Source organism: Zosterops lateralis (genome assembly GCF_965231275.1).
Source record: "Zosterops lateralis genome assembly, chromosome: 5".
In the NCBI taxonomy this organism is placed as follows: Eukaryota; Metazoa; Chordata; class Aves; order Passeriformes; family Zosteropidae; genus Zosterops; species Zosterops lateralis.
Genome location: NC_139766.1, coordinates 48547578 through 48683096, shown reverse-complemented (window position 1 = coordinate 48683096; position 135519 = coordinate 48547578). Strand labels below are relative to the sequence as shown.

The 135519-nt window shown below is 36.7% G+C and overlaps 2 protein-coding genes across 5 annotated transcripts; one reads left to right on the top strand and one right to left on the bottom strand.

Annotated features, from left to right (window-relative positions):
* Positions 1-16511: 16511 nt before the first annotated feature.
* On the bottom strand, positions 16512-104524 carry TBCK (TBC1 domain containing kinase). Its single transcript, XM_083862521.1, has 26 exons — positions 104429-104524; positions 100492-100726; positions 97972-98044; positions 82473-82587; positions 80946-81019; positions 79809-79950; positions 79250-79310; positions 77883-77944; positions 77039-77100; positions 76429-76577; positions 75396-75534; positions 73874-73973; positions 71967-72016; positions 71495-71624; positions 70582-70680; positions 69310-69372; positions 68344-68470; positions 67730-67780; positions 66977-67060; positions 64674-64759; positions 58491-58527; positions 56927-57088; positions 42977-43152; positions 31169-31344; positions 28110-28269; positions 16512-17164 (listed from the first exon to the last, which is right to left on the bottom strand). Exons 2-26 carry the CDS (start codon positions 100682-100684, stop codon positions 17054-17056), a joined length of 2682 nt encoding a protein of 893 aa, XP_083718647.1. The 5' UTR covers positions 100685-100726; positions 104429-104524; the 3' UTR covers positions 16512-17053.
* Positions 104525-104704: 180 nt separating this feature from the next.
* Positions 104705-134737, top strand: AIMP1 (aminoacyl tRNA synthetase complex interacting multifunctional protein 1). 4 transcript variants are annotated; one of them, XM_083862064.1, is made up of 7 exons: positions 104705-104799; positions 120295-120428; positions 121219-121332; positions 123580-123738; positions 125946-126157; positions 129428-129596; positions 134496-134737. In XM_083862064.1, coding segments are annotated over exons 1-7 (957 nt in total). In that variant the 5' UTR covers positions 104705-104797; the 3' UTR covers positions 134663-134737. The 4 variants fall into 4 exon arrangements, with proteins under 4 accessions (XP_083718190.1, XP_083718188.1, XP_083718187.1 ...); XM_083862062.1 differs by lacking the exon at positions 104705-104799 and adding an exon at positions 113593-113718; XM_083862061.1 differs by lacking the exon at positions 104705-104799 and adding an exon at positions 116517-116535.
* The last annotated feature ends 782 nt before the right edge of the window (positions 134738-135519 follow it).

Here is a 135519-nt window from a genome sequence, read left to right as displayed (position 1 = left end):
CATATCAGCCTAAGGACCTCTTGTTAAAATAGCAGGCAGAGGCACACAGCACTTAGCTGTTCTCTCTCCTCTGCATTTGTTCTCTCTTATAAAATGCAGAACATTTTTTCTAAGTCTATATAAATATAAACAAAGATTAAAATTAGGACAAATATCTCTTTTTCCTGATTTCATCATCTGAATCCTCAATTAAACTCCTCAGTATGCATCTATTTTCTATTCATACCCACAATTTATTTCTGCTTGCCCGTGGTCCATGCTGGGGGAGAGCACTTCCAAGCAATCAACCTTTCACCCCGAGCTCCTGATCCCATTTCATTTTTTCCATCCTTTTACATGTTCCAGCCTTCTGGCCATCTCCTAATGCTGAAAATCAGCTTTTGCTGCCTGAGGCAAGAGAAAAGGCAACACAGCATACCCTTATGAAGAAGGCATTGCCTCTTGCCATGTTCTCTACCTGCCAGAGCAAGTCTGCAGCCATGTGTCATCCTTGCCACTGCCCTCAGCAGTGTTTGTGAGGCCACAAGACGTGGCAAGTTCTGGAGCAACCCCTCATGGCTCTGGTTTGTATCTCGTCACACTCTCCCTGCTACTGCCAACACACCCTTAGACAAAAGCCTCTTTCAAGTCAAAACACAACTTACTGACACATAAGGAGTCCCACCACTGGTAATGGCAGATTTTGAAATTCAAAATTTTTCCCCTGCATGTTAGTGCTATTTTTCCTCTATTTCGTGTGTCCACCTCTGTCCCAGGGAGCTGATGAACACAAAATACTGTGAGATACTTGCAGGGCAGAGCTTCACCTATCAGTGCAGCCCACCCATGTCACCTCCCTCCTGGAGCTCACACTGCAGAGACAGCACAACTAAGCTGAGCGTTACTGCACTGCTAGGAAAGTACAGTCACATCAATTCAGCTGGCAGCAAATAGGCAATAAAGGTTTTAGCTCAAACTATGCTGTTCTGTCATCAGCCCATGAATTTTAACATCATTCATTTAGTCAGAAATTATATTCGATTCTCATGTATGTCAGAATCACAAAATTTATTTCTTCCAAAGTTAAAGAATAAAAAGGTGGTGGGTTGCAGAGCTCCCTAAAGCTAAATGCTAATAATTGCTGGATGAGAAAACAACAAACAAAAGGTTATCAACAACTTCTACCTGGAAAACAACAAACAAAAGGTTATCAACAACATCTACCTAGTTTCAGAAGGCAAACAGGAAAAAGACTTCAACAAAAAAGAGCCAAATTCCATTAAAAAAAAGTAATGTTTCCTTCCAGTCAATATTTCTTGCAATAATTCCAGCAATTTATCTACATTTCTAGACTCTTTATTTGTTCTCAAAGACACTGGAAATTAAAAAATAAAACAAAATTTTCTTTCAACCTCCTTTGAAGAAGCTACAATGAAGTGCAACAGATAACAATTTGAACATGCCTCTAGCAGGCAGTTAATTCCAATACTACACATTTATTTATATAGGAGGAACAAGACAAATATTTCATATATATATATATATGAAAAAAATATACTTATTTATGCATCCAGGTAACACATGTAAGAAATGTAAGAAGGGTCACTTGAGAAGTATTGCCAAGGCTGGTCAGTGCTGGAAAGCAGGACCTCCCAAACCCCTACCTAGGGGTTTCTGGGGCAGCAGGCACTATCTAACCTCCCCTAGTGCCAGGTTCTCCCCATTCCACAGGTGCAAATCCTCAGCCATTTGTCAGGCTCTGCTTGTTATAACAAAAGCCTTCACTCTCCTAACATTTAAAAAGGGTTCAAAGAAACATAAGATGAGGTAGTTAAAAATACCATACCGAGTGTGTACACACGCCCACTCTGCTCTAAGCAAAAAATCACAGAAAGCAAAGTTTGTATGGCCTAATAGCATATCCTACCTATCCCCCCTCTCCAGCAGAACTCCTCCAAAACAGCATCTGCCCTGCTGCCTTGCCTGGTGTGCTTTGAAAGCCCCAGTGACCCCCTCTTCTCAGCAGGCACAGCAGCAGTGCCCCTGTGCACACCCAGGCTGTGCCTGGCACCTCCAGGCATACCTGATGTAAACACAGGATGGAGGGATCACACTGCAGCACTTTTCCTGGCCTCCAGCCAGAAGTTTGTTTTACCTAATTCGAAGCTCCTCCTCTTGGAGACTACCCAAAATGTCTTTGTACAGTTCAGGTGGTGTCTTAATCACCTGACCAAACTTGAGTCCTGCAGCTCTTTTGATGTCTTGTGGTTAATCAAACTTCTCTCTCAATTTGCCACTGTTGATGCCTCTCTCAGATGCAGCGACTGCTACATGGAGAAGAAAAAATGATCAAGAAGTAAATGATAAATAACATCCACATATTGCAGGTAAATCACCACCATCACCAGTATTCTGTCTCTTTGCTGGGAAAATTCTACAAGTCCCAGATTTCCACAACACAGTGTCATTTTATAGTAAAAAAAATAATGTAAACTGTATAACCAACCCTACTGTATAAAATAACAGAAGGTTACAGACTGTGCAATGAGTAGCCAGGCAACCAGGCTTCCTGCATGACAGTTCTGGGATATTTTGATACTGTGCCAGAGCCTGACAGCAGCCCTGGATTAGTGCCTCCTAGCAATGCCTCCAGGCTGCTCTTCCTACCATGCAATTCATCACTCTGCTGTTAACATCAGCATGCTGTGAATGCCAAGTGTCGAGCTATGGGTCTAGGTGTATTTCATACCACCTTGCTGCTGATGCAAAAGTTTGCACAGAAATGGCAAGAAAGAAGGCATTGGGCTCTCACACTAGAAAACATCCCAAGAATTGATGGAGAAAATCCTGTGCCACTCTAGGAGAAAGATTGCTTTTGGAAAGTCACTAGTGCCCAAATAGGAGATGCTACAATTATTACTTTTATACTGTGCCATTGTGATCCATGAGAGATTTTACACTAGATGCCGTATGAACAAGGAGGTTTTTTTTCAGGGGAATCCCATCTGTTACGCCATTTGCTTTAACAGATAAAAGCCCCAAAACAGTCTTGTCATCTCCTCTTTAAGGTATTTTTTATGAGAAAAGATTATTTTAAAAAAAAGAAAAAGACTTTTGCAATACCCTCCTGACAGTGCCGTCGTCCAAAGGAAACTTCACTCAGATGAATTCAGCATAGCTTAACAGCACTCAAAGTTCTTTTCATTCAGCATTATAAAATTGTTTGTCTCCTGAATGTAAGATTTTCACTTTAGTCCCTGCCAAGGTCAATATGCAAGATAAATACTCTCCCCCCTCATGGCCTAGTGGGAGGTCTCTTAAGCACCTCAGGTTTGCCATTTAATACGTGGGGAAACATGACATTCAACATTTCACATGCTAAATTATGTCAGATTTCAGAATACAAGCAAGATTGTTCTTCAGCTACTCTGTTCTTACCCTCTCTGATACAGAAAAGAAGGGATCCTTTCTAAATCTGAGATACTTTGACTCGCAGCTGTAGAAATAAAGAAATCATTATTTCTTACAGGAATTGCTGTGAGCAAAGGTTTAGCTGAACAAGAGCTGTCACACCAACTTCCTCCATGAAAAGTTAAGTGCCTGGAACTGAGGAGAAAAGGGACTGGGGAAGGTGAGAGAAACACCATCAGTCACTCACTCTCAAAACAGAAAAAGATCCATTTTAAGAATTCTCTTCCCCAGAATATCTTCCTTAAAAATCACTTTCCCCCTCCCCTTAAAAATCAGTGTATCTTTAATAGAAATACTAGCAAAATTTATTTTTGTTACTGTTTTGCCAGTTAAGGTCTGGGCCACCTTGAATAATCTTTTCTCCAGAGGAACCCATGAGTTTTCACAGTTTTCATAGTGTTTGGGATGAATATGTGGCCTGATAAAGTGCAATGATATTCCCTTAAATGTAACTACTGTACATTTCATTTGGCAAAAAGATGTTTATAATTCAGAGGTCTACATATTCCTTAGAACATCTTGGTTATCAAGTTCATAACAAAAGAGGAGTCATTCATAGGAATAATCTGTTAACCCAAAGCAGGAACTTTACACCTAAGGACACACACCAACACATGCATGAAAAAGATGATGTGAATTTATCTTGGTTGGGCTCTATCTGTACAGTTTATGTCAATTTGCAGCATTTCACTGCCAGTACAGCTACTGCTGTCTGCACTACCAAGCTAGAAAAGACTAATTAAATCTAGTTAACTTTGAGTCCTGACCCCAATGTGTCCAACAAACCTTCAGACAGTTAAGGAAAAAACTTTCCCTTTTTAATTTTCAACAGCAGTATGAGCTATTGAGACTTGTCAGAGATGCTGACATCTAAATATGTTTCACAAACTTCTGAGTTTTGACTGCGCCACATATTTCCTGAATGCATTATGCCTGCAATTTTCCTCCTTTGAATAACACAACTCGTCTGTGTCAAAATAAATTTATCACCAATTCATTTCCATTCTTCTGCTCAGTTACTTCACACCTCCAGCACACAAGGGCAGTACAATGGCAAAGCATCAGGTTGCTAACCTAACATCACAGAGGAGGTTATGGCATTTCCCCCTCTCCAGTATGTGCACTTGGCAGTCTTCTGAATAGATTTCTGGCAAAAGATAAACCAGATACGTTTTTTCAGTTTTAAAAGAGCTCTTCCTGAGTTCATAGAGCTGGTGTCCACTTTCACTCTCAGTTTAAAGAGAGATGCAGTTTTTCTTGTTCTGCTGTAATTGATGAAGGATATTTCCTAAAAAACATTTCATGGGGAAGTAAAAAACACTTAATGGGGAAGTTAAACCCTACACAGAAAACATTTCATAAATGATGAAAAGTTGTCACTTTTGACAATTCTATTTTCAAGAGAAAACAACAACCTAGAAAACAACAAACCTGGAAACAAGTATGTTTTAAAGGAGCAAGAGGCAATTCTTAAATGAAACTGAATCCATGTTTCTGACACAGCAGTGATACAGCTGGACAGAGCTCCACTTCTTGACCATCTGTGTCAGAGACTAAAAAATAAAACAAGTCAAGGTATTTCCTACTGCAGAGTAACTCAATGTCTCATAGCAAAGCTCTCCATTTGATTATCCTGTCTTTCAGTCAAATTGAACTCAGTTTCGCTTTCACATAATTCTACTCTACGCTGCCTCCTTGCTACCAGCAGAGCAGGTGTATTTTTCCATAGGAAAGTACTGGTAGAAGTGCAAAGGAAATGTACTTATCATCATGCTCTCACCCTAATGCCCAACTAAAACAAGAGCTGAGCAAATCAATTGTTTTCTTTTTTGGTAAATCAGATGGCCAGCACCAGCTCTCCCCCACCCACTCATTTGACACTGATGTCACTGGCCAGTGAAGCACAGCTGCTCCCTGAGCACTGCCCTGTCAGCACAGCACTGCAGTCTCTCATTAGGACAATGTTATTTAATTAAGAATATTTTAACACAGACAAAGGGCGATGTAAAACCCTGTCAGTCATTGTATGCAGTTTCCCAATTTCTGTTCTTTGAATATATGAGCTCATCACAAAGCTGCCACTGATACACCATGCAGGCTATTGGTCCTCTTTACTGCACAGTGTAGCACACAGCGAACACCCTCTCGACCTCATACATTTACTCAGCTCAGTGGCAGAGTCTCATTCCCCAAACTACTTTTAAAAGGTGGTTGCCTTTTGAAATTGCCTTACAATGTTCTCAGATCACAAAAAACCCCTGTCCAACAGACTTAGACATGGTTCTTTCTAAAAATACACCTACAGGATTCCTTTTGCAGCATGGAAAGGGAAGAGAGTTAACACCTTGGACACCTGGTGAACACAAGTAAAATCTTCCCTAAATTCAGGGTAACAGCAGTTAGCATTGTTACTTGAAGAGTTGATGCTTTGTCTACAGCTTTCATCTCTGAGCCTTGAGGGAAGGTGCTCCAGGGGGACCCCTCGTCTAGAGGATACCTGTTTGCACATGGACATCTGAGAGCTGAAACAGCCCTCAGGTCAGCCAGGCTAAACACCACACTAAACTCAGCAATCTGCAACAACATTGCTCTTTAATGCCCAGTCTGGTAAAATTACACACCCAGATAGCTCTGCCAAAATTGTGCTATCAAATGCCAGATTATCATATCATCCCACTGATTTGCACTGGGATACACTCCCTGAAATGCATCCAAGGAATGCCATAAAAGCATGCACCTAGAAATGGCAAAAATAATGACCCCAGAAAACAAAAAAGGGAGTTAACAATAGGGGAGTTCATTGCAGGAACAGTAGAATATCAGAGCAATGACAGAAAATCAAGCCCTAACAGCATAGAGAAGACATGCAGAACAAACATGACTTCTATCACTGTATTAAGGATTTGGACAGATAGACAAATCAAACACTGGAGCACATAGTCAAGTTTCTTCCTACAGTTCAGTATGGAAGTTTCTGGCCAAAACAATGTTATTTACTATAAGCTTCAGTATTGCCTTGTTATTCATTCAGGGGCAGATCATACTCAAGGTTTTCTTCCTAAAAGCGACTGTTTCTTACTCACCATGAATCCTAATAAAAGACACAGGGCATGAGACACAGCGAGCAAATACCCAGCCTAGATTAGTTCATTTTACTTTTCTTCTTCTGCGTCCAAATCTACATTGCTGCTCTTAACTGATACTTTCAACAAGAAGAGTGCCCAGCTTGGTCCCCAACCAAAAATGGATTATGATCTTTGCTGAGTAGGACTATCAGATTTACTCCACTGTTAGAGCAGCTGTCTAAGCTACTACTCTAAGCATGATACTCAGCTTGCTGCATTATTGTCAGATTTCCTGTGTGCAATTTTGATTGTGAAGAAATCAGCCATATCACGGACTGAGTGAGAACAACATTTATACCCTTGGAGGTGGTATACAGAGAACAAAGACAATAACTGGCTGGCATGAAACAGAATCTGTGTCATGAGGGAAAAATGGATACTTACATCCTTCAGGATTCTAGTTAACACCAAGCCTTTTCAGCTCCAAGTGAAGACATTGAAGTCTTGCTCCATAGTTGTATACAAATCCTAAAGATATTAAGGGAAACAGTGGGATATAAAAGTTGGCTAAAACCAAAACCCCTGGGCATGAAAAACCAGCACAATCAACATCAGTGCTACTTCTGGTGAATAACAATTGACATAGCTGAGAGTTGAAAAAGGGGAGGCAAAGAAATCCAAAGAGAGAATCTGCTACATTCTATAAAATAAACTGTTCATTTCTCAGGATACCCTTATGTCATGAGTGTGCCACAGGACACTCGTCACGTTAAACTACTGCCCACAAGACATAAATGTCTATCTGATAATCTTTTCTTTGGCATGAAATGTTCTGCCTGTTACGCTTTGAACACCTTCCGAGAATCTGAACTGTTGGCTCACAAATGAGAAGTGTCTCTCATTTATGCATGACTGGGCCTTAGACTTCCCAAAGAGGCCAGACCTACCTGAGGGGCTCTGCAAAGCAAACATCAGCTTCAAGGAAGGCAGTAAACACAAGAATACCTCTTAAACAAATAATTACACAAGCACAATACTGGGAGAACGGATGCATTCCAGACTTGTACTGGTTGAGAGTTTCTGGATAACAAATCAGTTCAGCAACACTTGACATTAATCCCTTTGTTCTCTGTACATATTAAGTTGCTCCCATGTTGTCTGTGGCTAACAGACAGAATACGGGGAGCTGTCTGTTACCTGGAAGTACTCTGAATACTGAAGAAAGAGTAGAGTTTACTCTTTTTTAATGGTAAAGAACCCTTCCATGCTGACAGTACATTCTAAATGCTTACACGAACATTTTGACTTGCAAGTCTCCTAGTTTTCCATAGCCCTTCTTTCCCCTCTGGATGGGTCTGAAGTTCAAACTCTTCCAGTAACACCTGACTTTAAGACCCACCCGCACTGCCAGTATTCTCCAGCCCTACTGATATCTAAAGAGGCCCACGTGGAGACTGAAGACTCTGGATTTTTTGATTAAGCTACAGTAAAATATTCCTTTCAATTAAGCATAATTTGGTATAATTAATCTCCACAGAAAGCTAATTTACCCTGCTATCTCAGATTTCTCCAGAGAAAACCTTCCCAGTTCAAATAATTTCTCCATGTATCATCATAAATCATTGTACCTTAGTAATGCAGACTGCAAGTACAAAGAGCTTCCCACACACTGGTTCTGTCAAAACAGAATATATATGCCACATACAGCACACACGAGAATTCCAGCCTCCAGCAAAACAAATCCTGCCACAAGATGCTCCAAATGTGAGTCAATCTGTCAGCATCAGCAAGGCTCTTTCCCTTCACAGCTCTGGTGTTTCACATATGTCAGCAACCCAGGAATCACCAGTATGAGCCAACTCAGCAACAACCTGGTGACTAGGCAGTCTAGTGTCTCTGTCCTCTTTGGGAAACTGTTCCCTAAATTCTTTTTCTTACATCTTAAAATGAAGGCTGTCTTCCATGTACCTGGAAAATGAGGCAGAGGAAGTAGGCAGGCAACGACAGCCTATGTTCACACACAAATTAAAACCAGGAGAGTGCAGGACAGGCCTAAGAAAGAACCAGGGTTAGAGAATGAACATTTTCTGAATGAGTTTAATTGAGCAATAGACAAATTTGAGTAGAACATCTATTCTACTCAGCATCTCTGTCTTCTGCACACTCCTTTGTTTTCACTGACATGAGCTTTCCAAAATTTAATCACCTTGGTGACAACAATGTAACTTCAATTTCCTTAGTATGTCACTTTTTAAAGCTACAATAAATAATGGCTTTTAGCCCTTCTAAATATTCCAAAAATATGCTTGGATAATTGTTAATTCTTGACTGCAAACAAGAACAACCCTATAGTGGATGAACCTATGTATGAGGAATCCCACAGTTTCCCAAGCTCCATTATGAATATTAAAAAAAACCCCAAAAGAATCCCCCAACCCAGGCACTGAAACACCTGTATAAAAAATTGAAGAGGGAGGGGAAAAAACCACTTCTAAAATGTATTAAGTACAGGTGCATTCATAAACAAAATCTTCTTACAGCATGATTCTTCTGGAATTTAATTTATAGTTTTGGAGAGTTTGATATGACCAAATGTTATGAGCCTTCCTTTCAGCCAGACTTGCCTGCCTCTTCTGTGAAGCTTCCACTGAACTAGACTGGAGGTGGGGGAGGATGATTACTTACTGTTTTGCACTCTGGGCAGGCTTTCAACATCAGCTAAAAAGTAATCAGCAAGCACAAATTGTACTATGTGACAAAGACCATGCTGAGCACTGGTTGAGCATTCTGGCTGCACACCATCTCCTTGCCAGAAGTTAATGAGATAATTTGTCCTTTTGGAAGCGATGCCACTTCTGAATCTGAGTAAAGGAAGCCTTTACACAAGCCATACCTCCCGTAGAGCAGGTCCCTGAAACAAAACATTACCTAATTGTAATAGCTCCATCACTACAGGCAAGAAAGGCTCCTCCAACCTCTGACAGTAGCTGCTCACAAGTGGGATGTGCTACTAAACCAGAAGTTCCAGGATTGGTGTGTGTACTCTCACGGCTGTTTACATCCCCTCAACACACCTTTGGTGGGTGGCCTTTCTCTATTTTGGTTTTGATTGTTTCTACCCCCTCCTCTTTCCCTTGAAGTACCATCATTATTATTATTCAAACAACTATTCCTTCGTGCGATTAAGGCTCTCTGGCTATAGGAGGTATTTTACTTTTGGCTTAATAAAACAAAACAATGTAGCAGAAATCCCTCAGGTCTTTGAGTGAATTCAGGCAAAGCATAAGTTTTGATCGTCCCTGCTAATTATTTCTAGTCAGAACAAAATAAAGCATTTCAGGAACTTAAGCCTACATCTAACTTAAAGCCAGAAATCATGACATTATCTTCAACCTGAAGATGCCTCTGATCATCCTTGTATCTTGCTGAATCACTAAAACAGTGAAGAAAGCAATCTTCATGCCTGTTAATATTTGAACTTCTTAAAGTTTCTTATTGAAAAGCACTCCTCTGAAAATGAAATCTGAAACAGGGTCAGCAGAGACTTCAGGAGGATTTTGTACTCAGTCTAAGATTTCACAAGGAAAATGGACGCAGGAGATTTTTTTCTCTTTCAATCAACTAAATGAGATCAGTAAGGAAAAATGTCATTAATGAATGCCTCACTTAGGCTTGTTCTATTGCACAGGCAGAATGGGTGGTCTGCAAAACAGGTTAACAACACTAAAGGGATGGCTCTGCCAGCACTTCCCACTGAAATAATTTACAATGTATTTAAATCCTGACCCTTTTGAGGACAAATTTTCCAAGCTCAAGTTCAAATTTTCAAATGTTTAGCACTGAGTATGGAGACCTGATTTTCAGGAACTTGGGTCCCATCTAGACATTTAACGGATTTTTGCAAGATCTCTATATAAGTAACTGGAGACTTATGAAAACTGGCAAGGAGTTACAAGCAGCTGTTTCTACTGCATGAAACAACCTTTACTTAGCCTGGTTCACCCCTTGTGGCACAGACGTAAGCCTGATGTTTCTGTACAAAACTGCAAAAGTCCAATGCTGTAGTAATATATCAGGTGCTGTAAATTGTGAGCAAACAAGGATCTGCAACAGCACTGCAGAAGTGAACACGTGGAGATGCCCAATATCCATGTTTAGATTACTGCTACCTTGACCATTTACCACACAACTTTTATGTGCAGCACATACAGTAGAGGTGCTTGAATTTTTCCACTGCCTGTCTTTCCCCGCTACTTAAAAAAGCAGAAAGAAAAAATAAAAAAAAAGAAAAAAGAAGAGAAAAAAGGGAAGGCAGGCACCTTGTCTTTGCCAGAAGAGGAGGTGACAAGTTCATGACAGAGTCTCAAGATGTGCTCACCCAAGAGCAGCCCCAGTCCATGAGGGATTGGTGCTCCTGTAATGAGCAGTGAGGAGGAAGCTGTAGTTTGAAGCATGAGCTCTATGTGTCAATTATTCTACCTTGCCAGGAAAGAGTAATTATAGAATAACTCCCTGCTGCCTTCAACTCTCTCCTGTTACCCTCACTGGTTTGCATCCATCACCATGAAGACTTCTCTCAGTGATTCATCATAGGAGGGATGCCTTTCTAAGGGAGGCACTGAGAGGAATTTTCCACTTCTCCCTCCGATCCACTGTGCAGAGCAGCAATCTCATTTCATTACAAGTCCATTCCAATGTCAGTGTCTTCAGGCATTTGCTAATAAGGGACAAGCAGCTTCCAGGAACAGGAAACACAATGAATGCATTAAAAAAATTTCTTCTGAAAAAGAAAACTCATTGCATGTTTCCAATAGGGAAGGTGAGCTAAAGGTGAAAAGCTATGAAAAGCTGAATGAAATCCTGGAAGGAAAGAGGGAGGGCCTGTGAAGTGCGCAATAAAAGCACTATCAGGCAGGATGACAGTAAAGAAGCCCAGACAAATAATGGTTTATCTTTAGAGCTCTAAGAAGAAATGTAGGGTAGGTTTATATTTGTACATATAGGACCAAGAGGCACAAAACATTTCACAAGAATTAATTAGAACAACTGAGCTCAGGTATATTGCAACAGCACTGGGTTCTAACTGCCTATTTTGCTGGTTTCTCCTTGAAAAGTAATGGCAAATTTTCTCTCTGAAGTGATGAGTAACCTGGTTTAGTAAAGCCCTTGGCTTAATGTGTAAGTGTGTGCACTGCACACCTATACAATTACTGCAAAGGAGAAATTTTAATTACTACAACCTCTTTGAACTAGTCTAACTAGGTTCAGAGTATCCTCCAAAAAGAGCTGGCAGTTTTTAACAGTCTTGTCAATTTAAAGTAAGCTGTTTGCTAACTATATTGTATTCATACACATATTACAGTTAGATATATACCCATTAAATTTTATACTTAAGTAAGTTCTGCATGTTCCTTCTTTCAGGTGTTTATTGTACATGGGGCATCTCTCCAAACCTGGAATATGGGTATTCCAGTTGCTGAAGAGTTGCCATTGAGCTGGTTCCACACTGAAGGCATGTAAAACTTGAAAGCCAACAAGTTCCTCTCTTGAGGACAACATCCTACATGTGATGCCACCTTTTTCTTTGAGGCTGGAGAAACAACATTGTTTGAAATAACAGCTTTACTTAAAGCAAAGATGTAAAATCAGAGATATTAGCTTGTTCAAATTTCAAAGGAACTGAACCAAGTCAAATCAAGTCAACTGACAAAATGGCAAGAATGTCACCTCATAATTACTACACGTACCTGTTCTGTACTCTCAGTTTTACTCTTTTCGGCCAGCTCAGCTGAAAAAAGTTGATACCACCAGACACTATTTCTCTATAAAATGAGGTAATGACTCATTAATAATTCTAGCTAGACAAAGAAGAGACATTTGATACTGCTTCAGTTTGGAAATATTAATTAAACCAGTGATCTGCGACTTTTCCCTGGATTGTTCCTATTGAATCCCATGATTATCACATTGCTTTACTGTATCTGCTATTTTAGACAAATTACTGTGTCTGGAAACCTGGTGTCTCTGCTCCTTAAGCACATATGGACCTATCACCAGGGAAGGAAAATACATGAATTACAGGAGTGCATGCACTGGTGTCTCTACCTTTACATGCAAGACCACTATTAGAGATTAATCTTAACATGGATTTACATTATGGTTAAACAAATTTTGGGAAAAGGATTTACAAAAAATACTTACAAATTGGTTCAGTGGTAATAACACTCTACTGATTCTATGTTTTTTAAGGTTTTTTTTTTAAATTCTGTATAACATTGGTTTATTAAATGCTGATAAAATGAGAGACATACAACAATATTGAATTATCTTCAATCACACATGCTTACGGCAGTACAAGAAGAATTTTTCAACCTAAATGAATGGAATATAGACTCTTTTGTCATAGAACAGAGACTGTTCAACAGGTATTTTGGTGCTATTATTTAAAAGATACTACCAGTGGCAAACTTAAGCTTCAGGGTTACTTGAAAAGCAAATGAAACACTCCTTCCAAACAACCCTGCACTCTCTGGCATTAGCTTTTACTAAGTCTGGAAACACAAAAGATTGACAATACCAGCATTATAGCTTAGGATTCAAAGAGAAAGGAAAATCTGCAATTTTGCTAGTCAAATATACAAAACTGATGTTAGCTAAGTCAGCACAGATCAAATTTCATTACTTCTCCTGGAAAAGAAACATTTTTAGGAAGAATAATAATTCTTTCAGTCAATTTTCACAAGCTGGGCCAAACAAAAAGAATCAAAAATAGCAAGATAAGACTGATGACAGTAAAGTCTCTAATGTAACAATGGGAGAGGCCAGTCTGACTCATCAGCAAAGAAAAGATAACTGGAAATGAGAGATTAAAAGGCCATACTCAGTCCCACACAATTCCCAGACCTCTAAGTAACTCAATCTGAACACTGTGAAAGCTAAATAAAGACATACATTATTTTTTATATTAACTGAAGGAACTTGATAAGTTACTAAAAGTACAAACATAAATTAAATCTTGAAAAGTGATATTCTGTACAACATTCTCACCCTGTAAATAAGAGCAGCAAGTATGTCTCAGGCCACAGAACTAATAGGCTCTCACAGTACCTCCTTCAATAATAACATAAGTGATGCAGCTGCTGAAGAACTAAGCCATGTCATTTGGGTTTTTTTGTTTTGTTAAGCTTTGTGTGATGCAGCTCTGAAGTCCAGCTAAGAGACACTCCAATAAACATCTTCCTTAGCTGGCTAAAATATCAAAGGAAGTCTAGATACTGATATCCAGAAGGTCATAGAAATAAGATTATACCAATGTGTGATGCCTACATAGATTATGAATGCACAAAGGCACAGGCAACACACTGAAGTGCAGTGGTCTTGACAGTAAGCATAAGGATAGATTAAAACTGGGAAAAAGAAGCAAGAAAGACTCACATGAAATTTAACCCTTACCCACTCTGACAAATTATTTAGCCCTTAGCAGTTCTAGTGATGATCCCAGAAATATGAAAAATAAATTACCTATATGAAAGAATACATGCCAACATCTGCCCAGCTGTTTCTAGTTCAGAAATACCAGGAAGAGTCTACCAAAAAACTCTACCAAAAAACACTACCAGTGGGAGAAACGTAATTTGAAAGGGAAGATTTGTGCTAAATTGAAACAACAACAAAACATCTCAAAAATCAACAAAACCTCCCCAAAATCAACAAACCAGAAATACCTTAAACAAACCAGATAAGTGAAAGAGTGAAGTAAACACTGTAACTTTCCTCCTTTCTGCTACATTAGGTGAGTTGCGCCTATCCTGAACTGGGAAGGTACTGTGGTCACAGAGAATCTAGACATGGAGAAACCAGGATGACGAAGGGAAACAAAATGGGTGTAGGAAGGGAGGTCCCTAGGGTAAGAACAAATAGTCTTTAGTCTTTGCTCCAAAAGAGTGGACCAAACAGGACAAATATCCACTTGTAAAAACAAAATAAGTCCCAAGGAACTTAGATGCAAAATGCAGTAAAAAGCCCACAGGACTCTATGTCGTTTGAAGGAGGACACTCCAGTGCCAGCAGCAATTGTTTCATAGGTCAAAGGCTGCAATGATCAATAGGTCTGAGGCTGACAAAAGAAAATTAATTCCTTTGCATTTTTTAGAAGCCCACCTGGGCACCCTCTGGGAATATGGCTTTCCTGGCAGGAAGCTATAGGCCCAGGTGGCTGGGGCAGATCCAGGATGTTTTTAAAGTGGTAGGAAAAAACAGACTAAGAGAGGCTGCATTTTCCAGGCCAAACAGTGGGAAATATTTAGTTAGGATATTTTTATGCTAGCAGCAGAAGACACCAACATGGAACATTGTTTTTTCCCCCTCCTATTAGATCTTTATGGCATCCAGTTGCAGTCTAAAACAGAGAATGGTGCAGCTGGACAAGCGATGCTTCTAGAAATGCATATGTTTGGAAAATTCAGCCTCCAGAAATCTTTCAAGAGCTCTACAAAACCTTCTGCTTGCCCCACAAAGAGAAGGAAGACTTCCTCTTTCACCACCTCTCATAAAGTCTCATCTTCCACAGTTTCAGTTCAGAAAACCCCTCCCAAACCCAGAAGCCCCCAAACCCACAACCACCAACACTAAAAAAACTCCACAGAACAAGTGATCAGGTTGCCTGTGATTTATACACATTGTTCCCAGCCTTTCACTGACCACCTCTCTCTCAGAACTCTCAGTTTTGGAAACCTGTTGTGACAGAAGAAAAACAAAGTTAGCTGCTTCAATATTCTGTTTGCCAAATTAAAACTATTCCCTATTCCTGATATAAAAGCCTCAAATAAGGCATATAATAATCCCATCTCCAGAGCAAATCCTCATTACCCTGCAGTGAGCTTGTATTGTGGAAACTGCCATGTTTCAGATGATGCTCTAATAAAAGAGCAGGGTGCCAAATTCACAATGCAATCTAATATGTCACTGTAACCAGGTGAACAGTTTTTTGGTGTCATTTTCTTAATTTTACAAAATATATTTTAATTCTCACACCTCAATACTTATTAAGCCTCATGTCATATCAGTTTTTTCCAGCTTTAAAAATGTAAAAGACAAATCTAACACTTTCTTGTCTTCTAAAACTCATTCTTCCACATTCCCGTTTAATTTCAGTGTCATACTGACAGTCTCGCATTATCATAACTGGTTTTCCTGCATTAAATGTAATATCTTCAAGGAGCATTCTTGAAGACAGATTCTTTTATCTTCCCAGCCTTCCTCCCATCTCCAGCATTATTTTTAGAATAATGGACCTGACAAGATAGTAAACCAAATATGGGATTTCGAGGGGAAGGAACTAGGGTGTTTAGGGCTTTTTTTTCCCACATCTCATGAAAGGTGGTAGCTGTCCAAATCAAGTTTATTTTTAGCTTCTCAGCAAGAGATATGCCAATTCCTGTTTCTGTCACTGCTTTAAATGCTTTTGGCTTCTTACTGCAAAGTAATTCCCACATCTTTACTGCACAGCCACTTTATGCCCTTTGTGGGAGCCTGCTTTTACTCATCTGCAGCACTTGCATCCAGTCTAGCTCAAAAACAGGTTGCTGTCCCAATCTGTCAGTTTTAAATTTCATGTTCAAGGACTTAAAAAATCCCCACGAAAATTGACACTACTAGCTGAAAGGGTAGAGGGCCAAAGAAAACTCTCAACTTCCAATTTATACAAGAGTGATAATTCTAGAATGTTTTCACATGAAAATTAAAGTTGCAATGTTTCCTTCCAAGGCATGAGCTTCTAAAATGGAAGCACACTATTATGTTAAGAATAATTGATTTATACTCCTAAGACACAGTATTGTTGAAAGCCCACCTTTCTGGTAACTGTAATTGTTCCAGAAATTGATCCTTTTGGTAGGATTATAGAAATAGATTGTTAAATTCACCACAGAGTTGAAGAAACTTTCCATCTTGTGATAGATTTTTGGACTGAATCACCAGCCACTCTTACAGTGACTACCAATTTGGGACACATCTTTATTTCCAAACCAGATGAAAAAACCACCACTTTCTCAAAAAAAAGGAGGTCAGAAGATACAGCAATTACTTTTCAAATATTAGGGAACACACTTTTTCACACGATATACATGGTACAGTTTCATTTTGCTACTTTCAATATTCACAGTAAAATACTTTTTCAAATAATCTAAGTGCACCTTAGAGCCATCAAATGCCAGCTAATTTTGTTCCACAGAAATATAAGATATAGAAAGCCAGATGAATTCCACGGTCTGTGTTCAGACTTGCCCAAGCACTTCAGCACTACATCAATGCTGAAAGAGGTTTCTTGGAAAGCTTAAACCTCCAGTTTTGATCAGTTCCAACCAAAGCTCTGTACTAAAGAACAAACACAAAATTCCTGGGCTCTACAGCTGCAGGATAAGACACACTGATCATCAGGATAGCTTGTGAAGATGCTTTAATGCCCTTTAGGTTCAGGATATCTGTGTTGTAGGAGGATTTTCTTCTTCAGACAGATTGTCCTGAATGTTTACAGTCACTTAGATTTGTGGAGAAGGAACAGTGAGGAGACCAGTTGGCTTGATCTTGTTGATTCCTCCATCAAGGATGCAAACCCTTGGGTACTTGTTTTTCACTAGATGAGCTGCAAACTGAAACAGATATATTATTAGCCTACTGCATATCATAGTCATTAGGTGAAAATAACTTTCTGTAATGTAAGGCAAATTAAACAAAAAATAACAGACCATAGGAAGTTGTTTGTTTGGTTTTTTTTGTACCAACTAGTCCAACACAGGAGCCCAGGCCAGTGTGTTAAAACAGCTGGGATGAATTTTGTGGTCCTGAAAGTGTCACATTAATAACAATGAACATTATTCATCTCTGCTCAGCAGGACTTTACCTCCTGCTAAAAGAACTGTTTAATCTCAGGGCAATCACTGGAGTCTCTCTCAAAGCATGAACTAACAAATATTTTTCTGTGCATTAATCTAAGTCCCAGGTCTTTTCTGTAGGTTCCGAAGTGTAGAAGCATCACAGTTTGAGGGTACAGTCATTTGTTTGCCTGTCAAACTTGTCTGATATGACCTGATCTCAGAGATGTCAGATATGAATTTGGGGTCTACCATCTCTAATCTTCTCTGCTCCCACCAATCCGCCCACAGGCAGGTTAAATAGGACAAGCAGGTATCCCCCACCATTGAAAGCCTCTCTCCTCAATTAGTTCATGCCATAAACCAAACTCAGCAATTGCCACTTTCCACATAGGAACTCTGTGAAACATTATTGCACTGACAAAGATATTTTGTACATCAAAATAACTATGAATAAAAAAAAATTAAAATTATGCTTCAGAATACCAAAATCCAAACAATGTTTTTACAAAATTCATCTCAAACTTGCCTTCTATTTACTGACTTCAATGCAATAGAAAGAAAGCACCAAAATGGACTAATCAGTGAGAAACTAATAGCTTTATCTAATTTCCAAAAGCTGTGAGGGATTACTCTGCCATCAGAGTCTTTGAGACTGTTTCTTTAAGTTTGGTTGTCAAATCAGCACCATTTGTAAAATCACTGAATGCTTCCAAATTGGCTATGTAAAACATCTGCAATTCCCTTTTTGACTCTTTAAAATAATTAGTGATGCTCTTTGAGAACATGTGCAAGCGTGATGTCCAGGTCGCTAACTGCACAAACAACTAAATTACTGACTCAAGAATAGCTGTGGGCACCCCAATCAAACTCAAGACATGGGATTTTTTTTTTTCATTTACTTTCCTCCTAATTACCTGTTACAGCGTAACAGATACTGAGGCAGAACTAGATGTACTACAAGATTACCTGTGAACATTTTGGCTGTTTAATTTGTTTCAGGTACTTCCCTAGGGAAGCCTTGAAGTTCAATCATCTCTTTCCCCATCAGTTTGGGTTATTCAGTACACGAATTAAAAAAAAAAAAAATCCTGGCAATCAAGCAATCAAAGCAGCTGACAGTAAACTTACACCATATGTGGATGTCAGCTTTCATAAGCAAAGTAAATGCTATGCTTTTGGAAAGGTTCTAGGCTGCACAGGTGGTGTAATATGCACAGAGACTTCACTGGGAGAGTCCAAACACCTCTTACTATCATCTCAGACAATAAAGATGTACAGTAAAGTAGAGACAAAGATAGCACTCAGCTGTGCATACCATGAACTACAAAAATAGTTTATATTCCTAGTGAAATACCCCTACCAGATATCTCTACTTCACATGGACATATCTGTCACTTCACAGTGCTCTCCACCTGTGACTAATGGACACCAACACTGCTCAGAGCCAGCAGAAATGAAAAATGGCAACAAGCCTTCATGCTGGCAGGAAGCACCATGTTATTTCCTGAGTACAATGTCCCATGTGTCAACAGAGATGTTCCACTTTCTCACTACTGATAATTTTAAAATGCTGATAATGAACTGTAAACCCTGCTCCAAGTGTTCTGAATGCCCTGACCCTAATATAACTACCATTCAATGTAGTCTTAAAAGAAAATACACAAGCAAATGCCTTGTACTTGGGGTTTGAGCATTAAGGCCCATGTCCCACTGTATTTTAGAACTGCTTTAGTAACCAAGGTATGTCTAAAAATAGATTTTATTCACTGTATCTGGTAAGGATACTTTAAAACCTTATAGTGAGGAATTTGTCACTCCTTGCAGGGCCTCTGGGAAGCAAGCACTGCAAAATCTGGGGCTGATAGCAATGATAGCAGAAAGCACAAGATGATATACCATAAGACAAATTTATTTTTCATTTTTTTTTAAATTTGTTGCAGAACTGTTTGCTGTTCTCTGCCTCATTTCAGTGAGAAGTGCTGCAAATACAAATCAAAATATTGCAGCTGAACATCCAGCCAGGGAAAAAACACTGAGCAGGAAATGTACTACTATGAGTATCTCACTATTGTGGGAATTAGCTGTGAGTCAGGGGCCTAGAGGCACACTGACATAAGCTGAAAGTTGCCATCCAATTCCCAAGATCAGCCTCCGAGAGCTTTGCACATACATCTGCCCAGGCACCACACAGAAGACTCCAGGTTTAACTCTCATGGCAATAGGACTTGAGCTGATTAAAGACATTCCTAGTTTTACCTTCACTGAAAGTAGAAATAGTAACTTTTGGTAAAGCACAGACTTAGAAATATTTTCTTACTGGCACAGCAGTCTTTCTTATTAAAGGTTTGACTGCTTATAGTTTTGTTCCTCTGTTCATGTCTGTGCTGCCCTCTCCCAGACAGAGGAGCCTGCCTGTTACAGACAAGAACAGGAACTTGTTCACCATGTTTCTGAAATGTTCCAACACCACCTGGTACCTTGCCTTGCCAAAATACACTACATGAAGCCACTATTTTCAAAATACAGGGGAGTGTGATTTCTGGTGTATGCACTGATGGAGGGGCATGAGAGGAAGGACTATTTGAAATAGCTACATTGATTTTCTCCCCAGTTTGACCCTCAGTTATGCCAAATATCAGTATCCTGAATCTAAGAGATAAACATTTTAAAAAATAAATGTTTCCTAAAACGTTGGGGGAAAAAAAAAAAAAAATCAGTGATCCAAAAAGAGCAAAACCTCATCAAAAAAAGCCCAAGGTACTCTTCTGAATGAATGCCCCAGACTTTCTACAGCAGAAACTGCCATCCTGGAATACATACAGGGCTCTATTCCCTTTATAAATGCAATCATAAAGTGTCAACTAGAAGTTTACTAACAAGCACCTGAATACGTAATTTGTAGTTTACTAAATAATTCAATTTACAAAGGTGCTGTTAAGACTGAAAATAGCATGGTAAAGAGATAAGACCACGGGCTACATCATCCTTAGCAACTTGTAAAGCGCCTACATTTTAAAGAGAGATGTATTGAAACATACAAAGGTAGTGTACAACTAAATTCCATTTTGCAGAAATATATTTCTGTAAATAGAAATAAGATGTCCTTTATTGTAAATGACTATATATTATTAAACTTTCTCAAATTTATCCAATGTTTGTGTTGACATAACTTCTGAAATATATCTTTCCCTATACCACCAATGGATCACAATCCTCTGTAATGCTTCTCTTTTTGTTTAGACAAGAAGACTAGTTGGGGAAAATGAGAGTTGTGCCTATCTGAGAAAAGGCTTCAAGGGATACTACAAAACTTTGAGCTTTTTACTTTCTGCTTCACGTGGCCTTTCCTCAAAATAAGATTCCCAAATTCAGTTACTGTGTTTTCCCTGGTTGCATTTAAAGCTTAAACTGAACTTCCAAATTGAAAATCTTCTTGCTGCTTTCAGAGCAAATATTACATACAAAAGGATGAATAAGTAAGAAACTTGTTTAATGACTACTGTATGATGACTTTGCTGAAGGCTTTGGAAACACAGCTCCTCTATTAACTAATGCATCCATCAATTCCACATAAAACACCCTTCTTGGTGAGCATAACTGAGCCAGAAAGTTGCAATTTGCATTTGAAAGTAGTCAGTTAAGACTCTTCATGCAGATACAAAAAGTCAGGCTTTCAAAGACAGACAAGATCACAGCAAATTCATACCAAAATTTGGGCAAATATTAAATATTTTACCCTGCCTTGGTGATGCTCTCAATATAAACAGCATAACAGGACTGCTCCTTTTAGCACCATCAAGAAACCTTAATGACCTGCACATCGGAGAATTTATCAAAATGTTTCTACTACCCTGTTCCAAGCAGCAAAATACCAGCTTTGAAGTGCTGCATGTCTTATGCCAGGCATGTCACGTTTTCAGACTGTCTACAGCACAGAGTACAGGAACACAACAGCTTGAGCAGCCTCACTCCCAGCACCCTTCGGGCCAGCCACGAGGGCTGCTATGTAGACATTATTCACTTTCTCAGACATTCTTCTGACAGGCTGTAATTAAAGGGCACACTGGGAGGGAAGGAGGAGTAACATACTGCACCAGAATACAAAAAAAGATTGCTGTGACAAGTGTTACCATGATATAAACATTAACAGCATACTCTGAATGAGTCAGAAGGAAAATAGAAGTTGAAGAAATATCAACCAAATTTTGTAGTATTCATTCATTTCCACAAGATTATTTATAGATTTCACTTGTAAACTCATGCTACACAAACCTCTCAGGAACTGCAATCTATTTTGCTGTGATTTCAGTCCAAGAGCTCACTTACACCTCTCTGAAAGCTCAACAGGCAGAGTGATCAGTCTGCAACTTTTTAAACAATATTCTCCATATTCCACAACACAGATCCACTACACAAGACCATTTTTAGTCAGCTACTTCTAATATTAAAGGGTTCCAGATAATTGAAACAACACTTTAACACCATGGAAAAGATAGGAACCTAAAACCTCCCATGTCAACAAAAGAATGCCTAGCTGCTGCTTGTATTACCATAAACTGAATGGATATTAAAAAGAAAAACACAGCAAGGACAACTTGGTGCAAAAACCTACTAGGGGTGGGAGGGGTGCAACACAGAACCAACTGCTATAACAAGATCAAGGGAAAATTCTCTAAATGTAGACCTGGCCAAAAGGGAACATTTTCCATTCCATCAGTAAAAAACCACAGCATTAACTTAAAGGACTTACATGCAAAGATTCGAAAATAAGCCTAAACAAACAGGTATTTAATAGCTGGTTTCAGACTAAGTTTTACTGAAAATGAAAGTAAGAGTAACCACTCAAATTTCTTCAAGTGATAAATTTTAAACACCAGTATTTTAAATTTTCCACCTAGAAATTATATACATTAAAAAAAACCCAGTTGAAAGTGAGCACTTGAAAATTAAAGTCAGTTGCAGATATTTAGCTGTGGTAACACAGCTAATTTACACTGAGCAAAATAAATGCAGTGCACACATTATAGATGAATGGAATGTAAAATGAAAATACAGAAAGAAAACTATTTTTCATTCAACAGAAAATAAAAAGCTGTTAGGGAACAGAAATATGTAATTTTGAAAAGAAGCATAACAGCTGGCTTGGATATAAAAAAAAGCAAGTATGAGTTTTTGTGGAAGATTGTACCTCCAGGTAGAATCTTCCACAAAAACCCAGGTCTATGGGTTGCCCTAAATCTTGAAAAATGGTTGAAGAAGTACTTGATAACGAAAAACATTTCTTTGTGATTCATAGTACTTTTTCTGAACACTACCCAAGCTGCAAGTTTTGTCCAGTTTCTACTCAAACCCTCCTGCAGCAGTCAGTCCATCCTATTCAAAGGCTGGTTCAGATATAGTTTAGAGAAAAGCAAAACAACATTGCTCCAGACAAGCAGCATGGATATTGTAATTCCCAAATTCATTAGCACCATTCTGGCTGGTATATCCTTACACAAGGTCCTGAACCTATAACAAATATTTGTAGTTCATTACAATCTCTATTTCAGTCATCACTATTTTAGATTCTCTGAACTGGAATATCAGGAAACACAAAACTCTGTCTCAGAGCTGAGAAACAGCCCCAGAAAGTGAAAATTTGATGTTATAATGCAGTAGCCCTAAGCAGCATGGATATAACCTAATCCATGCAAGCTCCATTACGGACAAGAGTACTCCTTCAGAGGCACAGACCACCACTGAAGGAGTACTCTCGTCCTTGATGAGGACTATAACCACAGCCAAGAGGAATGTCTGGAGAAACTCTGACAGCACCACTCCAAGATTCAGGTTCATTATTCTCCTGCCTTTCCTGTCCTCAGAGATTTCCCAGATGATTGAAAAGAGCTGACATCCTGCTTGCCAGCATCTCTCAGACATATTTTCATAGGTAAAGCCAAGGACTCCATGATACGTCATTCCAGAAGTATCCAAATCTCTGCATAGTAAGGCACACAGAAAGGCCAAACAACTCCTACATCAAATAACAACTAAAATTTCTCTTGACTGGTACCATCAGTCTCAGTAAAAAAAAAATTAAAAGAGAACCTATTTTGGAGTTCTAGAATTAGCCTGTTTTCCTTGGCACTTACTTCAGAGGAAAAGGAACGCTCAAATTCTGTTCCTATGATCTTGCATTTTCTCCCTTCCTCTTTCATACCTGGCTGGAACAGTGAGAGATTCAGGTCATCACTGCTGTAGCTGTACCTGAGGCACGCAGTGCATACTAAGCAAAGCCAGGGTCAGGGGCAGAGTTACAACAGCACAACACAACTCCTGGCTGGTAGCCCAAGTGTCTCTCTTGGACTGTGTGGAGAGCATGTACTGGCAAAAGCAGCAGGGCAGCTTTCTATCCATGAAGGAAAGTATGCATACATTATCCATGTTAACTAATAAAAAGGGCTAAATTTATGGAATAAAATAATGAAGACTTAACCATGTATTGGGGAGAGTTACAACCAGAAGGATTGTTGCTGATTAACTAAAAAAGTTTCAAACTTTTCAAAACACAAGCTTAATCTCTTCCTCTTTAAAGGCAATGAGGAGGCTCTGATGATTCCAGTAGGCTCTGAGTCTGAATTGCAGGTGGGAGAATGGGGCCTTAACAAAACAAACATGAAAGAGCCACTCTGGGAATCATAAGGGACACCTCCATCCCTGGAAAGAGAAGAGTTTTCCTTCCAATTGTTTGGTCACTTTTCTGCAGAAACTATTTACAAGGAAGCAGAGTCTAAAAGATGTATAGTGGAAACATCTCCAGATGTTTATTGTCTAATTTCTGTTTACTTGCACACTAGAAATTTCATTAATCCCTTCTAAATAAATATATTTGTCTTCAGAAGCACCTGTCCTTTATTACTCTATGCAACACCTAATCTTCGGATCACCCTATGAAGCTTCATAGGTATCTATTTGTGGTTTTAAGACAAGTTTATAACTGAAGAAATCATGCAAGGACCTGCTTCTCTGGCAGGGCTTTTAAAAAGGCCTGGGGAAGACAATAATAAAATCACACAAATTCATTAATAACCAGACACTTTAACCTATGTGTCTCAGTCTTCATATAAGAAAAAATGCATTTTTGGCAGTGTGCTTTTCTATTTTCATATAGATTTTTTTTTTCCAAGCCAAGAATATGTTATTCAAAAAGAATTTTGAATTTGACCCTCTCCCTCTTGCCTTGAAAAGGGTTAGAAAGATCTCATGGAAAATCAGAACTTCTTGTCTTTGTTTTGGAGATAATTGATGTATTTTATCTATCAGCTATTGCAATGTAATCACTACTTTGCTCCAGTAACTTATAGAAGATGTCTAGACAATATATTTATAGCAGCATAACTTATCCAGGCAAAAAGTAACTGACGTAACATTTAGAATTTCCAATTTAGAATTTATTTCACAGCTATAAAGACAGATGTTTTTTAAGCTTTGACTTACAGCTTGTCTTCTTCCAAACAAAACATAAATAAGTTGCTAATTGTTAGACAGATGAAAGTGTCCTGTATATTTTACTCTGTTATAGCATTTAGCTGACAATAAAGCACATACATTAAACCACTGTGGGAAACATATTTATTAAACAACCATGTGACATAAGTAGAAACGTGCCACTGTCAAAATTAAATTTTTAGAGAATGATTTAGTGTCAGGTAAGGCATTTCTCCTGCTCTAAATTCAGCCAACATTGCAGTGCTGTATACAAAAGTTTGAAATGGAAACAGATAATGGCATAGCACCTTAAAGATGACTAAAGGAGGGAAGATGAAGTAATGCCATTCTTCCATAAAAAGACCCAAAATAATTCCTGTCCTACATATGCATAACTATAATCTACCTTTTTACTTGCAGTATCTCTGACTTCAAAAGTGACAAAAATCAGGAGAAATGTTATTTGTCCTAGACCAAAAAAGGAGCTACAGTTGAACACTTATTGCCCATTTAACTATTATATTCCCAACTGTAATGATCCCTTGTCCATAATGGAATTTACAAGATGCTTATCTGTCTATGGAGGTGGGAAAGAGGACTTAAGAGAGTGAGTTTATTTAACTATCCAAAAATTAAATATCAAAATAGAATCTGATTGATGAACTCAAAAATAATGCCCTTTAGGCAGAGTTCTCCTGCTGTTTTCAGAGACAAACAAATATCTGCTCTGTTAACAAATGCCCAGGAAAACTTAGAAGAAAGGCTGGCACCAAGTGAGAAGTAGCCCAAAAGAAGGAATATTCTCCAGAGAAGTGTGAGCCAACCACCACCACACACTACCTCTTTTTCAATATCTTTATGGTGCTAATGGTGCATTCAGTAAAGCTCTTGTACATCCACCAATATATTAATTTAACTTTTAGGGTTAGTAGGACCAATGGCTTACCATGCAGAATTACCCAGTTTTAATTCTGTACTACAGAAGTGTTCAACTAAAGCCAGAGCTGTCAGATGCAGAGGCACTATAAGACACTGCTGGCTTCCTTATCCTCTTGCTAGAACAGTGCTGTGGTGAAGTTTTCAGTTTTCCCTCTCACATCTCATATTCTAGACAGCATTTTCTTTCTAATTTAAATATTTTATCATCTGCCACCAAATCAAATGCAAAAAACAGAAATAGAAATGAAGTGCAAAAAGACTTTTTCTACAGGTCTGTTTGGTATACTTCACTTTGCTTTTTAAATTATTTTTAAATGATGCCAAGTAGGCTGCTCATGTGAAGCACAATTGGAAGATTCAACCTTCTAATTATAAACAGTGTCCTAAACAATTAGTGTTTTTCCCACACTTACCCCTTCCTCGCACTCCTATATGAATTTTAACTAAACATATAGAATTAAACTAAACATATAGCAGTGCCAATCTCCAAATTTTTACTGGAGCAAATATCAGTGAACACTTCTGAAAAAATCCTCCTTTATGGCAGAAAGCACAATTCTTGGCTCATTCCATTTCATCTGGAAATATATACCTCTGTTTAGAAAATATACATTTAAAGTTGAGCATCTTATAATATGGACAAAATTTGGTTTTGTTTCCATGCATTCACTTTTAAATTTTGTCCTATGATTGGATTACCTAGTAAAATTTGAAAGGTAATAACTATTGCTCTTGTCAAGCCTTGAGCTACATAGCTTGGGCATGAAGAGTGGCAGACAGTTCTATGCAGCCGTGAAGAGTAAAACTGAAACTGGCCTTAAAAAAAGTATCCACGAAATAAAAGGTTTTATCTACACAGTCAAATTGAGGCTGGTTTTATATGTATTTTAAGGGTGGTGGTAAGTCCCAACCAGTATTCAGGCTTTAGTATTGAATTAATTGTGGTCAAACTGGTCAATCCAGTATTTTGTTGCTATTTAAAGCTCAAAACTTTAGTTAGGATTTCAAGAACCCTAAAAGCAAATCAAGAGGCAAAGCAGCATTTCTTTATGGAAAGCTATAATATTGACAATTCTGGGTCAACATTGTCTCAGCTGCAGAAAATCTGGGTTTAGAGGATCAGACAGCACCTCCCACATGACTGAAGTACTTTCACTTACTAAGTACACTGCAAGATTTCTTTAGCTGCACAGCAAAGGAAACATTCCACGTTAATGTCAAAAATTTTGAAACATTAAAAAAAAAAATGAACTTATATGGATTCAAACACAAACCTGGATACTCATTACTGAAACTATGTGAGAGATGGTTTACTGTCTCCTTTCATGTCATCTCTGTTACTATTTAAGAAACCTGATACATATCACAAGTTCATTTTCTAAATGATGAAATGCAGGTTAATAAAGGGGATTTCTCCATCTACTTACAACTCCCTACAGGTATTAAATGAACATCATGTGTTGGGTTGATGCTTCTGCTGTTCCTGACATGAAGACCTTTTAATGATTCACAGTCTTCCTTGCCATATCAGGGTTACAGTTCATGTCCTTTGTGTAAACAGGTTTAATAAATGGGTGAACAAAAGGTAAACCATAATTAAGAGTGTGTCTGAAAAAGAAAGGATAACTTTCCTTCATCTGAGAGAAGTATAGTGCAAGAAATACTTATGCACTTTCACTTGTTACTCTGGCAGTTCTCAACACCATCAAATATTTAATTATAGAAAGGAATAGGCAAGTTTGAACATTCTTCCTGTGTAGCTAAAGGCAGTGACAGTAAATATATCATACAAAAGTTACCAGTAAGGATCATTTTCCTCTTCGCTAAGCACAACTGCAGGAACAAGTGATTCTAAAAAACTGGGCAATACTTTGTTTCTTACTAGTAGGAATATGAATCTTTTTCCTTTGCACTTCATAACGTATCTGCCCCCATCCAATTCACCTTATGTGTCCTTCCTAACTCCACAAAAAGTAAATGCAAGCCAATTTTGAAAGCACTTACTGATGCACATTAGAAGTACCAATGTCACTTCTCTGACATGATAAAAATAAAGATTTTAAAGCTGAAGAAGATAATGTTAAGCAATTTCATTTCAAAACATCAACGTTCTCAGATGTGGACCACTTGAAGGGAAATGTCTTTGTCTAGAAGCAGAAATGAGCAACGACAAAAACACCACTCCAAATCCTGTCATCGTACACAAAATTCTAATCTAAATTTTCCAGACTCTAGCATTTATTTTACTCCTGCCATATGCATGCTATTGATTTATGTCTAAGGATAAAAACATAGATTACAGCAATATACTTACAGCAGCTGTGTTCTTCACTGCATTTCCTACAATCACCACAACTCTTCCTTTAAAGCTCTGCAGTGTGGCAGTTGCTGGGCACTGGATGAGATCCCCTTCTGCAGTAAATGCTGAGGCAAAAGGGACATTGATGCTGCCAGAAATGTGGCCACGGTTAAAGCTTAGGAGGATCAGTTAAGGAGGTCTGAAAGGCAGAGAAACCTGTGGTACATTAATAACTGCAGGATTGAACCTTCTCTTCATCCTGGCTGCCACGATACAACACCATTGGGCTTTTGTGATACAGTATTTTGATAAACCTTATTTACTTTTTACTCATACAGAGAAAAACCTTCTGACACTACATATGAAAGAAAGCACAGAATGAAGAGCTGTTTGGTTCAAAAAGGACAGAGCACAGCATTACAGAAAATGATCTGCCAAATTAAATACTTAGTGCTAAAGAGCCAATATCCCCAGTATACCTAATTTTGTGGATTTCACTTCAACTCTAGTCTGCTAACAGGAGCCAAACACCAATAAGCAGCTTGAGCACCTCTTCTAAAGGCATTTTATGCAAAAAGAATGAAGTACTTAAAATGAGAACCAAAACTAAACAGGGATTATCAGGAAATGTTCTCAACCTTCCTGTCAGCCCCCACGAGTCCTCTACTATTTTGATCCAAATTGAAATTCTGAAGTATATGACCTCAGATTCCCAGACAATGAGCACCACATATATTATCTGCAGTCCCACTAAAAGTAAGTGTGTAACGGGTATTAAAAAGTAAACAACTCTGCAATATCACAGTTAGCTGTCTTTCCGTTTCAGAGGATGATCATTCAATGAGATTTTATAAACAAGTATTGAATATGAAGGTCTCTTAAATAAAAATTAAGTTGGACTAGTACTACCTAGCCTTTTATGAATTTGAAAATGTACCATGACCTTGACAAAACATTGAATTACTTTCATAGACTGCACACATGCCTGGAACATTCTCCTTCCCCAGCTATAAGCAAAAACAGCTTTGAAGAGGTGAGAAAGAGCAAAGTTCTGCAAAAATATATACAATGCCAAATATTGAGATTAGTCACTCTATTACTGTACTTAGAGAAAGCTAGTTAAATTTATAATTAAATCCCAGAATTCTACTAAATAAAGGAGCTGCCTTAAATGGGAGTAAGATTTAACTGACTTAGAGTAATACTAGCATTCATTTCTTATTATTTATGTAACAGTTTTAGTTTTATGATTATCATTGTTGTAGTGTGGGAAAAGCATGGCTATATAAAAATATTTGAAAGAACAAAAGATGATCATGCACCATTCATTAATGTTGTTAGTTTATTTCTATTTTGAATGGGAAAATTATATCCCTCCTTCCCTTCTCTGTGCCAATCCCATTTCCTCAACCCCATTTATAACCACATAACTCCCACTGCTATTCATCAGTTTCTGAAATGATCATCATTTAGAGAGAAAATAACTTCGGACAAATTTAGTTACTTAAACTACTGAGTACACTTAGAGAAACGTGACCCAGCCTTCAAAAAAATTCTAATTGCTAAGACAATTAACAAAAAGGCCAGGATTTTGTGCTACAGACTGAGAGACCATAAATATGCAGCTATAACTTTCAAAACATGAGTGAAAGGCTGCCAATATATCTGCTAATGTGCCTAATGAAATAAGCCTTAGAATAATTGCTGGCCAACAGTGCCTTGTGTATAACAGCTTTTCATTTGAAAGCCTTCTGTTATGAAGCTGTCTACTGGGAAAGAGGGCTGGTAGCTCTTGGCCTTGCAACATGAGATTCATTACAAAACAATCCCTCAGCCTTCATGTGGGTTGTATTATGAAATATGAAGCATGTTTGGTACTTGTTGGAAGTCCTCTCGTGCTTTTCTCAAAGCACTAAGAAAACAAAGTGAAAGCAAAGTTTATTGTGACAGACATACATGGTGAAAAAGACTAAAACCAAAATATACAAAATTATCTTATTTTTTAAACACCTCACAGGGGTCTGTCACATTTTAAAACACATGCTACAGAAACACAGAGTCCGATCCTACCTTTGTTGAAATTTTGGGCCAAACACAAAGCCTGTTTCCTTACTGCGAGAATGAACAGCACAAGGAACACGGTATTCTTATGGTTTCCCATATATTCACAACTGCTGACAACTTGATAACTTTCTACATACCAGGTATTTTCTTCTGCAAATGATATATTAACAGTACACTCAAGGGCAATTTTAGTACCTACCAGGCTGCCTTTTTAATGGCACTTCCTACCTGTTAATACCAGATGGTGTTAGGGTATCAGTCCACCCATTACTTAAAGGGCAGCACATTTTAGTCTACTATAAACTTCAAACATACTGAAACATCTTTAGGAAGGACTACTCCCCTTCCAAAATGCAAACAATCCTAATCCTGCAACTACGCTATTTCAGGAAAAAAACAAACCCAATAAATTAAAAAACATACTCCTTTTGGAAAGAACTGTAAACTTGAGTATACACATAAGTAAGGTGTAGACAGGGTAGTGACCCTGGTAAAAATATAGCTCCAAAACACTTTTTAGTATTTTCTGATTATCAGCCACTAGAGGACTTAAATTAGGATGGCTATATGGTTGCATCACCTTACATAGCTAGAAGGCATTTAATATGAATCAATTTTCCACAGAGGGACTGGCAAAGCACATGAGCTATGAGTGCTTCTCCATCTCCCTTCCATTTAATTGGAAAGCCTCACACCATTCCAAAATATTGGTCATATTAAATGGAGAAGGTCTGCTGATAACACCTGATATAAAGAAAAATGTAGCAGTAAAGCACTTGAGCTACTGGTACAAAGTGATTTCACTAAAACCACAACTTAAAATGGGAAGGAAAAATACACTTGTCCTGTGCCCTGCCTAAAAACCTCCAGTCTTCAGCTCTTCCACTCCACCTCTACCAGGTCCCTCTCCTTCCATTATGCACCACTCTAACACAACAGTCTGCAGACAATGAGGAAGTAATTGACACAAGCAGGATTTAGCAAGGCTGGCACTCAGATTTGAAGGATACTCTTCACTGTTACGGATGTCCACCACCAGCAGCTTTGGCTTGCTAGGCTTTGTTTTCTTTATAGGTGTTTTGGAATGACTAGGTCCTGTCAACTCACACAAGTCAATCAGATCTTCTGCTGAAATTCGTGGGGACACCTCTGCCTTCAGGTCATCCAACTTGATGGAGTCTCTAGACTTTAAAAGAAAAGAAAGTAATATTAGAGGTGAAAGAATTAGAGATATGGGGTTTTTATAAACTTATTCTTATTTGACCAACTTCAAGTGTAACAAGCTAGTTAGATGGAAACACATATTTTTCTTATAATTCTGAACTAGTCAGAGTTAAACTGTCCATACAGAAAAGCTCCAGAGCAGTGGCAAATGCCTGACAACTATAGCTCTATCTTCTGTTTGAAGTTTTTAAAATAGAAATTTTTTTGGACAATTTGTGCAAATTATTTCAGTTTGTGATTTGTTAATGAGTTATTCACTGTGGCTGATGGGCTCACAAGATCCACAGAACATTTCTTAGCATCAGAAAGTAGGTAAATTGGCTAGAAAAGACAAACTGAAAGGTCTCATGACTGGAGCAGAAAAGATGGCTAGCAACTGGCAGCTTGCCACAGAAACTGCAGGGATGTCTCTGAAAGACACAGAGCTATCTAAACACCAGTTATTACCCCAGCCCAAAGTCCAAGCACAAATCAAGACATCGGAAATGTACGATTAATATTGTATCTGGAAATATAGTATTTTTTAAATAATTCCAAAAATTTGTTCTTTGTTTTGTGGGATGGGAGAATTATGTATTAAAAAAAAAAAATTGGGGACAGTGGCAGATTATATGACACAACACACAACACCACACCCTTGGTAGTACTCAAGCAACTGCATGATAATACAGTTACCATATTCTCTCATTTTTCATAAAAGAGCATTCATTGTGAATTATCTCAGAAATATTCACAAGTTCTAGAATTTCTACATTCTGCATTCTTAAAGAATATCATAGTAACAATTCTTCTGCTTCTAAAAAATATTCCACTTCTGTTATCTTGTTTTAGATCGCAGTAATCACACCAATATTATTACTTGCTTATAGCCCATGATTCAAGAGAACAGGAGTAGCACTCTGAAGAACATGGAGGCATTACTAATTGTTATTAGTCAAACTGACTGTTGCTAGCCCTAGTTTGTATTTTTTTTTAAACATACTAGTTCCTCATCTAATCTGAGGACTATTCCAAATTTAGGGAATAGACTAGACAAAACAGAGAGACATAGACTTTTTTTTTTTTTTCAGTTATGTCCCAGAAAGAAATACCTCTGCTGTAAAGGAAATTATCCAAAAGCCCTCAAAATTACAAACAAAATCAGCAATTCTAATTCAGGGAACATTACCTCACTGAACCACCTTTTCCATTGTATATAATAATATTTGAAACAGAAGTTACAAATTACCAGTCTCAATATTCTCCTTTCAAGTTCAGAAAAATAGAGTCAAGATACTTTGTAATCAGAAAAAGACATGATTTCTGGATAACTTATAATTTTTTTAAACAGAATAGTCAATAGCCAATGGAGACCTGTATCTATAAAAAACGCAGTGTGACAGGGCACAGCCAACTCCCAGTTGCTGTCTAAAGCCACCTCCCACCTGAATAGCTGAATTTTCCCAAGAGGAGTCCAAGGAAATTAATTGCATTAAAAGGGAGGAGGAAGAAAAAAGTCAAGCTCTTCTCACAAACTTCAGACTTGCCAAAGGAATTCAGCAGTCCCATGTCTAGTGGATTCACAGCAGACACATTTGCAAGATCCAAGAAAAGCAGTTATGTAGAAAAAATACTGATCACATAAATACACCCTTGGCTGACACAGCTTAACTTGCCTGGTGACAAAGTGGCAGACATCGCTCTGCTCAGAGAACAGCTTCTGCCTCAGGACCATCTTTGAGGAGCAACAGCAAGGAGGGAAGGGAAGCAAGCCTGCTGCAAAGAGTTCAGTCCTTGAAGCAGGTTCACATGAGTACAGGTAACAGTAAACACTTGGATAATGAAGTCAGTGAAATTGGCTGAGATAACCTGAATAAAATCTTCTGGAGAAACATTTACATTATGTTGGACTCTAATTACAAAACCACTTCCTACTTTTATTTATACAACCCTTGTCTATTCAGTTCTCCCATTCAGTTGATGGGATGAATGGTCCAGGAAAAAATGGAACCTTAAGTAAGCATGAAGTCTACAGAAGAAAACAAACCAACCAAAATCCACCCAATCTGATATAGAAACATGTTCTCTTTATCTAAAAGCACAAAGGCATACAAAGTGTTTTACAGATCCACACTATCTGTTTGGCTAATAATAGGTTTTAATAACCAGGACAAGCATTCTTTCCCTTTAAGTGGGTTGAAATTAAAGAGAAACACATTGAGCTATGAATTGTGTAACCATCTTTGCTTTGACCTACTATGTCCAGATCTGCCTCAATGATAGATTCAGTGATACAACACCTCTATACAGGCTTTAAAAAAAAGCCCTGAAGCTTCTCAACAGACCTGCTGGAAATAGAATTGATTCAGCAATTCTTTTCCTAACAACTTTTTTATCAGACTAATTTATTTCCTTCAAATTGCAAAGCGAAATATATCCATGCTCTTATAAGATAATTTTGCTAATCACTAAAAGAAATTACTACATCTGCTGTATCTGGTAACAACTATAATTCATCTCAGGCATTTTCTCACAGGAATTTTCTAATGAACTGTCAGTCTACACAACCTAAACAAGGCTAACATCAAGCTGTCAGTTCTCCAACCCCATCCTCACACCTTGTCTTCATTATCACCATCTTGCTACAGATACCTTGACACTGCAAGAAACTACTACAGAAACTGGACTAGAGTTGAGGCAGTTCTTCAGGCCGTCATATCCACTGAACACACAAGTCTTGCAGATTCTTCTGAACCTATAACACCTTTCCTACTCCTCTACACAACAGTGTTTCAGCTGTTGTCTATCACCTCAGTGCCTACCTCTCTTTACCTCAGCATGGACAAATAACAGGAGATGTACAAGATAAAGGCTGACATTTTAGACAGGAGTCTTCACATTTGTCAGGACTATTTGCTTCAATCTCCTGTTTAGGCTTTACTATGTCATTGCAGATATTGCTTTCCAGCTGTGAAGAACCAGAAGGAAAAGCAGGTGAAGGAAGGAAGTGGGTTCACTGTAAACCAAATCCTTTAAGTTAGCTTAGATGCACTCAGAAAAACTTCATGGCACTTAGTAATTACTTACAAATACCCAACAAGCTGTGAACTTGTTGGGTGTACTATGCAAATGAGATTTTTGATTTCAGCTACATTAAGTGTCAGGTAGGCACATCTCAGAACAGCTACTTGCACTATCCTGTTGATTTTATCATCTGTTATCTTTTTTTGTTTTAAACAAGGAAGGGAGCATAATGATTATCTGACAACCTAAGGTTCCCATGCTAGATATACTCTATAGGGAGTACAAATAGGACAAATTAAAAAAAAAAAAACCAGGATAACCACTGGGAAAAACTTGAAAAAGCCTTAAAATTTTATCACATCTATTTATAAAATGCTCATTTCTTCCTTTCAACTATCTTCCTGCTGTGATCTATTTACTCTTTTCCAAGGCAGACATGGTACATACTTTCTAAAAAACCCCTCTCTCTTTCTTAAAAAAAGCAAAACCTCTACTTTAAGCACAGTGCCAGAACGTAGTTAAAAGGCCAGTTACAAACTTGTGTTTTAGTGATTATGTAAGAAACTGTATACTGACAACAGTACTGAAATTGAGAATTGCTCATATACAGAGCATACTCATATACCTGCTGTCATTACTTAGGAAACATAAAAATTATCAGAGAGACACTCAAATTTTCACACATCCACGTATGCACAAGTCTAGGTGTGCTAAGATACTGAGCTTACTACTTAAGTTGCTTTATCTGTTTTCCTGTGAAGAGAAACTTATTTTAGCATATTCTAATTACAAGCATGAATCTTGCTTTAGACTATTCACTCTAAGCAACTGTTTGTCAGGGAAGACTGCTTAAATCAGCAGGATGGCAATAGCAGAAAGAGTATCTAAGCTGAAGTCTGAGGTCTCCTTGTCACCCAGAAGTTTCTCTGACAACACCTTACATTCTTTACTTTCAAAGTGCTTATTCTTCTCACTCCATTAATTTTCAAATAAGCCTGGGAATTGCTAATCCATATGCATTTACTGCTCTTAATAAGAAGAAATAGGCATTAAGGATTTAATTTTATTATTTTTTTTAATATTAGGAATTAAAGCTGCTTAGCCATTCTCTATTTGGAAGTCAAGTTTCAGAAAGATTAAAGCACTCCAGAACATGAGGCTGATACAATCACAGCTCCTATCTCTTTTCCCATTAGCCTGTAATCTCTTACAGGCACTTCATCATGGCTATTAAATGAAGATATACATGGATTTTTTTGAGAAAATAGCCAAGGATCTTTAATTCTGCTGAACCCGAATTCAACAGTCCCATCTGATAAACACAGAAGCTATAGAGGAACTTTCTATCCATGGAAAGGATAGCTTTATCTGAGTAGATGTAGGGTTTCTCCCCTTTGACTTTGAAGCTGGCAAAATTTAGTGCAGTTTATTTAATACACTACAGTCTGGAAGTCAGTATAATTAAAATCTGGGGTTCAAGTAAAATACTCTTTCAAACTATCAAGGTCCTTCATGAAGGAACATGTTTCATGGAAGATGTCATTCCATATTTTTCTGTACACTACCTCTCTAGCAAACTGATTCTTACACTTAGATTCAGTCCTCTGTAGCCATCATATTCTGCTTCTCTTATTTCCTAGTCAAGACACTGGTGCCTACCTTCCCTACACTCCCTCTCTCCCTCCACTTCCCATTTGAGTTCCCTCCATTTTCATTTTGCAAGCTGTACTCTTCAGTCATTTCAGGCATTTTCACTCATTTACCACTGTGAATCCTGTCAAAACACGCTGTTCAGGCTCTCCCTTAACTGATGACTATTAAGATGAGTACTGAATTCGAGTAATTGACAAAAATTTTGAGACTATGGTCAGCCAGACAGTTACCCTGTAAGCTGTATGTGCTTTTCACATAAATCTTGGATTTCTGCATCATTCCACCCTTTTTAGAGACCTGGGTCCAAGCTTTGTTGAGCTATATGACAATCATCATCAACAGAAACAATTATTCTCATAAGCCTAAAATGTATTAATTCATATTTGCAGGATGGGCTCCATGATTAAACTTTGGTGCAGGCTCAACTTTACAACCAGTATAGATTCTTTCTTCTACTTATGCTCTCACACACATTTGATAATCAGATTTTCCACTCCTAGTAATGTCAGAAGAAAAAAAATATATACAGAGCTGTAACACTTTTACTAGTAGATTAAGGTGGTGTTGACACCATCACACAGGCCACCAGACAATTTGTACAAGGCTATGATCTGCAAGAAGACAGTGACAGCATCAGGCAAGAGAGCTGCATCCAGAAAGTCTTTTCTATCCTCCAACTGCACTTCTTAATAAAGTTAGATCATGATGACACTGCATGAGAAAACTCACAGCACCTTTCCTGGCCTGAGGTGCATTAAGAAAGGAATCCTAAATTGAAGACTAGCCTAAGGCAGGCTCCTATAGGGACATATGTTGAGAAAATGAATAGGGTAGGACAGAAAACTGAGGAGTAGAGGGAAAAGACACCTTAGGCTGACATAATAGACCCCCTCCCCTCCACATGAAAATTGTGTTAACAACACAGTTACACAGCACTGTGCCCTAATACCTATCACAGCAGCAGTGTATAGCACACACAGGAGCTGCTGCAAGCTGGAATTAGAGTTGCTGTGACTGGCAGGAGGTAGCTACAGCTGTGTATCTGGGCATGTTTGTGTGGGAGACAAACCATTAAGATTCTTCAGTCTACTTCTCCTCCAAAACTTGACTTCAAAAATTTCTCCCAAACTCTATTGCTTCTAATACTACAAGCAGACAAATAAAAAATGTAACACCAAGTGGATAATTCCTCACTGCAGTATCTAATGGTGCTTATCAGAGGCTGAATGAAGCATTAAGCTATTTAGATCTGTGCTGGTCCTAAAGCATATTTTAGCACACTCAGTGGGTTATTCTGACTGTTACTTCTCTCTTAAAGTAAATTTACATAAACACTGCACTGCTCTTTCATTTTCCCTATTTTAGATACAGGCCACTTATCAAATAGGGATTGTTTAGCGAGGTGTGAAATAAAACTGTCACTCAGGAAACTTTAGTTTGGCTTTGGTTGCCAAAAAGACTTATTACCACTATAACACTCCCTCTTGAAGATAAATTGAGTCAGTCACAAAATACATGAAAGCAAACAAAATAACAATTGTGTCTTCAGTCAGCCAACCAGGTTGCAAATCGGGACCACTAGAACCTGAAAAATTACTAAAACATGGAGGTGTGTAATTATTTCCTAATACTCTCCTCAAATTTGATTTTAAAACAATTTCCAATTTTGGAAAAAAAGATTAAAAAGAACATTCTTAAGAGAGGCAGAGGGAAAGAACCAGCTAGATTATTATTTTTTTCAGTAATTAATTTCACTGGCACAATTACCCTTTCCCCCTCTGCACATTTGTTAATCAGTCATGGAATCCCAATTGTGGGAGGTCTAAAAGGTCAAATACACCCAGCTTTCAACTTCAAAGTGGGTATAATCACAAAGACTTGTGAGGAAGGACTAGCAGACAATCAGTGAATCCAGAACCCGAGCCCTAGGGCTGCAGCAGAGAGTCCTTTGGCTGCTCCAACTGCCCCATTTACATTCAAAGCAGATAAACATACCCCAGGGAGACCTGAAGACCAAGTCTGTGCTAAACAAGCTTACAATCCTTAAATATGATCTAGAGTGAGTCTCACAAACTATAAGTCTCACATAAATAGTATTTAGATCATTACAAACATACTCCTTTAATTCGGTCTCAATGTACTGTAAGCTGTACATTTGTTTCAATGAGTTTACGTTCAATTTAAATAATTGCAATTTGTATTACAACTTAAAAAAACCACCCACAACATTCATTAGAAACTTTTAAATTAACATTTAGCATAATTTTTTTCCTGAGCCTTATATTTTACATTTTATCCGCTCTGGTAATTGAATGCCTCATCTTCCACCAGAAAAAGTCTTAAAACCATAGAAAATACATACAGATTTTCAAAACCAGTCATAGTAGACAAGGTGCTAAATAAGGCTTCCTTTAAATAATTTAATCTGCAGAACCAAAGTTCTGGAAACAGAGGTTTCCCTACACACCGCAATCCTGGTAACTGGCTGCCTGATTTATGAGTATCAAAAAACCTTTGAAAAGCTAACCAATAAACAGAGAATGTATTGAAGTTAGCAACAATTCCTAAAGTATTTGCCAGAATGTGATGGGCTTATGACATGCCTAATTAAACAGTGATTTGTTTATTCACTCACAAGAGAGTGACATAGAAAGTGTATTTTAACCAACTCATCTAAAAAATGACAAATAACCTTAGCTTCTCAGTCAAGCTGTTGGCAGCTACAACCAGAAAAACAGAAGCATCAAAGGCAAACGTAAAATAAATTAGAAGCACTAACTGAGATCCTGATCAGTTAATGCTTTGCACAATTTGAACTAAAGAAAAATTTGAGTAAGAACTTTCTGTTACGTGTAAGAACAATGGAAGAGGAAAACAAACCCAAGATCCATACAAAAACAGAAGGCAAAAGAAAACTGAAATGGGTCAAGGCAGTCAGAAGACCCTTTAGGCGTAATATAAGTAAGAGCCATTATGAACAGCATGAGCATCACACAGACACTTCTTAGCTAGTACACTGAAACAGAAGTGTTGGTGTACACTACTGACCATGCTTCTTTCTGAAGATTAAATGGATTTACACATCAGTTATTTTATGGCTTAATATAAACCTAGCCAATATATTTTATATTGACAAATACTTCTTAGGTGCACACAGGAACTTGGAAGCGAGTGCTGTTAGATGATAAATAGGCCTGAATTCCCACCTGTGGGAAGTCTATCACACAAGCTATCATTAATTATTTGTGAAGGAAAGTTATCATCTTCGCTCATGCTATTTCTGATAAAAACATGTTTTTCATATTTATGTTGTTTGATCAACACATTAAGTCATGTTGCTGCTTAGGTACTTCTACTACTTTACCAAAAAAAAAGGCTGAAGTGGACTTTTGGCATTTAAATCAGTGCAAGGAACAATAATCATCTGGTAGACTTTTCTCCAGTTGAATGTTTTCATTCCACAACATCTCTCAGGAACTCCCACTCTTGATAAGAGAACTGAGAGTAGAAGAACAAGGCAAAGCTGTAATTGTATCAGTCTCTGGATTTCTGAGAGTTCACCTGCCACACATGAGCAGGTATTGATGCAATATTTTTTTTCCTTTTTAATTTAGAAAAATGGAAGTAGTTGGAGAGAGTGTATGTCTATCATATCTATAATAACAGAGACACAGACACAGCAGACTATTTTTATATTACAGTGTTATTTGTTGTTACTTGTCTCTGTGACTCCTGGACATTCAGGAAAAATACTTCAGGAGCTTCCAGGGTATGAAAGTAAGTTTCAGGAAGAGTAAGAAGAAAAAAAAATCAACCATGTACTGGTAAAGAAAAGTTACAGACACAAAACTGAGTAGACTGTAGTGTAAATTCAGTAGTGAATTTAAAAGGTTTTTTCTGTTGTTATTTTTTGATGTTTTATCTTTCTCAAAATAAACAATGCAAACCCACTTAAGATGCACATTCATTCTCTCTGAAACTATTTCCTCCTTGAGATTTTATCTCAATAGAAATAAGTTTACTGGCTGAAAGAGTAAAAGATTAAGCAACACACAAGTCCAGGAGGAAAAAAGAGAGCACCCAAGCCTATTTATGAAGTTGCAAATAGATGTTACTAAAATAAAAACTAAGCAATGCTAGTGATAAAAAAGATTCAAAGCAGTTTTGTTTTACTGACTCCCGATTTAGGGAGAAAAATGCACACCCAGAGGGAAAATACTTCTCCTGTTATTATTAACCAAAGCACAGTAACATGCAGATACACACAAATATTTGAGTAGCCAATAAAAAGCACTTAAGAAACAAACTGAAACGACGTAGAAAGAAAATACAAATATCTAGGTAAGAAGCAGCTGGTGTTTACAATTAAAAACACTAAACATTTAATGTTTCAAGAAGTCATAAATTACCTTCAGAAGCAAACCCATAACTTTCTTCACAAAGAATTGTTTTGTACCCCACCCACTTTCAAATACAGAGGTGATCCACAAGTATAACACTGGAGATAGAAATGTAGGGTAAAGTGCTTGTCCAAAGAATGACCAACTGAATAGTTAAGGAAACAGCAATTTTTTTTTTTAAGAGCTAAACTGCAGAGCAAGGGCAATGGTGCTCTAGAAAATCCATTAAAGAGTACTGTGCGGACTAAAGATTGAACTCAGATTTCATCCCTTTCAAGCAGATAGAAATTTTCCCCATGGCAGCAAACACTAATAGAGGCCATGTTTGAAGAAAGAGACGCATAATTCCAGGATTAAGGTTAGAAAAAAAACAAACCCAAACAAAAACAAACCACACCACCTTTGTGTGTAGTGTATTTCACCAATAATTTCAATTTATTTTATCAATATTGCTCTAATCCCTGAGATGTGCCATTTTATGAAGACAAATATCCAAAAGTACAGAATTGGTCACAAGTGAGCAGTAGCTCATTATGGACTCATGTTACATGGGACTTTCCAAGTTTGAACTATGGCTCCTGACTAGATCATAACATACTTGATTTGTATCTATGTGTCTCAAAATCTGACACACAAAAATACAGCAAATGAGAGCAAACAACACATTTTCAGACCATAATTTAAGATATGAATAGTCTTTTTTGTGTCCAAGAGATTAGTTTCCTCTTTGCTTACAGATTTCTGTATAGATCCCAGAATCTATATGGGTCTCCTTCATATGATGAGCTAGAAAAACAAAATACAGGAGTAACCAAAAGATCCATTATACTTGTGCTTCAAAAGCTTCAGTTGCACTCCAGTAAATGAAGAGATCTTTGCTGCTAGGCAGACAGGAATGAAAGAGAAGGCAATAGAAGTTCTGGTATTTATTTGTCTCCTCTTTAACATACCAAAAACATTGGCTTAATTTCTTGGAACTTGTGGGATGGATGAGCCTAATTACTGGCTTTATAAACAAACACAACTTCTGGTATGAAAATGAAAACACTATCAGGAAAAAACACACAAAACATTTCTCAGAAAACGGAAGAATACTGAACGAAACTTGCTTGATCCAAAATAAGGACTTTTATCTCTGTTACAAATAAAAAAATCTTTTTGCTATTTATTAGTTCAGTAGAGCAGTGCTGCTTTCTCCTGTCTCCCTCTTTGCTATATCTGAGTGCTTTGACTCTTGCCTTTACACACAAGGGCACAAGCAAATGCTTAGAAATCAGAAGACTTGTTTTTTCCCTCTTTTGTCATAACATTCAGAAAAGCTATCACATACAAAATCATTTTCACTGGTAGCATTGTCAGACATCTGACTAGACTGCCAAAAGAGACTGAATACTTTCCTTGGAAGTTTTCTTGACCTGATGCATCAAAGCCCTGGGCAACCCCATCTGCGTTCACTGTTGGACATGTTTTCTGCAGGAATTTGTACCAGATGACCTTAGGAGGTCCTATCTGAATTACTCTATGAAAGTGCAGCCCTTGGCACCTTCAGAAAGCCTCTCTACCTCTGTATCTCCAGAGCAGTACAGCAGCAGTTGTCCTGGCTACAATTCCTGGATAACAACAACCAGCATTCCCCCGTAATTTCATTTTTCTTCCCCATTGCCTTTCTAGATCCACCTATTGCTTCTTAAATTCTGTAAGATTGCAGTCCTGGATTTGTAGCTAAGGCTTCCAGAAATTACAATAGAAATAAAATAAAAACTAAAGGAAAAAAAAAAAAACAGGAAAATGACTGAATATCAAGCTCCAGTTTAAGGACTAAAAGTAAAGATTCACTTGAATGACAACAACACTTCTTAATTTCCGTAGTTAGGAAAAAAACTGAAAGACTAAAACCTAATGCAATTCACCAAATAGACACAGCAGGTGTATATATACTTCCCATATTATTGGAATGGGTTAGTGAATTAAATGATTATAGGAGAATGTGGAATAAAAAAAAACCCCAACAAAATAAAATTTAATTTTTAAGAGATTAACTAGATTTATACTGTTGAGAGGAAAAAAAGGAATAATTTCAAATCACCAGTATTCATACAGTGCAACTGACAAGAGAAACAGCAATTAGATTCTATTAGAGAGAGAGGAGAAAAGTCTTTTTGCTAAACTGGGTATCTATTTAATGCAGATATTCTCTTAGTTACTAGTTACTCTTTGCCAAGATAAACACAGGCATAACTCACCTACAAAACTCTCAGAGTAACTTGTGGCATGTGCTTTACCTGACATGCCAGGACGGAAAAAGCAGCCAGAGCTGCCTGCATCACACTTTCCAGTTACAGTTTCTCACTGGAACACTGTTCTTTTTTACTGCTTTATCTCCTAAGATAAAGCCTGTTTGTAGTTCTGCATGTGAGCTGCTGACATTGCTGTGTTGCTGTAACAGAACCGCAGGAGCAGGACTTGGGAGAGACAGGACAAACATGAAATATGAATAATCTAAACAATTCTCCCCGCTCCAGTTCCCAGGTTGCTTACAAGGTCACTTCGAGGAGCCTCCTGGTAGTCTGCAGAGAGGCAGGACAGGGAGCTCCTGGTGCCGCTGCTGTCGGCGGGCTGCCGCGGGGGCTGCGCGTACTGTCGGTACGTGGCGCTCTTGGGAGTCCAGCGGAACAGGTTGATCGACTCGCGGACACAGCGTTCAATATCAATCTCTGGAAGGGATTTAAAAAACAAGAAATGCAAGAGCAAAGTATCAGTAAAGCCAAGTAACCCAGCTATGATGTTGGTAAATATACATATACCCATCAATACTTTTGTCTGTCTCTTTGTCCTTCGCTCCAAGGAAATGTAGATTTCGAAAGCATTTCCCATTCAAAAAGAAAAACACTCAGAGGTTTTTTTATTAAAAACTAGTAAAAACATTTTAAGAATCGATCTATCCACAGTTATATTGGAAAATGTGTTTAAGGGAAGCATATCAGAACTTTAACCAAAGCAAAGTCAGGACAGTAATTGAAGTCTAGTCATTGTAAGGCATCTTAAAGTCTTTATAAGTCAGACTATTGACTGTTCAAGGTAAATTTGATTGAAAGTAGATGAACTGCACAAATATGTAGCTTCCATACAATGTACAGACATCAGGATTTTTGGATCGACTGTCTTTATTTGTCAGTTAAATCTGAAGAGCGAGATTGAAAGCTTTCAGCTATTGGATTTTGTATGGCCAGCCATTTTGACAAACCTACACGTTATGTGTTTGCTGGAAAACAGGAGTTTTCAACATTAATTTGTGTTTGATGGGAAACATAATGGATTGTTTTAGAGATTTTAGAGTATTTTTAAACAAACAAACAAACAAACAAACAAACAAACAATACAGTCCCAAAACCAACCAGACATTCCCAGTGAAAAATCCTGGCTGAAAGAGTGAAGTACCATTGTAATAATATATTACTCAACTTGAAAGGAAAGCTGATATCTATCAAATGAGAAACATCCCAAAATAAGATGTGGTCAATTGAAAAGCAAAAAAGTACAATAAAATATGTATGTAAAAGAAAAAAAAAACCAAAAACCTACTCTTTTACCACTATAAAAGGACTGGTTAGTTTTGCATGTCCTGTATGTGGTCTCATGAAGAAAAAAGCAATCCTAGCTTGCATTTTATAATAAAACCGGTGTAGTGCGACAGTCAAACAGCAGGGATATCAGCACTTCTTGTGTCTGCCCCATCTTGTATGATTCATTACAACAGTCAAAATTTAGATTAAAGCATTAGCTTCTATGAAGAAAACAGAGGCATTGTAGCCAGGTTTTATCTGTCTATCTCAAACAGATTTGATGCACTGCCATCAATCACTCATTGCCACCAGCAGATTTGATCCCTTGCCATCAATTTGGGAGCTACTCCAGAAACCTCAGCCATTAGCAGGGCGGTGAGCAGAAGAAGCTGAAATTGAAGCTTGAGGCAGAATAATCTAGTTGGATGAGATTATTGACTGTTTAAAATCTGGAAGATGTGATCTATTACTCTCCCATTCAAGAAGCTGTCCATATTCAGGTAGGATAAAATCTGCAGCAGATGCTTTAATTCTGTTGATGACAACATGCTTATGTGGTATCTTGCTCCTAAAATTCTTTAAAGTCTGAGAGAAAAGCTGTGGCTTAACCAATTTTAATTCTAGCTCTAAAAACCTTTTTGTGGATGTGTGAAAAATAAATCACATTTTTCCTTGACAATATCAGGTTCCCTAGCTGCTTGGGACAATAGGTGTCAAAGATAAATGGACTATGTTATGTCTCAACAGTAGCTAAAAATTTTTCATTTCAACTATACTGTAATAGAAGGCTGTTATTCAGCATCATTCCCAAGGAAAATCCACACAACTGGAGAATTTCACACAATTCCTAAATTCAGGTAAAGAGAGGAGATGCCTTTCACTGGTTATTATTCCTCAGAAACACCCAAATAAGCTCAGAAACACCCAAAAGCACCATCATTACAGCTGCACTTTTTTTGACACTTCCGAAACTCATTTTATTTATAAGAAGTTGACAATTTCAGTTCAAGACTGTAGTATATTTATAGGGGGGCTGTGTTTTTTTTTTGGTTTGGTTTTTTTTTTTTCTTTTTTTTTTTTTCTTTTTGTAAAGAGACTGCTGTAACTGAGTTATAAGCCCCATTTCCTGAGATTTTTAGGTAAGGAAACATTAGTGATACTTCTATAATAAAAGATATTAATTCAGAATTTAACTAGTAAAAAAAAAAATAAATTTGAGCAACAGTAATTAATAGCATGAGAAGCATTTGGCTGTGAGAGGGCATAATAGCCCACAAATATCTGAAATTGAAAACAGAGAACTGGGGGATGGAATAGGAACACTGTAGTAAAGCTATGACAAAGCTAACACAGAAATTGAGACTGACAGTGTTAAACACTGAAACAGGTCAAAATATTTTTCCTAGAAACAAGCTTTGTAATTCTTAAAGAAATCCATCTCAGAGAACTGGAAAATAGGCTTGCACACTGGAACAGGCTTCCCAGGGGAGTGGACAGAGCGCCAAAGGTCAGAGTTCAAGAAGCATTTGGACAACCTCTCAGGAACATGGTGTGACTCTTGGGGTATCCTGTGCAGGGCCAGGAGATGGACTCAATGATCCTCGTGATCCCTTCCATGTGTATGTTTCTAAAAAACATAACCAGCTCTCACACATCAGGGTGTAAGTAAAAAACACAGGAGCCTGTTGCTCTGTGATTCTGGAATGCTTGGTTCCTCGTTTCTCCAAGCAGCATTTCAGGAGGATAGTGGGCATGGCTGAAAATGAAACTCCACAGAACTCTCCTCTCCACAGAAGAGAGAATTTTAATGGTTTGTGGGGGAAGCCATCAAAAGCCTAAAACAAATCTACAGACTGTCAATTAAAAGCCTAAAACAAATTTACAGTCTGTTGATTAATTGATCTGCTTCTCAATAATGCAAAAAAACCCCTACTAACAAGGCAGTTGTGGTTTCCACAAGTAACAATAAAAAAGCCACACAACCAAAAAATGCCCCTCAACAATGTGCAAACCATAGGCATGTGTATGCACATAAAATGGGAACAGTCAACATCTAACACCCACATGGGAGACAAGACTACGAGTGGTGAAAGAATTTACTCCAAGAATTTACTCACATTTAAAAAAAAATTACTTTCAGGATATTGGCGTTTAAGACTACATTAGACTGGTATAAATATTTACAGAATATTTATAAGTCACATTGCATGAACAGGCTTCACACTTGAGTAACCTTCAAGCCCTTCTTCATCATTTGTTTGCAATTTCAGTTTAAGAAAAAGTCACTTCCCGTCAGTAACTAAAATGCAATGCAATCTCGTGCACCCTTGCTGGATAAGATCTTTTCTCCTCTTTTTGGCTAATAAGTAAGGGTCTGCTGCACTACTTCAATCCCAATTTCTTCCCATGCCCTTTCAAATATATGACAAATGAGTCAGTCTCTGGTGAAAAGTCCATTTTTTTGTTATCTCCCCAAGACTTTGCATTCACACAGCATTAGTCCTGCCTGTACTCTTCCTGCTCCCAAGTCACTGAATTATAAGCCAGAAAACATTAGAGCCTTCACATTATTAGAAACATACCATTGCTATATCAGAAGGATAAATATATCAAGTCAGAGCCTAGATTCTTGAACAGGACTATGAACAAATGAACAGAGACTACCTCAGCAGAATGCCAGAGTACTTGACAAGAGCAAACAACTTAGAAGAACATTCTTCTGAAAGCAGGGTCTGCATAAATCTCCAGGTGTAAGCAACATGTGAAAGTAACATTTAGAAAGGATTAAGAGGGCATGCTCACTCATGGAGATGTATATGTAAAAGCTCGATACTCTCCAAGATCCCAACCCTGGGGTATTTTTAGTTTAAAAATTATGTACCTTCTGTTCTTATTAAGACAAATTATTTCATTGGGAAATCTGCAATGAAAACATGGTGAATAACACGGTGTCGTTAAATACGAAGTGTGAAAAAATTTAAGCCTGACTTAAAACATAATAAAAATACTATAAAAAATAAGTTATAATTTCAAAACTTAGTAATCTTAAAACTATTTTTTAAAAACTGCAAAGCACCTGTATTTCAAAAAGTCAAAGCCGGAACCTGAGTATCTTAGGAACCAAAGTTACGATTTCATTTTCAAACATGATGTTTAGGAGTTCTGGCTCAAAGAGCTCAAGTATTTCACAGTCAAGCAGCAATCAAGTCTTACAGGAAACAACTCTGTAACAGCAGCTAATTGCTCAGCATCAAAAGGCTTTCTCTGACATTTCTAAATATGCAAATAACAGAGCAATCGGTAAAGGCAGGAGTAGAGAAGGGTAAGAAAAACGACCTACAGTAGCATCTTGATTTTGCCATGGCCCTATCCTAACATTAAGCCTACTGAAATGTTTTGCTTATTTTCTGAACTAAGCTTACTGTTTATTCTAAGATGGTTTTCATTTTTCTTTCTTCATGCTAAACTATAACTTCTTACCAAGCTGCTGTCTGCCTCTATCCACAGCCTCAACTGAAAAGAACAGCTCACTCTGACATAGCTATTTTTTAAGCGATGTAAGTTTAAGGTTTATTATTATAGATACAGGAGAGAAGTAGATTGCACTTGAAACAGATGTTGAAAAAAGCATCAGTTTAAATGCAATACACCTGTGACAAAAGTGTATAGAATTTTTTATTTTTACAGGAAAACTGGGTGTGCATATATTGTTCACAGCAAGTGAAGGAAAGTAATGGAGAAAAACCTAAGACGAATCGTTCTCTCCTAATGAAAATCTACACAGACCAAGCCTTTGTGTGCAGTTAATCAATTCCAGAGCTTTTTCCTTGGGTAACAGGATACCAGTTAAGAAATTCAGCCAAAATAAACTGCTTCTGCATTTTGGGAATAGACCAGCATTATGAGCTTGGTTTGACATCTCCATCACAAATACTTTATTACTACCCTGCCAGGCAACATCAGCTTTCACCACACAGCCACATAACTAGGCCAGAAAATCTCTGTACTATGAATGCTCTGGTACTGAATAGGTCAGTCAGTTCAAGCTCCTGATTCCTGCTCTTAGAAGAAAATAGAGGTGAAAGGTCACAAACTCTTTTTTTCCTGATGACATACAAAAAGACACACTGAGTGTGCATATTTCAAAGGACAAATCTAGGAAGAGAAGTGACATTCCTATCCAACATCTCTGTATCTATTACTTTAAGAAGGTTATTATAAATGAAAAGGTCAGTGCAGAACTATTCTTTTTATACTATTTATTTCATACATTGCAGGATAGTTGCATGACTTATTTTTTTTTTTTTTTTTTTTGTGGACAGCAGTATAGACAATGAATTATTCCCTAGACATTAGACTGCATAAAGGGTAAACATGGATTCTTTTCTTACTTGTGATTGTAAAAATTTCTCTGACGCAGCAGTTCACTAGAAAAGTTTACTAAAGAATGCCTTCCAGTATGGAAACGTGATGGTGTCAGGATTGACATGAGCAGGGAAGACACAGAATGCCAAGTGACTGTACGAAGTGTAAAGCTTTACTGTCAGTCAATCACCAAATGCCACATGCAATGTCTTATTGAAAAGAAGACAGAAATAGATTACATAAATACTGTAGCTAAGCTCCAACAAGAAAGTGCTTTTAAAACATTTTTATGAGGTGTGCCAGTGCTGTTAAACAGCAGACATTTCCACAAACTAACAAAATGTTAAAGACATCTGGAGCAGTCTTAACACAGGGTAGGACAGTGGCCAAAGACAGAAGCACAGGAATTCCCAATATATAATGGAAATAGTCAGAGTCAGAAATATGCAAAACTTGAGAAATACACATGGGGAAATAAAACAGGTTAGCAGAAAAATGAACAATACTTCACAGGGAGATAATAACCTAAAAAGACAGGTTTACAAAACTGCAGGGGTCAGCTCAGAGGAGAAACTTGTGAGAAAGCCACGGACATGAGGAACTTGTGGTGCCACCAAGACAACATCCAACAACAGTCAATTTTTGAAGGGATAACTCTTTTTCAGTTCTTCTATGTTCTTTTTGTCATAATATTTGCTAATTATCTGTTAAGTCAGTTTTAGAATCTGAAATACTAGTGAAACTCAACTTCTTTACCCTGAAACCATGCTTCACAGAAATAATATGCAAATACTGAAACTCAGCATGCAAAAATAGAGATCATACTGTTATAGTTTTCCATCTGGGTGGTAACTATGAGCTACTTCATGTATTTCCCAGGTGTAATGGGTATAAACCTGTAAAAAAATCTACAGTCAGAAACTCTGACCAGGCCAAATGCTTATAAAACTGATGACTCTCTTAAGAGCCATAAGTAGAAGACATTTGCATTAGCTCTCCTGTTAGTCTTCAGGATATTCCTAAGGAAATAACATGAAGTAACTCAAATTTTCTGTTTTTAAAATAAGATGAAAATTCAGGTAATCCTGAAAAGGAATACCTGTTCATTCCCATACCAATGATGGAAAAACTCGAGGTAAAGACAAACACAAACAGAGTATTTACATCTGCCTAATGAGTATCCTGAACCACACAACACTCTCAAACTGCTAGAGCAAGCAACATCTTATGCAGGATTGAAATGTTATTTCCCATAAATACAGCAACTGTAAACAGGAAGGATAATAATTTTGCTTATGTACCCGTATTTAAAACTGCTTTCATTTCTTAAAGATGCTCTAGCCATTTGGCACAGTAGTAGATAACTTATTGAGAGCCGAAACTTTCAGTGTTTATCACTAGTCAAGTCTATGTTAATGTTTCACATAGCAAAACTATTAGCTTTAAGTAACTAACTGCAGTCCAACCTTGCCAGTGTACATTTTCTAAGTTATTTACAGCTTGCAGCATAATTAACCTACACATAAGATATGGGAAAAAGCTCCCTTATTCTGTTGAAGAACTAAGTTAACACTTTCATTTGAATTTACACATTAAAGTATTGAAGTACATTAAAGACAGAAAAGTTTGTCATTTTAGGGTTGCACTCCCAGCAGACAAGTTTGTGGTTTATCAGCTTACATGACTGCTTACATGATTTGTCTCCTTAGAATGGTGCTATGCTTTTTTGTTAGCACGAAGACTGAAGAATTAGCAAGAAACTGTCTAGCTCCTTGCCTTGCTCTAAAGCCAAATGCAATGTTTCCAGCCTATCCCCCTTATCCTCTACAGATGGTTGTCTAGACTTCTTAAATTTTTGAAATGACAGTGGTGTCACCTGACACACCCCTGCCCGTTACTCAGACTATTTATCAGCATTTTCAGAATGCAGGTAACACTGTTCACATACAGTGTGAGTTCTTTCCAGGTGGGATACCAGCCCATTCAGAACAAGTTTTGCCCTTCAATATTAACAACGCAGTCCTGAAATTTATTCCAAGCTTGCAGTATTAACAAGGTCTCACCTTTAGGTACAAACCCTGCTCTAGTTCTCCATGTTTAGTTTTGGTCTTCCTGTTGATTTGTACTAAACTCCAGTACACTCTTAGGACATTAAGAATGAAGAAATTTGGACAGAGAGAATCAAATGCCTCATGCAGCTTTATAAAGGCAAGAGTTTAAGTAAAATATTATGTGGAAGTAAATCAAAGGGAATTGACAGCTATCCCAAAGTATAAGAGCACTGAGAGCTCACTTAACCTCATTTCAAAGCCCTTGTTTTGACAGAAAGATTTTTCTAGCTTTCAGCCTACGCTGCCATTCCAATCTGTAGTTAAGTAATATGTATCTCAATTACAATGCTAGATATACACTCCCTAAATATATCTATAATCATATAGAAATGTGGTGATAATGTACATTTCAATCAAGAATTTTTCATACAGCATTATTTGTGCAGCCCATTTAGAAATCCTCCTCAATTAACAGTTAGAAAATTAAAGATTATTGAGCAGAACATTTATAACTGTACAGGCAAACAAACATATTCATCATAACAAAATTATAAACAGATACCCTATGAGGCACCTCGTTCAGTCAGCAACATTCTCTGCAAGTGTAAAAGGAAGAACGTCTAGTACACAGTATTGCTTTCTAAGCATTAGTCTAATCCTGAATCAGTTGCTATGCTTGTAGTTTTAATGGGGAAAAAAAAAAAAGGAAATATTTTCCCAAGACAATTTTGTAATGAGGAAAAAAAATAAGAGCAGCCTGAATTTTGTCAGTTAATGTTTGCACTCTACCTCCTTGTACTTTCATTTTATTCCAGTGTAAAAGTGTACAAAATGCTGCGCGACTAACGGATGGATAATTCTATTTTCTGAAATGCCTTTTCACTATGGAGAGCACTATCAGGGTTCTTTCAAGAAACAGGGGGCATCAGCTGTGTGTCAGACTGTTTTTAAGACATGCACTAGGAAAGTTCTACTGAGAAACTCACTTTTCACCCTTTCTATGAAGCACCATCTCTTGTGGCAGACAGCCCTTTGCTAAAGGATATATATTTGATTTTCTTCTGCCAGTGACAACTGCAGACTACAATAAAGGATTTCAGTATTTTTTTCCTTAGTGTGTTGCCCACTCCAGCATTTCTCTTTAGTCTTAAGAAGGTAGACTCTGTTATCTAGAACTGTTTTCTTTGTGTCACAAAGAGTGGAAAAGGTGAATAATTAAAGAATTCACAGCTTCAGGTAAAACAACATCAATCTTACACTACCAGACAGCCTTGGTGAGCAAGTGTGCCCTAATGAATCTCTCTGCTTCTGTCCTAAAGCACGTAATCTTGAGGAATTGGATCATGAAATACACCTACATCTCCAAAAAGTCATCTAACATGGCAAAGATGAGCACCATGCTCAGAAAAAGATGTTTCCATAAATATCAGCCTGACCTACATATTTCAAGAAAAGAAAACTAGGAAAAGTGACTTCCTTTTGAATTCTGACGTCTTTTGATATTTCCAATATTTTTGTCATAGTTACAACACCATTATCATGTGCATCATGTGAAAGAGACCAAAGTGCTGTTTTTCTTCAGCTATACTGTAACTTGAAAAAGGTAGTCAGCTTCTCTAGCTCCACAGCAAAATACTTTCCAGAGCCATCTTCCATCAACAACGACAGAGTGATGTGTCAAAATTTTGTAGCTGAAGCTAAAAAAGTTTGCTTTTAGAAGAGTGGTTATGGCTTCTGTTCCTCAGAGCCTTAATCTAAGCAATAGGATATTTTCAAAAGTGCATGAAAAAAGTCAAAACCTAATCAAAACACTGTATGATTTTTTTTTTTATACGGCTCACTGGACTATGAAAAACAACTGTATCTCTGTAAGGCCCTTCAAAGGTGGTGTTTTAATCTCCTTACATTTTCCCTGGAGGAGCAGTGAAACAAACTGGAATAGGCACTAAACACCCGCCAGTGTGGATTTGGTCGCCAGCTGTCATTTTTTCCTCTTATCAGGTCTATATTAACTAAATGCTGAACCACCAGAAATTCCAGTACAATAAGAGTGTCTGGATCACAGATGTGGGGAGACAAAGGATTTTTAGGAAGCAAAACAGCAGGAAGTAAAATGGTAGCTACCTAGGGTCAAAAACATATCTGAAGTAGAGCCTTCTGATATGTCTAATTTTGCTGCTGTCAAGAGAAATGCATCATTCAAAATTGTTCCATACAAGCTTAGTAGAAAATTTCCACTATTTTTTAACCTTCAGTCCATTTATAAGCTGGATGCAATCCTCCTAAGCATTCATATGGCTTCCACCATCACAGGATTCAGCATTTTGGCATATCACTAGAATGGCAATGAATAGAATAATTTCTCCCACATTAGAGACAGTCCGTTTCCTGGAGAATCATTTAGCCAGATTTTGCATCTTAAAGCTACATGCCTGTAGCTCACAAAGTTTAGCACTTTACCCATTTTACTGTAGCTCCTCATTGCACTGGATCGCTTTTCTTCAGTCAGTCTATGAACTTCCCATCTGAGGTCAAGGTTCTTCCTTTGGAAGCACTGACTAGTCTGGAGTCAGCAAAAAGACACCTTCCTAAGGTGCACAGCATTAAAAGAATGAACGTTCCTCTTTCTCCAAAATTACAGAAGATTATTGAACTAACCTAAAAGGATTGTTTGAGTAAGTTTTATCTCATATTTAGGCTTGACATTTCCCTATTGTCTAACAACATCAGTCTCCATCTTTTCATCAGCTCTCAGAAGTCCATAACTCATCTCTGTATGTCAGCTCTGATATTGGCAGTGATCCCTGGAGGAAGAGATGTTTGCCAGGCACTGCAAATGGGTGTTTACTGCACCCATTCCAGTGGGTGTGGATTGGTCTAAGGATCCTGCAACTGATTGCAAAGAGCTGCATGTGTCTGACTTCTTCCGAACAAAAGCTGCTGTTGACTTTATACGACTTGTACAGCAGGTAATGAACTTGGTAATCAAGTCAAACTACAACAACCACAATTTTTGAGTTGAACAGTGGGCATTATCACACAAACTTACATCAAGACTCTAAAGACTAAGCTATATGCAAAACTGTACATTCTAAAGTAAACTTACACAGTTGGTCTTCAGGGCATGAAAAGCCCTCTGGGTTGTAAATCTGCTGATACAGGACATTAAGGGATATCCAGACTGGCTTAGTACAAATCAGCACTGGTCTGAAAGCAGAGTCCTGTCTCTATTGTTGGTACCTCAGGAATCTCATCATAGTAGTGTCACCCTTACCATTTTCATTTTCCTGACATATTCTGCTATATGTCAGACTTACAGGAAAAACAAAGGTAACATGTAATGTCTTTGCTCTCTTTGCATCACCTGAATAAGACAAAATTTACTAAGTCTCAAAACTACAGGTGAAATTTTAGCAACAATTCCAGGGGTGGTTTTGTTTGTCTGTTTCAAATATTCCTAAGTATTCTCGGGTATTTATATTGTTTGAATAAAGTTTGTACTTAACAGAGCTCCTTAAACACAAGGAAAAAATATGAAAGAAAAAATGAAATAGAATTTAAATTAAAAAATCCCAGCATTTTGGGGTAGTAATTTTCTAAACAATCTAATTCTATTTAAATTTAAGCAGTTGCTTATATGCCCCCTTCATACAGTTCCATGAGGAATGAACAAGGACAATTGCTGCAAAAGGATTTTCCAGTATTCTTAATTAGCCAATTATTTTGTCAAAATCTTCAAATAAATTTCCTAATCTGCTAGGACATTGTTTGAATAATATATTAATTAATTAAAATTCCCAACAGAGCTTCCAAAAATAGCAAATATTGCCCAATTGTATTTGCTTTATAGATAAAATACAGCCAAAGCTTTGAGACAAGTATTGGAAAGGGTTTTCAGAGCCACGTAATCAATGACAACACAATGCCTCTTTGTTTTCCTCATATCACTTTTTTAAAAAACAATAATTCCAATTGTGTTATATACAGTGCACTGGAAATTAGGCAGTGGGGTTTTTGTTCTGTAGAAATAAGAAATCTTAAAAGTGTTCAACAAAGTTTCAAGATTGCAGCAAAATACATCTATCAGTCTGGAAAGGAAGTTGCTTTCACTGGCAGCCTGAAATAAGCCATTCCTGTGCACACAAAGCTTAAAAATCACAGAAGTTTCAGACTGTTGAGTAACAATTGATTTTAGTTTAAAATTATTGCAGATGTTTTGAACAACATAATCTCTTCCTGGAAGTGAAGTATTTTCTGGTGAAGGTTATTTGTAAATTACTGTCAGAAAATTTTCAGCCTTGGCACACAGTACCATAACCAAAATAACAGAAGTCTTGTTTGGAAGATGCAAGTGACAAAATGCATAATGAGTCAATACTTTTTAGACAGAAAAAAGACTCAGGTCACAAGGCAAAGGCACAAGGCTATGAGAATTACATGTTGAAAAAGTTACTGATTAAGCTAGACCAACAACATTTAACTTTTAAGACACACTAGGACTGTCTTTCACCCTTATTATTTATCCCTTAGTAGTTTTACTGGCAGTATTTTATGGTATGCTTTAGATTTAACTCAAAATATTCACCTGTGCCATTGTTGACATCCTCAATAACACAGACATGAACAATTTAAGAAAAAGAAACTTCTCAGAAATCTGTATTTCCTACCAGAGTATCAGCAAAGTTGTCATCAACTAAAACCAGCAGAATATATGTTCATTATACCACTATAGACTTTAGTTATTTAATTTTATTATATGAACACATATGTTTTACAAGAACTAATATGTTCTTGTACATGACCTCAGCATAAAGTACTTCCATTGTCAGTAAATAAGCTGATTTAAGATAAATGGGAATCTATAATTTAGCACCCTTCAGGAAAAAGAAAAATATGGAGAAATGACCTTAGGCGAGAAAATAAGTTAAATATTAATGGACTTGTACTTAACTAGGACATACAGCTAACACATGAGGGAGGAGAGGATGGGGAGAGAATCAATCTTTTAGTTTAGTACTCACATTTCAGTCATCTGTAGATATCCCATTAAATTAACCATGAGCATTTGAAATGATTAAACATACAGATTGAAAATTAAAATTCTACACTATAAGGAATGGTCTAATTAAAGTACTTAGAAATTGAAAAATACATAGAACATAGCAAATGCATAGTACATACCAAACTAATAAGTAGGAGACAGGTTTTGAAATCCAGACCCACACAGAAGGGTATACAGTGAGAGACAATTTGTGACAACAGTATTTAAAGAAATAAGAGTTTCACTTATGGTAACTCATTGACTTATGCAGCTGTGAACTCAGCCTCATCTGCTTGGTACCATATCTTAGACTACTGCTGACCTCTAGACTCTGCAGTTGTGGAGACTGGAACACTTAAGAGGACCTCTTAAATTCTCCTCCAAACTTCATTCTCTCCTTCAGTTCTTCTAAAGAACTACTTCTGTTTAAATGGACTATGAATTACTGAATTGCACACATGTGTTCAAACAGAGATCACTACATCCATAATTAGCCCCGTAATTACCTCAAAGTTAGAGTTATCTAAAGAGAAGCCACACATTTAAAACAGTGCCAACCTCTTATCTAAGACCTGTACTACATTAGTAAGATCCTGAGCAGGAGAGAGGGAATTAATACAAGAATGTAAGCATGTCCTGAGTGTACCAGCCCTTTCTATTTGTGTTACTACAAACTAAAACACATCTTTTATGTGTCATGGCTTACTCAGCTCAAATGCATTCTACTGTCTTAGGCAGTTGCTCAGAAGGAAGAGCCAAACTTCATGGTTAACTGCAATGTATTTTTGTAAGGTACCAGTTTGTATGGATAGGTTAATCTCCTCCCACAGAGCAAAGACACATAACAACTGCACAATAATCATGCAGACTCTGATATAATTTTGAAAGTTATTCTAAAGCTTTTAATTTCAAATGGAAATATTTAAAAAAGTAATTCCAATGGCTTTCTATACTGTTTTCCCTAATTCTTTTACATAAATTACTTTCACAGTAAAAGTTTAATTATGTTTGAAAGGAAAACAAGCTAATACCAGCACCAAAGAGGAAAAGGACTTTTCAGAATTGTACTCAATTTATTAGGAAAAATAATTCATATCAACTGATTGTGTCTATATGTGGCATGACTACAAACAGTTGCTTTTGAATTATTTTAAATTGTTCTAAATTTCACAACAAAATACTCCAATCTTCACGTGGAAATAACAATCCTACTGCATCCTTGCTGATGAATTATTTTAAATTGTTCTAAATTTCACAACAAAATACTCCAATCTTCACGTGGAAATAACAATCCTACTGCATCCTTGCTGATGACAGCAAAAAGACTTCAACTAAATACAATAAATTGTGGTTAAGAGCCACACACTCTGGCAGCAAGTTTGCCTAAATATACCGTGATTTCAAAACATATATTTAGAAACACACTGGAGAAGACAAAGAAAAAAGGAAGAAACAGTATTTTCTGTACCTGGCAAGTCTGAAAAAAGGAGAATGCACTCATTGAATCCATTAGCCAGAAGACGATCCCTCAGCTGTTGAAGTATGGCAACTCCAATACAGAACGGGAAGGAGGAATTTCCAAGCAGTAATGTATCCCACAAGTGAAAAATTTTGTGCAAAGGAAAGACATCTGCATAATGAATAAGCACAATAAATAGAACTCTATAAGCATATGCACACAATAACAAGGTTAATGAGTTGCCTATGTACTTCTTTCCTCTCCCATCTTGAGTGATTTCTTTTTTATCTGGGAGTAAAGAGGACTCAACCTGTTTAGGATCATGTTTGTCTTCATATGCAGTTTGATTATTCTGGAAATCATATTTTTCTTTTCTTAATGAATACTTGGAAGCATGTGGTTTTTTTACACTTCAAGTATCCCAGGAATTAGGCAATTCATTTTTCTTTTGGTACAGTACAATTATGTATTAAGACATGCATATCAGTTTTTCACAATAGGATGACATTAATGAGTTAATCAATAAGATCAACTACTTACAATTAGACAAAAAATGAACAGAATAAAGAAAAATTGGCAGAATAAAAGAATTACAAGGAATAAGTTCTATTAAAAATAGCAAGATTTTATAGATAAAGCTGAAGGTGGCTCCCTTAAAATATGCTATCTTCCAGCTTAATAGTTCTAAACTTATTGCACTTCATTGCTTAAGGAAACCACCTCCCTGGTTTTCCAAATGTGACAATTCTCTTGAAGAGTATACAAAAAGGGACAACTTCATGAACCAGCGCTTTACAGTCAAAACCTTTAGGAAATGCAATCAGGAATTTCACATTAAGTTCTTTGATATTTCATCAGAGAAATAATCTATCAGCTCTTTTCATTCTGCCACTTTTTAAAAAATTTAAATTCAACATCTGCCAATGTTGGTATGACATGAAAAGAATCAAAGATTTTTGAGAAAAGAAGTTTATAAATTGCTTTCTAGACTTGATCTATTAACTTTGTTCTCTTTAATTAAAAGCCATCAAATTAGAAAGTTCTTTTTTCCCCTAATATACATGCACAAAAACAGTAAACTAGTGCTACCAGAATAATAGTGTGTCAACAAAAATATGATTATCTTCAAAAACAAAGTCACTCTCTTTCTTACATTATTTGAGTGATGGCAGGGGATGGTGGTGTGATTTGGTTTTGCTTTTTAACTATTATTACCTCTTTTTCCAACAGATAACAGCTTCCTCTGAATACGCCTTAAATACTGCATGTGTAAAATTATCCAGATAAGAATAATAACAACATAATAATAACCATATAATACTCTAACAACAACAACTACTCAAAAAAGCAGGGGAAATACTAATTATTGCCAAATCAGGGCAGAAAGTAAGTGATAGGCACTGCAGAGTTTTCCACTGTTTGAGTTTTCCACAACACATCCTTGCAAATTATAAGCATCCTACTAAATGACCTATCATACCAATTAAGAAAGGCCTTAGCTGGAAAAGTGAGAAAAATTAAGCTTAAGAAATATAAGAACATTTAATCAGAGGGGGAAAAAAAGCATACTCACGTGTAAACATTGTAAGAAACCAAGGAATTGCATAAAGCTGCCAAAGGTGGTGATGGGGGGAAGAAGACAAAAAAAAAAATTATGAGAACTTAAGTTGTCTATGATAATTGTCAACTACATTAAAAACTCCCTATTTTGCATGAATTCATTTAGAAAGAAAAGTAACTGGAATGGCAGATCTTCTATCACACAACTCTTAGAAATTTTTTTCATCCCCAAATTTTTTAAATTATTAGTTTGTGACACTGTAGTGAAAACAATAAAAAACCCAAACATCACCCTTACTAGGCTGGTTTGCAAAATATAACCTCCAAAGTCTTAAAGAACTCAAAAACCTGCTCTACTGAACTGTTGCAACCTAAGCAAAAAGTAGCCAAGGATGCCTGAAAAAGTATAAACTTTTCCACTTGATTTAATATATCTTTTTGACTATGGAAGAAAATGGTTTTGTAGAAATCACTAAAAATTCAAATAATGATTTTCAAGAGAAATATAACCACCTCTGCCTTCTTCTGCTATGCTAGTATTTATTAAAATGCCTACTTGTCAGTGAAGAAAATAAGCATAGTTTCATTCTCAGTAAATGCTTACTACCACCCAAGCATTTGTGTAGTTCTACAGACCATTTTAGGGCAGTGTCATCCAAAGGTGTCCTGCTTCAGCATTTACACCTCTACAGGACTTGTGCTGCTGCAATAGCTACAGAAAACCTTTAATGTCTGCAAACTTTCATACTCATGACATCATACAGAGAAAAAAGAGCTAAGCATTTATGGCACCTTAAGAATTTCTAATTTTTCAATGAAGTATTTAGCAAGACATAGGCAAGAAAATCTATTATTTTGAAACATCAAACTGTGCAGAAAGTTTCCATAAATTAGGAATGCAAGAGTGAGACAATCATTGTTAAATTTTACTCAGCTGCACAGCTCATGTGCTATGAAGATTTATAGTTAAACATAAAGCTTAATATATTACTTTTTAACTCATAAAAAGTGCAAATTAATCCTCCTACTGAGCTTTTCCTAGAAGTAAAAAAATGAGGAGCAGAAAACATAATTGATACTATGTTAATAAATTACTTCTTATTCTATAAACTCTGAACTGGGTTATGACTCTGACTAAATGATGTACACATTTGCTGAAAACCTTCAGCTCTGTCTAAATTTTATTCCTATGTCTCCATCTGAGCATCTGAGATCTGAACCATATTGTCCCTAAACTCAGGAAGGTTCAATGACCTGTTCACTACTTTTAATATTCAGCAGGCTTTTATAAAGCTTGACCTCCAGCCCACCAGTTGATTTTAAGAGTTCCAAATCCAAACCAAATCAATTTCTATCACCATTTTAATCTTATAATACAATCATACTATTTCCCTGAGTATATCTATGTCATGTTTTAAATAGATGGCACCCTAGGAATAATAACATCTCCTGTTCCCTGAAATATCCCCTGCAGTGGCTGTGATCAGCTAATACCTGTTTATCTGCTTGTTTGTATGCAATATCTTACTTCCCATGCAGTAGGAAAACAAGCCTAGAGTCCTGAGGCTCCTCTTTGCTTGAAGGCACATATATTAGGCAAACCACGTTATTTCCTTGGTATTTAAAAGCAATTATTTCCTCCTTTTCATATATATCATAAGGTGTTTTACCAAAGCAGATCCTCATTTTCTCCTAATTTCAGAAACACCTCTACCATGCATGCACTTACTCAGAAATATACAGGAGAATACATGAAATGAGAAGCTTTGAAGATTATTAAAAGGTAATCACAAGGAAAATCACTGCTTTGCTCTAACCCATCCTCACCAAATCTATCAGCAGCGACAGGAAAAGTAGGTCAAACAATTTAAGTAGAAGGTGTCAGGAGAGCTTTTATTGAAGGGAGTCTTTCCTCTGACTTAAAAAAAATATAATGCTTTAAGACAAAGAGGTGTTGGTAAGCCTGAAGAGGTTATGGATGCTATTAGCAAGCAAGGAAAGGGAAGGCAGAACACGGGTGGCATTATTCCCCGATGCCAGTGAAAGGGAAGGAGGAGCTGCTCTGACTCCAGGACAGAATTCGGGACGCGCTGGGACTAGGACACAGCGCTAGTGAATGGTGCCCTCAAGCGGCCGCCGCCCTGAACAGCACCGCACCTCGGGAATAACAAGATCTACCCTTCAGGGCTGAACCCTGAAACCTAAGGGTGTTGTGGTTTTACTTGATATTTAACTCTCCGGAGCTAGGAAATAAACCTAATGTGTAATCAAAGCAGCATCTGAACCGCTGAAAGAGCCTGAGAATAAGCCATATTAAAAAAGAGCCTGTAAACCATCATTTTTTTAGAGAGACCTTGAGAGGAGCAGTGCCATAATTATAATTTTGCTTTGCATCAGGGAGTAATGCCACCCGTGTTCTGCCTTTCCTTTCCTTCTTTCCTTGCTTGCTAATAGCATCCATAACCTCTTCAGGCTTACAAACACCTCCTTGTCTTAAAGCATCATATTTGTTAAAATCAGGGAAAAAACTCCCTTCAATAATAAGTCATTCAGAAAAAGTATCACTTCTTTTCTGTATATACTTTAGCTGTACCATATATTGCAGTTTATAGGAGGTGCCAAATCCAAACATAAAGAGGTTTGGGCTTTTTCCCTCGTCTATTAAATGCCAGTTTCTTTTTTTTCCCTGTTTGATGTATGTGTGAAACAATGTTGACCAACAATAAGTGGAACTTTATTTTACTGAGTTGTTCTAACAAGTGTCCCAACTGCTGCTTTTTGCTTTAATCTTCAGTTGTTAATAAAAACTATTTTACACTTTCTACAGCTTCTTGAAGCGGGGGGAGGTGGAGGGAAATGCTGAGCTCTTCTCCCTGGATCCAGTGACAGGATATGCTGGAATAGCTCAAAGTGGCACCAGGGGAGAATTAAATTGGACATTAGGAAGCCTTTCTTTACCAAGGTGGTCAAACACTGGAAGAAACTTCCTAGAAAGGTGGTTGATGCCCCAAGGCTGTCAGTATTTAGGAAGCATTTGGAGAATACCCTAAACAGCACACTTTAAGTCAGCCCTGAGGTGGTCAGGCAGGTGGACAACACGAGTCTTGTAGGTCTCTTCCAAATGAAATTGCCTATTCTACAAACTCCTGATTTTCACATTCTTGTTCCACGTTTGAAATACACATACACATACTTAGCTTCAATCCTGCATGGTGCCTAGACAATCATATATTTAAAGGCTACACAAAGGTGCAAAAGATAAGGCAAATTGAATCCCATTTTAAATATGAGATTATACCCGCCTATATGTACCTACACAAACAAAATCTGAAGAATGATCACTTTCTTCACAAGATAAAAATATCAGCAAGAAACTTCTCCTCCAGATTCATCTTCAGGTAATTGTGTAACAGGACAAACAGAGAAAGTACTTCAAGGACAGGGTTTTTAAGATGAAGCCCTATTACTGACACCTTGTGCATATCACCAAAACCAAGCTAAGGTATCTACCTGTGCCAGCAGCTTCAGCACAATGATCTTAAGGAACTCCAATCAGTTTGCTTCTATGTTAGTGGATAGACGACAACTGTGTCAACCTTCCATAACTCACAGCTGGAAGTGCTTTAGAGTAATTTATGGTAAGCACTGAGCTGTTGCAACATTGTACACACTTTTGTTTTTCTTCAGTTTAACATGGTCTGCTGTTTAGGGTCAGAATTAGTCAGTAAATAAGGAATATGTTATAAAGCATTATACAGGGTGAGGAAGATTATAAACTTGGGGAGAGTAAGCAAAGAAGAACTATAAGATTCACTGTATATATCATCCCTCTATTTATATGTAAATCACATAGTCACAGCAATGTACCTAATCCAGGCACTACATCAGCTAATAATATTCACAACGACTCAAGCTTCAGCAGTGTTCAATATTCTGAGAGCTACGTGACCTGAAGCAAATGAGAAGGGTGCCAGGAACACAATCTTCCCTGCAGCAGAGCCTGCGTTTCAATGATGAAAGATTAATCAGGGTTTACTTTGATAGGATTAGTACTCAAGCACGAAACTCTGGTTCAGATCTCATTACTACAGTGCATATCCTTCACCTTGATGGATCCTGTGCTGCCTTGTTACAGTTACAAAAAATCACCTCTTTGACTAATCTAAAAGGCAGAACAACTTTTACTTACTAAAAAAACTCCCGAACCCTGACAGATAATTCAGAAAGGACAATCTCTCTTTGGAGGTTAGTGTTAATTTTAGGACTTGCATTTTTATTCAATACAAGAGTTTTTAAAAAATTAATCTTTTGCAGTTGTTTACTGTATTACCTAATCATCTATAGACTGTCAGATTTAGAGACAAGGCTCATATATGACAATGTACTGTCCAATGACTAGCACAGCAAAACCTAAAATATAGCAAAACATGTGATTTCAAACTATTCCATCTAACTTGTACCTTGAAAGTCTTCAGTGGAGAATTATAACTGTATAAGCAGACACAAGGAGCTGCTGAAAAATCAGATAACATCCAAGATGGGTTGCTACAGAGGTCTGGCATAGATTAGTAGTTCACATAAAGACCTGTAAGGTGGTCAGGGAAATTACATCTCTAACTCTTTAGTGGGAACTAGCATCCTGGACAAAATACACAGAATAATTGTTTTGGTCATCTGCAGCCTTTAAAAAATAAGCATTAAGTGCATTTATATAGCGATGCTGCAAAATTGATTCTCTCTCAGGAACTTAAATGTTGCTGTTAACCCTTGTACTTCATCTACCCAAATATTTAGGCTTTCTACAGATAAATATTCCTCCTTCTCCTCACTTTCCTTTCATCTTCCTCCCACCTATCCTCTTCAGATGTGCATCATCTGAAATACATGTGGCTTTCTCAAAGTCCTCTCTTTAGAAGGCAATACGCTGGCTTTCTTTTCTGCTCTCTCAAGGTCTGTATCTCCTAAATTTGTATCAGTCAAACAACAGTATTACATTAAAAACACCCTCTACAAATTAAAGTATATACTTTCTTTTCTATTACAGTATTTGCAAACAGTGATAATGAGTATCTGCCAGTCCCAAACTCCCACAAATTCTTTCAGGAATGGTGTAAAACAAATGACTTTCCGAGGCTTGGTCTTGCTGCTCCAACGTAAAATATTCCCTAATAAGCATAAGGCTCTTCCGAAATAATAAACTTTGTATTGCTTATAGAAGCAATGCATATAAATTTCTTGCTTATGAAATTTGTATTTCTACATCAACATCTCCTGAGTTCAGTGTCTTCTTCCATTTTGACCTTTCAGTCAGCATCTGATCTTACAACCAACTTGTTATTAGAAAATTTCTAAATGCCAAATATAGAATGATACAGACCATAACAATTAACATTGTCTCTATGGCCTTGAGACAATTACGGCCTTGCCTAAATCTACTTTTTAGAACCATCAGTATTTGTAGGCAGACAAATATTATGATTTTGGCTTTCTTGACTATACACACCTGTCTAAAAAAAGGAGAAAAGCTCTACTATTTACAATGATATCTAGAAATAAGGCTCTAAAGAAGGCCTTGTTTTGCCTTTTCCAACAAAGCCCATCCTCTCTATTATATTTTGGCTGTGTTCTCAGTTTTCATTTTCTTCCATCCTGGAGATTTTTTTTTTCAATGGAAGCATAAAACTTGAATCTATGTTATGCACTTGTCCCATATTTGAGACACACTCCAACAAATGACTGCTTAGCATTTTCCAAAGTCTGACACACCTACAAGATTGACAATCACATACTTCTTCTGTTACTTAAAAAATAATGTGTAATTTGTTTTAATCAACTGCATTAAATTAGCTGCAGTAATTTTCCTATTAGCACTTTATGGGTACACTATTTTTTGTGTATTAAACCACATTTCAAAAATAAATGTATATATACCTTTTAAGATTAATCTAAGTTATAATAACTGGCTACTACTATTTTTATTGTATTTACCATCCCAGCAGAACAGGAAGGACTGAAGCACATAAAACAAGAATCAAACCATTTTATCAGCATATTCAGGAAGGTCTATTAATATGAAACTTTCACTTTTGTCAAAGTACTACTGAAGCAGTTTGGAAAGGCATCTCATCCCAGTTTCCCTCATTTTCCATTTTTAAAATTCCTCTGGAAAATACTTATAAGGACTCTTAGCACTTACATCTGGAATAAACCCAATTTCATTGAGGTGGTTACTCAGCTCTGGATCATGGAATGCAATCATCTGGGAAAACACCGTCAGGTACTCTGAAATCACAAATACAAGACTCTTGTCAAAACCACAAGCCATCACATGCTAATAGCTCACAACAGAGCTGTAGGAAAGCCATTTATTTTAATTCGACAATAAAACAGTGAGTACTACCACTGTACTCCTTGTTACCATTACATTCAATATAGCAGAAAAAAACATTTTTTTCTTTAGAACATCTCAATTTGGATTTTTAACTGTGGTTTAACTTGGCACACACTTAGGTTGTGATGTATGCTTGACATGCAAAGTTAAAAACTTTAGTAACCAGCAAGGAGAATTACCCATTATAAAAGATAAAATTTATTACAACTTCAGCCTGGCCTATTAGGTTGGTGGTACAATTTCATTAAATTGTCTAAATAATACTTGCTTTTAATTGGAAGAGAGACAGAACACAGGATAGTGCGTGACAGATTTCTCTCTGTTCTGTCCCTCTCCCAGTTTTGTCTACACTGTCACATACTCTGTTAGAATAAAGCTCAAGAGGCAATAATATTGCAATTTTGTAACAGATAGTAATTTCTTTTCCTCCAGGTTCCCAAGAACAGCCTAATCAGGGCGTGGGCAGCCAGTCCTGGGGAGCAACAGACAGAATGCAAACTCTGTTTCCAGAGCTGGGCATCTCAATGCTCCACACAGTTTATATCTACACAGAAGACACAAAGCAGCTAAAATTCCAGTGGGTAGTTAAATGACACATTCTTAACCCCCCTTCCTCTACCTTAGAAAGACAGGGAAATGACACAGCATTTTCTGTTAAACCTTTATTTATACATTGTTTTTTGACATACAACCCTAGAAAGGATTAACTAGAATACTAAAGGGTCCAACCTCCCCGAGTCCTTGATAATGCCAGATGTAGAATAGGAATTCAAGAATGCCTACACTATTTTGGTTCACAGAATCCTACTGACCTGTATTTTTAACTTTGGCTGATACATATTTTTGCAAAGCTCCTAAGGAATAACATCAGGTAACCCTAAAGAGCAAAAGTATTATTTTATGGAACAGTATAACCTCTTGAGAGAACTCTTTACCAGGCTATTAATCTTGAAGTCTAAAGTAGTTGTCTCCAGAGGAACATGTTTATTCTTTTCATCTTTAGACCTTTACTGCAAGCAATCTTTCTTTACAGACAGAAGGATGCAAACATGTTCTCTAGAATAATTTTCTGTAATATTTTATTCCATTTATAAAACCTCTTACCCATTGTCTTCCATACATACTCTCCAAACCCTGGCATTCTCTCCTTATATTAGCTCTCTCTCAACTATCTAATACGTAAATGCTTTTACATCTAATTAGTTTTGTTGATCAGTTCTTAATTATCTTCCTTGAAGACAAAAAATGACAGACACTTTAAAGCTGATGAGTTTCACAAGAAATATACAAAAGAATTTCTTTAAAAGAAATACAAGGAAAGCAAGCCATGCTGATACTCAGTATTCAATAAACATTCATAACTGCTTGCAATTAAAAACATAAATTACCACCTGTTTCTTTTAATTACTAATGCTTTTGAAACAGCTTCTTTTGTTTTCTAAAGACAGTCTGGAAGACAAATTATCTTCCCAACATAGACTGTGCCAAGGTGACTTTCTAGGTGGAGACAATTCCTTTTTCATGTTTCCATGAAATTTAAAATTACTTTACAATTAGAACAGACATACCTAGATATTGTTTTAATTCCTCTAAGTTACCTGTATACGTGTCGAAGGGTGAACTATGGAACATTATTCCTCAGGGTTTTCCAGCTCCTGTCCTGTACTGAATAACATCATCATCTCAATAAGAAATTCCTCTCGAATCCCTATTTTTGTGAATACCATAACTTTCATTTTCTGAGGAACTCCTAGTTTGTACTGTTCATTTTCCCTTATTGTCCAAACAGCTCCTCTAACACAATGACTTTGATCATCTGAAGGGTAAGCCTTTACATAACACTAGAAAGACTACTTACTGCTTTCACAGCTTTGCAGGATGGTCTGAGTCTTACCTTGGATATTATATAGAACACTTCTGTGTGTGTGCACATCTGGATTTTTTCTCCTGTCTGAATCCTTAACCACTTATTTTGTTGCAAATTTTCTTGCACAGGCACATGATTTTAACTGCATCCCTATTTTGCAACCTCTTGAAAAAGTGTATTTACATATCCAGAAACAATTCTACTTCTCTTAGAACTACACCAAATAAAGGGACAAACTTACCTTGAATAACATGAGAATTATCCTTCAGAAAGAAGTTATACAAATACTTTGGAATAAAAGCAGACATGCAGGCATATGCCAGAGCTGAAAGAATTAGAAAAACAGATGTAATGACAGAGGCAGAATTTAATTACACCTAAAAAAGTTCATTATTAACCAGATAATAAGCATAAATACTTAAATCAATCTACACACAAAAATTATTGCATGCACAGTAGGTATAATAGGAGTCATTGTCCTAAGAAATTAGTTTTCCCAAGCTTGGACTACACCTGTGATGAACAAATCACATTCTAAGAAGATAACGGTCATATATCTAAAGCAGATCTGAAACTTTCAGGCATTTAAAACTACCATCGTGTTTTCTGAACAAAGGTGGTCTGACAGTTTAACACTTAGGTTACTAAATAATTCATTCACCTTAAGCAAGGCTGAACTACAGCTTCACTGAAAAATACAAGTGCTACAGCAGCATTTCTTTGTTTTTCTATTTAAGATTATTTGTGCCTTTTATTATATATCATTATCCTACTTTGCAATAAACAGTACTTGAACCCCTGCTTGAAGAGCAGTACACCACATGCAGTTTTCAAAACCCCAACCATTTCTTTTGACCTGTGGCAACAAGAGCCTAAAAATTCCTTTGTAGATACAGAAACTTTCCACCTCTAAGTGGATTCACACGTCTGTCTGCACATAGATACAGATGAGAGTCAGTGCTTTCCTTCACTCACTGCAGAAAAAGGTGCTCACCTTCATTGTTAAAATTCAAGTACAGAAATGGTGCACAAAGAGAGTCAAGACCTAAAAAGAGAAGATCCATGAGGAAAAAGCTCAAAGAGCTGCTTTATTTTAATATGCAAGATAAAAACATTAATTTATAATGAAAATTTGCACCTAAATACTGATTCTGCATTATCAGACCTTCAGAAATAATGGTGAGAACAACTGTGAAATCTATGCATGAAAACAGCAAGGATTTCAAAATATTCAGTTATAATGCCAAATTGATTATTCTGCCAAGGCATTCAAGAAATGCCAATTACTGTCCCAAGAACTTAGTAACTTTTGCAGTATTATCTGGGAGCATAATAGCAACCAACAGACTTTTCTTTTTAAAATAAAGTGACTGAAACTTATGAAAACTGAATATATAACAAAGAGTGGGACAATTTTTATTACAAATTAAATATAAATTATTAGGATTTAAATTTACAATAATCCACAGAGTCGTTCTTCAAAGGAAACAGAAAGGAAAGCACCCAAAAAAAAAGGCTTATATTGTGGGGGTGAAAAGCAGGAGGTACTTTTAAGTCAATCAAAGCTTTCCATTCAATCATCTGCCCTTGCCAACTAGTCAAACTCACCTTGCCAGTACACCAAATTAGGATGGGAAACAACCCAGGCCTTCAATACACGTCTGAACTTTGCATGACCCTCTGGTGATGACAGCAGCTCATCATACTGATGGCAACGAGGAATATCAACTTCAATCTACACCACAGCAGAAGCATACAAAGAGAAATTGGGGTAAGTGGTGCACCACTACAGCAATCTTGCAACACTAGGGGATGGAATTCAGCCAAAATATGTAGATCAGACCACCATCATACACAATCTGCTTCCTCCATTACTCTCACAACCAAAACTGACAGGGAACCTAACAAACCTGTCAAAGTTTAAAAACAGAGAATTTTTTTTCTCCTCTTCTGCACTCATTTTTTAAAGGGTTCTAGCCCTTGAAAAAGGCAGAAAATAGATGGCAGATACAGCTTTTTTACTTCTGGACGCTTTTTAGGTGGTAATATTGCTTTGCTCTAAAAAGTAACCAAATCAGAATTCTCGATGTTGCAAGGAATTTGATGGAAAATATTTCTTCACCAAGCTGAAAGAAACAGCTGTTTGTAATGTCTTCTTCTGTCTGGTTAAAAAAACATTTGAGAACATTCTCTTCTTAGAGAACCAAATTGCTCAAATCCCCATTTCTGCATAGATTACATTATAGGACCTCAAGGTACTCAGCATAATCTGCTACAAGGTCCAACAGACACAACAAACATTTGGTAAACCCAGGATTTTTAACAATCATTAATACCATGTACGCTTCTACAGAAACAGTGATTATAAAGTAAAGAAGGATTTTAGCTTCCCCATGTTTTAAGTTGAGTTAAAGTATTTGAGTCCATCTGTTTTGCAAGATTCTTGCTACAATGTAAGGCTAGAGGGCACAGGGAACCATACTGTTGTTATCCACGACCTGCTGCATGTAACAGGCAAGTGATGGGTGGGAAAAATCTTCAAGTGACAATATTTGGTAATAACGTAAGTCTTACTTGTCTGTCTGTAGGAATTGGTGTATCTTTATCAATGGCATCATATTTTGCTTCTATGGCACCCTAAATGTGGAAGAAAAATATTTGAATTTAGAAAGTCCTCGCCAACGTAAGTGCATATGACAACGTACATGGTGATGTGCAGAAGCTTACTGCTTTTTCAGCAGAAGAACAGAAGATTCTGACAGCTTAATTTTAACAAAACCATCTTTATTCTGTTATTAACTCAAGACATACAGACCTTTCTACAGATCTCCTCAGCATGATCTTCAGTGATTTTCAGTTGTTTACGCAGAAAGCTACGTGCCTTGTAGTTTTCCATTTTCAACTCAAGCAATGTTCTCAGCTTAAATACAGTGCTTACCTCAGCCCCTGGCAAGTGGCTTTCAGCACCATCTCAAAGCACTGAATACAGCTGCCTGTTAATTGATACTGCCAATATGGATGACTTAAGTAGCCTGTCCTTGCATAAATCCCAAGGCAGGAACATTAACAAGTCCATTTTAATATTACAGGACAGGAAAACACCAATATTGTACAAATGGCAGTTGCTGAAGCATGGGAATTGACCCATTCTTTAAGACCCAGGCTACAAGCCTGACCAGCAGTTTTTCTTCACCTTTACAGCTTTTTTATTGATTTTATTATATAGTATTTAGAAGACCACATCCTAAGATAATTCTCTTGAATAACTTAGTATGTGTTATCTCTAAGAATCTTTATGATCCACTGCTGCAGGATTGCAAGTAAGGTAAATCCAAAAGCTGGGTAGCCCAGCAACTCTGTGAGGAGCCCTCATTTCTGGGACATTCCTTTGTCCAAAAGGACTGTATTTGATTGATTTATTCTCCATTCTTTCTGGGAAGTGTATTGATTGGTAGGTGAGAAGAATACATTTCATGTGTTTTCTCCTGTTTTGTCCAACTGCTGCTAACTGGAGCAGAAGGACTGTCAACTGCATTTGTCAAAATATTAAAAATCAAAACAAAAAACCTCTGTTAACTACCAAATGTTGGGGTATTATTTTCCACTGAAAATAATAATCGAAATTGAAGGCAGTCAAGTTTATATGTACTTTCTGAAATCAAATAACCTCACAGAAAAGAAGTATGTTTGTCAGAACATCGTCTTTATTTGCACAATTTCATGACTCATTTTGTTTGAAATTCCAGCAACCTACCTGCCAAATCTTTAAACCCATTCCAGTTTCCTTGTCTGCCCCATTCCTAACCTACTCCACCCCCAGTCGGTACTGGAATTTCTTGCCCTTACCTCAACACCCAACAAGGCAGCCCAGGTTATGCCTCTCAGAAGGGGAGGGATGTCAATCCTGGCTTCTTTCCAAATCTGGTTTTTCTTGTATGGGTAGGCCTTTAAAGATGAGATTAACCGCAAAAATGTTATCATATAACTGAAACAATTCAAATCCCAAACCTGAGACAGTCTTTCCCCAAATGAAAAAGCCTGAACAGTGAATACAAGTTTCACAAAAAGTGAATTTAATTCCTAACTGGAAGGCCTGGATGAAGGACTACTGTTTCATGTTAAAATATCCACTCTTTCTCATAAATGCATTCATGTGCTTTGGTATATACTGGACAGATCCACTAATCCAAATTTATACTATGAACTTTTTCTTCATTATATGTTTCTTTTCATACCATGTGTCCATCTTGTTTTTATTAAACATTTCTAGTTTATCCTTGATAATGGGCATCAGCTCTCTCACGCTTAAACAGGAATCCATCTCTCCGCATGTATGTAAATTAGGGGCTGCTATTCCTTTCCCCAGTATAAACCTCACATTTATAACATGGCACTACCATGTTTTCAAATACTTTACTGCTTGGAAATGTGGAACTGTTACAGGCATATTTTACTTATAATAGCTTAGTCTGTTACAAAATAAAGGATGTAAAATTATTTTCATCAGCAAATCACCAGTATTAGCAGCAGCTCTATTTCCATGCGTATACTTTGAAATCTACTTCTGTATTCACCAGCGCTGAGAATGATTTGTTCTATTTTTATTTTCAATCTTCTTATACTTCTGAAAGGTTTTTATCTTCCCCCTTTCCTACTGTGGTCTCTTGTATCTCTGCTTCCTTTTACAATTACTTGGTCTTTCAAAATCTTCCAATTAACAGACCAAATCCAATTATCCAGCATCCCAAGGACTCCATACCTTCAACAGCCTGTCAAACAGGACAATTCTATTTAGCTGGTACTCTGTGTCCCTCTCCCGGATGATCAGAGGAAGAGTAGCAGCTGCAGAGAGCTCATTGCTACTGTTGGAATGAGGTAAAGCTGGCTGGCTGGAAAAAAGAAAGGACAGTAATAGTGAACAGCAAGAAAAACAAATAATTGAAAATAATTAATACCACACATAAAGCATTGCTAAGTCAGAAACAAGAATAATGGATAATTTTGAATATTCAGCACAAATGATTGATTCTAGGACAGAGGCTCAGATCCTCAGTTTGGTATTGGGGCCTTAAGTGCAGCATGCTTATCAGCTCTTGACTTTCAGAGCGAGAGGCATGTTAGTTTTGCTTTTGGGAGGCAGTTGTATCTAGCTGTGCAGTGTGCCACTCAAATAAAACTAATAACTCAAAATTCAGGGTGTTACAGATGTACAAATTTACACACAGACTTACTCATCTTCAAGCAATGGATAAAATGCTTCTCCACCAACATCCTTCAGTCTCTGTAAGGAGGAAGAAAAATAATTTGTTATCACAGTGCTGCCCAGAATTCAAGTAGAAATCTTAGTGGAATACTATTAAATAGCAATTCTTTTGCCAAATTCAGTAACTTGCCTTGAGACCTAAGCATTAGCTCAGTCCTTCACCAGCAATGAAGCACGCAGCCTTTAACACTAAAACCTTTTGCTAATACAGGCTTTTGGAGTTGGTAGAAGTTCTCCTGCCTAAAGATATCCATAAACCTACTTCCACACAAAAGAATAGTTTATAAGCACCGTGGATTAATAGATCAATAGTATTACATAGTTCTTTGTTTCCTCATTTTTCTACGTGGACTTCTATCCAAGTAGCTGCAAAACAACTGCATAACTTGCTTTTATGATTCTAATCAGTTCAAGAGCTATGCAAACTTGAATTCCTTTTAGGAAATACACTCAGCCAAGGTGACAGACAAACACGGCTGGATTTCTGACTCAAGTTTTCAGACATCTTATGGTGCATGATTAATGTTTAATGCCATGTTCCCTGCAGTGTCCTGTTTTGCAGTTCAGCCCTTAACTTGCAGGCACACAGCCTGTTCCTCTTGGGGCTGACAGAAGAGTTCATTCTCAGTTCATTCAGAACTGCTCCTCTTTTGATTATAAGCATCATGCTCTGCTCTATAAAAGGTGTTTGAAAAATTGTGCAAGTTAAAAAACTTACTTCAACTAATGCTGCAAGGTTCAGTCTTGAACCTTCCACAAAATGAAACATCAGTATACAATTATTTCCTGCTGTATTTATAGAAGTAGGCAGCAATATCCAAAATTAAAGATCAAAATATTTTTTAAAAGCCTTAAAGAACTGCCCTCTAATGGGAACAGTAGAGGTTGCAGAGTATATTATGTTTAAAATAGACGTTGCATATTTTTAACCCCCCTCCTGCCTTGCAAGCCCAACTGATCAACTGAAAAAAATAACACAGTTCTTTGTCAGCCTTGATGCATCTGTATGAAGCAGTGCAAAGTTCTACTGAAGAAATGTGTTTGCACAGTGTTTGACACACTACTATTAAGGTGGCAGAGTCAGGAGTCACCTTCTTTTTTGTAGTAACCCCTGTAACCATATGGAAAGGATTTTTTTAAAAAAACTGATAGAATTGCATTCACTCCTATAAAAAGCAAGCTGCAAACAGTGCAGCATAGTTGCCCAACTTGACAGCAATATAGTTCTACATGAGCAAAGACATGTAAACAATTAAAAAAATTCAATGATATATGCAGTAAATCTTGTAACTGATCATTACATCAAGCCAAATCATGAGTTATCACAGGTTGATTTTCCCAACAAAGACAGAAGAAAACTGCATTACAGCATTTTTGCAAAATGCTTTGAAGAGATCTTTTAAACTAGACATTTCATGAAATATATCCCAAAAATTACTAATCAACTAGTGGAAAATTGGTATTCAATGTTAAGTATAAAGCTTTTGAGGAGATAAAACTGAAATGAATTGATTTTTCTTTTGGATAATGTGAGCCGATGACAGACAGTAATTAAAGCATACAGAAGACATTCCCTAACCAAATACTTGTAGCAATCATGGAGAATACCAGGTGGTACAGAACTACTTGCACTACACTGGAACAAAACAGGTAACAGAAAAAGGAAAGGGAGGGATAAAAGACAAATCAAATTTATTAAGCTTTTGCAGGCAAAGCAATTTAATAGCACAAACCAGAATCTGACTGAGAAGTGGTCTCTTGGAATCAGTGGCACTTCTGTTGGTAGAAACAGCAGTAGGAGCTGCTGTTACATATTCCCTTTAAAGAAATGTTTCTGCAGAGAAGAACATAAGAAATGCACAGTATCACTCTTACATTTCGGAGCTGGCACAGAGACAAAGTCACTGTTGTGTCATCTAGGAGGGAACTTCTATCTCGTCCTTGCCCAAAGCTCTCACCATCTTCTAATAAAAAGCTTCAAAAACAAGAACAAAAAAGGAATCAGGTTGTTTTATAACACAGGACTTGAGCTAGGAAAAAAATTTCTTACATCAACAACTTTCCTCTTTTAAAACAAAGTATTATGTCTTAGGAGTATACTGTATTGACTGTATGGCATAAAAACTGCTATCAAGGGAATATACAATCACCTTAAGTTATTCAGACAGCTTTTTCTGTAAAATAGCACATTTCAGGTTTCTGTAACTTTGCTTTGCACATAAAAAAAGAATTCTGAGACATGGGATTAGTATCTCCTTTTATTCCTTGATCTCTCACAGACCAGGCCTGTAACTTATTGTGAAAAGCAAAAATAAAATATTATTATCATATGAAAGACAGTTCCCATCATGAAAAAAGACCTCAAGAGAAAATCTGACTTTTTCTGTTGCAGTCCATCTAAGGATACAAACGTATCCAAGATAGAATGTACAATTTTTCCATTATTATAATATTTTTAAAGTAGGCCACATGAAACTGATTTTCAGAAATAAACCTAGTATTCTCAGTGTCACTTAGATCTAGATTCCATTCTTGAAATTACTCCTCATCTTCAAGATAGACAGTATGGTGGAAAATATTTGTCTCTCATAATTGAAAAGCACCTACATTCACCTATGGGCAAAGAAATAAGCAACCTCTCAAAAATCTCACACTAATTTTGATATCAAAATAACACTTAAAATCTATTTCCACCATTTTCCTTTTAAGAGATACTGCATTTTGGCTGTACACATACTTCATCTGTTTTTTAAACAGAGAAACAGATATATGTATGGGTACATAATTATGTTATTAAGATCAGATCATAGGATTAAAACATCAATGTTCTACATAAAATTGCAGCATGTGCAGCAGTAAGATAAAAGCAGCAATCACTAAAATGCTGTTACAGAGATCTAAGTCATAAAACATTTTGAAAAAAGTCATTAGCTGATCTGAATAACTGCTGCTGCATTCAGTACTGCTGCTCTGTGAAAGGGAATTCAGAATGTGAGAATTCACTACATAAGGTATGAAATTAAAATACAAACATCTCTCTGAAGCACAGTGAGAAATTATTACTGAAACTTAATACTATTGGAAAGTGTGCAAAATTTAGGGACTCCCATTTCCATATTTTCCACTTCACCAGCATCTTTGCAATTTCAGAAAGCAATAGGTAAGCAACAGATACAAGGCATTCAAATAATGCCTTAAACTGGATAAGAGGGGAAGTGACAATTTCCTTCTGTTCAAGAATGCCATTTCAGCATTTTTCACACGTACAGGTCTTTAAACTAAGTATGTTCTCTTGCAATCACTAGTGTTCTCCATCCATCCATCCATCCATCCATCCATCCATCCATCCATCCATCCATCCATCCTCCTTTTCCTTAAAGTGCTTCTCCATCCTTACTTGGGAAGTGTGCAGACAGGTGGCTTGGATCGAATGATTTCCTTGTTGACAAGTTCTTTCTCCAAGTCTCCTCCAGCCAAACACCAGAGATAATAAACCTCTTCAACTGATCTTTCTGCTAGGTAATCATTATCTTCATCTGTTGGGAGAAATTACACAAAAATAAATTACTGCCTTTTAGGTAGTTTGTATTTCTTTCTACGACTCTAAACACATACTGTTGAAAAAAATAAAATCCTTCTGCTTGCAAGGTCATAACCTTAATGTGAAATTAGAGGAAAAGTGATTTTCCTTAGCAAGTGCTCTTTAGGGAGATTTAAGGAAAGAAGTCATTAAAAAAGCAGATATTTCTGCAGTTTGCCATGAACCCCTTACACAAATACACTGAGTGTGGACTTTTGATTCCTGTGTTTTTAAACAAAACAAAACAGTGTTTTGTACATAGCAGTAAGGCTTAAAATAAGCGATTCCCACTGAGTGGTTATAACCTCTCTTCCCTTCACATACCCACACTCATTCTAACAAGTCAAAAATCTTCATATATATGAGATTTTCCAAACAACTCTGTAAGACAAAAATAGTCAGGATTTAAGAGCAAAAACATTTTTAACACACCATAGTTTAAAACTTAGAAGTTTAATCTTTTAGTCCAGAATTTGACCTCCTTCACAAACAATTATTTTTCCAGTACTTCCAAAAATCATCTTATGCTACGATCTAGCAGAATTCAATTACCAATAAGTGGAAAAAAATGACCTCATACATGCACATATCCTGCTTTTGCATCACGGACTTGAATACTAATGTTATTTTCTTCCCTGAGGCTGAAGCATAAAATTAAGATTTGACTCCTTTGGCATGCACGCATCCCTCAAAACATGTTTGCCCATGTCTCCCTTCATTAAACAACTTACTACATTAATCTGGTGTTGCAACATTAAATAGTCTCTGTGAATAATTTGTTGGAGAGAAAATGCAGTAACTCTATTTTCCTTCCCCCTCCAATGACATTTACCCCACTACCTGCTTTTACCTTTACATAATTGACTTATGTCTTCAGGAAGTGTTAAATTGGCACACCTTGGAGAAGACGAGAACAGACCAGCAGGTTTGTGGAAGGGAGGATATAGTGAGGATACTTCACTGAACAAACTGTCATGTAGCAATTCCTCTGGAGTTGGCCTTACATTAAGAGAAGAGGATAAAACAATTAGAGCAAAGCGCTCCCAAAAATCTTGCATTCTGGCAAAAAAAAAGGCCCCCAGTAACAAATATTAGCAAGTTATTTTAAATTATATTAGATTTTTTAATAATTATTATTTTATTATATTTTTATATTATATTTTATTTTATATATTTTATTATATTATATATTTTATTATATTTTTAATTTTTTATTATATTAGAAATTTTAATAGCAAAAATGCCTACCAATGTTTTTCAATTCATGCAGCACAACAAACAAGTCTGTTTACAGCCCAAATACAGACCTCTAATTCTTCTCTTTTAAACACTGAAAAGCACAAAACTGAGAATTTCTTATAGGTAGCCCAAATGTCAGTATTCCAAAAAAAGTCCAGGAACAGTTCTTCTAATTTCATAGCAACCACAGAGATTACCAGGCCCTTGGACTGAATACTTGCCTCTTAGAAGGCTGGAATGTAAGGCATTTCTTCAGTAGAGCTATGATATTTTCAGAAAGGTCCTGGAACATAAGAAAAATATGGAGGAGGTCTGTTTATTACTGTCTTAATTCAGCAAGTCACTTGGCTCATACTTAACTTTTAACATACAGGCTATTCCTTTAAGGGCAATAAAATTTCACACCTACGCACATGAGGTTAGCTACGTGAGACCAAAATTCTGGGGAAGCAATTCTCACCTCCCAATCCTACATTTGATTTAGGGGAAAAAAAATCTGAAAAATTTGCAATGTATGCAGCCTTTTACTTATTTTTTAATTTAGCTATTCTGTACTCTGCTGGAAACAATGCAGTACCTGGCAACTTCCTTCTGCTAAAAATCAGAACTCTTTCATACAGTGTCTCAACTATATGAAATATAGTTGGGTCACTATATGAATATACAGACACTTAAATTCAGTGATCATTTTTTGTGGGTAAGAAAAAGTTGAACTACATAAACATACACTATCAGAATGCGTAAAGTGGACCAGATACAAAACTTAATTTCTGGAAGAAAAATACTGAATCACCAAAATTTTACAGAAAATTTATAGCTTATTAAACCACTCAGAGAACATTAACATTTACTGAAACTGACAGCAATTTTAACAAAGAATAATATTACCAGTGCTGGTTATTTGAAAGGATCTTAGATATTTAGTTTGGACCTCAAAATTTTTCATCATACTGCAATAAAGTAAGTGACCAAATGAATTAAAAAAATAAATATGCAAAATACAATGCAGCAATAATAAAATATTCTGGGTATGACAGCATGGAAGAGCAAATGAGTTTCACAAACCTTAATAATATCAAGACAACCATGTTCTTCAGCCAATACAGTTACAATATCATCTACACAGCCTTTGAAAAACAAACAAAACAATAAAAAGTTAAAGATAATTAATGAAGTGATACTGATTAAACAAGATACCAGATAAACATCCACTCAAATAAAAAGCACTTAATTTTGGTTTTTTACTGACACTGCCACATCACTTGAAAGTAAATTATCAAAATCAGAAATAAAAATTATTATAACCTATGCAGACAGCAGCTTAGGAAAGGTAAGTAGCACATCTCAGGTAAGTGAATACATATTTACAGCCCTAGTCCAGAGTTTCAGTCTCTGCCAAATAAAGTAAAACAGTTTTTCAACTTATAAATTAAAAAAAAATAAAAAGAAAAATCCTTGGAAGAACTTAAGAATACCTACATGAATCTTGAAGTCATTTTGCCTCTGTTGCTCCTTGCTGCAGATAATACTAGTAGTATTTTGGAACTTGTTGTCACTACTTTATTGAACAAATAATTCCCAAGTCAGGACATGAATGTTTTTCAGTGGATAAACCAACAACTTGAATTCAGATTGAAGTGTATGGAGATGCTTCAGAAAGCCTTGCTACCAAATCCCCAAGACAGTCAGAATTTCAGCACTCAAGCACTAGCTGCTGAATGAAAAAGATATTTCTCCTGACAGCAATTAATTTTTATAGTGTTGCTGTTTGCTCTGTATAATAATAACTTATTGCTAAGGCTTCAAACTGCCAACTCATGCCTTTCCCCTTCCCAAGGTTTATACATAAACACCACCAGAAATCAAGTTTTAAGAGCAGCAAGAATAGTCACACTTCCTGACTCATCTACATCAAGCCAAAATTCAACTTGTGCAGTGATGTTTCATAGTTTGAAGGTGAAACCAGAGAAAAAAGCCTGCGTTCACTAAAACACTTCTCATCTCTCTCTATTTCTGTCTTCCTACTTGAGTCCTGCTTCTCCCTGCTTGGCCATTACTAAACAGGCACTGTAGGGATAGTTTTCTTCAGTGTCATCAATTCCTATCTCATTTCAGAAATCTCCTGCAACACAAACCAACAAATAACCATGAAAACGACCATTATTCTTGAGGATGTTTTCTTGTCTTATATTTTTTTTAATAGTTTCCCCTTACTCTAATATACTGCCAGCTCTTCCCAAGATTTTTTCCCTGGCATCCAGTTCCATACTTTCCCTAGAGAAACAACATGCTACAAATGCCTATTTAAATCTGTAGATGAAAGATGACAAAGGTAAAGTGCTTTAGGTCTGAGCATCAGAAGCTGATTACTCTGTAAAGCTCTAATCATAGAGCTGCTTGGAAATTTGAAAAATTGATTTTGTGCTACTTACCTAACATAAGTATAAATTTCAATCTTTCTGCTATCTCCAAACTCTGAAATAATTTTCTCCCCTAAAAAATAACAAAGTCAAATTACACTTGAATTTGAAAGAAACATCTACTAAAGGAAAATACTTAGATAACATTGTATCCCATCTTTATACAAAACCAGCGAAATAAGCTTCTACATGTGAATTTTAGACATATCAAAAGTATCTGTAAGAACAAAACCCCTTATTTATCCTAAATATGGCAGAAATAGTTTCACATCATGATACAGCAAAAATGTATCATTGATAACTTCTCTTAAATGGAACTGTCTTGTAGTCAAATTTTTGTGGCTCCACAGGTAACTATCCTTCATGGTTAACACATATACCAAGCATTCTACATACCAAAACGCATCCAATTGCTTGAACAATCAGTACTGTCCAGGTAGGAATGCTAACATATTCTGATATTTGGGCTTGGAGGATGGGCAGGGTAACTTTAACCCCACATTCATGAGCAATCAAGTTAATGAAACTATTCCCCCAGAGTCAAAATCAAGAGAATTATTCTTTTACATACCATGCAAAGCTCAAATAATATTATACCAAGAGACCACAGATCTGATTTAGGGCCAGAAGGCAGAGGCTTCTCACACTGAGTGTGATCACTTGGTTTGCCTATTCCCTGGGCAATTACTTCAGGTGCCAGATACGATGGGTACCTAGAAAGATGAAGCAACATTAGATAATATCCATCTATTCAAAAAGTGTGACTTCCCATTACATAATCAGCATAATTTGGCATTCTGAGAAACCAGAATATTGCCTATTTTATTCAGTCAAAATCTACACATCACAGCAAAGTTTCACTCCAGTGTAGTGTTTACTACACAAAAGGTCAAATCCCAATCAGTGGCTCTCTTGTTTTGTGAAAGGAAACCTCAGGTTTCAAAGTGGTATATTTACATATCTTAAAAAAAACACAGATTGAGTTTCAGTGCTAGGATATTAAATAAGTGTATCCTAGACTCATACTTTGGGATGGTGGTGGCAATAATCTTTTCACTGATAGTGTATTCCTGTCAAATAACTTTTGAATTTGGAAAAAAAAAAAGTAACAAAAAGTGTTAAGGACATATATTGCCTTCTACTAGATGATTTTAAAGTAATATTATCACTTATCTTTTTGTCAACACTTTACTATAACACCTAAAAAAATATGCAATCACATTTTGAAAGGAAACATCAGTTCCTTTTGACCATGTCTTCAAGAATCAGCTCAGCATTTAATTTGAAAACATGACACTTCAAAAAACCAAAAAGTGACAAAAATCCCACTGCAACAAAGCAGTGGTTTGTAATATAGTATGATCATTTGAAAATAGATAATATAATTATAAAGAGACAGAAACCTTACATTAGTGGGCAACACTGAAGCACTGATTGTGCATTTTCCTAAATTTGAAATTAGGAATCCAAGTCATAGGGAACTATTAGTATCTGAAGGCAAATCTAGGGAATAAAGACTGACATCACAGATTTAGGCTAACATGCTGGCATGGTACCCATTCCCTATTTTTCAGTCATCTTACCTAGTTGATGACAACCTCTTTAGTGACATTATCAGAAGCTTCTGTATAAGGGGTACTCTAAACGTAATTTATTTCCTGAAAAAATAAGTCTCTGATATATTTGCATTGTGTAGCTGCATCCTTACCCTATAGGAAAGTCAACATCAACACCTTGAGCAGTCATATGGTAGAGTCCAAATTTAGCCAACTTCACGTGTCCCTGAAAAGGGAAAAATAAATTATCAAGAGCAGCAGAATCCAACATTGGAAGAAACTGTGTTTAAGTCAAAAAAGTAAAAAAAAAAAATTAAAAAAATATTTCAAACTGCATTAGCTGTCAGAGGACAGAAACCTATAAAAAGCACCCTCTTACATTTTTGTCTCATCTATTAAGCAGAAGTGCAGTGCAAGTTAAAGAGATGCTTATTTCTAATGCTTTTTACATCTCAAGAAATTAAATAAATCCCTTTGGAACACATCAGAAATTTTTAAGTGACAGTGTATTTTCAGCAAATTGAAAAAACTTAAATACTCCACTGAACATTCTTCCTGTTTGAAAACTGTTCAAAACCTGTTTGACTCTTAGAACCACCTAAACATTAACACTATTCCCTCAACTCTTCCATTTACCTAGCCTTGCTCCTGCAGACCTTCCATCAACTCATTACTATCTTGCTCTTCTTATCAGAATCAACACATACTTCAAACAAACAATTTTTCCAGGCTTTTTTTTTTAATGTGAAGACAGAACACTAACACTAAAACAAAAGAAAATTAGGCATAGAGTTAAACTTATTTCTGCTGGATTTTGAAATACACTCAGCCAGCCTCCAGATGGTGCAACAGAGAAGGCTACATCAGGAAGATTTCAAAGGGCAGGGGAGAGCTTAGTTTATTGTCTCATGGCCCTCTTCTGTTCTTTAATTGATTTTAGGAGTACCTTAAAATCCTAAAGTACTTTTGCATGTTAGAGCATTATTATGATTTTCATTTGCTAACAAACATATAAAAATACACATGTTCCTTATCATTGTCTTCTCCTTTCTCTTTGCCTTCCATGGGGAGGATCTAGTTATTGCACCTAAACTGAGTAAAAAAAGGATAGAGGAGTTATGCAGACAGGTTGGTTCTGATGAAGAAACTGCTCTGAGGACACCAGAAGCAATCAATTTCTCTCAACTTTTATGAGCAGAAATTGTATTCCACGCTGCCAACTCAATACTGTGGTAACAACATTGACAGATACGTAAATTTGAATAATTTAACATGAACAAAAAAATACCTTGATATCTAAAAAGGCAAGTACCATATCACTATGGAACACAAGAAATATTAATGACAGCTAATTAGCCACAAGAACTATTCTTCTATTTAAACAGCTAGGAAGGTCTTGCAACTAATTACAATGATGACAAGTAGACTTAGATTATCACTTAGAGAAGGAAGAAAAAGTGTGGTTTGGGACAGAATAGAACAATAAATTTGGCACTACATTTGAAACTTAGGAAATGAGGGAAAATTGTAGTTAAAAAAGATAAACATAACAATCAACTTTCCAGATGTGTAATTTTTTTCCCCATCAAAAGGACTGTGACTGTCCAGTCTCCATCTACGATACAACACAGCACTTGTTAGCAGCAAACAAACCCACAGATTTATTCCTGGAGCTGTACCTTTCGATCCAGAAGAATATTGCAAGGGGAGAGTGCTCGGTGGACCATTCCATGCTGATTCATATATTGTAAACCTTGCAAAACCTCATATGCTATGCATAAGATCCTTGAAGAACTGAAAAAAAACCAAACAAACCAACAACATGTTATAGCAAATGTTTTCCTTCTTAATCTCTAAAAATGTAGTGTTCCACAGCTATTCCAAACAAAAGTGAGACATTTACAATTCCAGAACAGTTTAAGGGATCAACATGGAATATGGTGGGGTATGTTCAGTGCCATATATACATCTCAAAATCCCACAATTAGATTTCTACACCCTGAACTGGTCCTTAGGAAGTGTAGAAAATTCTGACAAAGTATAGAATATTCTCTTCAACAGAAACTCACCTAATCAGGAAATAAAAAATCTTAACCCTCTCTTATTTTTATTTGCTCTTCTTAAGTATCCTACTGATATTCATAAAAAGTTCAGCTGAACAGAAGGTTTTTAAAACTCAGATAGTAACTATAGCTTATTCAGAAGACAGTAGAGTGGCCTGACTAGATCATACCTATATAGTCTTCAGTCATCTCAAAATCTAAAATAAGAAAAAAAAAAGGGCAGAAAACAGCATTTTCAGCACATTTAGTTTTACAATCTTGGAAGTATCAACCTTACCATCTTCATAAAGAAACAACAAAGCTTGTCACCCAAAACATTTTGACATAACTCTGTATTTTGACAAAACTTACCATTTCCTCTAAAGACTGATAGCTTTAAAGAGGAGTTTCTGGGAAAAGCTGATCGGGAATTTGTACCGATCACCACAACAGGCTTCCAAAGTGCTCTCTAAATAAGAATGAAAGCCACAGATCTCATGTCGTCTAGGGAGATTCCATTTAACTTTCTATTCTTCATTCTGTCCACTCCCCTTCAGCCATTTCAGGTCATTTTTGGTAACTTTCCTACTGCAGGCACTGATTTACATAACATCCATAAATCAAAGTATATCTGCTTATAAAGACCTAACCTTACATCCCATTTATTATTTTTTTTTAAATTTCATTGTTAAAAAATAACATACAATAGCATTCTGGAGGATATTCACCACCTTCTCTTGCTTATTAAAAACTTGCACAACAGCAAAATGAGGATGTCAGACTAATGAAAATGACAAGCCAACTATCTGACTAAACACCAAAATTAATTTCTTTCTTCAACTTCATTAGCTGCTATTCATACCTGATGGAATGACAAAACTACTTTGTCACAAGAGTAAATAGCTAGATTATGACAAAAGCCACACTTACAACAAATTCTGAGACTAGTGCAACACAGAAATACTGAAAAAAGCCATGACTAAGTTATCCTGCATGGAGCTATCCTCTAGATCCTCACCTTTTTCCTGGAAGAGCTCTGTACTAATTCAGAATAGTTGTGAATATGTACTTTTATTGATAAATTTTAGGCTCAAAGGAAATCTATCATTGCATATGTCCATACTGCTGTATCTTAGGTCATAGTATTCGAAAGTGATTCTCAAAGTCTTAGCAATTTGACCAGAACCTCATGGCAAATAACCACAAAACCAAAACAACACGCCACAACCATCTAGCTCCTCCCTCCCTAGCACCTCCCAACCACAAGTTAAATATATTTATTACCACAGTACCAGACGCTATTAGCTGTGTACCTTTCCTCTCAGTCATTCTTGGGCAGAGATATCAATGTTGTAAAAAATTACCTTACAAATCTTCAAATTTCTTGTATATTTTTTCCTGCAATGCAAATACTAGTGATAATGGCAGCAAACAGAAGCTACTCTCTCATTTTCTGCTCAGTTTTGCAAAACAAGACATGAAAAATAAATGAAGGAGTATTCATGTTTCCAGTAAGGGAACCATTGCATGTGAACAATTAGTACATAATGAGGTATTCTAGCCTAAACATTGTTTCTCTGTGTTAAAAAATAAAAGTAAATACAGTATATTAAAAAACCAAAAGTAACTACTAATAGAAGTGAAATTTGGTGGCTGTTTGCTGGAGGCAGGCAGTGTGTTCTGCTGGCACCAGGGGGCCTCAGCCACCCATTTATTCTCCAAGTTCTCTTGCAATTCATTAAAAAAACACCCCAGAACCCGCCCAAATACATGAAAATACTGCTTTGGGATTTTTTGCTCTTTAAGACAAAGATTGTTGTTACAATGATCAGGATCACACGAGTGGTAACTACTTTTCAATGTGCACTCAATGCTCAGTGCTCTTAAAGTCTTGATGCCACCCTGCTGGGCAGAAGCCTTGAGCCAAGGACCTCAAGCTGGTCCTTCAGCAGAGAGGGAACTGTATAAAAACCTCTGCACTGTGCTGCTGCACATTGTGTAGCTCTTATTTATTAGGGAAACAGACTGTGTGGTTACAACCCATGAGAGTTCTCTCCTTTAAACTCCCAGAGGCCAAGTTCAGCAGATGTTCCCAGCCTCACTACCAAGGCTGTTCCCTTGCTTCAGTGGGTCTCAGCTCTCTCTCAGTTGGTACAGCCACTCTCAACGTTGTAAGCATTGCATCAGCCTTCAGCAGATGCAGAGGGTACACTCATTAAACTGCTTCCAGGCTTCAGGTTAGCTTGGCTGTTAAAAAAACCCCCATAAATAGAAAAAACCCACATTGTTCTAAATGAGGAGGACAATTACAAAAATCCAGTGTTGGTGGCAAGATCTGAGCAGACTCAGAAACTTTTTACCCACTCAGCTGGAAGCCTGTTTTTTAATAGACCAGCTAGTGCTGAACTATGATAGATGTAGCCCTGTTTAACTACTGGGCCTCTTGAACCGCTGAGGTACCAGCATCATCCTTTAAAAAAATGCAGAGGGAAAAAAGTAGCAGCAAAAGCACTAGAAACAAGGTGGGGATAAGGTGGCCACTCCCCACCAGCAGGAAAAGAAATAATTCTTTTTGCTAAAGGAACGCACATTCAAGAAGGTGTCTGCATTTTAATCTTCAATCTGGATACCAAAAATCTATCTAGCTGTAGTCTAGTCAGATAGGCCTCTGAACAGGGGTTCTCTTCAAGAGAAAAGATTGCACATGGGTATAAAACCATACTGGTTAAATTTAATTATTGTCCTGGATTGGAGAAGAAACATAGCCATGAAAAGAGGTCATTTAGTGTTCCTTCATACTTTAAACCATGAATTAAAAGACTGTAAGGATTAAAATCAATACCAGGTTTGGGGCTATAACTTGAATGCACAGATAAGGAAGCACTAAGGAAAACTATATTCCTACCTCAGATCCATCCTGTAAGTAGAACGAGGAAAAAAAAATCTCTACAAGTTGATATAAAATCTCTACAAGTTGATATGAGCAAGTTCAGCCAACAGTACAAAACCCAGCATGGTTAAGAAGCATGTGCATGGCATTTGTGGGTGGAGATAGAAGGGAAGTCGACTTAAAACCCACAAAAAGGAGAATTGTTTTATTACCTCCAGAACTTGTCAGACCAAAAGCTATACCAGACAAATGACTAATTTCCACACTGTAATAGTACACAGGTGGCTGCACTGTGCCTTCACAAAAAACATTAACTTTTCCACTTAGCAGCCAGCCTGATCTCCAGTCTGTTGAATTCTTACAGTTGAGGACACAAAAACATTTTCTGGAAGTTTACTTCAGGAATAATAAACCAAACCTGTCAGGAAACAGATGTTTTAGCAGAGTTTCAATCTCTTGTGGTTCTGCAAACCCACTGATGAAATAATCTGATTGCTTAGGAGACTGTTGTCACTTTTTGGATTCAGATGGGTGGGGTGGGGAAGAAAAGTTTCTTAGTACATCCACTACACTCCCTCATCCAAATGAGAACAGCTTCTGGGCCAGGCTGAAAGGGAAAGTACTAGAAGAAATTGGCATATCCAGTGTCTTACCTTTTTCAAAAGGATCAGATTTTAGCAGAGAGAGTGAGAAAGATGGATTTCCAGGAACCAAGTAAAGACAATAAGCCCTGAAAACAGTCAGGATATTGCAGAGCTAAGAGTAAGCATATTCACCTAGTAGTGACTGAGCAGTACCTGGGAAGAAACAGTCAAGAAGAACTGCCCAAGCCACAGGTCAACATAAACACAAGAGCAAACAAAAAAAATGCCTTATTTAGAAACCAAAAACTTTATGACAAAAATGTGGTATGCTGAATTCTTGCTAAAATAACCCAAACAATATTACTTATATGTTATTCAATTTAAGTGGCTATTTATTAATTTATTTTTTTGATTAATGGGAATGATAATGCAGTTACTTGTAGAAGTGGGAACTGGACTCCAAGATAGGATGCTCTAGGAACAAACAACTTCTTGCAACTAATTATTTCCATTTTAGACAAAATTACTGGTCTTCTGAATCCTAAAAATAGTCATATTAGCTCAGACCAAAAATTATTTCAGAACTATTCTCTTTCAAAACAAAAAAAGAAAAGAAAAAGGCAGGCAGATGTCTGAGAGAAAGGGAATACAGAGCAAGCACATAGGAAATTATCTTCGATATTCTCCTGGCTTCCTCTAATCCAAGGTTTATTCTGGGTGAAACAAAATTTTGCCTCCTAAGCATCATATCTGATATTACCTACTAGTTCCTGTGGCATTCCACACCCATCAAGAATTCTGTTGGTAAAATCTTCCTGCTATTTTATCATTGCTCAACTCTGAAGCAGGAAGAGCATTTGTGGAACAATGCATTTCACAGCCAGTAGCATGGTAGTTGCTACATACACCACTGATTGCTGAAGGGAAAATAAAAACTACTTAATGCATGACATATTGAATATGAAAGAACAAGAGGACTGCAGATCACACAGTTGGAAATCAGACATGGGTGGTGTCAGGAGGCTTAACTTACTATACTGTCTGATCAAAAAAATTCCAACATGAGAAAAGAAACAATGAAGAGATGAATTTTCAGCATTCATGGAAGTTACAGGTTCACACAAGTTTCTTTCTCTCCAGTTTAAAGGAAAATTAATGTCAGTCTGCACACAAATTCACTCCATTATCTTTAAGAGAAGCACATTCATGGCATTACATGGAAGTACATCTTCTCCATCTTTTTTCAGTGCTACAATTAAATAGTTTAATACGAAAGAGTAATTGGATATCTCAAAAGATCTTCCTGTCTTCTTATTGTGTCCAGTCCTACTTTCTAGACTATGTCATCTTCCCTTTTGATGCAGAGGCAGCTACTACAGTGTAGGTAATCAGTACATAGTGATTGTGCTGGTTTTGCAAGAATTAATGTTTGGGAAAGAATGTGGGCATCGGTCCCGCTACCACTTGTAGGTGCACTGGCATCTGGCCCCTGTCAACCCATCACATTCATGTACCTGCACAGCAGGACAGGAGCAAAACAACAGGTGGAAGCAAAGTGAAGGCAGGAGCAAAATCTTGGGGAAGGAGAAATAGTTCTGGCTGTTACCAATACATTTGTGGTATTTTTAACTGGTTATGGCCAGCTGTAAATTTAATTTCCTTTTATGCTTTTGTATCAGTCAACACAGAGCTCCCAATTCAGTTTTTAGAAGGAAGAAAGCTGTGCCTGGAAAGCACTGACAGTGCATTCAGTACTTAACAGACTATTTTGAATAAGAGTGTTTCATCAAGTGAAGTGAACAGAGGCCCTACTAGAATCTGAAAATAAAACAGGACTGGTGTCAGAAAGCAAGCCTTCTTGTCATCTACTTAACTGCACAGAGTCTTGTAATTTTGTAGGTACTAAAGATGCACATGTGGATTAGTACTAAGTTATGTTTCTTCACTGCAGTGGCAATTTAAAGAAAGAGAAAATAGACAAAAACTGGAACCAGAACAATTTTGACTTCTCATAGGAAGGCAGAGCAAGTCCCAACAGAGTTAGATTATGCTGATACCATGTTTCTGAGTTTCTCTTTCCTCAGACTTAGAGTTCATGGGTACATACACTGCAACGCGTGCTCAAGTAAGTTCCTTTATTAAATCTGTGCATCTTGTTCTAACATTGTAATATGCCTGTAAAAAGTAAGCTCTAAAGGAAGAGAACTCAACAAGCAGGAGTCTTAAGAAGCTTATAGCACTGATACATAGGAGTGAAAACATGGGTTCCTTTTCCAAAGCAGAGTGTCAGACAGGTCTGCCCTGAGGAAGCACACCAGAGCAACACAAACCAGCAACGTCATCAATCACTATCCCTGAATGTGTGAAACTAATACACATTTGGAATCCAGGAATGAGATTCATCGCAAAAAACTCTGTCTGTTCAAAGTGAAAGGGAACCAGGTTGTGAACAGATGTAATGTTTCTGAACTCATAAAAGTGACAATATTTCAATACAAGCAAAACTATAAAACAAAGAAAATGACATTTGCAGTTAGCTCCATTACTGCCAACAATGTGGATAGACTGGTTAGAAGTGGTGTGGCCAAGTGGTTCAGCAAAGGATAAAGTTTGGGTATAATCCCATCTGAGACAATCACTATGCTGACCTCAAGAAAGCCATCTGACCTCCTTATTCCTCAATCAACCAGCTGGAAAACTGGATAAAAAGCAGAACTGGGTTGAAAACCAGATGTGCAGATAAATTGGGTCTTCCTGGGTAAATAAATTACAAAATACCCTATACAGAACATAAAGAGTTTGATGCAGGTGGGAATGGTTTATTTAGCACTTTATTATGTGTTTGATTAAAAAATGGCACTGGGGACCAAGACTGTAAACACTGCCAATTTACTTGGAAATGCATTCACATTACCAGAATGAAATGAACTGGAAAGGAATGTAACAAACAGAGAATAAGACACACACAAAAAAAGAATTTTATAGACAGAGTCCTCAGAAGTTTCTAGCTCATGCATAAGGTTATTTCACACAGGATATCTTCAACAAGTTCATCGCTCACCTGAGGAAACTCAGAAAGTCCTTTCATTCCTTTTTTAAAGTTTTAAGCTGCAAGCATGACTTTAAAAGCAACACAGATAATGTTACACTTTTATGAAGGTCTCAACTTGTAATGTAAGATAAAAGTCCATAAAAAATAGATGAAGGCACAGACTGAATACAACACTTTTTATCAGACAGGTGATTTTTCAGATCATTATCACTTTGAATGATTTAAGTCATAAACCAAAAATTTTCAAACTTAATTGCACCTTAATTCCTTTTGTACATCCAGCATTCTCCCAAAAAATGGGATAGCAAATGAAAAAAGTAGTTTTGAAAAGTAAGTACACCTTATAAAGTCCTACTTTAATGAAACTTCTAGTGCCATCCTGTTTAACAAACAGAATGCGAAAGATAATCCACATTCCCGGGTTTTGATCTTGCCCCTGATTAACCTCTAAAAAGCTGGGGGTTTTTTGCATCTTATCCTCAGGTGGCTCATATGTAAAACATGTAATAGTGATACTTTACACTGGACCAAAAAGTGCAATGAAATAAATTATTTCAATCACTAGATACAAAATTAGGTAAAGCAGCTGATTTAAAACCTGATAAAGAGACTCACATTTCTTACCACTGACTATACACTCTGAGTAACATAATAGAACTAGATGCACAGGTGACAATGAAAGAAGACCTAACGGGGAACAAACAAGACAACGACCTCAAAATATACAATAAAGAAGTAGCTTCAATAGCGTTATATACATGCACCATATGTCACAGGGCCAAAATTTCATTGAAGGAAACAACACATCTCACATTCTCCTCTTCTTCTCCAAAAAGGGTGATCTCATAAAAAGTAGTAGAATTAAGATCAATCGAACTCAGATCTCCAAAAATCTTTTACTTTCCTTTGGACTCCTCTGAAGGCCACACATTGTAACTCATACTCCATCAACTCTCCCTGCAGCAACTGAGGGCAACGTACTGATCCGACATTTTAAGATCAGAGGAGTGCTTTCTCCCATTTGTGGTTATAATGTAAAACATTTTACTTTATTTCTAATGAAGACCTATATCTTTGGCATGAGAATAGAGTTTTACTTAATGCCAGCCATACCAACTTTCTCCTCCACATTGCAAGAGAAGTGATGGGTCCCTAACCTCATCATACAAGGACATAGATTCTCTCATTCTTACTGTGGTGCCCTAGGTGGATCAGAAAAATCTGATCAATGAAAATTTTCAAAAGAAAAGCTGAAAATGAAGGGTAATTATTGATGCAGTTAATGCGATTGCAGCTCTGGGGCAGTATAAACAGAACTGACAGTTCTAGAAATCATGACTAGCTATCAATAAATAATGCTGTCCTTGCACTTAGACAGGATTGGTTTTTTAATTTCTGCAGGGATTTCTATGAGAGGATTAAGCATTATTAACAAGACAGTTTCCTAATTAAATCTCTTCTCCCCCATCTTAAAAATTTTCAACAGAACTTTTAGAGCTATGAACAAATCTTGCAACACTGCACAGATCTAAAGCCAGGCACTCCACGTAAATTAGATGCTGCAACAGTGTTAATTTAACAAATAACTTGGCCAAAACATATTTTTTAAAAAAACATCTAAATATTTAAGGTGAAAAGCCTGCCTAGATATGTTTTTGTGTTCAGCTCAAAAAATCTGGATCCCTACATCAATGGTACAGACACTGCAAAAAAGTGAAACAGAACGGGAAGTTTCAAGAGAAGAACAGCCCGCAAATTCAAGTGATCAAAGGGACTTTACAACTAGGCCAATAAGCAGTGGTGCTGCTAGGAATTTCATAGCTAGCAACTAATCTTGCAAAAGCTGCTAGGAAGTACATCACTTTGATCTATAAACCAGTACACATCATCACAACAGGCAGGTATCACCTATCTGGAGATAATCACAAACCTTTGTGTAGACAGAGCAGATGCCTGTAACTATAAATTAGAAATTTATCAATCACCATACAATTAATATTAAATTTTCTTGAAAGTGAAAAGAGAAATGTGATCACCAAAGGGGGAAATAGAGAAGGCTGCAGTTGCATGTAGGAGAAATCCATACACCAAAATTTGTGACAATAAAGGGCAAGAAATGCAGAACCAACTCTAAATACCCAGGACATACTCCCAAATACATAGGAAGGATGACTGGCAAAACATAAAATAAGTACTTCTGGAAGTACAGGAAATCACTTTGGAGGGGCTGGATAATGCTGATTACATAAAAATATCAGGCATTAGATAATAGTAGAAGAAAGACCAGTTCATGTTTCACTTGAAGAGCTCTCAAGCTTTACCACTTTGACTTCTAAGAACCATCAAGGGCCAGAGCTGCCTCTGTTGACTGTACAGCACCAGCTCAGTGGTATTGGATACCCACAGCTAATTTACAGGAAGTATCAGTTCCGTGTACAGAGTGATGAGTAACAACATGCATGAGGTAACCTTTAGCAATATGTATACTGCTAATGAATGAATGAAACCTTAAAACTAGCCTGATCTGCCAGCCTTTTAAACACTCCCATCACAACTGTCTGATGCCCTGGTACCTATTTAGTTATACACTCAAGAAGAGAATATCCATATGCACAGAAGAAACAAACCTCAAACCACAATGACGTTAGAGATGTTTGCAAGCATATCACTGCACCTAAATAAACCAGCTGTCTGATCCCTAATTAGTAACAAATGCTCCCCTGAAGACATTGTTGAATAGTTCAAAAGCAAGAACTTGACCTTAAGAAAATAAAACCTCCTTCTAGAAGGATGGACTATAAAGCAAGTCTAACAAGTGCTCACTCTTCCTTTTTTTTTTTTTTTTTTTGTTTTTCCTTCTAGAAGCAGGATGAAGTGTCAAACACTGCATTTTGTTAGAATAACCATATACTAACCACATCTTGTTCTCACAGTCTACAGCAATTTTTATGATAAACACAACTATCATAAATCAACATTAGGATTAATAATGTGCTTTAAATCCCCTAAGATTTGCACAGTACAAATTCGACATTTGGGTTTTCAGCCATTAGCTCATTAGTGGTAATTTACTCGTTAATGTAGAATGGAATTTTAACATGATCCTTACACAATTCCTTGCAGAGATATCTTTGCAGGATGAAGCCACCCTCCTGCTGAGGATGGTGTTTTGTCTGTTTGAAACTCAACATCCTCTTTCACTAGAAACTGTAGACTCAAAACTCTACAGTACTTTTGTTCTCAATTAACTCAGCATAACTCATCTTCTGTTCAAGATCTTTAATACTTCTTTTAGCACGGAAATCTGTATCAAGTGTCTACAAAGAACTACAGAAAATGCACAGTTGAACAAAAGGTTGAAATAATCATATACTTTTTCCCCAGTCACAGACTTTATATTGTCATGGTCTAAGCCCAGCTGGAAACTAAGCACCATTCAGCCACTCACTCAACCTCCCTCTCTCCCCCTCACCTCAGCGGATTGGGAAGAAGAATCCAAGTAAAACTTGTAGGTTGAGATATGATTAGTGTCATAAGTGACAATGAAGTAAAACACAGTAATAACAGCAAATGATAATAATATTGGTAATAAAATGGTAATAATATTGGTAATAAAATGGGAAAAACCAGTGATGCACAATGCTCACCATCCACTGACTGATGCCAGACCCTCTTCCCAGACCCAGGCTGGCTGCCCTTCCAGAGAACTGCCCCCAGCTGATGCTGGCCATGACATGATGGGGAATATCCCACTGGTCAGTTTTGGTCACCTATCCCAGCTCTGCTCCTTCCCCATTTCTTTTGTGTACCTCCTCACTGGCAGAGTGAGGATAAACATGATTAAGCAAAACCCCAAAACATCAGCGTGCTATCAACACCATTCTCACTCTGAATCCAAAGCACGGCACTGTAACAGCTACTGAATGGAAATTAACTCTACCCTAGCTGAAACCAGGACAGTTTTATACAGCCATCATATCCACATTTTAATAGCAAGAGGCAGATACTATCGTAATCTCAAAGAGTTGTATTATTCTCTTTTTCTTGTTGCTTTTCCTGGAAGAGAAGATAAGAAATAAGCATGCACTCACTGTTATGTTTCACACAAAAGGAAGAAACACATAAGCATTCTGAAATGTCTTTGTGCTGCCATTGAACAGTGCAACCAATTACGCAAGCAAAGGATTTGGTTCCATACCTAAAAAGATCACTCAAACATTTATCTCAAGCAACAACATTCACCTCTAATGCCTTATGCAAGCTGCATCCCTTTTCCATTCCAAACAATTGTTTTCTTGTGAGAGTAAAGGCAGTCACAGGAGACAACCTATGGTAAAAGGAATGCTACAGGAAGATTTGCAATCAGGCTAAAAATTACTTATAGAAATAAACCAGTACTTTTGTATGAAGAAAAACATAATAGGACAATATATAAACAAGTTCAGACTAACAGATAATCTTTCATTGTACCTTTTCAAGTACAGCATTATCAAGAAGGTAAAGAAAAAGTCTATAGACACTAAATGCCTACACTATGGTACTTCACACATGCTTAGCGAAAAAAAAACAACCTTTAAGTTTGTTTATTAAGGCTACTTCATTTTGCTATTAGATAATTTATCCTTGCCAAATTCAGCCTTATTGTGATATATGGATTTCTCATGTGAAATTCCAATACAGACTTGATTCAAAGCAGAATACACTCAGCTCATGAAGCTCTGCTCATATGCAGTTCTTCAAGTCAAATCATGTAAAACCTTTGGCCTTTTGATGACTTGCACCTGTTTTACAAATATTTTTGAAGAATGCCTGGCTACTCAGAAATTGTTTTCCTCCCCATCTAATAACTTCTGTACCACAGTCTTACTTCAAGTTTGCCAAAGGCACACTAACAGCAATGATGGCATGAAGAACTCTAGTCCAATCAGTGAACAGACAACTGTTTAATGTAGCCAAATAAAATGTACTCATCCGAATCCATCAGATCATGTTTTCTCCAAACTAGTAAACAGCTGCAGACACAGTCTGCTTCCCATCAAATGTTCCATGTATAACAAACTATACCTTGTATCTGATGGTTCACTAGTAATTTTTCAATACCATGACTTTCAAAACATATGACAACTATATTTTATTGAAGAAAGGAATGGACTTAGACTGTCCAAGCCACAAATTGAAGACCAATCCAGAAACTGTACTGTAGGTGCCAAAAGTCTGCTGAATGTCAGTATTTGCTGGCATTTTTATTGTTATGAATACAAGTGCAGACCAAGTTCTTCAAAGAAGAAACACACTTGAAGCATGACAGAAAAGGAAATGCTCACAACCCCTTTTATAACAGCACAGGAGCGGAGAATATAACTCCTTTAACACTGTCCGGAAAAGGTATCTCAAAGGAATAGTTGGAAATCTGTTTAAAAGATGGAGAACCTTAAAGATAAATGTACGTCCTACATTCTGGTCTTCAGTAGCAACACTTAAAACTAGCAACTTGGAAAAACTGAAATTCTGATTGCCACTGTACTGAGACTATTAAAGCATAGAACATGTACCTACCATAATTTTTTGTGACTTATTTTCAATTAATTCATAGGAAAAAAATCCTTTTATGCGCAGGAAGACAGAGGAAGCCAGCTAGACTGAGACACATTTTCAACTCTCTGAACAGCAATAAACCATTGTGAGCTTAAATCGCGTATTTACTATTTTTGTGTGACTGTACTTAAATTCCAGCCTTTTAAGTATCTGAAAGACTCCTGAACATACTTCAGAATTGATTTTGCACTAATGTGACTGCTGTAAACTGAAATTAAGTGCATCCTTTCAGTGAGCATAACAACAAACACAACATTAAATTGAGAATATGCAAACAGGAAACAATGACACGGACTACAATCTCTGCCAGAGAAGACAGTGGACAACAGTCCAGTGAAAAATGGGATATCAATGCCTAAAACTCTTATCCTATATCAATGACTAAAATTCTTATCCTACCCTTATCAAACCTGCTTATCCATGGCTGCAGCCTGAATTTCCCGTGGCATACAACTCCAAAAGAGCTCCCCTCCTGTTACTGTGATGCCCAATGGAAGCACAGTAAAGAAAATTTGGATTAATGTCACTTTTAGAAGCATTAACTGCAGTTACTATGTCCCTATGGCAATACCCTGAAAAAAAACCACCAAGAAAACGGTAGAGAGCTGTAATATATTCCTTTTCAGTACCTGCTTACCTTTGGTAAGAATTGTGAAAAACTGACACTCATTTCCCCTCCTTTGAAAGTTCTTGAAATTTACCTGGTAAGAGTTTTTACAGCAGAAGGTACTTATTCTAGGATCCCAAATATGCCACACTCAAAGCAGAAAATAATCTGGCCATAAATTACCAAACACTTATTTGCATTAATCTTTAAAAATGAAGTTGAGCATGCTAACTTTGAGAACAATGGCAAACAATCTCTGCAATGCCTCGGGATTGCTGACATAGTGTTGTTAGGTAATAAATGAATGCATTAACGAATTCTTGAATATGTCACAACTCCCATTTCTAGCAAATGTTTGGTGGTATGCTCAGTAAAATGACTTTCTGCACTGTGACAGAACTCAGCAGATAAACACTTGAAGCTCTGATTTCCAGTATTTGGCCCCTACATGCAACTGATTTATTAGAATTAGAAAACCTGGGAAAAGTCTGAAGTTAATTGAAGAAAGAACATTGCTACATTTCTTTTTAAAAAATATCATTCATATATTAAGGAATTTATGCTACACCTGATGTATGACTTCAGCAAAGATTAACTGCAAATAACTACCAAACAGCTGTATAGCCTGTTTTCCAAAATGTATAGAAAGATAGACTGTCCATAATGTAATGTCTTGAATTTCAACACTAGCATAATAGAAGATTTCCTGCAAATTTTACATCAGCTTGTGGTACAGGTGCAAAGGACTTAGGTTACAGGCAAGCATAAGGAAAATTAATCTAGAAACCAGAAGAGCAGTTTCTCACATTCCATAAACAGTTTAAAAAATTAATTGCAATAGCACACATATCAGTTCCGGATGTGTAGCCAGCTATGCTATCACTGACCAATGCAATCAGAATTCATAAAAAAGCCAAATATTTCCTCCAAAGGTAATTGATATAGACAGATCACATAACCAATAACTGGGAATTGGTCCACCCAACTAATTTCTGGAAGTTTCTGGGTCTCCATAGGAATAAAGTTTCTATTTTCATTTAAAAAAAATAAATAAAAGGAAAATGTCCATCTTGCAAGAAACTTCATTTGAAGTGAACATAATTTATCCTTTAGCTACTACTGCAAAAGCTGTAATTTACAGTAGATGAATCACTAATGTCTCTTAAAACTATGGATAAACATACAGGCTATATTTTAGTCATTATCCTCAAGTGTTACAACTTCCAGAAAAAATCCCAACTGGCTCATTAAAATAAAGTTCATAGAGTAGAAAAATTTACGACAGTAAAATCTCTCTGAAGACAAGAGGAAAAAAATAAAGCCAGGCTTTGTGCAACTACTTTTAACAGGGCCACAGCCCAAAGAGCTGAGGTAACATCACAAACTAAGTAACTTCTTTCAGCATACCAAAACCCAAAGTTGCATACCTTACCAATCTATCTAAAAAGATCTAAAAAATCCTTCTGGAGGCCACAAAAGACATGCTAGTATAAAAGGGCATAATGGATGTGTATATAGACCACATCTCCTATCTGAGGAAGTTTTGTAAGAAAATCTACATTAAGTATACTGCATCAAGCAATTCAAAGCAAATTAAAACAGCTACATGCAAGCTTTTTCCAAAACAGTCTGGAGGGAAGCAGGCAGTCTGGGCTACTTCTCATCTGACACCAAGACACACATGCTTAAAGGACAGTGTGAGAACTGAATTAAAAAGGAATCAACAGAGCTTCTGATGCTTTAACTGTTTCTGGAACTTTGCACAATAGGAACCTGACACAAAACTGTGTGAAGAACTATAACATAACACACATGAAAACCCTTTACACCTAATACCTCTTTATCTTCAAAAAAAAAAAAAAAAAAAAAAAAAGGGAAATGTATTTCCCTAACACTCCTCAAGCTATATCCCTCTGCAACACATCATACAAGTTCAAGTTCACAAAAATGCTAACACAAATATAGGGCATATTATCTAACATCTTGTCCACTTTCTAGATGATAAATTAATAGATTTCTACAAATAAAAAACACACAGCAAATTCTATCTGTTCTAGTGAAAGTTGCATTTTATTGCCTAGCAGACTTAACCTTCACATTAATTCTTGTAAAGTCCTATATCTTGTCATATGTCTGATTTTATTTTTAAAAGGAAACCCCAAAACTACAGTATTTTATGAGTTACAGTGTATTTCAATTGTAAGCAAGCTCCTCATAACGAAATTTCACAGAAATGAGTACTCCCTCTTTGAATGCATATTTTTATCTGCTAAACAATGTCTTTTTAGGTTAAACTTTAAAAGAGTAAAATTTAGATAAGCCAGTGAAGTTAAAAGATGGTCCAGGATTTGGTCACAGATAATACATGAAACAATGATGAGAGGATTTGAGTTAGTTTGACACCTCACCTGACAGGTTTTCTTTCTCGTAGCAAATCTTCCAGACTCTTTTCACAGTGTTCAGCCGCCACAACCAGTCTCTCTAATTCAAAAAAACCCAAAAAAACTATAAGAGGACTGGAATCCAAATGAAACTCCGAGAGTACAGACTTCTCATTTTACCTATGTGGCAGATGTTAAAGTATTTTGATATACACTGTACAGAAAATTACACATAATTAAATGTTACAAGATGTACAACTGAAGGATAACACCACCATTTTTTGTTTGTGAGATACGGAAAATTATCTTCCCAGTTTCCTCATGCAAAGCACTGTCAATCCAACCATCCATGCATCCAGTAAACAGTAATAAATATTGAAGCCCTCAGCCAATGTCAGTCAGATTCGACTGAAGAACAGAGGTCTCAAAGATAAGCATACACAAATTTGCAGAAATACGTGGCTGGGTTGATGTAAGAGGCTCAATGTAAGCCCAGCTCTGAGAAAAGGGACTCAGGGTGAGCACAGGAGCTTCAGTCCTCACAGGCCAATGAGCACATTGGTAGCACCTCTTGCCCAACAGGGAGCTGCAGGGATCCCACATGTTCTGAACATGGATGGGCTGGCTCTGAATATGGAGGGAAAACCAAAACTATTGTTACACTGAAGATAACAACCATGTGGTAGGAAAAGACAAAGGTGTAAGATGTTACAGGAGCATGTGAGGACACTCCCAAAGCAGCTTTGCTACTTCCAGTAACCTAGCACTCAATGTTCACATTGAAAAACAAAGCAAATGAAACTATTACAAATGTTTTAGTAACATGACTGTTACAGTAAGATAAAGGTAGAAAACTGAGGAACACAAGTCATCACATTATAGCTGGAATGCTTGCTAGTCAACTCTGTTTCTCCTTTTTCCATTCAAGAGACCGTTTAATCTTGCTTTGGAAGAAAAAAAATTGAGATTGCCTATCACAATGCTAGCATAGATTTTAAAAAAGTTTAATTTTACAAGGAAAATCAATTTGAAAGTTTTTCTTTTATTTTTATATTCCCCCTTTAAAAGCATTTTGTGGGGAAATTTATACATATAATTTATTTTTGCATTGTTCTCCTAATCTGCTCTCACATTTCTCTCCAGGAGCAGAAACTGACATTTGCAAACAGAACTCCATCATTAGGCATTAACTGACTATTAATATTAAATCATTAGGCATAGAACTGACATGTGGAAAGTTTTGCCAGTATCAAAATGATAAAATTTGCTGCCAAATTTCCCACATTATATCAAAATTATTAGCTGCCATTCTAACCATTTTAACCATTGTTAAAATAGAACACTCTCCTGAGTTCATGGTTAGACATTTTATTAACTATCATTCAAGTTACTTTAAGAAGTTATTTTTTCTTCATTTTTATACACACACACATACATCTTCATGTCATTTACTCTTTGTAATCAAAAAGGCCAAGTTTTACTATTTATTTTTTATTTATTAAATGTTATGTTAGTTAATACTTCCTAACTTTCATCCCCAACAATACTCTAAGAAAAATCCCAGGTTTTGTTTCAAGCAGTACTAGTAAATATAAATGAAAATTATTACATTTTCTAGACCTCCTGACTGTACAAGTGAAAAATTACGTGTTTGGGGGCAAAGGAAAACACATAAAGAACTCCCTGACACACTGAATACTTCAGTATCTGGAGTTGGCAATATCCTGATTTTGTAAAAATCTGAAACATTCTATCATACTGCATTCTAAAGGGGAAAAAATGACTTGCCCTACTTTATGAGATCCTGTGGCTAACCAAATACATACAATGCACTTTTGGATGAGAACACTTGATTTAGAAGTTAAAGGTTGCAATGACTTAATTTCCACAAAAAGGCTGCAACACCTGTGACAATTTAAGTGCTGTACTCCTGCTGAGCTTGCAACAGAATATCTAGTGCAGAAAGAAACAATTGAAGTTTTATTTGAGCTAACAATAAGTGTGATAACAGGTACTGAAAAAAAATCCAAGCCCTTACTAGAATAAAGTAACCACTAGTGGGAGAAATCTTAAAGAAATCAAAAGATACGGGAAGCTTGCAGCCAGGACACGAGATGACAGCACCAGCTGCAAATCAAGTACAAGAAATCTAATCATCACATGAAAATGAACATTAGAACATGGGTGTAGGAGTTTACCATCAAAAATACATGTATTTCCATATTCCACACAAGCATGTGGCAGAGCCATTGAGTTCAGGAAAAAGAAGGAAGTTTTTAGCTTTTATCTGTTAGTGGAACACAACAACACAGGACAGAGAACTAATCTCTGCTATGAGTCTACAGGGAAGAAATAAGAGAGCAAATAATGCCAGTCATAGCACAGGTATTCAGGAATTTTGAGACTGAAAACTGGCTACTTTCTGGTGCTATGAAGGCAGCATTCTGCTCAGTCACCTTAAAATATATTTCTATATTGTCACCAAAAATCCCTCCAGACTCAAAAGTGTTATCATACCAAAAATTTGCTTATTAAACAGATACTCACCATGTTTACCTCTGGTAATGTCAACGTACTGGCAAAGTCTGGGATGGGTCATTGTTTTAAGGATTTGAAATCTTCCCAGAATTTTTATGGAGTTAGGTGTTAGAGGGAGGCCATTACTTCCACAGACATCATGTGGCAGAGCTGAGGCAAAGAAGGTGGAGGCACCCATCACAGTGTCTTTTAAAGGAAACATCTTTTTCACACAATCTTAAGTCCTTCAGAGCAATTTGTGTTCCTTAAATAGAGAACACAGAATAAAAAAATTATCAGCAAAAGATACAGTCTCAGGTTACTAGTTGTTTACTAAATAATGCAATTACGATGCTTTTTTTTCCTCAGGAAGTCACATAGGAGAAACAGAAGACTTGACCATTTGGTATCTCAAAATTATTCTTTCTCTAAGGGAGCAATTTTGTTCAAAGCACAACATTCCCAGTGAAAACTACTAAATTTATTTGTGACTCCCAACTGAGAGCAACTCCATACAGGCTGCACGAAGATCCTTATGTACTAAAGATATTTACTAAGTCAAAACAAATGAATATTATGAAAGATACCTTCTGTTTCAACTTACACAGTCCAACTTAGGATACAAAGCAAATGAAAAAGACCCATCTCATTTGTGGTTTTTTCCCCCCAAAGAAACACAGACATGAGATATGTATTAGAACATTCTAATAAACATAATCATATTGAATATAAATTTATAGTGTTAAGGAATCAAACATAAAAAAGGAAGAAAAACCCAAAACAGCTTTGAACATTGGAATAGTTATATTAGTATTTGTATTAAAAGTCTTATTTTTAAAGATACAATACTTTCATATCTCATGAATATTTCATACTTTTTTGTAGATGATTTATTTTAGGATGTGAACAATGCACATTACAGTTAGAATTTTCCACTGGAAAGCCATCAATTGGGCAGAGTGCAAGCACAAAGATTTATTGGCATGCAGCAGGTTCCAGTTGGAAACCTTTAACTGTGCATTTATAAGAACCCCCATTCCTGCAAAAACATCAAGTCTGCCCAATAAACTACTCAACATCAGAAAGAAAATATATATTATATATTTACAAAAAATAGCTTAGTTTACAGATTCAATTATAGTCTTGCTTGGCACAATGGTCCTCTAATGCTGGCTCTAAAATAAAAGAAAACCATTATTATGATCAGAGTGGAGGAGAGGGGGAGTAAGATTATGCCTAGCAGCAAGATGCACTATGTCTCTAAGAAGGTAAATATGTAGTGTACAATATATTTACTGAGGCAAAATGTTCTCATTTTTACTGTAGAAAAATACTGTTAGATAACACTTCTCTAATACATTGCACTTGCATTCAGCTGACACTTAGAAAGGAAGTTTAATAAAAATAATTGTTAAATACCATCAATTCAATAAAGATTTTAAGTGATTAAACTCTCCTTTCACTCTAGATCAGTTGGCTTACAAGGAGGAATTGCAGCACCCCCAGTGTGTTCCAGCAGGCAATTGCACACTTATCACTCGCCTCCTTTGGCTGGAAACCAGATGGGCAAAAAGCAGGACATGAGATAAGCAAACAACCTTCCCTGCCACCCACCTAATAAAGAATTTTAAAAGGTATGCAATAAAACACCTCCTTACTACAGAGTTAATTACAAGGAATCAGTGAAAGCAATGGAAAAAGTTTTCTCTGATGACAGAAATCAGCCAGTTCTGTCAATTTCTACCCTCACAGTCAAACTGATCTCTCATTAATTCTCAATTTACATAAATTCCAGAGACCAACTTGAAAAATAAAATAAATTAACCCCAAACCTAGGCCTTCCACCACCTTTAGAAAGGGACACATATTACAGCTTAAAGGGGCTTTTAAAATAATTTTTTTTCAGTCTCAACATTTCTCTAGTAACTTACTGACATTTCCAAATTCAAAAAGAATGGTTATAGATATTTTAGAAGTTCATCTGAAAAAAGCTCTTCTCTGACTATTTTTAAATTGAAGGAGTTTGTTTGTTTGTCTGGCAGAACTATAAACACAGGAGAGTGCTACACATTGTCCTTACTTCAATACACACAATTTTACACCTCAAACTCACTTTTACTATACAGAAAAGACACATACTACATTAATTTTATGATTTGAAGTCATTAATTATATCCTGCAGAACTTCCCTCTCACTTTGAAAAGAGAAGAAAAAAGGTTTGTTATTTTAAAGTGACACCAGAACCAGATAACACAAATTCAAACTCAGTCTTGGGACTGAATTCTGTAAATTCAATTCCAATAATCCAAAAGAGCAAGGATGGAAGAGGAAATAAAGACTTGTCTTAATTAGTGTAATCTAAAATTATTGAGTCACTGTTTCCAAAGCACCATCTATTGCATTTATGAGAGATAGTCTATCACATCTGTGAAACGTGCCTGGCACAAAGACTAGGAGTCCAGAAGGGGATTTGTTGCATCCCACCTCTGAATGACCTTCCCTGGCTTCCCACCTTCATCCAAATCCTCCTTTGAAACCTTTACAGTACACAAAAACACTCAGTAACATTCTCAGCAAAATCAGAAAAAAAAAAAAAAAAAAACCACCAAAAAAAACCCAAAAAAACAAAAAAACAAACAACCTTTAGAAATTCCTGTTCAATATTCAGATTAGAATTATTTTGAAAATCTTGCACTAGGTAGCTTTGATGTCCAGAAATGATAAATAAAATACAAAGTGGAAGTCCATTTATTGAGAAATTTTTTTGCTCCTCCAAATAGCTATGCTCTCAGAAAACAAATGTTTTTTTTATCCAGAAGTCAGCCTTTTCTATAACCATCACTTACAACTTATTCACTTCAGTAGTGCTAAGGTGATTGAGTTAAGGGACACCTAAAAATTTGCCCTTAAGAAAAAAAAAAAAAAAAGTCAGAACATAATAAATCTGATTCTCAGAAGCAAACATTGCAGGTACACAGAGACCATACTGAATGGCTCCATCCAGTGAAACACATCCATGGATTCCTAAAGCACAGGAATTCCACATGCAGAAATAATGGCAAGTAGCCCCATTCATAACTTGAAATGGCTACTTAGTTAAATGACTCCTGAGCACTCAGGTGTAAATATCCCTTACCTAATGAAGGCAGCTTTTCTGAATTAAAACATAACTATATTGCTATTAAATTATTGTTAAAGCAATTGAGAGCAATTTCAGGAAAGTAGATAGGATAGCCTGAATAGCTTATACTTAACACTTTTTCATTAAATCATGGTAAGTTAAACAAAGTAGCCCATTTCATAGGAAAAAAATTCTTTCACAAAATAACTTTGCTCTCAAAATATTCCTGCTACAACTACAGTAATTATTATTTTGATAAAATAACTGAAATAGAACACACAATTCTAACTAGTGTCGCTACTTTACAAAAAAAAAAACAAAAACCCTGAAACTGAGTGATTTCACGAAGTTTATTAAAATGCAGAATAAGTATTAAAAAAAAAAAAAAAAAAAAAGCTGAATTCTGCTACATCAGCGTTTTAATAAAGACCTAAAATGGGGTTCGTCACCATTTGATTTATCCGAACCTGGCACGAGAGAAATCACTTTTACCCGGTTCTCAAAATGACTCACAGAAATGCTGGGGACCCTGATCACCCCTGGGCTGCCACAGACACACTGCCCGCAGAGCCCTGGGGAAAGGGAGGGCACGGTGGAAACGGGAATGAGAAAGGGCATGGGGAAGGAGTGAGGAGATGGGGAAGGGATGGGGAAGGAGGGAGGAGATGGGGAAGGGGGATGGGGAAGGGGGAAGAGGGATGGGGAAGAGGAGAAGGAAGACGAGAAGGACGGGAACAGGGATGGAGAAGAGGAGAAGGGACGGGGGAAGGGGATGAGGGGAAGGACGGGCGGGGAGGGGACAGGCAAAAGAGCGGGACATGGAAAGGCGAAGGACCCGCCGGTACCTGCCGAGCGCCGCCGCCCCCAGTGACGTCATTGATCCCCGCCACATGGCCACTGTAGGGCCGTAGGGGCGACCCGCACAGTGCCTGAGCTTGCCTTTTTTTCGGGTTATTAAAAAAAAACCAACCAACAACAAAACCCCCAACATAAACAAACAAACAAAGAAGAGAGAGAGTTTAACACCCTTCCCTCCGTGTGTGTGTGTGTGCTCTGCCAGTGCTCCGAGAACAAAGCGCCTGAGCCCTGTGTTTGCTGGGGGGAGCGAGGCTTTCCCCGGCGCCTGCTCGCAAACGTCAGGCGCTGGCTGGACCAGCCCCGGGAGGGGGTCCTTCTTCTCCGGGCGGGCGGCGGCGGCGGCGGCTCCTCGGTTCATGTGAGTGTCCGGCGGGGCCGCGGCTCCTTCGGGCCGGTTCTGCCCTCTCCGCGCTCCGGTGCCCCCGCCGGGCCTCGCCTGGTGCTCCCTGGCCAGCCGCTGGGGAACAGCCCCGTGGGTGCCCGGGGGCTGCCCCGCGGGCCGGGCCGGGCCGATCTCCCCGGGGCGGGTGGGAGGCAGGCAGGCCCCGTGGTTCGCCCCCGCTGAATCGCTGCGAGCCTCCAGCGCAGCCTGGGTCGGGTCGGGGGTGCCCCGTGGACATAGCGAGGTCGCCCTTGCAAAGCGCAGGGGCAGGATCAGAGCCACGAGCCGCGGGAAGCGGCGTTAGGGTCGTGGTTCAGTTCCCACCAGGGGTTTTATCGCAGCGCTCGACGTGCGCTCTGGCTGCGGGGCGGCGTGGCAAATTCAGATCCCGCGCTTTGCGTGCAGGACGCGGCCACACTCCACGTGGAGTAGTTCATCTCAAAGCGGCCGCGGTCCTTTATTCCGTCTGTCATTGGAGTGAGGGTTTGGGAGCGGCGTAGGGTGATGGGCTGTGCAGGAAGATGCCGTATTAACCTGGAAACTAGCACGGAGTATCCACCGGCGTTTGCTATTATTAAGGAAAGGCAGATGCTGCCTCACTTTTGGTTAATTGAGTAACGTTTGTTATACTTGTTAGCCTTAGGTGAGGAACAGAGTATAACCCAGCATTTCATCCATCCTCAGTAGAGATAAAGGTTTAACATGCAGCACATGTTCTGTTCAGGGATGTGTGCATTAGGGCAACAGGGATGAGCTTGTGGTTATGTTGCTGGTCCACAGCCCCCAGCATATGGCAACATTCCTGAAGCACTGTATGTGTTGGGTGTCTATCAGTATAAAATCAATATATATCAGTAGTGCTGTACTCGAGGCTCATCAATAAGTGGCTTTGAGCTGGGTTTAGCAGCTAGCAAAATAAAGGCAATGCTACTGCAAACTGAGTAATGCTTGCATTTCTTGCTCTTTCTGTTTCTTTAACTCAGAAATTTTTATTTTATCTTAAACAAAATTGTTGCTTTTCACAAATAGTTCAGGGGTTCAGGATACTTACATGAAATCTGCAGTAAGGTGAGGCAGTAGGGATTAAATGCAGCCTCCCAGTTTGGTTTGTCCTTTCCATTCACTTGTTATAGTATCCTCCAGTTACGTTTAAATTTTATTACACCCTTTGGCAGACCTCTTGGAAAGGAAGCCAAATTTCTATAAAATTAAGCAAAACCACACTCTGAAACCTGAGTTTTTAATACTGGATGTTGCTGAAAGGTATAAGGCCTTAGAAATGACTAACAGAAACAACTTTGGCAAATGGTTGGTCAAGTGGGGGTTTTAGTTTGGAGTTTTTTTGATTTATTTTTGTGGGGTGGCAGTGTTGTGTATTTTTGGGTAGCCTCAAGGGTCATTGCTTATCAATACAGCTTCATCAGAGTGTATTCTCTACACCCTGTCACTTGTTAACAATATATTCCTGTTGCAGTAATTTTGACTTATGAAAACTTTCAGCAATATATTTGTGAGTTGCTTTGATGTTTTAGCAGCACTGAATCCTTGAAGGTGCAAAATGTTGAAGGCAAAAATTATTCTTAAAACTAGTTTCAGCAAATTTGTGCTCTAGAATATCTCTTTCCTTTTGTAACTAAATGCATATTTTCCATACATAGCTCTAGGTATCTTTGTTTCTTTTACACCTTTAAATGTAAAGAGAGAAGGAAACAACTTCTCATTCACTAGACTGGAAACAGTGGATTGTGTGAAGAAAATTGTATAGAATGAAAAAGGATATTTGCTAAAAAAAATTTGTGCAAATCTTAAAATAGTCCACCAGATTGGAATAATAGGACTCGAGTTGCTTGGAGCCTTGAAGACTTGATGCTTCTGATAATGAAACATATTTGAGTGGGAAAACAATCTGAAAAATAAGTTTAATGCAGAAAGATATGAAAGCTTTGATGTTGTTGTTTTAACTCTAATTTAGTATGAATTTACTAGTGGCAAGTTAACCTAGAGCCTCTTTATTGGACGAAGACTAAGCAGTCTATGGATTTTTCTTAATCCTATTGGTTTCTCAGATTCCCTGCCCTTTCCCTATTAAAGTAGAATAAATAATTTTATGGATGTCACGTTACTCTGAAAGAGCTTGACATCAGTCTGAAGGGTGGATCTTGAATTGACAAGAAAAAACACATATTGAGAGGCAACATAGGAGATAAATGTTATCCCAGACCTGTCTAGACCAAGAATGAAAAGAAGATTTCAGTTCTTGTGTGCCTACAAATCCCACAGTTTTCAAATCCCCATGAACATACTTGGGAAATACCTATATAATGAAAATACTGTAAAACAGTTGTCATTAGAAGGATTGGTCAGATGTGCAGAAAGACAAATCTGGTATTGACCATAATATTTTTAAACTTTCCTGATTACGATCTGATTGCTTTATGTCACCGCTATTAATTAATGTTTGTCTCTTCTAAGGGAGTGTTACATAAACCCTAAGGAAGGTCAAATGCCTGCCAACATAGAGAAAAGTGAGGAGTCAGCACAGAGGGCAGTTGGTAGGAAGGAACATCAGATGTGAACAAAGCAAACAGCACCTCTTCCTTCTCATGGTGGTATGAGAGATATCAGTCCACCCCCAGAAACTCATGTGTTCCTCTGAACAGTTACCTGCATGGTTCTTACCTTTACTAGGAAACATTTCCGCTGGTAGATTTCCTGTCATGCTGGGGGTGAGGGGAAATCAATGTTTATTTTTCATTTCCATGGTTACATTCATATTAAACAGCAGGGAGAGTAAAGGGGTCTCCAATGGCTTTTTTTTTTTTCCTCCAGTGTGATGGAAGCCATCCTTACTCATAATTTAATGTAGTTTTAAAAAGATTTGGATACTTCTCAAAGCAGCCTTCTTCTGTCTTTTTTCTATTAATGTTTTTTAGTATTTAATTTTGCATTTCTTTATGCTTGGGGAAAAGTGCTTTCTTTTAAAAACATCCTTTAAGGAACATTTTAAAGTAGTTGCAGATCAGTAAGTCATCAGTTGAACAATTTTTTCTCTTGGAGGACAAAAAAGATGCAATGCTGTCTGCATTATGATGTTAGAGGTCAATTTATTCAGAGTGAGTGTAAATTTAATACATTGGTATTTTACTTCACAGGTGGTTTCTTTATCCTGCTTTCACCCTTAACAAATCTTTGATGTCTGTTATGTTATCCCAAATAAACACACTTGAATATGTGGAAATATCACAGAAGGGCAGGTTTTACTGCATGGTTTTTAAAGTTAAATAAAACACAGGCATGTAAAAGACAGAAGTGTGATTGGGTTTGTAACACTGGGTGTTGCAAAAAGACCTTAGCAGAAGAGGAGCAAAAGATCTTCTTGTCTACTGTAACTTAATCACTTCTGACAGATGTTTGCCTAGTCTGTTTTTAAAACCTTCCAGTGATGGATATTCCACAGCCTCCAAAGGCAGCCTGTTCAGTCTATTACTCTTACTTGAAAGTTTTCCAAAACTTAAATCTTGCTTTCTTTTTCGTGTCTGCATCAGACCTGGTGAACAGTTTAGTCCCATTCTCGTACCAACTTGCTTTGTCTTTGAAGAACAAGACCTGGTCTCCCATTTATCTTCTCTTCTGTAGACTAAACAACTGCACTTCTTTCAAGCTTTTTGATCTTCTTTGAAGTGTCTTGAAAAAGTTGAGAGACAGGAAAGGGGAATTTGAACAAAGGCAAATCTCTGTGCCAGTTGTAGGGGGTCTTGAGTATGTATGAGTTCAACATGAGTATTGCTTGGGCAGCCTCTTGAGCAGCTGAGGCAATTTACCTATAATAAAATGTGCCTGGTCAGGCCTTTCCTGTCTTGCTTCTCCCTTATTTCATCTTCTGTCCCTCACACTTGCTTTCTAGACAAATTAGGATTTGGAACTTTTTTTTTTTCTCCTTTGAACTGGGGCAGACAGGTGTGGCAGGGTAATAGATTCCCAGGTGAAAAGTTGTTCTCTGTAGTTTTTGTGGTGTAGTGTTGTGTTAATTGATGAAGTCGTTAGTTGCCTTTATACTTTTTGAGCCATAAAGCTTTCTAATGGTGAAGTCTATAACAAGCATGAAACATATTGCAAGAACATATTTTCCTCCTGAAAATACAGCCCCTATGGTTCCAGTCAGTTGAATAGATTTGACAGATGAAACAAGAGAAAGTGTTTCTTTGAGCATAATAAAAATGTGCTAGTTGGCTTGGGTAGCATGATGGCTCCAAATGTTTTGAGATTGTCACCATTCCTAAGCTTTTCCAAACATCCACATTTACATTTAAATAGGAAAAGTTCCTTGCCTGAGCATGCTCTGTGCTTCTGGCCAATGCTTTTAAGTTCAGTATTGTTAGAAATTTCTGGGCAGTTGTAACTGGTTTTAGGCTTGGCAATTGCTGTCAGTCTTGGTTGCAAAGATCAGTGTGCCAGATTCCTGTTCTTTCTAGGGAACAGTTCTAGCAAATCTCTAGGCAACCTCAGCCAGCGCCTCACCACTCTCAAATCTTAAGTTGTTATGCCACTTTATATAAATTAACAGCCCAGAAACTCTTTGACTTCCTGAACTGCAGAGAGGGGAGATTAAACGAACATTCATATTAGAGAGCAACATGTACTGCATTTAAGCATCATCTGCTAAACACAATTAATGTACAACTCATTCTTTCCTCAGAATTCTGAAATGCTGACAGAGATTCTATTCTGGATTAGGGGAAAATTGAATTCCTGGCGGCTGGTAATGCATTAAACATCATTTAAAATTGCCTCAAGTTAGCACATGTCTTCTTGAGGTCATTTGCTTCAATCTTTTGGCATAAAACTACCTATTATGGAAGATTTCTATTTCCATTTCCTTCTCATCAGGAGCTTTCCCAACATAGCTGAGTATGAATTAATAATGTAAAGCTCGGTCTGTGACTTCAGGACCCTCTCTCAGAAACTATCCATGGCTATTGGATCTGATTTCTATCCCTGAGTGTTTCTCAGTTACAGTTTAATATACAGCTTTGTAGTGGCATCTTGTTTCAGTCTCTCCAGATAAGTGGACAGATCATTTCGGCAGCTCATTTGTCCAGGGCAGCTGGGGACTGCTGTTCCCCCAGGAGTGCAGGGGCTGGTGCGTGGCATGCGAGAGGCATTGCCTTTGGCTTGCTGGCAGCTGCTCTGGAGGCAAGGCCCTAAGTTCACATCTGTGCTAGTCCTACTGTAAGGTTTGAAACCTTCTGTTTCAAGGGCTCTAGTAATTGGTAACAGTCGCACACTAAGGAAGTCACTGTTGCCAACTAGGATATGACTCTGAATTGTACTCCAGGGAAATTAATCTTTTCTTAGGCGTTCGGTTACCCTTGCTGCATCACAGTGGATAAGTCATTTCACGTCCAAATGACCCTCTATAGAATAATGCTTATGATAGGAACTAGGCACACACAGGTCTTTCCCTTTGCATTTTACTGAAAACTTACCTTCAAATTAGCACTTCTGAAGATGTTAAATCAACATACGTTAATTGAAAATAACGATTTAAAAATTATTGCATTTTTAATAGAAGAATTTAGAACACAGCAAAATTAGAATTCAGCTAACTTGTCTTAAAACTTCCTTTGTTTCTATAGTTTGAATCCATAAATGAAAAATGACTCTTCCCCAAAAGCTGCTTGGAGGATTCTTCAGTCAGAGACTATCATTCTTAATAGCCGACATCCCCTCTCAACATCCAAGATGAGTGCACTGAGAGTTTGTTTGCTTTTGTGATTTTTTTTTTCCCCTCTGCACAGATCAGCATTAAAAAGGGGGAAATAGTTTTCATCCTAGAAGTTTTAAAAGCTGTTAACCCCAAGTGCTTCTCTCTGCACACAACTACAAAGAAGTGGTAGATACTGCTGGCACGTGGTTATGAAGCGACATGAAACTGCTTCTGGCTGCTCAGGATTAGTTGTCAGCCCACTTTAGATACAAAAGTTCATTTAGACTTCTCACTCCACAGCTGAATAAATAATAATTCTCTGCACAGGTTAATTATTATCTTTATATTTTCATTAAAATATCATCCTGAGTAAGTTCAGCATTGGAGAGTACAATTATTTGTGATGTGTGGGGGAGGGCTCTTTTTCTGTATAAATAAGGTGCTGCAGCTGCAGGCTCCAAGTTCATCAAGGACTGCTCTTACTCTGAAAATTTAGTTTGACAGCTTTGTTGCTCCCCATTAAGAGATATTTGCCTTTATTCTTGCATTGATTACACACAGACATACACACAAGCATGCACATTTTCAGTTTTTTCTTCAGGTTTTATTTGGCCCACATAAAGAATGCCTGAAGTTTCTGCCTCAGTAAATACCAGCAGCTGCTAATGTGCCTGAAGTTAGAGGACACTGATTCTTTCAAAATACATCTGCATGAGGTGTGCTCAGTGCATTTGTGAGTAAATAATGGTTATTTTTAGCATGAGCACTGGTTTTAATTGAATGGTTAAATCCTGTTTTCCTTTAGCTGTGCTACAGGAAACTACTTTTACAAGTATAAAAGCTTATATTAATGTAAAAGTAGTAAATTTCAAGATTATTTTTTAACACACTTGGACTATGTAAGATAACTAGCAGACAGGTTTCAGATATTAAGAGCATTAGTAACTGAAATGAACAGGGCGATCAATGTTCCTGTGAACTACCTAACCAATACCATTATTTTGCAGACTATTGCAGTCATAAAATACATAATTTAATGATATTCTTATTCCAAAACTTCAAATTCCTAAGGAAAAGATAATTTTGCTAGGGTTTTTTGCCAAGGATTTTTATCCTTATTGCTGTGGCAGACCCAAAACACCAGATTCTGAGAGACATTTTAAAAATGTATCTTTGTTCTCAACTGAGACTTCTCTTAGGGAGAGAGTGTAAACAGCTCTTTCTTTCTTTTCCTTTCTGTAACTGCTGTACTTGCTCTAAATTAAGGAAGTAGTGTTAATGTTCACTTTTTAAGGATAAAGTTACAAAAATCAATAATATGCTCTAAGAAACTCTTCTACTTGGCATCAACAGGTAGATTTCAGTGCAGTTCTGATCCCTCTCTCTGATTTATGAGCAGTTTACTCTGTAGTTACAACAGTAATCTAAAGCTTTCACTTCACTTTCCCGGTAAAACCCTAGAGGGTGAACCACAGTACAGATTCTTTGAGTTCCTGTGGCATATGCTGACCTTGCAGACTTGTCCAGATGCAGCTGAGTCCTCTTAAATTTCTGGATTTATAGGCATATGTGTGTGTCTGTAATTGCAAAGTTCATCACCTGTCAGGGAAGTTTTATGAGGGTACTTTGAGACATGAATAGCAAATACTTTTTAATATATATATATTTATTTGTATGTGCATTCACATCTATGTATAACCACAAAAATCTCAACAAAATGAAAGAAAAATAAAATGAACAAAAAACATTGTCAGTTTTTTATGTAAGCTTTCTGTTCCAAAGACCTGGATGTATTTTGGGTTTGGAAATTGGTGATTACAGTCAAAGAAATGAGGCAGTGTGTTGTGGGCGTTGCGTCTTTTCCATCATGGGATTTATTGTGGGGATCTTTTGTGCACGTGGTGATCATTTACTGAAAGATTTTGATAGTATTATTAAAATATTAATGCAGTGGGATTCGAAAGATAAACATTGCTGAAAAATACATAAGGCCGTCCAACTGTTCTGGCATATGAGCTGCTACTTAAACTGCAGCCTGCACTACAAAGCGCAGCCAGATGAATCTCTACGGCACTTGCAGGCACCTGGCAGATGCAGAGGGTGTGGAACCTGGTGAGACTTCAGTCGAGCAGCGCAAAGAAATTGCTGTCTTTGAGCTGTTTTGTGAGCCATCCTTGGCTCTTCCATTACCGGGCAGACTGCTCAGATTTGCTCAGATTAATAAATTAAGGTGTAAATTTTGTTACAGACTGCGTTTAACTGGGCAGAACTCCTTAAGGGTGATCATGTCTCTGCTTTGTTTAGTCCTTGAAGTGTCGGCTCAGAGGTGGGAAAGAATCAAAAGTTGATTCAGAATTGGACTGAGGCAAGCATTAGTAGAAACTTCTCCCTAAATAGATATTTAGCACAAGTTTACATCAGGGATGTGAATGAAGCTGCAAGGACTCTAACATTTTGATTGTTGCAGCTGTAGCTTGTTAAGGTATGATACAGTTAATTAATACAATGTGGCATCAACTAAAGTCTTGAAATGCAAATTGAACTAAATACTAAAACGATTTTTACTTCTGACTGTTGAATTTCTAATGATCTCTACCATATCAATCCAAGACATCCATTTTAATGCAAATTAGGCCAGTCAATTTCATGCTTCTACCCTATATGTTGTAATGTATGCCTTACTTCCTCATTCATTGCTTCTCATAGATTTGATTTTTGCCTGTCTCATTAACGCTACGACTTGCTTATAACTTTGGTATATCATTCCCTTTCAAGGCAGACTTGTCTTCACATTTAAAAATAGTCATTACTGAGTAACTTCTGTTGCCTCAAAATTGCTACCAGTGGATGAGCCTTTTGTTTTGTGATGTTCCATCATATCTTAAAAAAAATCTCTTTCATGCTGCAGTGTTTTTCAATATGAAAAAGTTCAGTTTTCTGTGTTTTTACTATTTACAGCCCTTTAAAATAGGGAGGGGTAGGCTCTTAGGACTACTAAAAGGACCTGTCTGCAGCTGGGATTGAGCCTGATTTATCTGGCAGCCAGAAGGGTTGGACTGTAGTCTCCAGAGCTAGCAAATCATTCCACAGAGCTGACATTCCTACTTGGATGGACTGTGTTAGACATTTGGGGTGTTTGGAAATCTGCAAAGCAGTTACTCTGACTTTCTCAGTGCCAAAGATGAAAAGTGAGTTGAAATAACATACAGCAAAAATGTGCAACTTTGCCTACTAATTTGGTGCTTGGGAAATTCCTTGCAATAGTGAGAACACGGAAGCTTATAGATAGGGAATAGATAATAAATTGTATTTAAGAGCTCAAAGGAGGAAAACAAACGGGTTGTTTGAGTGTTTAAAGCCCCAGTTACAGCAATCACAGTTTGGGGAGAAAGGAAGACAAGGCATCTGATGTCTTTCTGCAGTTAGGAATCTCTAAAGCTTATGCTGCCATACTTTGTAACACTCTTCTTAACATTTTAGGCTATAATTTCATTTTGTTCATTTTAAAAAGACTTTTTTTTTTTTTTAGAAAAATACCTGGGTAGTAGTTAAAATTTCATTTGATCTTTTATAGTGCCCAAATATCTAGTACCTGGCAGGGAATCACTGGCCCAGTACTGAGAGTGAAAAATCAAGTTCCATGATGATTCATTTCGTAATTTCTAGGATTCGACTTTTTATAGTGCAATCTACCAATACTGCTCAAATTTTGAAAAAAAAAAAAACAACCAGCCCAACACAACTTGGGGATATAAGGGTTGTTCTGTTTTGTTTTGTCGAATTTTTTTTTGCCTTTTTAATTTTTTTGTGGATTGTTTTTGTTTCTTTTGGGGGTGATTTTTGTTTGTATGTTTTCTGGGAGTAATTTTGTTTTGTGAGTTTTTTGTTTGACTGGGTTTTTTTGTTTGTTTGTTTGTGGTTTGTTTTTTTTTAATTTTTTTTTTTTTTTTTTTTTTTTAATTTTGCTGTTGCTTTTTAAGTGTTTGCCAATGTTCTGCCAAAAAAGTCTTGATAGTTGTCTTTTGCTGTATGTAGAAAAGGACCTGGGTGAGCATCTACATTTTGAATACTTACACATATTTGCTTAAGGCCTTGGATTGTATTTTTAGATGTACGAACTTTGTGCTATTCAGGAAAAATACATCTTTCCTTACAGAGCCAACAATGAGCTTAATTCTGAAAGAGAGATGAGCTGGTAGTTAAATCTTCACTGATACATGCATGCCTCAAGTGTGCTTGAAGTGGTATTTAAGTGTAAGTGCATGTCTTCTTTTGCTCCATTATAGCAACAGGAAACAATGGATTTGATGGTAATGCAATGCAGAAGTACCTAATACTTAAAATTCTTCTGTTTTCTTAGCATTTTATTGTTTGTAATTGATACCTCTGCCTATTTGTATATGGATTTAAAAGGCACATTTTTGGAAACTGAACAGCTCCATATTTGACTTTTTTTTGATTGAAGATTTTTTTTAACTCAGAATTTTTTTTATTGAGGAATTATATTCTTACACACATAAAACTCTGGAAAACCTGCACTTCCAATAATTAAATCTGGTTTTTTGCTGTCTGTTAAAGCCTGGAATCACATGATCTTTTTGGAACTTCCATTTCGGAAAAGGGATATATGGGTATAAAAGCCATGATTGTGTTTTACAACATATAACAGTTAGAAAGCCAGTGAAGTACCCAAACTTTTGTGGTGGTGATGGGTATAAGTGCTTGAAACTTACTAAAAGTACCTGATTTCCAAAATGTCATAGCAACAGAACTGTTTAATTGAAAATTTGTAACAAAGTGTTTTAAGCCATTGCTTCCCTAAGACAAATGGGAAATTGCTGCTGATTTTCTTTGCATTACTTAGAGTGAAGTGTGGGGATGATTAAGTCAAAACCAAGATTTGATCTCAAAACTAATTAGTTGTAGCTCTCCTCTGTTTTGGCTTAATATTTTTATAGAGCTTAAATTTTCAGAGATTTGAAAACTAGACTGTAAGTTTTTCTACCAAAAAAGTGAAATCATCCAATCAGGTATTCTAAATTTAGCCAGAGATACTGACAGCATCAGACCTAGAACATTTTATCATGAAATAGGAGAAATCTTTAAGCAAAAATTGATTTATAAAGCACGGATCTCAATTCTCCAGTATGAAAAAGGTGGGATGAGTTACAACAGTTGCCAGTCACAGTGATACTTTGGTTCAGCCAAAGAAAACATACTTCTGATCTGCTTTCTTCTGCGTTGATCATTGTTGTTCCTTACCTTGCAGAATAAAAAGGTGTGATGTGAGATTCTCATCTGGTTCACTGTATCCTCACAGTTCATGAAAGTGCAAAGCACAGGAAAGCAGAATCTGGCAAACAGCTGGCACGTTCTGTTATGTTTATGGGTTTTTGTAAGATTGTCTGCCAGAAAGGATCATACTCAGAAAAGATACTCGGATAGAAGGCTTTGAACACAATTCTTGCAGAAACAAAGTGATTGTTGTTACTTGGTCTTTTACAAAAAGTAGAATATGTTGCTATACAAGTTGGCCACAATCCTGCAAAAGAAGAAAAAGAGGTTAATTTGAGATCTGATTAGAATTTAGGACCAAAAGCTTAGGAAGAGAAATTAACATTAAGTACCTTTATATAGTTTAAATTATTGAACTTTAGTTAACATTGGAGATATTACCTTTGTGATGTTGATAACTTTTAGAATAAGCCACTGGTTCTGTTTAGCTTGAACAGATCATCTCATTCAAGTCAACATCTTTTTTTTTAGATCTTTATTTTTTTCCTCTAGTGAGAAAATGAAATCTTAGGTCTTGGTTGGCAGCCACTCATTGACATACCATAAATGTATGCCTCACAGAGAATGCAACCTGTGGTTGTTACCTGCTCTTTGTTAAAGATTATTAGAATTAGCTTTGCTGTAGGAATACTTGATTCCTCCATGGCAAACAGAGCAAAGAACAGCGGTGGGTGAGAGCAAAGCTCCATGCAAAGGAAAATGCTGTCCAGGTGTGGTGGGCTGTCAAAGTTTACCCTCTTATTATAAAGGAATTAATGTATATGTGGGAGAGGAAGAGAGGAGAAGGAGCCACTTGTGGTTAAATCTTCTGTAGTTGTAATCTTACTTTGTGTGTTGATATTAGCCAAGCATTGCAAGAAAAAGCTGAGAGCTTCAGGGTACTGAGCTTTCTAGAGCTTCCAGCTGGAAAAAGGAATGCTCAGAGCTAATTGTTTTAGTTTTTAGGAGTCAGTTGTTTTCCAATTTCAGGTGTTGCTTTATATTGTGCTTGTTTGTTTCTGGTTTTCTTTGTTTTTTTTCTGTTTAATGGTTCCTTTTCCAGTGGTGAAAAGTAATTGCTTCCATGTTCAGACTATGGATAGATTCCAAAACTAATCTTTAAAGTTTTATGCTTTAAATTTTGTCATTAATTTTATGGGCATTTTGGCTTTTTCTTGCTCTTAACAACAGACAATATTGAAGTGTAAGCTACGATCAGGTTTATGTTTTTAGTGTCTTTTGTCTGTTCAGTTTTTGACTTGGATATATTCTAAGGTTGAGGACAATGTTGATAAAGTATTTGTAAAACATGTTAAAATTGGGGGGTTATTTGTACTATATGAGAAGTCTTAATTTATTGTAGAGAGATTGCCACTTTAGGGACTTCTACTTCAATACTACTTGTTTTTGAGCAACAAAGTAGGATAGTGCCTGTTTTCTCCTGTGAGGGTACTGCAGCTACTTAGAAGACAGCAGCAGGCAGTGCTTTCAGTTTAAAAAAAGGTGGGCAAGTCTCATAATCAGCAGATAGAATGATGAGAAAATGAACAGCTCTCATGTGTTGATGTGTAATCTAATGAATAACTGTATGGCTTGAGTCTTTCATTTCAAGATTGAGTTCCATTGAGTGGAGTAGGTGGGTTTTGGAGCGGTTCTGAGTGTCTTGCAAATAAGACAGCAGTCCCCAGAGGTCTGAGATAAAACAAAAGTTTCTTTTAGCTAAGCAAGCAGGTGACTTCAGGAGGACTTTTCCAGAATGTCTGAATGTAACTATGCCATACTGGTTTTTCAAAACAAGGGAAAGGAGCTCATTAGGCACAATTGGATGAAGTGACTTTACTTTCAGTTGCTCTTTGGGACACTTTCTCCTAAACAGGTCAGAATGTATCTGCAATGAGCTATGATCTGGTTTTTAAGCTATATTATTTCTGGTTTTTTTCTAGTTTTTAGTTTGTATCACCAATAAGAATGGGTTGTTTTAGAATTTTTGTATTCGGGTGACAGGAGAGTAGAGGGCAAAGAAAAAAGGGTAAAGGTGAAAAAATAAAAAAAATTGACTGTAACCTTTCATTGTTGTAGTTCTCGTATTTTTAATGTGTTTTGTATTCTATAATACAGGGTGAATCTTACTTTTTTTTTCTTAATGTGCCCTTTTTGGATACAATTTTATCACTCTGCTGTATGGGTTCCTGTGCTTCTTCCTGGAGCAGTTCACTTCAGCCTGTTGCCTTTTTATATTAGCATCGGAAATACCTTTTCCTTTGTGTTATTGTTACAATACTAGCTTTACAGAAATTTATTTGACAAGTGGGAAAATTTTAATCATGTAACTTCATTTCCAGATCTTCAGTTCATTAGCCAACTTGGCTAAAAATCTATAAAATGTACCAATTCTATTCACTTTGAAGTTTTAGTAGCATTTCTGTTGTTGGCAAAGTTTCCACTGTTAGTATTGTGTTCCCCTGAGAGAATTTGTAGCTTGCAAGAAATCTTACTGGTATGCAGACAGTAATATCCCAGGCTTTGTATTATGCTGTGTCGTGCCATAATACTTTTATGTCTGTTTCCATTTGACATCTCAATTAGTAACTTATTGGAATCACAGTTTTTCTTCTTGAAACTCTCTGTTTTCAGTTTACCCATGAAAAGAAAATTATTTTCTTGTTAGCAGACATTAATTTGAATATAAAAATTAATTTAATTTTCCTGGATAGATTTTTCTGTTTGCTCCAGGAGAGTTTCTTCCTTTTAAAAGAAAAATCTAGTGTAGATGAGTGGAAATTGTGATGGCCATAATACTCTCACATCTTTAAGTGAAACACTGTGTGTAAAATAGACTTTGATTGTATTGCATTGTAAAGAAGGGAAGATGTTGGTTCATGCATCACATTTGCAAGATACCCCATGCATCATCTGACTATTATGCCTCTCTCTGGCTTTGTGAATTTTACTTTGGGAACTTTTGAATACACTATTCCTGAATAATCGTAGTTAATTTTCTGGGTTTTTTTTACTATTATTTTTTATTTATTTAAATATATTGCTGTGGAGATTTGAGTTATGTATAACATAAGATCAGGTATAAAATGTGTGTTGATTTTTAGAGTGCAGAGGCAAGTATGTTAACCCTGGCATGAGTATGATTGTAGCTGTTCACCTTTCAGTTATTTGTAATCTCTTTTGTCTTCAGCATGACTTTTGTTGCATATCCCAACAGGGAATATTCGTATCTTAAAACCAGATTTAGATCATAGTGTTACAATAGTGTTGGAATAAAATAAGAATTTTTCTGCCAATTTGATAGGAGAAAAGACATTCTTGGATTTTGATAAAGTTGAGGAGCCAATACATGTACCTGGATTGCCATTTTCTTACCAATTTTTTAATTTGTTGCACTTAATGGACAAATTCACAGGAATTAAATTACCTCACAGGAATTAAATCACTATTGCTTGTAAAAATCTTTTGTTCTCACCTGTTTTCTTGATTTACAGATGAGGCAGCTGTTATTACAGATTCTTTCCTCATTTAAATACTGAGTGGGAGGGAAAAAGCATTCTCTGCTGCAGATATGAGTGATTGTAACTGTTTTTCATCATTCTGTTGCCACTATTTGAGCTCTTGTGTTTAGACTCACATGTTGCTGAGAAGGAAGATAGGCCAGATTTCGTTGCTTTCAAAAAATAAAGGCGTAGCTACTTTCTGGAACATTAGTGAAACATCAGTTAATGGTGAATACCATAAAAGAAGGTTAGACAGCATTTATTTGTGCTCTTTACTTTTTTTTTGTGTTCCCTGCTTCTTTGTTATCTGTGTGCTGGCCCTTCCATTTCAGTGGATGCAAAGGTGGACAGTCAAAATTGATGCTAAAATAATTCTGAAGGTATTAATCTGTAATAAAAGTTGTTTTTATCTGAGATAAGTAAAAATATTCATGAATTATGAGTATTAAAGGTCAAACAACAGTAAATTCTTAATATATGCAGAAGCATAATGGACGAAGTATTCAGTATATTCTGAATAAATTTATTAGAAAAGTTTGGAAATTTTTGTGGGATGATTACATTTTCTTAGTCTCAATAAAATTTGATATACACTTAATATATTTTATTTTAGTTAAGCCTAGGATACAGTGTTTTCCTGTCCATTCTTTACCCTTTTATTTCCTTTGTCTTCCCCCCCCCATGTATTCATACCTTTCTTTCTGAGAAGGTAGATTTTTTTTTTCCTGTTTCATGAAGGAAGAACATATTTTCTGCAGCTGGGAAAAAAAATAGTTTTTCTTCCAAAATACTTGAAAGCAGCTGTCAAACATCAGATTCTGTTTAATGTTGCTTTTTGTTTGGGCTTTGTGTTGGAAGGTGGGAGTCCAGCTTTTCACTTAGCAAATTTTCTTATTCAGCAACTGATTTGAGAACTGCTTGATGTGGTAAGAGATAATAGTGTTTTTGCATTAAAAAGTCATTGATTTTAGGCTGTTTTTTGACTAGGTTTTTATCCCGATTTTTGGTAAAGATGGCAGCCAACAACGCAGTGCTGAACAGGCTGGAGCAGAAGGGTGCAGAGGCAGATCAAGTTATTGAGTACCTCAAGCAACAAGTTGCCCTGCTCAAGGAAAAAGCCAGTAAGGATTTACCTATCTTATGTTAAACCTATTAACCAGATGGTTAACAGTGAATGCACATAGGAGAAAATGAGAATATTTGGTGCTGTCAGCCTTTAAAGCATGTTTCAAGTTCTCCAAGATAAACCTCGTAATAGTAGCACCACTTCACTGTCCTGTGGTTTTGTTGGGGTTTTGTTTTGTTGGTTTTTTTTATGTGTGTGTGTGGTTTTTTTGTTGTTGTTGTCATTTGTTTGTTTGTTTGTTTGTTAGGTTTTTTGGGGGTTTTTTTGAAGCTGCTTATTCTGAAAGAGAAGGGGTATGGATGAGGAAGAATTAATGCACAAATTAAGGAAATTTGATAGGAGGTGATTCTATTCGAAGAGACTAAGGGAGCTGGAAAGAATACAAGACTGTGCCTCATCCTGAATTTATTACTGATTTTTCACAACTATGACATTCTCTCCAGAGTTTCATACCTTCAGCTTTGATATTTTGTACTTAACTGTATCAGTGCATAAAGGTGCTCTGTATTACAAACATTGTCAAGGTTTTTCTGTAGGTTTCTTGGAGTTTTTTCTTGTGATTCTGTTTAGGTGGCTGAGAGGACAGTATATTGAGAAGCAACTTGATTATATAAGTATGGTAAAACTGGCTATTTCAACAATAAAGGAAATAATTCCTAAGTAATTCTGATTATATACTCCTTGAAAGTTTTCACTTTTGTGCTGTTTGGCTCACGGTGTTTCACTTTCCTTTAAAAACAAACCTCTGAGTCCAAAGTGATGAATTTTAAATGTGTCAATTCTAGTCTTGCAGGCATCTCTCCGAGAAGAGAAGAAGCTTCGTGTAGAAAATGCTAAACTGAAGAAAGAAATTGAAGGGCTGAAACAGGAGCTGATTCAGGCTGAAATTCGAAATGGAGGTAGGGAAAAATGTGCTATTCTCCTACAACATCTGTTCTTTTTTATTCTTGATTTTTGTTGTTCTGTTTGTGACTCTATGGTATTTCTTACAAATTCTGGATTTTCCCTGGTTCCATGGCTATGACAAGTTACCTGATTCCAACATTTTAATAGTAAGCTGTAAGCCTGACAGATCCATATACTAAACTTGATCAGACATGGAACTAGTTCTTTGTATTTGTTTGTTCAGTACCTTTCATAATAAGCTGTGAACCTCACTGATGACAGTGACTCCTTGTAATGCTGTAGAAATTCCTGCATGTCTTAACTCTTCTTGCTACTTTCAGTATTTAATCTAGCATGACTGAAAAATCACTATGGAAAAATCAAGCCATAGTGCAAAGTACAGATGGTCAGGGAGTTACTAGGAAAGCTGTGGTAATGTAAATTTAGAAACAATGTGTTCTGAATTTATGATTCCATGCTTTAGCCCAGCCTTCCATTGGACTTCTTTCTTTGCTCTCCTCTATGTAGTTATATTCAACTTGTACCATCATTTTATACTTCATATTAAAAATAGTAAAAAAACCCCCAAAACTGAAGTGTTTCAGATACACTGTGTTGTCTTTTAAAATTATTACTAAAAAAATCTTCTGCCCTCAACAGTTATTGCTATTAACTCATGCTGTCAGTATTGTAAATTGTTTAAGATAGTATCCAGTGTTTCTGGATGCTAGCATTTAGCTGTACTGAATGTTTTAATGGTATAAAAGCACATTCTGTCTTCAAAAATATTAACATGTTGTGAACACAGAGAATTCTTTTTCTCCTTTGGACACCAATAAAGCCTTTTCATGTTCTAACCCAAACCATTAGTTGTCTTCTCTGTTGTCTGTTAGTCTGCAGCAGTTCTTGACAGGTGTAAGATATTTCACAGAATCTGTTATGCTTGAGAGAGGTCTCAAGGTGTATTGGTCCAAGATGGCAAAGGAAATGCTTGATATGCATCTTCCTTTAGTTAGCTAGTTTATCTAAGTGGTAGTAGGACTAAATTAGTACCTTTTCTTTTGAAGGAAATAGATGTTTGTTAGCTTTGAAAGGACTAAGTAGTTGAGCACAGAAATTAGATGGACATGGAAGACCAAAAATACCTAGATATTTTTTCAAAATATTTTCAAAACATGAAATTTTTTCAAAAACCTGAGAAACAAAGACTTTCCTCAAGCAAGCAAGTGGTTGTTAGTACAACAAATCTCATATTTAAATGATCTTAGAAAGTTGTTTATAAGAATATAATCTGTGCAAATCACTTCCATGTTGAAGAGGACAGGCATCAACTTACAAAGTGCAGTTCTTCAGGAAAGTTAGTAAATATCTGAAATGCAAAATAAAACATGTATGCAGAATGGAGAATTCTGTAATGGTGACACCAGAAGGGTTTATCAGTCATTAATGATAAAACAGCCTGCATTGAAAGGAACTTCAAAAGATCATCTCATCTATCCTTTCTTGGGAAAGGGAGCCTTGATGATACTGTCTAGTGCACTGATGATGCTTACCCAGTGCAATTATTGGGTTAAAAGCCTTGATGAGATTCTTGAAGAGCAGAATGTAGAAGAGAGGTGATTCTTATACTTTCATCTGGTGAGACTGATAGTGCAATGTCCAGAATTCTGTATTAGCAGATTAAAAACAGCTGTTGAAGGTAATATGCAGAATTTAGGGAAGAGAAGTGTGAAATCAGCAGATCATATTAGGACTGCAGGTAGTTTTGTTCTATTCAGGCTCATTTTACTAAGTTAATTGTAAGAGTTGAGTATCTGAATACACTATAAAATGATTTTGTGCATAACTCATTTATGAAATAGTCTCCAATAGGAGAAGAGCTAGTAGCTATAAACTGAAACTAAACAAATGGGAAATTGGGATTTGGTAGAAAAAATAACTAGATGTTGAAATCAACTACAAAAAGAGATGTTGTTTGCTTATATATTTTCTTGTATTTAGCACTTTATTGCATTTAAAAATGTGTAATCACTTTGTTTTACTTGATCACAATAATCATATATGGATTATATATATATATAAATAATATATAGATTGAGTTCTGAAATGTGTTTTGTAATATAGTTCACTACGCAGCAGTTGTGGCTTAGCATATGAAGCAAAATTTTCAGTTCTCTGCTTTTTCATTTATGTTGTACACTTAAAAATGTCAGTGTTCAAAGTTCTGGTACTGCCCCTAACTTTTGTGGTTTTGATTTTAGTAAAGCAGATTGCAGTTCCTCCTGGTACTACCCTTTCCACAGCTTCGTTTTCAGAGGATGTTCCACAACCTACAGCAGTTACAGCATCTTCTGGTTCCAAAGATCAAATTAAAGGTGAAGATGAAGAAAAGAAAAAGAAAGAAAAAGTAGAAAAAAAAGGTACTTCATTTTCTTATCTCTGATAGACAGTTGAGATATTTAATTTATGCAAGTGCTTTTGCATGATTTTGAGCACAAAAAAAAGCTTTCATACAATACAGCTACAGTAGGAAGGGTCATGTGCTAGCTCTTAAATCTTGAAAGTACTTGAAGCTATTGAAGGCTGTCAGGTAATCTACAGATTCTTCCTTGCATGGGACACATGCCAAATTCTGTTTAATGTGACTGCACTTCCTCATTTAAAAAACCACCACCAACAAAAAAAATGGCATATCTGTTGGACAGCTGTACTTCTGTGCAAGTGAATCTTGTAAGTTAAACCTCCGTTTTGCAATCATTCTCTTATGCAGATTATTATTAATTTGCTATGATTAGATTCTTACAGTTTTTCACAATTTGGATATTAGGATAGTGCATTGTCTCTTATTTTTTTGGTGAGCTGTACAGAGACTTATAAACTATTTTATGTTTTTTGATGTATTTCAGCCTTCGATACATTAATATTCCACAGAACTGTAAATAGAAAAGCAGAGGCCACATGTCATATCAGGCAATTCATTTTTTCTTCAAGTATTCAGTGGCCCTGCACAGGCTATTTCTGTGGAATTCAGCATCTGTTGAAGGTATTGCATTTGATAGTTGAAGTAACCAATATGTAAAATTTGTTTTTACTTCTAGAAATTGATGAAGTGATGGACTATCTCAAATCCTTTTGCTTTCTATCACCTATGTCATCTCTTTCCTCTCTGGTTATTCTCATATTCTTTGTTCTACTTCTTGTAAACTTCATCTGTGTGATTTCTCTGGATATTAATTCTGGACTGACTGACACTGGCCAGAGGATTGCATTTTTCTCCTTAGCCTGTGGCATTGAGACGAGTATTTTCTATGTATCTGTATATATACACACCATGTTCACATTTACTGTGTTCTTTTTTGAGGAAAGACTTCGTTTCTCTTGTAGAGGAATGTCTTGGAGAACAGTGTGGAATTATATGAAGGATAAACTTAGCAGGTCTTTCTAATGATCTTAGGCATTATATGTTATCTATTTTGATTGGGACTTTTTTCCAGTTTCTCTTATATTATTGTATATTTGACTTATTTTATTAATCAGATTGTCAATTACATTTAAAAACCCCAGTCATAATCACTAAAGCTTTTCATTCATTATAAATGAACAAATGTTTTTGAAGAGCTGTTGCTTATATTAAAAAATACTGCCTTTTTATTATTGAATGTATCATTTAATTTCAGGCCTGTACTAGAACACTGGTGAATGAAATCAAATTGCATGTTGTGTCCACTTTTCCTGTTTTGCTCCTTTTAGAAGGGAGTTTAGTTTACAATAATATATAAATTATCTTGGATGAAAGAATAACAGAATATGCTTATTTAAAGTTAGCACATCTTAGACTTTTTTAATCTCTCAGAGATTGTAGCTGTTAAACAAGTCTTGAATGTTTCCTAAACAGCACAGTCTTATCTACAAACTGGATGTAACTTGATCATCTTGAAAGGAATATTGCATATTTTATGATTCTGTGATTTAAATAACCAGCTGAGTATGGGGAGTGTAGCTTCACTGTTGTTTTATGCTGTACAGTCTGTATATGTCATAGTCATGGGAAAAAGACACCACACCAGGGGAATCTCATAAGCCATGAGCATTTTTATACACTGTTCTGTTTTGGGAAGTGCAGAATGTTGGCCAAGGTCATCTTGAAGAGTTGCATTGCAGCTGTGACAGTGCAGTTACTGTGACTTCACAGCTCCTGGCTCTGTACAGTGCTGATAAGCACTCATAACCTCATGGACTGGGATTCCCTAGTTTCCTTTTGCTGGTTAAACACCCCAGCAAGGCTTACTGGTAATTGTTAATTATTGAAATGGGATGATCAGGCTTATCGATGTGGCCTTTGTCAGAGTCTATGTGTCGCTTACACGTGTTGGTTGCACTTAAATTCAGGGTGACTTTCCAAACAGGAGGTGATAATTAGTTGAGATAATGATGTAAATTGAAGTGTGTATGATGATTCACCACTGGAAACTGGTAACAGAGGTGCTAAATCTTGACTCTTTTTTTTGTTTTGCACAGAATTTATGCTTATTTCTGAGACTGTAGCTTGCTTTTCCCTTGCAGTAGTCATATATATTAGTTGTGCTTTTTAAAATACTTATTTCATGAACAAAATGTTCTCTAATAGGTGAAAAGAAAGAGAAGAAACAGCAGCCAGCTGCTGGAAGTAACGATGCAAAACCTGTAGATGTTTCTCGTCTGGATCTTCGTGTTGGCTGCATTATTACTGCTGAAAAGCATCCAGATGCAGACACTCTCTATGTGGAACAAGTGGATGTTGGTGAAGGAAGCCCAAGGACTGTCGTCAGTGGTTTAGTGAAACATGTTCCTCTGGATAAGGTATTGACAAAATTATTTACTGATAGCTTTTCCTTTCCTAAAGTATCTGAAGGCATTCATCTGTTTAATAGGATATGTTTTTTTCTGCTAAAAGATTTGTACAGTCATGAAAACAAAAATAAAATGCAGGTGGAAGTAATGCTTAAAAACATTTGCCAGAAACCAGAGAAGTACCCTTATCCCAAATCAGTTTCTGATTGCAGTGCTTTTATCCTGTGGTCTTATTCCAATTTCTCTGCCATTGGTACACACTGGACTCCTAAACTAAACAGATGTTACTCTTCCTTTAGGTTTCCTACTATGTAGTAGAGAAATCATAATAAATTTTTTGGTATGATCCAAACTTTTGAAACCTTTGCCTTCCAGTTCTCTTTTATAGCCTGTTGAAATATTTGGCATGAAGTAAAGCAGAGAGCATGTAAATCCAAGTTAGCTGGCAATGAATAGCTTAAAAAACAGTGGAATACAAATGCATATTTTTACTTCCTTGTGCAGAATAGAATCTGTGTCTATGCTTTTTTAAGTTGATACACTTTGGCATTTGGCACAGATGGTTTATGGGTACCTTTGAGAAACCTAAGAAGTCAAGATTTAGTTTTCCTTTCACACCTCTTCTAGAGGGTGAGAGGAATTGACTGAAGGCTGCTCCTAAATTCAAATGCAAGCTTGGCATTTAAAACAGTGTTGTGTAGAGCAACTGCAAAATGGATCATGAAGGAATTGATCTTAGTCCATAAAAAGCTCCACTTTCTTAAATGTCTTTTCAAATCTTATTTGCACGCTGTCCCCACAGTAAGACTGCAAGGATAGGAAGCAATTAGAATTGTGATTGTTATTTTTATGCTACAGAAAGTTACTGAACCAAAAAAAACCCCAACTGAATACAGTAACTACTTTGCACTGATAACCTGATGGTGTCCACTCACTGGATTTCCACTGGGCAAAATCTCAACTCACTTGCTTTTAGCAGTCTGCTTTCAAGAAAGCTTGTAGAAGAAAACCTCTTAAAAGCCATTCTAAATAGACATAAACATGAAGTATATAGAATGAAATAGCAGCAGGAATCTTTTCTCTTTAACCTTCTTTCTGAGTGGAAAAATAATTTGGAGTACTCATTAACAGAGAATTAGGGATCGTCCTTGCACGTTCTTTGAGAACATTTTTGTTTGCGTGTCTGTTTTTGGTTTTGGCAAGTCTCTATTAAGACAGTAAATTCTTAGGGGCAAGCTTCCATCTTTTTGTGTTTTTTGAAGTGTTCAAAAATGTGAAGGCCTGGCATGTGTCTACTGCCATATATTGAAATAAAAATATATACATCAGATCAAGGACCATAGCCATAAATTTCTTCACAAAAAATTCAGCTGTTCATGATTTTGGTGTTTGATGTGGTAATTTAACAGTGTTTGAGACTGTAGTATTTGTATCATCTGATTTTACTTTTGGTTAGGAAGCACAGTATGTATCTTTGCTAACATATCAGTATGCAGTGCAAGTTATTTATGGGTGTGAAAACTTCTGACATGCCCACTTTAGATGTGAAATGCTGTGCTTTTGTTCACATAGTGGTGAAGCCACGTCAGAAGTTGGGACCTCTATTGTCGTGAGCAGTTGTGTCATAAGTAAAAGGGATATGGAAGGATCTTGGCATGAGGTGGACCTTGTAATTGCTGAGCTCTTTTGGCAGTTGGGGACAATTAGGGAAATCTCTGAAATGTCAAAAGGAATTGACAGCTTTTCTGCCACTGCATTTGGCTTTTTAAAGTGGATATGTCTGTGTTTCCAGCATCAATACCTGTTTCAGGCAATTGTTCTTGAAATAGAGGCAATTCTCCAGTGTCACTTTTTGTCACGTCCTCCTCTTTTACCTAAGAGAACCTCATGTTAGTGATCATAAGTGAAGAACAGGAATGCAGGGAATGTATCTTAAACTTAACAAGAAGAGAAAAGGTCACCATAATCCTCCAGAAATGCTATTCTACAACAATTCGTTGTTAGATGATACATTACAATTGCATCTGTTATGAATGATATACTCTGACTTTTGTAGCAGAAACCCTTTCTTGCACTTAGATGCCTTGAAATACTTTCTTTCTTGATTATTGGGATGTCCACCCAGTAATTAGCATTCCATTCATTTATTGATATTCAGTGCTAATAACTTGCATTTCAGTCGCTGATGTGTTTGCAATAATTTTTTGTGTTTTGTGCTACTTATTTCCATAGCAATAACTTGAGAATTTTTCAGTCAATGGGCTGGCTTGAAACTTATGCAAGATAACAACTTCTTATCTACTGCTACATTTTGGCTATTTATATTTTTGCTTTTTAAGGTGTTCTCCTTAGAAAATATGCAGTTTTTGAAGTAGTTGATCATATGAGCTTTATTAATATTGATCCTGCGAGTTTTGTTCAAAGTTTGTACTGTGATGCACAAAGACCAAAATCTAGAAATATTAAATAATTATATATAACGTGCACTAGTAGCATGGGGATTAAGGCATTCTTACTTTGTCTCTTAAGAATGTTCAGGGTTTAATTTTTATTCAGTATGAAAGTGTGCTTCCTTTTAGAGTCTAAAGTGTGATAGATTTTCTGAACAAAGGTTATTTTCTCTGGTTTACTATTGTAGTTATTAAAGTAAAACAACAAACAGAGAAACAGGTTTGTGCTAACAAATTCAGTGTAGAGTATATACAGCCATTTTCAGTGGTTAAAAAAAACTCAAGGCATTTGGGTTAACTAAGATAAAATTTAAGATTCAAGTAAGCTCATGTGAAAGACCTCTAAGCTTTCAGGGTAAAGTTTGAAATTTACCTATGCGCCTAATTTGTAGGCTGGTTTTGTTGTTTTTCTTTTTAGTATTATCATAATTGAATTATTATCATAATTAAATCTAAATTGTTTAGTTACTAGTCCTGTATTGAAAGTGAACTGAAGTGGTGGCCTATAATGAGTAAAGATGGAATGCAAGTGAAATACCTCACCTAGTTTTTAATTTTCTAAATCGCATATTTCATATTTCCATGATAAATATGTCACCTTTCAGCATTTAATCCCTTGTTCACTGGCCAGCTCTTAAGGGGCTTAAATGTTATGCTACTGGTGTCCAGGCATTAAAATTGTGAATCTATTGCTGCATGCTTCTCTTAAACTTCCCTTGTCATGGTAAGATCTCATCACTATAATTCTTTCATTGTAATGAAATAATGGGAGTCCCCAAAACCACATGGCATTTTAAGTACTCAAATCCTTCTGTTTTCCTCCTCCAAGATGCAAAATCGGATGGCAATACTACTCTGTAACTTGAAACCTGCAAAGATGAGAGGAGTAGTATCTCAAGCAATGGTGATGTGTGCCAGCTCCCCAGAAAAAGTGGAAATTCTGGCTCCCCCACCTGGAGCAGTACCTGGGGACAGAATCACTTTTGAAGGTTTTGCTGGTAAGTAGTTATTTGGGAAAATAATAGAAACAAGTATGCCAAGGTTAACCTCACTGCTGAAGCACATAAAACAGCTTTTTTTAAAGCTGGTTGGGTTTTTCGTTAAAATTTTCTGAATTAATTCTGTTAGGTTTTTTATTATCATGCTAATATTATGTAAATAAAGGATTGAAAATACTTTATCATCTGTCAAAAAATGTAACTTGATAAAGTTGGATAGAACTTTCATGTAAAATACCCCATTCCTTTAAATCTCAGTAAGTGTTTCAGTTTTGAAATATATGGATAAACATATTTGTACTTGGCAAATTACAAGATGCAAATGTAAAGCATCTTTCACAGTGTCTCAGTGTAAGTGATGAAGTATTAAATTCCTAATTCCAGCTCCTCCCTGTAATGAAAGTGTCAGAACTTTGGGTAGATTTTTTTTTTTCTTTTTGAGGAAGAAGGGATGGAGGGGTTAGAAGGGGTTGGAAGTCTTCTATTCATGAGAGGAGCCTGTAATATTCAAAACACTAGGGTTTTTTTGTTTGTTTGGGACAAAATGTCTTTTTAGGTTTCCAGAGAGACACATTGGACTTTTTCTCACTTAATTAAATCAATAAATCCATCTTTTTTTCAGAATATAAATGAAAATTCTACCAAATTTAAACTTTATCAAAAGATGATTTTTCATCCATTTTTCCATTTCTTCTACCTCTATGAAAATGATTAATTTTTGACTGCATATTGGGAACTCAAATACAGCATCATAGATTTATCATGCTGATGAATGCTTCCCTCCTACCCAAATGCCAGTTCATTATTCTCAGTCTGGAAGGCATAAAGTCAGATCATCTTCTTCTGTTGCTGTATTTTTTAGCACTGTTATTTTATTTTTATAATGGTTGTGAGTGGTTAGACTCCTCTCTTACAGTCAGCTGCTTAGGTTTGTCCTGCACCCTAAGAAATTAAGAATCTGTGCAGCACAGCCCAAGCCCAGGTCTGCTTGGGTCAGCTGTTAAGTGGATCACAGAGGTCTTGGTGAGCAGTGCTCTTGTGGCCAGGATCACTCCATTGCTTTAACTTGAAAAATGTAGCCCAACTCCTAGTATTTCCCATACTGGGTGAAAATGTATGTGTGTGCATTTATCAATGAAGTATTCATCTTCAGGAGGAATTTAGTGTTCAAAAACTTGCTTTCACATGTGAGAAAATGGTGTAATTTTTATTTTCTGCATGGAGCCATATGAACCTTTTTAAATTATTGCACTTCTGACACTTTCTAGCTGTACAGCAGAGTTTTGATTTATGTACCTCTTGGCAAGCTCTATGCTTAAACTTATTTGCATTAAATAACTTTCAGAAATACATACATATGTATATATATATTTATACTTCTTGAGACTGAAATTGTGATGCTTTGAAAAGAAGATATATATTGGTTAGAATATGGTAAAGGAAGCAATGCTCTATCTAGGTGCTTTATGAAATAGAAAAATAGCTCAGCTTGCTGTGATTTAGTGCTCCAATTGAAAATACTTTAAAATAATGCCATGTTTTAAAAGGAAATCAGTCTTGCAGCATTTTTTTTCTTCAGATTTAGTTTCCTGTATTAAAAATATACTCAGCTTGCTAGTTTAGATGCAGAATTAATTAGCTATACTGAAATCTTAAATGCTTCATCAATTGCATTGACTAAATTGTAGGAATACTCAGTGTGAGAATCACAGGTAGCAAATACACTCATACTGCTTTCTGTTGCTGTGGAAATGGATGTGCAAGAGAGGATCTAGTTGTAGAAGACAGACTTCTAGTGCATAAGCCCTGGAAAATGATGTACAAGTTCACCCCTCAAAAATGCCCTGTGCCCAGGCTGAGTATCTTTTTTTGTTTACTTTTGTCTAAGATACACCCTTCCTCCAAACCTATATCTCAAGTAGCTTCATATACCTGGCATTTGAAAATGTGAGAGCTGGTAGTAGCACTATTTTTTGTTCACTAGCATATTTGTTCTTGCATATGACTAATGAAGTGAGTTCTGTCAAAATAATTGAACTATTTGACTCCATTTGTTTGGCTTTTTTACAGTGGCAGAAAGCTTTTCCTAGAGCAAATCATTTATAGAAATATTTGTTCTAAAATTATTCCCAGGTGTTGTGGCATGCAGGCACCGTGTTGACATTTTGATCCTTAAAAGATATAGAATAAGCTAAAGGTGGTGTATAAGTTGCTCTAGTTCTGAAGTTATGCCTTGCAGCCAGTGAGACAAGATTTTGGGTGGATTATATCAGTTTCCTTCTGATGGAGAGCCAAAGATGTGGGGCTCTGATAAGTGCCAAATGAAAGGTTTTGCAACCCCTTTGCAAGGTGTATATATCCAGAGCTATAGATTGTAGTCTGAAATGTGCCACTGTTTTCTCAGGCTTCATAAAGAGCTGCTTGGAAAACTTTGTGGGTATGAGATTTAAGCTAATCATTGACTTCAAAAACTTACCTAATGCTTAATAGTACACAGAGTGGAGTGATCTTCTTCTTACATAAAACCTATTTCAAAGAATTCTCAGACTTGTGATTTTACTATCTTGAGTAGGAAGATGCAAAAAAAGGCATTGGTAGATGGAGACCTACAAAATCATGGTGACATCTGCTTCTGTAAATTTATTTGTTGGATACTTGTCTTTTCAATGTTGCTGTTGTAAACTAAGGGGGAAGCTCACTGGGAGACTGGAAAACTGTTTCTCAGTTTTTAATAGGGTTGAATGTCTATCTTCTACTCACCTTTTTTGTGTTAAAACCGTCTGCTTCTTAGCTGCTGCTGTCTCCTCAAAGACCATCTGGCACTTGCCTGATGCTGTTACCAGGATAGACTTCTTGTTGTGTCAGATGTCATTTAATTTCCCTGCTTAATTGTAACCATTTATATTCTGATCAATTTTTTATTTTAAAAACGAATTGTAAAGCATAAAGATTCAGTTGGAGTCCTTGAAGTTAAAATAGAAAGGACAGCTGGGTCTTATTTAAGTTTGAAGTATGAAAGTCTGTGAAGCAACAGAAGCACCACCAGCAACAATAAAGCAATTCTAAAATGCACACAGCTGTCTATCAAGCAGCTTGGAATCAAGCTATTTTTAAGTCTTCTCTCTCCATGATACAAAATATTCATGAGATACAGACTAACTTTCTTTGGTTATTTTAGTCAAAGTAAACAAAATGTATCTTGTCTCAAACAAATTAATTTTTTTTTTCTGTAGCAACTAGAGTGTTTATCTAGAACCATCTTGAGTGTTATAGAGGAGTGATTTAATAAGGAATGGTGTTGCCTGGAGTACTGTTCTGTTTATTTATTTGATGTCTTTGCCCGCAGTGGAATTTTTAACACTGTTATACTCCAGTGCGTGAATAGTCAAGGTCTCTTGAGCCTTTTTTTGCTTTAAGTACTTTATCTAACTTTTATCCATCTTCACTGGAAAAGGTCATATTTTTAAACTGTAGAAGAATTGTTCTATCACGAATGTGTAAATTCTATAAGTTCCTAGACAGTAATTGTCTTAAGACAGCAATAATACTTTATAGTTTTATACTCTATAGTTTATAGAGTACTTTACTTAATAATACTTTATACTTTATACTCTATAGTTTATAGAAGATTTATAGCTAACTGTGAAATCTCTTTTCTGTATCCGACACTTTGATGCCACAGGAACCAAAATTCTGTTACTTAAATGATATAATTAAATTATCATTCAGGTCTAAGAATCACTAGCAATTTAGTAAATTACTATCTCTTTAAAAGAATAAAAAGTGGTAAAGCTGGAGTGCAGTGGTTAGGCTGTAGTTAATCAAAGCTTGATTAAAGTGTATGGATGCTTTCCTTCAGCTGGATTGTTACAATCCACTGTGCGGTAAGTGGCATTAAGTAACATCACACATCACTGTGTCCTTTTGCCCCTTGTTCTGCTGAGATATATTCCTTCAGGAGTTGTTGAGCTGTTACAAAGTGGAGAGGTTTCTTGCTTATTATGAAACTTTTTTGGAATATTAGAGCTGCAAGATGGAATGACATGTAATAAATTTGGGACCTTCTATTTGGCCCATTCTTGGTAAAGAGAGTGGAAAGCTGATTAAACCATTAAAACCATTATTTTATTTATAGAAACTCTTCTAAAGAATATTTTCTGGGAAGAAGGAATGCAGTGAGGAGAAGGCATAGGAAAATGCATAGCCTAAAGCTCTGGTAGTATTTAAAATTGGTGCCTATGCTAATCTAATATGAGCTCACCACAGATCCCAAGGGAGCTTGACGCAGGATTCCAAAGAAACTTATTAACATCCAAAGCATGTTTTTTATAATAAAAGTCAGGAGGTTTTCTCACTGAAAAAAAAAAAAATCATGCCCTTTTTTTATTTGAGTAGGGAAAGGAAAATGTACAATGAATCACTTAACATTCTGTTTAATGATTTCATTAGTTTGTATGGTTCACTGTGGTCTAAATCCAAGTTTGCCTTTGTTCATGAACCTGAGCATTAAGCTAATTTATTTTTGTGAAAATGCACAATTAGCTCTAAACATTTAATAATTTTTTATTTGTGTAATTATTTAAGTAATTAAAGTATTTAAATTTCTTCCTCTGTTTAATATGAATTATAAATATTACATAAAGATAATTATTAATGTTATATCTGATACAACCTTTTTACTTTGAAAGATCCTCATTTTCAGAGAGGTTATGGAGATATTTCCTAGACAATTCCTAATTCCAATCAAAATTTTCATTTTGAGAATCAAAAGGAATGTTGGGGTTTTTTTTCCCTTCAAAGTGTGTGCAGTGATGCTGTGTGGGCTGTCATGGATGTGAAAATACATGGAGCTCTTGCTCTGAGTTGCATTCTATGAGGTTATTCTTTGTTTTGAAACAGGAGATCCTGACAAGGAACTTAACCCAAAGAAGAAGACTTGGGAGCAAATCCAACCTGATCTTCATACCAATGACCAGTGTGTTGCTACGTACAAAGGAGTTCCATTTGAAGTGAAAGGGAAAGGAGTGTGCAGGGCAGAGACCATGGCAAACAGCGGAATTAAATAAATAAATGGTTATTATAAACTTTTACAGATGTTGAAATGCAGACTGATGCAAACACAATAAAAAACATGAAATGCATGGCTAAGACCAGTTTTGTTTGACTTCTTTTCCAGAATATGTTACATCTCCAACATTTCGACAATTCACTGATTCACTAGACTTATTGTCCTTGAGGTTGTGTGTTGTCAGAAGTTATTAACCACTCAGTGCTCATAACTTAATTGCCAAGGCTTGTTTGTGGAGGGACCACAGGCAGGCAAGTAAATTTTCTGGACAGCTGGAAGGTGTAGAGCTTCTATTTAGCAACAGCTAAAGGAAGTAAGGAAAATATTCTGCCGTGTTCCTTGTGCGCTAATTGCAGGACTAGCAGTTGGTTAGTGAAGACCACAATTGTCTTTATTCTTCTAGTCACTTTTCTAATAGTTTTTCTCCTCTTCTCCCAAGCAGTTTTCAGATGTATTAAAAGCCTTTGCACCTTTGTTCTTGCCTGTGTTTTCTCTGTAGTCTGCAGTCAGTTGTAACTGGAAGATTAAACTATGGTGGTTTATGCTCTACGATGTACAAATGGACACACTTTCATGTCCCCACAACTAAGCCATTGTAATTTCATTAAGATCAAAGCTGCCACTTTGCTAGAATAGTTCATTATCTAGTCCACCTAGGGATATCCTTCCAAACTGATAGGTAGGACTAAGAGATAATAACAGCTTCCTGGAACTAATCAAAAACTAAAAAATACCTCAAACCTCAAAAAAACAATCCCTAAGAAAACCCAAAAAGCAACTAAACCAAAAAACCCCTTTTCCAGTGCTCAAACAGGTATAAAATTAATTGATTAATTGGTTTTGTTTTAATGTGCT

Bases quoted from the DNA above. Each gene is read 5' to 3' on its own strand.
- TBCK (XM_083862521.1), bottom strand. From the start codon at position 100,684: ATGTTTCCTTTAAAAGACACTGTGATGGGTGCCTCCACCTTCTTTGCC. The intron at 79,951-80,945 runs GTAAGGATGCAG...TCATCTTTCTAG, and splicing joins GATGTTGACTTTCCTATAGG to GTACCCATCGTATCTGGCAC. The intron at 77,945-79,249 runs GTAAGTAGCACA...TGTTTTTCAAAG, and splicing joins GAAATTTATACTTATGTTAG to GCTGTGTAGATGATATTGTA.
- AIMP1 (XM_083862061.1), top strand. The intron at 120,429-121,218 runs GTAAGGATTTAC...TGTCAATTCTAG, and splicing joins CCTGCTCAAGGAAAAAGCCA to TCTTGCAGGCATCTCTCCGA. The intron at 121,333-123,579 runs GTAGGGAAAAAT...TTTTGATTTTAG, and splicing joins GGCTGAAATTCGAAATGGAG to TAAAGCAGATTGCAGTTCCT.